Source organism: Bos javanicus, chromosome 18 (genome assembly GCF_032452875.1).
Source record: "Bos javanicus breed banteng chromosome 18, ARS-OSU_banteng_1.0, whole genome shotgun sequence".
In the NCBI taxonomy this organism is placed as follows: Eukaryota; Metazoa; Chordata; class Mammalia; order Artiodactyla; family Bovidae; genus Bos; species Bos javanicus.
Genome location: NC_083885.1, coordinates 56,663,662 through 56,797,925, shown reverse-complemented (window position 1 = coordinate 56,797,925; position 134,264 = coordinate 56,663,662). Strand labels below are relative to the sequence as shown.

General features: G+C 57.5%; 9 protein-coding genes and 1 long non-coding RNA gene across 23 annotated transcripts in view; 5 read left to right on the top strand and 5 right to left on the bottom strand.

Moving 5' to 3' along the window:
• Positions 1 to 35,904, top strand: part of LRRC4B (leucine rich repeat containing 4B) — a 42,965-nt gene extending 7,061 nt beyond the window's left edge. The window contains exons 1-3 of one of the 2 annotated variants that reach the window (XM_061386123.1): positions 8,672 to 8,819; positions 10,976 to 11,307; positions 33,619 to 35,904. In XM_061386123.1, coding sequence (XP_061242107.1) covers positions 11,011 to 11,307; positions 33,619 to 35,469 — 2,148 coding nt within the window. In that variant the 5' untranslated portion in view covers positions 8,672 to 8,819; positions 10,976 to 11,010 and the 3' untranslated portion in view covers positions 35,470 to 35,904. Of the gene's footprint in view, positions 1 to 8,671; positions 8,820 to 10,975; positions 11,308 to 33,618 lie in introns of those variants that run through there. The other variant, XM_061386124.1, reaches the window with a different exon arrangement.
• Positions 35,905 to 36,034: 130 nt separating this feature from the next.
• ASPDH (aspartate dehydrogenase domain containing) lies at positions 36,035 to 41,683 on the top strand. 3 transcript variants are annotated; one of them, XM_061386155.1, is made up of 7 exons: positions 36,035 to 39,453; positions 39,829 to 39,973; positions 40,228 to 40,312; positions 40,401 to 40,550; positions 40,633 to 40,853; positions 40,923 to 41,077; positions 41,511 to 41,683. In XM_061386155.1, exons 1-7 carry the CDS (start codon positions 38,916 to 38,918, stop codon positions 41,552 to 41,554), a joined length of 1,338 nt encoding a protein of 445 aa, XP_061242139.1. In that variant the 5' UTR covers positions 36,035 to 38,915; the 3' UTR covers positions 41,555 to 41,683. The 3 variants fall into 3 exon arrangements, with proteins under 3 accessions (XP_061242139.1, XP_061242140.1, XP_061242138.1); XM_061386156.1 differs by lacking the exon at positions 40,923 to 41,077; XM_061386154.1 differs by having other exon boundaries at positions 40,923 to 41,683.
• A 99-nt stretch (positions 41,684 to 41,782) lies between these two features.
• JOSD2 (Josephin domain containing 2) lies at positions 41,783 to 46,301 on the top strand. Of its 2 annotated transcripts, none has more exons than XM_061386216.1 (5): positions 41,783 to 42,173; positions 42,817 to 42,976; positions 44,519 to 44,644; positions 45,714 to 45,908; positions 46,019 to 46,301. In XM_061386216.1, the coding sequence occupies exons 2-5, from the start codon at positions 42,831 to 42,833 to the stop codon at positions 46,116 to 46,118; spliced, it is 567 nt and encodes a 188-aa protein (XP_061242200.1). In that variant the 5' UTR covers positions 41,783 to 42,173; positions 42,817 to 42,830; the 3' UTR covers positions 46,119 to 46,301. The 2 variants fall into 2 exon arrangements, with proteins under 2 accessions (XP_061242200.1, XP_061242201.1); XM_061386217.1 differs by having other exon boundaries at positions 42,814 to 42,976.
• Positions 46,302 to 56,645: 10,344 nt separating this feature from the next.
• Positions 56,646 to 66,571, bottom strand: EMC10 (ER membrane protein complex subunit 10). Of its 4 annotated transcripts, none has more exons than XM_061386187.1 (8): positions 66,350 to 66,561; positions 65,165 to 65,237; positions 64,156 to 64,265; positions 63,237 to 63,341; positions 62,672 to 62,853; positions 62,424 to 62,517; positions 61,576 to 61,625; positions 60,180 to 61,362 (listed from the first exon to the last, which is right to left on the bottom strand). In XM_061386187.1, exons 1-8 carry the CDS (start codon positions 66,461 to 66,463, stop codon positions 61,326 to 61,328), a joined length of 765 nt encoding a protein of 254 aa, XP_061242171.1. In that variant the 5' UTR covers positions 66,464 to 66,561; the 3' UTR covers positions 60,180 to 61,325. The 4 variants fall into 4 exon arrangements, with proteins under 4 accessions (XP_061242172.1, XP_061242171.1, XP_061242169.1 ...); XM_061386186.1 differs by having other exon boundaries at positions 61,272 to 61,362; positions 61,576 to 61,662; positions 66,350 to 66,560; XM_061386188.1 differs by lacking the exons at positions 60,180 to 61,362; positions 61,576 to 61,625 and adding an exon at positions 56,646 to 56,989 and having other exon boundaries at positions 66,350 to 66,560.
• Positions 66,572 to 66,672: 101 nt separating this feature from the next.
• GARIN5A (golgi associated RAB2 interactor 5A) lies at positions 66,673 to 72,251 on the top strand. Its single transcript, XM_061386215.1, has 5 exons — positions 66,673 to 66,863; positions 67,048 to 67,166; positions 67,522 to 67,652; positions 71,323 to 71,593; positions 72,093 to 72,251. Exons 1-5 carry the CDS (start codon positions 66,794 to 66,796, stop codon positions 72,147 to 72,149), a joined length of 648 nt encoding a protein of 215 aa, XP_061242199.1. The 5' UTR covers positions 66,673 to 66,793; the 3' UTR covers positions 72,150 to 72,251.
• Positions 72,252 to 72,921: 670 nt separating this feature from the next.
• On the bottom strand, positions 72,922 to 98,828 carry MYBPC2 (myosin binding protein C2). 3 transcript variants are annotated; one of them, XM_061386113.1, is made up of 28 exons: positions 98,655 to 98,828; positions 97,446 to 97,538; positions 96,812 to 96,898; positions 96,521 to 96,669; positions 96,111 to 96,228; positions 95,023 to 95,071; positions 94,778 to 94,837; positions 92,335 to 92,528; positions 91,955 to 92,087; positions 90,297 to 90,421; positions 89,768 to 89,873; positions 88,470 to 88,642; positions 86,011 to 86,176; positions 84,701 to 84,807; positions 84,433 to 84,462; positions 83,649 to 83,788; positions 82,401 to 82,560; positions 82,194 to 82,298; positions 81,593 to 81,781; positions 81,007 to 81,141; positions 79,284 to 79,451; positions 79,037 to 79,125; positions 78,714 to 78,909; positions 78,336 to 78,475; positions 76,956 to 77,115; positions 76,434 to 76,570; positions 74,334 to 74,520; positions 72,922 to 73,044 (listed from the first exon to the last, which is right to left on the bottom strand). In XM_061386113.1, the coding sequence occupies exons 1-28, from the start codon at positions 98,671 to 98,673 to the stop codon at positions 73,034 to 73,036; spliced, it is 3,426 nt and encodes a 1,141-aa protein (XP_061242097.1). In that variant the 5' UTR covers positions 98,674 to 98,828; the 3' UTR covers positions 72,922 to 73,033. The 3 variants fall into 3 exon arrangements, with proteins under 3 accessions (XP_061242097.1, XP_061242096.1, XP_061242098.1); XM_061386112.1 differs by lacking the exon at positions 98,655 to 98,828 and adding an exon at positions 97,896 to 98,051; XM_061386114.1 differs by lacking the exons at positions 72,922 to 73,044; positions 74,334 to 74,520 and adding exons at positions 74,858 to 74,890; positions 97,896 to 98,061 and having other exon boundaries at positions 98,655 to 98,821.
• Positions 98,829 to 101,399: 2,571 nt separating this feature from the next.
• On the bottom strand, positions 101,400 to 108,000 carry SPIB (Spi-B transcription factor). Of its 3 annotated transcripts, XM_061386163.1 has the most exons (6): positions 107,239 to 108,000; positions 106,217 to 106,244; positions 104,635 to 104,707; positions 104,135 to 104,346; positions 103,623 to 103,773; positions 101,400 to 102,370 (listed from the first exon to the last, which is right to left on the bottom strand). In XM_061386163.1, the coding sequence occupies exons 1-6, from the start codon at positions 107,259 to 107,261 to the stop codon at positions 102,072 to 102,074; spliced, it is 786 nt and encodes a 261-aa protein (XP_061242147.1). In that variant the 5' UTR covers positions 107,262 to 108,000; the 3' UTR covers positions 101,400 to 102,071. The 3 variants fall into 3 exon arrangements, with proteins under 3 accessions (XP_061242147.1, XP_061242145.1, XP_061242148.1); XM_061386161.1 differs by lacking the exon at positions 107,239 to 108,000 and having other exon boundaries at positions 106,217 to 107,214; XM_061386164.1 differs by lacking the exons at positions 104,135 to 104,346; positions 106,217 to 106,244; positions 107,239 to 108,000 and having other exon boundaries at positions 104,635 to 104,700.
• On the top strand, positions 102,257 to 103,022 carry LOC133229637 (uncharacterized). The gene is made up of 2 exons (XR_009730584.1): positions 102,257 to 102,344; positions 102,611 to 103,022. It is a non-coding gene; the product is annotated as an uncharacterized LOC133229637 (long non-coding RNA).
• A 97-nt stretch (positions 108,001 to 108,097) lies between the features above and the next one.
• Positions 108,098 to 129,875, bottom strand: POLD1 (DNA polymerase delta 1, catalytic subunit). 3 transcript variants are annotated; one of them, XM_061386115.1, is made up of 27 exons: positions 129,780 to 129,875; positions 123,034 to 123,233; positions 122,558 to 122,671; positions 120,415 to 120,561; positions 120,203 to 120,328; positions 119,941 to 120,109; positions 119,784 to 119,865; positions 119,570 to 119,699; positions 118,951 to 119,117; positions 118,516 to 118,620; positions 116,667 to 116,807; positions 116,478 to 116,588; positions 115,783 to 115,974; positions 115,597 to 115,685; positions 115,396 to 115,512; positions 115,117 to 115,230; positions 114,666 to 114,813; positions 112,265 to 112,360; positions 112,011 to 112,148; positions 110,989 to 111,164; positions 110,620 to 110,772; positions 110,374 to 110,476; positions 109,527 to 109,659; positions 109,324 to 109,437; positions 108,953 to 109,005; positions 108,776 to 108,873; positions 108,098 to 108,287 (listed from the first exon to the last, which is right to left on the bottom strand). In XM_061386115.1, the coding sequence occupies exons 2-27, from the start codon at positions 123,230 to 123,232 to the stop codon at positions 108,182 to 108,184; spliced, it is 3,321 nt and encodes a 1,106-aa protein (XP_061242099.1). In that variant the 5' UTR covers position 123,233; positions 129,780 to 129,875; the 3' UTR covers positions 108,098 to 108,181. The 3 variants fall into 3 exon arrangements, with proteins under 3 accessions (XP_061242099.1, XP_061242101.1, XP_061242100.1); XM_061386117.1 differs by having other exon boundaries at positions 114,738 to 114,813; XM_061386116.1 differs by having other exon boundaries at positions 118,987 to 119,117.
• Positions 129,876 to 132,492: 2,617 nt separating this feature from the next.
• Positions 132,493 to 134,264, bottom strand: part of NR1H2 (nuclear receptor subfamily 1 group H member 2) — a 6,675-nt gene continuing 4,903 nt past the window's right edge. Inside the window, exons 9-10 of the mRNA XM_061386152.1 lie at positions 133,310 to 133,518; positions 132,493 to 133,056 (exon numbers count right to left, since the gene is read on the bottom strand). Coding sequence (XP_061242136.1) covers positions 132,910 to 133,056; positions 133,310 to 133,518 — 356 coding nt within the window. The 3' untranslated portion in view covers positions 132,493 to 132,909. The remainder of the gene's footprint in view (positions 133,057 to 133,309; positions 133,519 to 134,264) is intronic.

Here is a 134,264-nt window from a genome sequence, read left to right as displayed (position 1 = left end):
AGGAGAAGGATGGTCAGTCACAGAAGAGCTTTATTGAGACCTTTCTATGTGTCGGGCACTGCGCTCAGCCCATCACAGACACCATCACAGATATGGGACCACAGATTCCCCACCATCCAAGGAAGCTGATTAGCTATTTTTCCTCATCATTAGCTATTTTCCTAAGTTCTAATGAGCTATTTCCCTCATCTTACAGATGAGCAAACTGAGGCCCTGAGAGGCAATGTCCCCTTTCCAAGGTCCCATGTCTAGTAAGTGTGACAATCGAGGTGCTAACCCAGGTGTGCACCGCCCCCCACCCCCAGCACACCCTTAGACAGGGCAGGGGCAGCGGGAGGGTTCCTGTCCCATCCGGAAATGGAATGTGGGAGGGGACTGCACGTTTAGGGGGCCCTTGAGTACTTGCTGCAGGACCAGCATCCCTGGGAGATGCGGGATCTCCACCTCATCTTGGACCCACCGAATCAGAACCTACACTTTCACAAAGTCCCCAGTGGATCTGGATGCACTGATGTCTAAGGAATGTGCTCCTGTTCAAGGAGTTTTCAACTTCTGGTTACTGTTAGTAGAACCACCTCTTCTCTCTCCTCTTTTTTAAAAAAATGTAGTAGTTCTGCACACCCTGAGATGGAAAACAGAGGGCAACATCAGCCTTCCAGGGGACAGCAAGGGAAGCAAAGGGGAGGGAGGTCACACGCAGGCTGGCTCACACCAGGGCCCTCCCCACCTGCAAACTCACCCCCATGCACCCCTACGAAGCCTTGGCAGTGGCCACTGTTTTGAAAGCCATCAATACCAGGCTAGGTCCTAGTTCTCTCCTGGGTAGATTCAATTCAACAGTGATGTTAGCTCCTCCCCACCCCAACATCCAGAGTCACGGAGAGTATAGGGGGCCTGGAGGTTCGGCTTCCTTCCCTCTCTGGGCTCCTACCCAGGACCAGGCGGGGTCACGGGTACATTGAGGACTTGGGAATCTCACGGCGCCTCAGTATGCTCTTCTGTGAAGTGGGCCTCAGCAGAAGCCTGGCATGGAGTATAACAGGTGGAGCCAGCCTGACTTGGGTGCCCTGCTCTCAATTAAGTTAGTTTCTCCAGCTTTGATCTTCTTCAGAGTCCTTCCAGAGCACTGTGAGGCTGTCGGGCAAGGTGTCTGAGCAGGAGCCCAAGTCCTGGGGACTCAGAACTGGTTTCAAGTGAGACTGAGGCTGAACTGGGAGACACTGGGATGGCCGTACCACGCCGCCCAACACAGGAACCACCACGGTCACAGTCACGTGTGGCCATCGACATTTAGATTAATTTAAAGTGGGACTTGCTTGGTGATCCAGTGGTTAGGACTCCGCCCTTCCACTGCAACGGTATGGGTTCGATCCTTGGAAGAGCTAGATCCCACATGCCACAGGATGCAGCCAAGAGAAAACCTTTTTCTAGATAAATTTTAAGTAAATCAGCAGTTCAGTTCCTCAGCTGCACTCACCACGTGGCAAGTGCTCGAAGCCACACGTGCTGGTGACCACACCCAACAGCACAGAGAGAAGGTGCTGGGGGACAGTGACCCATTCAAATACTGAACTGGTCCCACACTGGCTGGCAAACAGCTGCTGCTCTTTCCTCATCCCCTTGCCCTCCCAGCCTTTCTCATATGGTGCATGCTTGCATGCTAAGTCACTTCTGTCGTGTCCGACTCTATGAGATCCTATGGACTGCAGCCTGCCAGGCTCCTCTCTCCATGGGGATTCTCCAGGCAAGAATACTGGAGTGGGCTGCCATGCCTTCCTCCAGGGGGTATTCCCCACTCCCACCATGAGGGACTGAACCCCTGTATGTTATATCTCCTGCATTGGCAGGCAGGTTCCTTACCAATAGCACCACCTGGGAAGCCCCTGTCATAGGGTTCAGTTCAGATGTGTCTGAATTGTGTCTGACTCTTTGCAACCCCATGAACCACAGCATGCCAGGTCTCCCTGTCCATCACCAACTCCCAGAGTCTACCCAAACTCATGTCTGTTGAGTCCATGATGCCATCCAACCATCTCATCCACTGTCGTCCCCTTCTCCTCCTGCCTTCAATCCCTCCCAGCATCAGGGTCTTTTCCAATGAGTCAGCTCTTCCCATCAGGTGGCCAAAGTATTGGAGTTTCAGCTTCACCGTCAGTCCTTCCAACGAATATTCAGGACTGATTTCCTTTAGGGTGGACTGGTTGGATCTCCTTGCAGTCCAAGGGACTCTCAAGAGTCTTTTCCAACACCACAGTTCAAAAGCATCAATTCTTCAGTGCTCAGCTTTCATAGGGTACCTGTTTTCAATTCCCATTTCTCAGATGAGGAAACAGAGGTGCAAGGTATGGTTCCCAGCAGAAAATTGGCAGCAGCCTGGGACTGGAGTGGGTTCGCGTCTTTCCCCACGCACCAGCCAGACTATGAGTCCCAGTTGACCCTTGCCCGTCATTTACTGGCCAGACCCCTTCCTGGGCCGCCTTGCTCCAGCTCCAGCTCCGAGCTGCTCTGTCACTGACATCCTGTGTTAGAGGAGGAAATGGGAGCCCAGAGAGGGGGAGGAGCTGGCCCAAGATAGCACAGCCAGCGACACAGAGCAGCCAGGCCCAGGGTCCCTCCACCAGTGCCTCCCGCAGTAAAGATTGGGGTTAGGAGGGTGTCTAGCCACCTCACCATTCTTCTCCCCTCTTCAACCTCTTTCCCTGCCCTCTCCACTTCCCTGGCTCTAAGAATTTGACCCCTGGATGAATCAGAAGACCCAGGCCTCTCCTCCTGCCTCATCACCTGCTTCTGCCACTGTTGCAAACTGGCAGTATCTTTTCCTTCTCCTCTCCATCCCTGTGGTCCCCCTGCCCCAGCCTCATCCTCTCTCCCTGGACCTTTGACCCAGCTCACCCCTAGCCTCCAGTCTCTCCCAAGAGTCCACTCAGAGGGAACTTCCCAACCCAGAGCAGACCCCACGCTCCCCTGTCACAGCCTCCCAACCCCAGCGTCCACACCCCCACCTCTCAGCGGGCAGTGGAGGCAGGACGTCTTTGTAACGGAGCTGGACTCTGCAGATCCCCGGCTCCCACCCGCCTCTCTGGTCCCCAGGGCTTTGTACGCAGGGGGTCCCCACCCCACGCACCCGTCTTCACCAGTGAGCCTTGGCTCCTGCAGCTTTCAGCTTTGCCATCACCTCCTCCCGGCCAGGAGTGGCGCCCCTCAGAGACGCTCCAGGGCCTTCAACCCTGAGCTCATGCTCTCACTCAGCCCTTTGTGGGTCTCCCCTCTGGACCACTAACTCCCCCAAAACAAAGGCAGGTTCCTCTGCACCTGAGGCCCCGCAGCCGGCAGGGAACCCAGCAGTAGGCGGCGCTCGCTGGCACCTCCATTCTGCGAGTGTGGAGAGGCTCTGTGGGTGCCTGGAGGGTCACAGGCATCCAGGATGCAGCTGGACAGAGGAATCCCCTGCTTGGGGAGCTCACCTCCTAGCGCGCAGACAGGCAATCAGCAGGACCAGTTGTGGTCCATCAGATAAAGGCGGGCCAGCCGATGAGGGTTGTGAAGGGAAGGAGGTGAAGTGTAAGAGGTGGGATGGGGGGCGGAGGGCTGAGACACCCTCCCGGAGGTGACATTGGAACAGGCCGAAATGGAGACAGAGGGAGACATGCAGACCTAAGGAGGCCCGCTTCAGGCAGAGGCAACAACAGGAGCCAAGGCCCAGAGGGAACAAGCCTTGGATGTGGGCGGTACCTCGGGAGGTGGTGCGGAGCAGGAGCAGCCCCTCTGTAAATATCCCTCCAATGAATAGATGAAAGATCAAATAAATGACCCCGCCAGTGTGTCTCTGGGGGGTGGGTGTTGGGGGAAGACAGGAAAATATAGGCTTCCTGACCCAGCAAGTCACCCCTCCCTAGCCTACCCCTGCCGGAGGGAGCCTGGAGCAGTCCTGAGCTGAGACCCCAAACTGTCCCCAGCAGCAATCGTGAGGGGTCTGGGCCGCCCTATTTCTAGGGTGGTTCTAGCTCAAAAGTTAGGCGACTGTCAACTCCTGAGGCTTTGGGGGTGCTTTTATTTTAAAAGCATTCAGGACACGGACTGGCTCAGAGAGACACGCGTGTGAACTCGTTTCATCCAACCCTGAAGCCTGCCGGCACCCTCCCCCCTCCCCACCTTAACAGCTCTCAGCCCCCCAGCAGGACAGACATCCAGAGAGGGAAGAGATCCTCTCTGCCCGGCTTTGATGTCTCTCCACCCTCCTGGCTCCAGGCTCCTCTCCCCCCCGCCCCCACCCAGTCCCTCACAGTCGGGAAGTTCTTCTTTAGATCTAACCTCCATTCCTCTTGCTGTGACGGCAGTCAATTTCCTATCTCTTCTCTCACCTTCTGAACTTCCCCCAGGAAAAAAAATGAGTACGCCCCGACAGGAATGCTCCCTGCTTCCCTTTTCTCCTTGCCCCGCCTCTCCTGGGCCCCTGAATTTCCCAGCTGCAGTCTGCTTGAATCCTCTTAGGCGTGATGCCCTGAGAGTTCTCAGGACTGGGGCTTGGGAGGATGGGGAAGCTGGTGAGGCCTGTGCCTCCACGCCTCCACTTTCCCCCTGGATCTCAGCTTCCTGTCTAGGTTCCTCTGTTCCCCTTGAAGCCTCTCCCTCTCCCTCCCCTGGTGCCTCAGACGGTAGAGAGTGCACCTGCAATGCAGGAGACCTGGGTTCGATCCCTGAGTCACAAAGAGCCCCTGGAGAGAAGAACGGCAACCCACTCCAGTATTCTTGCCGGGAGAAATCTGTGGACAGAGGAGTCTGGCGGCTACGGTCCATGGGGTTGCAAAGAGTCGAACACAACTGAGCGACTAGCACATTTTCTGTCTTGCCACCTCGCCTTGGTCTCTGCTTCCTCACTGACTCTGTGTCTGTCCCTTTGTGCTTCTCACACCTCTTCTCTCTGGGCCCTCTCGCAGCTCTGTGTCAGCTTTGTCTCTTGCACCACGTAGCGGTGGAGGATCCTAGTGTCAAGGCTTCTCCGGGGCGCTGGGGTGAGAGAGGCAGCATGGTGACCTGGCCCAGGGCTGGGGCTTGGGTTCCAGTCCCAACTGTCCCGCCTCCGGGCTCCATGACAATCGGCCGGTGCCTGCAGCCCTCAGGATCTGCTTCTCCATCTGGGAAATGGGCACAAGGACAATGACTTCCTCCTAGGGCCACAGGGAGAAGCCAGCAGCTCCAGGGGAGGGTGCCCCCCAGGTGGCACTAGGGGTAAAGAACCTGCCTGCCAGTGCAGGAGACATTAAGAGATGTGGGTTCGATCCCAGGGTCGGGAAGATCCTCTGGAGGAGGAAATGGCAACCCACTCCAGTATTCTTGCCTGGAGAATCCCCATGGACAGAGGAGCCTGGTGGGCTACAGTCCATAGGGTCGAAAAGAGTCGGACACAACTGAGTGGCTTAGCACACACACACCAGGTGACGGCGGGCATCACTCAGTTGGCGCTGGGCCCATAGTGAAAGCTCACTGGAGCTCCCCGTCACTGTCATGGGTGCACCCTGGCCGTAGGGGACACAGAAGGCAGGTCACCTTTGAGCAGGTCCCCCAGGAGAATTGTCCCTGCTATCAGGACAAACTGGAAAATCTGGAGCCCCTCAGCTCTGGGGAGGCTGACAGGGAGGGGCCCCGTCCCAGCTGTGTCTTTGGCCTTGAACAGGCGACTTTGCTTCTCTCTGCCTCACTTTTCCTGTCTGTGAAATGGGGGTAAGAGCAGTCCCCTGTCAGAGGGCCAATGGGAGAGCAATGGTAAATGCTAGCCAACCTGCCAGCACGGAGCCCAGTCCCTCTAATACTGACAGCTGACCAGAGCTGGGGTGTGAAGGTCTGGAACAAATGCAGGGAAGAACTGTCTTTAAAAGGAGCGAGGTGTTTGGCCTGAGGAGACTGGGGGAAGCGGCTGGGAGAAATGAAGAAAACCCCAAGAAGTTGAGGTAAAGGATAAGGGAGGGGCTGGAGAGCCGCTGGGACCCAGGGAAAGCCAGAGGGAGCCCTGGTGGGGAAGGCTGCAGGAAGGGCTTTGAGGGGGTCGCTGGGGCAACTGCTGCACTGAGGGGTCCCAACCTCAGTGACAAGCCACTGGGATCAACGGGTAGAGATCTTGCTGGGCCAGATACATGGCGGACATTCGTGCATGGTGGTGGCATTATTCAAGGAGATGCTGTGAGTCAGGCATGTACCTCAGCCCTGAAGAGGGTTAGCCAGCACTCCTGTTGGCTGGTTTGGAGGGATGTATCTGGGGCCAGGTGTCCCCTTGGTGCACAGCGGTGTAGCCCACACAGGTGGCATCGGAGATGTGGCTCCCCTCAGATTGGCCTGTGTTTGGTGGGTGAACACAGCTGCCCTGGGGACCTTGGGTAGAGTATCTGGGAGCCGATCAGCCAGGTGGCACCACGGCGTGGGCACGGATGTCCAGGTGAAGGCGGTTGTGTTCATGGTATATGGATGTGCTGCCTCCACCAGGCTGGCCTCCTGAGATGGGAGGGAACGTAGGGATTCAGGACGTGTAGGGGATGAGCCTGAGATGTGCAGCTGGGAGTGCGTATCTGGGCTGAGTGTGCAGAGAGGGACATCTCTGGGTGACGGTAGGAGGGAAGGCGTCTAAATGAGTCAGATAACTTACCTGCTGATGCCTCCACTCGGGGTTCATTGAGCACCTACCCTGTGCCAGGCGCCATCTAAGTGCCGGGAACCAGAGTGCACACATCAGACGCGGTCCCTGCCCTTGAGGAGCTTACACTCATGGGCTTGTTGTTCAGTCACTGCAGTCGTGTCCAACTCTTTGTGACCCCACGGACTGTAGTCCACCAGGCTCCTCTGTCCATGGGATTCTCCAGATAAGAATACTGGGAGTGGGTTGCCCAGATCCGGAAGCAGCAAGAAGTTACTGTGTCCCGAAGTGGTTGAGTGAGCAGGGGAGCATCAGAAGGTCTGCTTAACCTTGGTCAGGTTACACACACACACACCTACTCCCCGCCCCCCCTCGACCCCCTCCACCCACCCAGACAGCATGTGAGGGCCGCTGAGCACTGGAGGGGCGGGACCCCTCAGACCACCTGTGGGAATAGTCTGGGAGGGAGGGCGAGAGTCAGAGAGGGGAGACCAGTGAGGAGGCACCTCTGATCACCTAGGGGAGATGGTGGCGGGGATAAGAAGTGGTCAGATCTGCATTTACTGTCAAGAGAGAGCCATTTCCTGAGCCAGTCAGTCCCCCAGTGGCCCCGTGAGATAGATACTATTATTATCCCTGTCTCACCGCGTTTTTCTGCAGCTCAGAAAAATGAAGTCACTGGCCCGAGGTCACACAGCAAGTCCAGGACTCAAACCCAGACCCCCTGGTGCTTGATCTATCGTTTTCTACTACTGCTGCTTGACGGTGGGGCCTGGAGGGTGGCGGTAGCGTTTGTCAACATCTCTAAGGGCGTCTGCACATAGTAGGGACATGGGGGGAAAAATCTGTTAGATGGATGGATTCATCGACTGATGGATGAGTAGAATGAACGGAAGAGGCTGCCCTGCCCATTTTGCAGAAGTGTATCAGGAGGCAGGTAGCTGGAAACAGCTGAGGTCCAGCGGGAGGGGACTGCATCTGCGGGTGGGTTTCTTTGTGATATGAGCAGGGGTTGGCCCTCCGGCTGAAGGACTGGGGTGACGTGGGCCCGGTTCGCTGGTATATTGGGGTGGAGGTCTGTGCCCATGTGATGGGGGGAGCGCCTGGGGGAGCTTCTGGGGTGCTGAGGGGAGCGCCTGCCTGCAGAGGAGCCCTAGCTAGGTTGTCTGCACTCTGGGGGGCAGGTGTGGGAGGGGGTGGTGTGGCCAGCGGTGGAGGGGGGCGGCCAGCGCCCGCCCGGCCTGGTTTTGCAGCCCTTGAGGTTGTCTGGACCATGAGGCCGGGCTTGGCACGGCCCAGAGCCCCCCTTCCCCCACTTCCCCGGGCAGCCCAGCCTTCAACCTTCCTCCCCCGCTTCCCTCGACCTTCCCCGGCTGCCCAGAACCAATGGGTTAATTAGATAACAGAGCCTTTGATTAGCGGGGGAGGGGGAGGCCTCCGGCGCAAGGAAAGGGTGGGGGGTGGGGGGGCGGGCGAGGAGGAGGGAGGGGAGGCACCCGCCCCGCGCAGGAAGCGAGGAAGAAGATAGCGGGGAGGAGGGAGCCGAGGCGCACAGCTTGGCTCTGCACTGCCGTGTGACTAGAAATTGTAATCGCGGAGAAAGCGAGCGAGAGACAGACGGAGTCCGGCCGAGGGAGACCGAGACGGACGGACCGACGGACAGAGAATCTGACCGAGACGCGCTCCCCGACCGGCCTACGAGCGGGTGATGGGGGCGCAGCGAGAGTGAGGAGATGAGGAGAAGGAGAGGGGGGCCCGGTGGTCCCAAGGGCAGCGAGACAGCGAGGGGGGCGCCTGAGGAGGGGGTTGGAGGGGGGCCCTGAAGAGGTGGACGGGGGACTGGAGGAGGCAGGGGGGTCAGGGAGAGAGCAGGGGGCCGGGGTCCCCAGGGGGAGACGGGAGGCGGACGGAGGTGGGGGTGGGGGTAGCCGACCGGAGGAGGCGAGCCGGGAGGGGAGGAGGAGACGGTTGCTGCAGTGGCCTAGACGAGCCTCCCGGGGAGGGGGGGTGGGAAGGGCGACAGGCGAGGGGGGGGCGCAGGGAGACCCAAGAAACCCCTGCGCCCCCCCCCCCCCGCCACAACCTCGACGGGAAACCCTGGAGGACTGGGGAGGCAGAGCCCCCGGCGGCTGGAGGCATGCGGAGGGGGGGCCTGGGGCGCAGGGAGAGGCCCAGCGGAAGCCGAGCCACTGGGGTGAGTGTCCCTCGCGGTGTGTGTCGGGGGCCGGGGGGCGGGGGGCGACAAGCACGGAGAGATGGCGGAGGGCGAGGAAGGAGGGGAAGGAGGCCCAGGCGCCGCAGAAGCGGGTGGGGGTGGCTGCGGGCTGGCAGCGGGCGAGATGGGCACCGAGGCGGCGGGGAGAGAGACGCAGCGGCGTTCTGGACCTGGGGTGGGCGCTACTGGGCTCCCACCGTCCGAGGGGCATCACGATCTGGGGGTTCCCCGGCCTTGAATCCTGGCCCCCTCGGGCTGCGCGGCCTCTAGGCTCGGTTCGGGGGCGGGGGGCAGCGGAGAGGGAAGGGCGGGGGGCTGGCTTCTCACCAGTCTCGTGAGGTGGGGACGGGCATGGTGGGCGCAGGACGACGACCGAGCAGGAGGGACGCGAGGACCCCACCGCCCTCGCAGCGCACACAGAGAGAGGCGCTCGCACCCCCCTAGCCCTCCGGGCAGAAAGATGAGTCTGGGGTGTAGACCCAGGACCAGCCCTCCCCCCACCCCACTCCACCCAGCCCCATCTCTATGTGTCTGTGTCTGTATCTCTCCGCTCTGTCTCTCTTGTCTAGCTGTTGCTCTTCCCCTCACACACGCGCGCAGGCACACGGACACACGCACATGCATTTTTTTTTTTTTTTTTTTTTGATCCGAGTTACAATGATGTTGGAAACCGCGGGGGGCTGGAGCGTGTGCGCGTGCGTGCGCACGGAGTGCCGGGGCGAGCCGCCCCTGGTCCGCGGGTCTGGGAGCGCGAGGGCGCGCCCCGTCACCAATGAGGGTGCGCGCATTTGTGCAGACCGCACCCGCCCCCCATCCCCGGTCCCCCCGGACTCCCCAGCGTGGGAAACTCTCGGGTCAGCCGTGTTGAAGCAGAGCTCGCGGGCGTGGGCGCGCATGTGTGTGTGCGCTTGGGATGGAGAGGCTGCTTGGAAGGGAGGGCCGGGCGCCCCAGGGATAAACCCTAGACCACAGTCCCCTTCTGCCACTCCCCAGCCAGCCCCAGGCTCCTCAGTGGCCTCATCCGTCAATTGGGTATCCTCACAGCTTCCTCCCGAGGCTCCGGGGTAGCTTAAACAAGCGTGTGCAGTCTGGCGCAAGAAGGGGCTGACTCACAATTCCCAAGTTATTGTCGTTTTCACTGCGACCATCATGACTAGCCCATCTCCCTCTAGCCCGTCTCTCCTCCTATGGAGATGGGGGTGAGAGGACCTGACCCTACGCCGCCCCCTCCCCTCCCAGAGCTCCGGGTGGGAGTCCCCAGTCACCCAGCCCCTACCCCAGCAGCGGCTCAGCCTCATCCTGCGGCAGCCACTGGCACAGACCCACCAGCCGCCATCGTGGCCTCCAGCGCCTGCCACCCTGGGCCACCTCCTCCCCTGTCATCGCCGCCAGTCCCCTGCCTCCCCGCGGGCTTCCTCCCAGCCTCACCTGCCCACACCTGGCCCTTCTGCACTTGCCTTGCCTGGCACCTCACCTTCTCCTTCAAGGTCCCCCTTTGAGTCTAACTTCAATCTTTCCAACTGCTGCCAGGAGGGGCAAGGGAGACAGGAGCCCCGTGTGTGATGGTGGGTGAGGTGTCCGGGTCCCTGGGAAACCTGGCCTCTGCAAGCACTCCCTGGAAGGAGAAGTGGGGTGAGGGGGCATCCAGAGGCGCGTGCAGGTGGCGAGGGGACTCTGGTGGATGCCGAGTCGGGCGCCAGATCCCAACTCTGACTTTCTCAGCTTGGCTCATCACCTTTTGCCTGTCACTTGTGTCTCATCTGTCTGTCACTCCATCTCCACCTATTGATATCCCTTTGTGAAATCACACAAGGAGCCAAGTTTTTAACCTGGGCTGCTGTCTCCACCTGTTGGCACATCCTCTCCCCCTAGACTCAGTTTTCTGTTCTGGGAAATGGGCATAAAGTCTTCCCAGCACGGAGATGGTGAGCTGAGGGCCAGCCCCTGCTGTCTGCCTCCCTCGGCCTGTTGGGCCCTCATCACCTGGGACCTGGGGTGGCCTCACCCCCTTGGGTCCTGAGCCTTGTGTGGCAGTGGCAGCAGAAAGCTGTCTGGACTCAGGGGAGGAGCTGGGCTTCTGGAGGGGGCAGTCCCTTCCCTCACTGAGCCTCTTCTTTTCTTCCCCCATACCACAGCCCCCCGGCGCCCAGGCGGAGCATGAACATTGAGGATGGCGCGCGCCCGCGGCTCCCTGTGCCCCCCACTGCCGCCCGGTAGGATGTCCTGGCCCCATGGGGCCCTGCTGTTCCTCTGGCTCTTCTCCCCGCCCCTGGGGGCCGGCGGGGGCGGCATGGCCGTGACATCCGCTGCCGGAGGGGGCGCCCCGCCGGCCACCTCCTGCCCCGCGGCCTGCTCCTGCAGCAACCAGGCCAGTCGGGTGATCTGCACCAGGAGAGAGCTGGCCGAAGTTCCGGCCAGCATCCCTGTCAACACGCGGTACCTGAACCTGCAGGAGAACGGCATCCAGGTGAGCCAGGCTGCTGCCATCGTGGGGACCCTGGGGCAGGGGCGTGCGTGGTGGCCGGGCGGCTGGTCCCTCCTCCCTGAGCCACCAGCTCTTCGAGCCCATCCTTCCGTCCCTTGGGCACTTCTCGGACGCCATGTGCATCCTCGTCCCTTGAGCCGAGGCTGTGTCTTAGGTTTTCTCAGCATGAGGCTCCTCCATGTGTCTGGGCTGCGGCAGAACCGCCTGCCTGCCTCCCACAGCACGGGAGCCACAGGTCGTGCTGGGGGTGACCGTTCGCTGAGGCCCCCCATGCCATCTGCACTGCTGTGCCCGCCGCCTGGGGCACTGGTCACATGACGCTGGGCCTCAGTTTTTCCATCTGGGAAATGGGGATGATAAGAGCTCTGCCCGCAGGGCGGGTGCGAGGGCTGCTGGACTTCATACTTGTCAAGGGTGTAGACTTGCTCTGGCACGGGTAGTACTCATTCGCTTATGGTTCAGGGCTCCCGGGCCCAGGGAGTCTTTACGAGAGCCAAGCGTTCCCAGGTGCTGGCTCGTGCTGGAATGGGGCAGGTGCCATCCAATTATTATTGTGGTTAAGACAGGCCACCCAGGACGCTTTGGGGGCAGAGCTGCGCTGTTTTGAAGCAGGGTATCTCCTTCTCTGCTCTGTTGACTCTGGGGCTGGATCATCCTTGGTTAGGGGTTCATCCTTGGTTAGGGGAGTCATCCTTGGTTGGGGGAAGTCATTCTTGGTTGGGGGAAGTCATTCTTGGTTGGGGGAAGTCATTCTTGGTTGGGGGAAGTCATCCTTGGTTGGGGAGTCATCCTTGGTTGGGGGAGTCATCCTTGGTTGTGGGGGATCATCCTTGGTTGGGGGAGTCATTGTTGCTTGGAGCGGGGCGTCCTGTGGGCTGTAGAATGTGGAGTGGCGTCCCTGAGCACCAGAAGCCGGTAGCATCCCACCCTCCCCGCCCCGTCCCAACCATGTCTCCAGATGTCAGACATCCCTGGGGGACGGAGGGAATCCCCTTTGGTTGAGAACCACGGCGGGGGAGGGATTGTGTGGGTGTTTTTTTTTTTTTTTTGGCCATGAGGCATGTGGGATCTCCTCACCCATGGAACAAACTGTACCTCCTGTGTTGGAAGGCAAAGTCTTAACCCCTGGACCACAGGGAAGCCCTGAGAACCACTGGGCTTGGTTGGTTTGTTTTTGGCTTTGCCCTGCGGCAGGGCAGGCTGGACCTTCCCCAACCAGGGATCAAACCCACGTCCCCTGGACCACCCGGGAAGTCAGAGACCCTCTCTTCCGAAGGCTTTTGGTCAATCCTCTGTCCCCATGCAGGCCTCTTCTATCCCAGCCTGTAGAGCCATGAGAGAAGAGGGGTCTGAGCTAAACATCTGCTCCCCACTGCACCTCCTGGCCCGACCCCAGGAAGGGGAGGGGGTCAGGGACCACCCCCATCTGACCATGTGAGGACTGGGGCCCCATGTGTGGGGCCAGAGAGCGGAACTCTTGGTGCTGCGGCGGGGTGGTCAGTGTCAAGAGAAATGCCAAAGGCCAGGCTGTCGCTTCCTGGGTGGCTGTGGGGATAGAAACCCCAATGCCAGAGTCGGCCGTCACCCAGCCCTGCTCCCACAGGACTATGTCCTACCCCCCCATCGCCCAGCCCTGCTCCGTCAGGACTGTGTCCCCCCCGTTCGCCCAGCCCTGCTCCTGCAGGACTGTGACCCCCCAGGCTCCAGGCCGCCTCCCCAGCCGCCTCCCCCAAGAGGTTCCCTTTCCCGCTCCTGATCTTGGAGTCCAGCTTCAGTCTCAGCCGCTCTGTCCAGCTCTCCCTTAAGTGGGTCCTCCATTCTCGCCCTTGTTCCCCTTGCCCCCTTGCCCTGTCCTCCGGCACCCCTGTGATGGCGCACCGATGCTGCCAGGCCCTTCCCTCTCCCTGGGCGGCTTCCACTCCAGGAGGGAAGGAAGGCACAGTCGACTGATGGCAGGCTGGGGGAGCTGGGAACTGGGAGCGTGAAGTGGGGAGGTGAGCACGTCAGGGATCCTGTCTGTGATGGAGCCACGGAGTACACGCCACAGAGGCCTCCCCGTGGTGGGAGCAGATTGCCATGAGGAGCTCGATGAAAAATTCCACCCCTCCAGCAGCTGCTGAGGGCATGTCCCCACCCAGGTGCCCCCACCCCCACCCCGCACAGGGCACTGACCTAGGACAGCCACCGAGCAGCACCATGCTCCAGCCTTGCCAGCTGCTAACTCCGCACACCCCGCCCATCCTCCCAGCAGCCTCCACGCAGGCCTGGCAGTGCCCTCTGCCTGCTGTTCAGTTGCTGAGTCGTATCTGACTCTCTGCAACACTGTGGACTTCAGCACACCAGGCCTCCCTGGCCATCACCAGCTCCCGGAGCATGCTCAAACTCATGTCCATGGAGGCGGTGATGCCATCCAACCATCTCATCTTCTGTCATCCCCTTCTCCTTCCACCTTCAAGTCTTTCCCAGCATCAGGGTCTTTTCTAGTGAGTCGGCTCTCCGCATCAGGTGGCCACAGTCTTGGAGCCCTCTGCCTAAAATGCTCCAAAACCCCCTGGTCTCTGGAAAGAGTCCAGGCTCTTCTGCAACAACCAGTCACTCTCCCAGCCCTGAGAGGCTGCTCAGACCATCCCCTCGCCTGAACATGCCTCTCTTTGGGCCCTGAGGTCCCCCAGGCGAGCCTTCCCTCTGGATCCACAGCCCCTCAACATCCCTGGCCTTCCCCCTTAACGCTTCCATCATTGACTATCACCTGGTCGTCTTCCACGAGGGAGGCTATAGTGTAGGTACTTGGGACACATCAGTGAGCAAAACCGACAGCCAGATGCTCCCTCCTAGCACCCGCATTCCAGGCCTCTGTCTAAAAGGAAATGTGTGTGCGTGCGAAGTAGCTTCAGGCATGTCCGATTCTTTGCGATGCCATGGACTGCAGCCTGCCAGGCTCCTCTGTCCATGGGATTCTCCAGGCACAAATACTGGAGTGGGTTGCCAAGCCCTCCTCCAGGGGATCTTCTCAACCCAGGAATCAAACCCACATCTCTTACATCTTCTGCATTGGCAGGCGGTTCTTTACCACTAGTACCACCTAGGAAGCCCAGGAGGAAATGTGCTTTGTGTTAAAGATGTTAAGGGCTGTGGGTAAGGAGGCTGGATGGGGGTGAGGGGGTGGTGGCTGCAGCTTTATAGGCACAGGGGTCAGGGCGGCCTCATGGAGAAGGTGACATTTGAGCAAATGTTTGTTTTCAGTTGTTTTGTTTGGCTGAGCTGTAGGGCTTGTGGGATCTTAGTTCTCTGACCAGGGATGGAACCTGAGCCCCCTCCAGTGGAAGCGTGGTGTCCTAACTGCTGAACCGGCAGGGAATTCCTTGAGCACATGTTTGGAGGAGGTGATAGTGGGAGCCTTTCGGGGGCGTTCTGGGCAGGGAGCAGCAGGTGCAAAGGCCCTGGGGTGGAGCCTGCCTGGTGTGTAGGAAAAACAGCCAGGAGACTGGCGTGGCCAGAGCAGAGTGAGCCACAAGAAGAGGGCGGGGGATGAGGACAGAGAGCGGACAAAGGGGTCGCGTGGTCATGGTGAGCGCTTGGCTCTTCTCTGCCGGAGACAGGAGCCAGGGGAGGCTCTGAGCAGAGGACGTATGGGCCCTGACTTGGGTTTCTCTCTGGCCAAGGTGTGGGGACCCCAGAGGCAAGAGTGACGTCAGGCAGGCCTGTTCGGAGGCTGGTGCAGAGCTCAGGAGAGACAGGTTGGTGGCCTGGCACACTCCTGGACTGGTTGTGGTGGTGGTAGAGAGAAGCGGACAGATGCTGGGTCTGTTTGGAAGGTGGAGACCACAGAATTTTTCAGCCAAGTGGATCCGGGAAAAGAGGGGGAGAGGATGACTCTGTAGGTCTGAGTGGATCCCTTGGTTGGACTTGCCTGCTCACGTGTCTGTCACCCCCTCTCCCAGGCCACTGGCCACCAAACCATGTAACTCACACCCCTTGAAGATTATACATATATGAATTACAAAAGTCATGCAAAGGTCTACAGTATCCATGGATCACATATATTATAAAGCTTACACAAAAATGGCTACCGTTAAAGGATGGTGTTCATGCGTGCTCAGTCACATCCAACTCTTTTGTGACCCTAGCATGGACTGCAGCCCGCCAGACTCCTCTGTGCATGGGATTCTCCCCGAAAGAATACTGGAGTGGGTTGCCATTTCCTTCTCCAGGGGGATCTTCCCAACCCAGGGCTCGAACCCTCACCTCCTGCATTGGCAGGTGGATTCTTTACCACACAGCCACCTGAGAAGCCCATTAAAGGATGGAAGGCATGTCTGTTTTTTTTTTTTTTTGGCTGAGCCATGTGTCATGTGGGATCTTAGTTCCCTGACCAGGGATCGAACCCACACCCCCTGCAGTGGAAGCTTGGAGTCTTAACCACTGGACCACTAGGGAAGTCCCCAAGAATGGCAGGCATGTCTTGAAATCCTAACACTTTCATGTCTCACCCCTGGAGGTTCTTGTACCCCCTGCTCTGAAGAGCACTAACCCCTGACCCCAAACCGCATGTTCCCTGAGGTCAGGAAATGTCCAGTCCACAAAAGCAGACGATTTGAAACGTTTGGTGGAATCATACACCCTCGGTGGACACAGGCAGATAGCAGGAGAAGTGAGATCACCTTAATTACCAAATAGCTTTTTAATTATTCAGATTTTAAAAACTGAAATAACTCACCCTTAGTCCCACCACCTAGATATAAATAACTACTGTTTACATTTTATTTTAAAGCCTTCCTGGGTCTTTTCTGTGTCTATGTAAATGTGGTTTTAAATTATTTATTCTAGAAGAAACACAAATTAATTTAGGAAAACTAGGAAAGATATCTAAGTAAGAACACAGGGACAAAAGTCAAGTGTCATCCGACAACCACAGGTAACTGCCATTAACACGTGATGTCTTTTCATTCAGAGGCTCAGCACGTGCCCCTCCATGCGTAGGACAGGTTCAGGTCTCTAAAGAGAGATTTTGCTCTTATTTTTTAAAAGGAAAAATGGAATCACCCCATTTCATACTGGTTTGCAACTGACTTTGGGCACCTAGGAGTTTAACCATGAACATCTTTCTCCCTGATTCTGATACTTGTCTACTGTACGTTTGTGTCACGTCCGATTCTGCGACCCCGTGGACTGTAGCCCTCCTGGCTCCTCTGTCTATTACTTGTATTTTAACCAGCATATTGGATTCCCATTCGTGGGCATCGGGTTGATTAACTCGTCCCTTCTTATTTCCAATGTTTTAACTGATGTAAGCAACACTGCAGTGAACATCCTCAGTGCTTGCTCTTTGTACCGTTCTGGATTCTGCCTTGGGGATAAATCCCTAGAAGTGGGATGGTCAGGTCGGAGGCTGTGACCTCCCCAAACACACATGCACACACCCGAGGCCTGGCCCCCTAGAGGTGGCCGGGGTTGGGAGATTCAAGAGCCACCCCCCACCCCCGCTTGTCCGTGGTCACCTGCTTGTCATCTGGGCTCCCAGCCAGATGGTCACCTCCCTGAGGGCAGGGACTTCCCCGGCTCCCTTCTGCTTCCCCAGCACCCAGATCAGAGCCTGGCACACACTAGGTGCTCAGCAGGTGTTTGTCTGAGGATAGAAGGCCAGCCCCAGGGGACCCTCTGTGAGCTGTAGCAAGTCAGTCCTGCAGCCCCCTGCCCTGAGAACTGGGCGCAGCCCTCAGGTCCAGTTACCCGTTCCCACTTGCCCCAGCCTGCGGTCCAGCGAGGGCGAGAACCACACCGGGAGCGTAGTGCCCATGTAGCCAGGCCCTCGGAGATGCTTTTTGGCAAAGCCCTAGGGACTCGCCTTCCCTCAGCCCCGATGCCACTCAGGCCGGGCGCATGCCCACCCTGGCCGGCTCAGGGATACCTCTGCTCCCCCGGATCCTCTTCCAGGTAGAAGCCATGCCTCTGAGTGGAGCTCAGCCAGCTCACCCCTTCCCAGCCCCAGCCGGCGGGGCGGGGGTCCTCCCTGGAACCACTCCCTCAGTCACAGCCTCGACCTCCTCTCCTGTTCCCCTCTCTGCTCCCCTCCCCACCCCCACCAGAGCCGACCATCCGCGTGTGTTTACTCTGGATCTTTCTGCTTGTGTACGTTCTTGCAAAATGTTTATTGTTGCTTTGTGTGCATGCGTTGTTAATTTATGTAAATGAAGCTGCGTTATAGACGGCTTCCTTTGTCTCACTGTTTTCACCAGGCCTGGGTGGTTAAGAGCCTTCCACGTCGCTCTGTGTGTGTGTGTGTGTCTCTGTGTGTATACTCGGTTGCTTTAACTGCTGCAGAATTCCCTTGGTGGCCCCCCCAACCATTCCCCCCAGCCCCCAGGAAGCTTCAAGCTGTCCCCACCACAAGCCCTCCCTCAGGAGCCCCTTGGGGGCTGTGGCGGGATCATGTCTTCGGAATGCACGCCAGGGGGATTCAGAGGACATGATGCACTTGACCTCACAAAGTACGCTGACCCGCTCAGGCTTCTGGGGGCTGCCCTGGTCCCTCTGGGGGCCCACCATGAGGTCCTCTGGGCAACGTGTTTGGAGTCACTTGCCTGGGAAATACGCTTCCATCCTAAGGAGACACTCAGAGTTGTGCTGAAGGCTGGGTGGCCCAACAGCCAAAACACAGAAGCAGCCTGGGCTCCCGGTGATCAGACATCAGTTCAGTGAATCACTGAGCATCCTAACGACGGAATATCCACGCACCGATTTAAAATGGAGTTTCAGGGGCTTCCCTGGTGGCCCAGCAGTAAAGAATCCGCCTTGCAAGGCAGAGGACGTGGGTTCGATCCCTGTTCGGGGAACTAAGATCGCATATGCAGTGGAGCAACTAAACGCAAGCGTTGCCACTACTAAAGCCTGCACACTCCAGAGCCTTCACACAACTGCATAGTCCATGTGCCATATCAGAAGATCCTTCATGCGCAACTAAGACCCAACAGTGAGCTCCTGGAGCTGGTGATGGACAGGGAGGCCCGGCGTGCTGCTACCCATGGGGTCGCAAAGAGTCGGACACGACTGAGCGACTGAACTGAACTGAAGACCCAACAGAGCCACATAAATTAATAAAAGTTTAAAATGGAGTTTCGAAGACTACTGAAGGACACTGGGAAATGCTCAGAAGATCATATTGAACTTTTCAAAGAATGCAAGTAGTATGTCCAACGTGTCTTTAAAATTTAATTTAAAATTAAAACAAAATCCAGGGACCACCCAGATGTATTAACAGTGCCTGTTTTTTTTTTTTTTTTTTTTTGGCCATGCTGCAGCTTGTGAGATCTCAGCTCCCCAAACAGGGAGCGGCCCTGGGCTCACAACTGTAAAAGCACTGAGTCTTAACCACTGGATTGCCAGGGAATCCCTTTAATTTCTTCTTGATGTCTTCTTCATTCTCTAAATTTTCTACAGTGAGGGCATTTAATACTTTTTGTATCCGGGAAAAAAATGAACTTAAAAAATAACAAGTACAGGGCTTTCCTGGTGGTTCAGTGGTTAAGAATCCGCCTGCCCATGCAGGAGACTCGGGTTCGATCCCTGGTCCGGGAAGATCCCACACGCCTTGGAGCAACTAAGCCGGTGCGCCACAACTACTGAGCCTGTGCTCTAGATCCCGGGAGCTGCAACTACTGAGCCCTTCTGCCTAGAGCCCGTGCTCCGCAACAAGAGAAGTCACCGCAAGGAGAAGCCCAAGCACCGCACCTGGAATGTAGCCCCCGCTGCCAGCAACTAGAGAAGAATCCAGGCAGCAACCAAGACCCAGCAGAGCCCAAAATATATACAGCTGTTAAAAACAAAAATAAGTAGAAAATGTTGCACGAGCCGAAGGAAAAAGTCTACACTGGGATTTTCTCACTTTTCCCTGGAGAAGGGAGAAAGAACTAGAGTTTGTGGAAGATTTGCCCCAACTTGTTTGTTCCTGTAACAGTGGGATTGCGCCCATCTGATGGGTGTGGGAGCAGGGGCGCGGGCGGCTTGTGCCCCTGCTCGTCCAAGGTCACCCAAATTGTGGTGACCCCGACAGCTTGTCCTGGGTCTCAGGAGTCAGCCCAGAAAAGTGAGGCCCTGCCAGCCAGGCTTTGGTTTCAAGAAAGTCAGTCTGTTGCAGAGAAGAACCCACCGTGGCACGTGACCGAGGCGAGCACCAGAAATGGCTTTGCAGTTACGCACCAGTTTGCAATTTTCTGGGCAGTCAAGTCCTTACCAGCATCAGGAAACACAGGGGGTTTTTGACTGGATGGACTTTTCCCAGCCAGAGCTCTTGAAGGAAGGGAATGGTGAGCAGAGTGGGTGCAGAAGGATCCTCTCTGGAGGTCAGCAAGGGCAGGCTGGTGGGACTCCCCAACCTGGGTCACCGAGGCAGGAAGGGACAGCCAGCCTCAGGGGCCATGCCCAGGCTCCCAGGACTGCATGCCTAACTCAACCTCCCCAGCTTCCATCCTGACTCTCGTTTCCTCCTTCCTTCCCTTGGAAGCGCCCCCCAGAACCCTGGGTCATCCCATCGCCCCCCAGAACCCTGGGTCATCCCGTCACCCCCCAGAACCCTGGGTCATCCCGTCGCCCCCCCAGAACCCTGGGTCATCCCGTCACCCCCCAGAACCCTGGGTCATCCCATCGCCCCCCAGAACCCTGGGTCATCCCATCACCCCCCAGAACCCTGGGTCTTCCCGTCGCCCCCCAGAACCCTGGGTCTTCCTGTCGCCCCCCAGAACCCTGGGTCTTCCCGTTGCCCCCAGAACCCTGGATCACCGCCCGAACCTGGGTCACCCTGTCGCCCCCCAGCACCCTGGGTCTTCCCGTCGCCCTCTCTGACACTTAGTTTCTGCATCTGTCAAGACAGGACTCTGGAAGCCTTGGAAGTCAGGAAGACTCTTCCTGACTTATTTTCATTTTGACATGTAACACCCACACAAGAAGAACATGGATGTGAATGTCCAGCTCAAAACGATCATCAGAAAGGGAAGGGCTGGGACTTCCCTGGTGGTCCAGTAGCTAAGAATCTGCCTGCCAATGCAGGGGACACGGGTTAGATCCCTGGTCTGGGAAGATCCCACGTGCCTCTGGACAACTAAGCCTGTGTGCCCCAACTACTGGGCCTGAGCTCTGGAGCCCGGGAGCCACAACTACCGAGGCCCGAGTGCCCTAGAGCCCGTGGTCCCAAAAAGAGAAGCCCGAGTACCTGCATCGGAGAGTAACCACCACTCTCTGCAGCTAGAGAGAGCCCGCATGTAGTAATGAAGACCCAGTGCAGCCAGAAATAAATAGATAAGTGGAAAAAAAAAAAAAAAGCCGCCTTGCTTCCACTGCATGGGGTGAGGGTTTGATCCCTGGTCGGGGAATGAAGATCCCACATGCTGTGTGGCAGGCCAAAAAGTGAACGTTTTAAAAAAGAGAGAGAGAAGGGACACATCAATGCCACCAGGACAAGAAACGGAACATAAAAAACCTCTGAATCCTCCCCCAGAGTCCTCACTCCGGGCAGCTACCCTCCTGCACGTCTGGCTGCTTCTGCTCCGCCAACCTGCTGAGATGCATCCCTGGGGTTTCCTGTGGCCATGGCTGCTCCCCTTTCCCTTCTGTATTGTTGGGTCATGTTCTATCCATTGCAGATACTTCAGTTCCGCTTTGCATTTCTGTTGATGGGCATTTGGCCATGCCAAGCAGCATGTGGGATCTTAGTTCCCAGACCAGGGATCGAACCCACACCCCCTGCATTGGCAGTGCAGACTCTTAACCACTGGACCACCAGGGAAGTCCTGTTAACGGGCATTTGGATTGTCTCCAGGTTAAGGCTCTCACACGCTTCCTTGCTGGCTCAGCAGGTAAAGAATCAGCCCACCAGTGCAGGAGTCATGAGGGGTATGGGTTCACTCCCTGGGTTGAGAAGATCCCTTGGAGGAGGGCATAGCAACCCACTCCTGTATTCTTGCCTAGAGAATCCCATGGACGGGGGAGCTTGGTGGGGTCCATGGGGTCGCACAGAGTCGGACACAGCTGAAGCCACTGAGCACACACACAGAGTGAGAACTCTGCCTGCTTTTAAATTTAGTTTTTCCGAGTGGGTGGATATGTGGGTGGTGCCCCTTCCCCATTTATCCCTTGAGAGTGGGCTGCCTGCCTCAGGCTGGGGTGGGAGGGGCAGCAAAGCTCTCTCAGACTCAGGTGTGTAGGTGAGCAGGCCCAGGAAATGATGCCACACACCTCGGGCCTCACGGGGCAAGTCCTGTGCCAGCGAGCTGGTCCACTTCTTTGAACATCGGATGCCCCGGTGTTCCCTCTGGTACCCACCCTGATGGAGGCAGAATCCTTCAGGACTCGGCCCCCACCCATCTCTCCCCTCTCCAGCCTCCTGCATCCTGGGCAGGACACTGGCCCTTCCTGCTCCCTCCTAGCTCAGCACCTTCACATGCGCTGTTCCCTTTCTCTGGAATGCTGTTCCACTCTGCCACTCACTTGGGCAACCCTGGCACTTAGGATGGTGGGGGACTGTTGAGATTTGACTCACAAGTCCTCTGACACATTGTGGAACCCACTGGAGCCTCAGTTTTGTCGTCAGCAAAATGGGGATAATGGTCCATCTTACAGCTGCCAAGAAATTCCATGTCTCTAACCTTTGGACCAGCACGTACTGAGCGCCTCTGTGTGCCGTGCGGTCTTGGGGGCCCTGGACTCAGTGCCTCAGCAGGTCTGATGAGGGAAGAGCGCCTGGTGCCTTAGTATGCACGCACACAGCTGATGAACAGTGTTGTGGTAGTTAGAGGTGAACAGCAAAGGGGCTCAGCCATACATACACGTGTCCATTCTCCCCCAAGCCCCCCGCCTCCCCTCCAGGCTTGGCTCCCTGTGTTCTACAGGAGGTCCCTGATCGACCCCAGAGCTTTATCCACCAGGCTGCAGGGCCGGCCTGTAAGATGGCTGGGCGGGGTCTGTCTGAGCACAGTGGCTGTCCGGGGAGCCGATACGTGGATGTCAGGCTGTCTCCTCTCCTGCCCTGGCCTGAGCACCCCCTGCCGCCCCATGTAGCCGTGGAGGGCCAGCCCAGGGAGCACGTTGAGAGGTTGGTTTCAGCTGCCCTCTCCCATCATGGTTCCTGGGGAACAGCCTCTGCCCCCCTGGAGCCTCTCGGAGCCCGCGTTAGAGCAGTGCCTGGTACGGCCTGGAACCTCCTAGCAGGGACACACTGGTTGGATTTGTCGTTGGCAGTGAGGGAGCGGTGATGGAGAGGATGCTGCGTTCTGGGTGGCCCCTGGGCTGGGCCGTGTTGTTGTGATACGTGTCTGTTCTCGGTCCTCAGGGCCCGTGTCCCCATGTTCCAGAGGGGACTTGGGCCCCAGAAGGCCGAGTCTTAGGCCTGGGGGCGCTCAGTGAGCAAGATGAGAGCCCTCAGCAGCCCACACGCTTGCCCAGCTCTGGCCACATCCTCACAGTTAGACAAATCCGCACTGAAAATGGGAAGCATGAGTCCCTGACCTCAGAGAAGTCGTCATAAAAGCAGTGGATACAGGAAAACAGAAACAATTGAAAAAAAAAAAAAAACCTGTGAATGTGGACTTTCCTGGCAGTCCAGTGGTTAAGACTCTGCGCTTCCGACACAGAGGGGTGCAAGTTCAATCCCTGGTTGGGAAACTAAGATCCCGCATGCCGTGGGGCAACTAGGCTCAAGTGCCCCAGCTACTGAGCCCGAGGGCCTCAACTAAGACCCAACGCAGCCCAAGGGGGGAAAAAAGTGAACCTAAAATAATTAACGAGAAAAAAACCCGGGAAGCTTACTAAATTTTTGTTTGCGGTTCATTACGTTCAAAACCTATAAAAGTGATTTATCTTCATGGTGTTCAGATGAACAATTCGTCTCATGATTCTCCAACCACAGTTAAATTTTTAATAAGGGATTTCTTGACAGTTTATTTTCTTAAAAATCCCAAAAGAATATGGTGGTTTTTTTTTTTTCCTCCCCAACGTTAATAGCATTTATCTACCACTACTGAAGTGGAAAGTCCCCTAATTTATAGGCGAGGTTACAGGATGGAAGGAGCCGGGGGAAAAGTCCCCGGCGGGGAAGGAGGTGGTCAGGGATGAGACCACGTTCCCAGGCTGGCCTGACCGCTGTTTACATCCGTGACAGCACAGAGCCAGGCTCACGGGTTGTGGGGTGGGGGGCGGGGGGCGGGAGGGCTTGGCAGGATGTCAGCGTTCCCTTGAGCCAGAGACGTCAGACTCGAAGAGCAGGGGGATTTGCCTGCTCTGAGAAGCCAGTCCCCACCTTGTTCATCCCACTGTGTGTCAGTGGACACAAGGGTGAGCCGGCCCTTAGCATCAGAGAGGGTTTGGGGAGGGGTTTCAGATGGTGCTGGGTGAAGGGGCCGCAGGCCTGCCTCTCCCCTGCGGCCAGGGCACCTCCCAAGATCTGTTTACACCATCACCACTTAAATGATCATTTGCATAATTAGTATGTTGGGTGTCTCAGGTCCCCTCTCAAGGTCGGGCTCTGGGAAGTCGGCTGTGGCTGTGTCTTCTCCCTGCTGGATTCCCAGAGCCCTGCACGGTGCTTGACACATAGCAGGCACTCAGAGTATCTTCCAAATGAGCAAGTCAGCATGTGGGTAACGTGAACAACGGATGGGCTCTGCAGCTCAGCGAATTGCGTTGGAACCCACAGAAGCCCAGCCCTCTCGGTTTAGGTGTGGGCGTGGCGGAGACCCGGTGTTTCCATTCAGGAGAAGCAGACACTGAGTCCTTGTTCTGCTACTCTGGAGCTGTGAGACTGAGGGCAAATGACTTTACCTCAATGAACCTCCATGTCCTTAGCTGTAAACCGCCAAATGTGCAGAGAGAAGGCAAGGGCATGTGGTTGGTCATCTTCATGTGACAAGATTTCCACAAGGATCAAAGCAGATGACAACCTGAGTGCTTAGCACAGGGTCTGCTAAATGCAAAAGTGAAAGTGAAGTTGCTCAGTTGTGTCCGACTCTTTGCGACCCCATGGACTGTATCCCACCAGGCTCCTCCCTCCATGGGATTCTCCAGGCAAGAGTACTGGAGTGGGTTGCCATTTTCCTTCTCCAGGGGATCTTCCTGACTCAGGGATCGAACCTGGGTCTCCCGCATTCCAGGAGACACTTTACCTCTAAGCCACTCAACAAATACTAGTTTCTCCGTTTGACTTGTTAGGAACCTGCTTTGGATGGTCCTTTGTTAGAGTCAGAGATGGGGTCAGCCTTGTATTCTCTGGAAGAGGAGAGGAGTTGACTGGCTTTGATCTTTAGGTTGTTGTTCAGTCGCTCAGCTGTGTCTGACTCTGTGCCCCATGGACTGCAGCATGCCAGGCTTCCCTGTCTTTCACTATCTCTGGGAGTTTGCTCAAACTCATATCCATTGAATTGGTGATGCCATCCAACCATCTCATCCTCTGTTGTTCCCTTCTCCTGCACTCAATCTTTCCCAGCATCAGGGCCTTTTCCAATGAGTTGGCTCTTCCTATCAGGTGGCCAAAGTATTGCAGCTTCAGCTTTAGCTTCAGTCCTTCCAATGAATATTCAGGGTTGATTTCCTTTAGGATTGACTGATTTGATCTCCTTGCTGCCCAAGGGACTCTTATGAGTCTTCTCCAGCACCACAGTTTGAAGGCATCGATTCTTTGACACTCAGCCTTTTTTATGGTCCAACTCTCACATCCATACATGACTACTGGAAAAACCATAGCTTTGACTCACACCATGGATGCTCTCCAAATGAGCCTTGTCCATTCTAAGCCTTGACTAAGGCTTGAACTGGGTGCAGAGAAGGCAGAAATGATTCAGATGGAGTTTACTGATGAAGACTCACAGCCCAGACAAGGAGACACATGCACTGAACCAGCATGATAAGGGTCTGCTAAGAGAATGCCTGTGATGAGTCAGTGAGCACAAGCCAAAGAGAGACTCCTGGCAGAAGGTGATTGGAATGTCCCAGGGAACTAGAAGCCCAGGTGGTGTTAATGGTAAAGAACCTGCCTGCCAGTGCAGGAGACATAAGAGACATAGATAGGTTCGATCCCTGGATCAGGAAGATGCCCTGGAAGAGGGCACGGCAACCCACTGCAGTATTCTTGCCTGGAGAATTCCACGGACAGAGGAGCCTGGCAGGCTGCAGTCCTTGGGGTCGCCAAGAGTTGGACATGACTGAAGTGACTGAGCAACCGTGGCAGGCATACCAGGTGGAGGGCACAGCCTGTGCGAAGGCAAAGAGGCCGGGCAAAGCATGGTGAGCATATAGAACCCCATATGTCTCCCTGTGGCCAGAGCAGGGGGGAGGCCAGTGGGGCAGGTCTAGAGCCTCTGATACCAGGCTGAGGGTCACAGGGAGCCGTGGGAGGGCTGTGAGCAGGGATGTGGCAGGATGTGAACTGCACTTTAGACAGTTCTGGCAGCAGATGTAGAGAAAACGGACAGGGAAGAAGCCGGAAGCCCGGAGGTATGACAGTTGTTAACGGTCATCATCAGCCCATCAACAATTTAAAAATATGTATTACTGCCTGCTTGCCATGTCCCGGGCACTCCCTATCTTGTCCGAGCCTCACAACGCTGCAGGACCTGCAAGGAAAATGGTCTCAGAGACGTTAGGACACCTGGGCAATCGCGTACCGCTGCTGCTGCTGCTAGGTCGCGTCAGTCGTGTCCAACTCTGTGCGACCCCATAAACGGCAGCCCAACAGGCTCCTCTGTCCCTGGGATTCTCCAGGCAAGAACACTGGAGTGGGTTGCCATTTCCTTCTCCAATAGCACGCACCGCTGGTCAGCAGCAAAGCCAAGATTCGAACCAGCCAGCGCTGACTCCCACCCACAGCCCCCAGTCACCCTGCAGAGAAGAGGAGGGAGAAAAGACTGGAATCCCGTTACAAATAAAGGGACTCACTATTTAAAGCAAGCCTACAGTGCCTCCTCAGTAAACCCGGGCTTCCCTTCTCTGCCACACCCCCGGCCTGCAGCCTGCTTATTCCCGATGCTGCTGCTGAGTCGCTTCAGTCGTGTCCGACTCTGTGCGACCCCATAGACGGCAGCCCACTAGGCTCCTCTGTCCCTGGGATTCTCCAGGCAAGAACACTGGAGTGGGTTGCCATTTCCTTCTCCAATGCATGAAAGTGAAAAGTGAAAGTGAAGTCGCTCAGTCGTGCCCGACTCTTAGCGACTCCATGGACTGCAGCCCACCAGGCCCCTCCGTCCATGGGATTTTCCAGCCAAGAGTACTGGAGTGGGTTGCCCTTGAGTGCATCATTAAAGGGACTGGCGGGGAGACCCCCCCCCAGCCCCGCCTGGGGAGTGCCCCTGCAGCTCCCGTCACACACCCCCTTCCCAGCACGAAGGGGACAAAGCACGTGGACCCGGAGCAGCCGCAGCCCTGGGCGGAGCCGGACGCACCTTTTGGACATGATGTGGTTTCAGTTGCTTTGTGCAGAGAACCAGGGAAACCTGGGCACACCTACCAGCTGTGGGCTTCCCCCAGGCCTGGTGAGCAGCCCTGCTGAGTCACTCGACCTTGCTGCGCTAACAGCATCGGCCCCACCGGGCTGGGCAGGACAAGCCGGGCTGGTGGTTGGGGGTGCCCAGCCCAGAGCCTGGCACTCATCACTGCAGCTCAGATGCTGCCTGCGCGTGCCAAGCCTTGTACTGAGCGAATCTCACCGAGCACCTCATGTCCTCCAGCCAGCTCTGCAGGCCTAGTGTTGAAGGTGCCCTTCCATGGAGAATGGTCCTCCTCCATTTGCTCCTTCAGAATTGCCCTATCCTGGCTCAATAAATAGGCAAAGGATGGATGAATGAATGAGAGACATTTGGGCTGGGTTCAAGAGGGTGGACCAGAAAGAGGGCTGATGAATGTGGAAGAATTGATGCTTTTGAACTGTGGTGCTGGAGAAGACATTGGAGAGTCCCTTGGACTGCAAGGAGATCAAACCAGTCCATCCTAAAGGAAACCAATCATTGGAAGAACTGATGCTGAAACTGAAGCTCCAGTCCTTTGGCTACCTGATGGGAAGAGCCAACTCATTGGAAGAGACCCTGATGCTGGGAAAGATTGAGGGCAAGTGGAGAAGGGGACGACAGAGGATGAGATGGTTGGATGGCATCACCAATTCAATGGACATGAACTTGGGTGAACTCGGGGAGATGGTGAGGAACAGGGAGGCCTGGCATGCTGCAGTCCATTGGGGTCGCAAAGAGTCAGACACGACTGAGTGACTGAACAAGAAGAACAAGAGGGTCAGTTCAGTTCAGTCACTCAGTCGTGTATGACTCTTTGTGACCCCATGGACTGTAGCACAAGAGGGTGGGCAGGAGTTTTCTAGGTGGATGAAAAGGGAAGGGCATTCTGAGCAGGGTGAGAGTGTATGCAAAGGTGGAGTGCCTGTGAGATAGTTTTAGAAGTTGATACTGGCTGAAATGCAGCTGGAGTGATGGCTGCAGTTGAGGGGGCCAAGCCAGGCTTCCAAGGCAGGCTGAATCTCCCGGAGGGCACTGGGGAGCCATGGAGGGCTCTAGAGGAAGGCAGAGGCTGGGTCAGGTCCAGGTGTCGCAAGGCCCTGCAGATGGACTCAAGGGGAAGAGATTGGAGGCTGGGAAGGTTGAGACATAAGCTGGGCCATGGGAACAGAGGAGGCAAGAGACATTCAAAAGGGACAGAACTGGCTGGCTTGCTGGTTGACCAGCCCTAACATGGGAGGCTGTGGGCAATGCGGGGTGCAAAGCTACATTCCTGCTTTTGACTGGGAAGGCGGGCTAGAGGGGCCCTGCTGAGGACGGGGACCCCGGAAGGAATGGGGACAGGGTGGGGCATGTGGACAGATTTGCTGGGAACTAGGGAGGACCACAGGGCGTTGTGTGACTCAGACAGGGTGAGGGGGCGATGGGGCGGCTCCTAGAAATTCTTTTCATATACTTATTGGTTGGTTTGGTTGGCTGCACCTGGTCTTAGCTTCGGCACACGAACTCTTAGTTACGGCGTGAGGGATCTAGTTCCCCGAGCAGGGGTGGAACCCGGCCCCCGGCACTGGGAGCATGGAGTCTTCGCCCCTGGACCACCAGGGAAGGCCTCCCAGGGGATCTTGCCGGCACCTGGGCCAGCAACCCGTGTTCTCAGTTTCTCAGTCTAAGCCCTCAAGTCTGACCTTTGACGAGTCCACCTCATTCTCTGCCTAGTGATTAGTAATGACTGCATATTACTGTTATTATTATTGTTGCTATTAATGGAAACAGCGACTAAAAGGCCTGCTTGGGGCTTTGCCAGCGTTTCCCGGGGCGATGAGGAAAGACAGCCTGTGAGAAGGGTTCTGTGGCTTTTATATTTGGGAAACTCAGAGTCGTTGAGCAAAGCAAAGGGCCAGCCAGTTTGATCGGGAAAGCTTTTTGTCATGCTGCTGTTTGGAAGCTCGCAGGATGGGCTGGCGAGAGAACACACTGGGCTCTTTCTGGGATGGCTTAGGGAAGGAAACCCAGGCTCCCGCGGCCCAAGTAGCAGGGCTGGGGCTCCAGGGCCCCCGAGAGCTGCCAGGCCAAGGCTTTCGGGCCCCCCTTCTTCTCAGCCCCGACTGCAGACACAGACCTGGCGGGCTGCAGGGTCCCCAGGCCAGCCCTCCCTAGCTGAGTCCAGGTCTAAAGGTGAGCCTGTTCACTGCAGGAAATGAGACGAGGCAGGAGCAGACGAGGCAGGAAAAGAAAAAACTGACCTTGTCAATTCTATCTCTGAAAGCAGGCGTAGCCCCAGGAAGAGATTCTAGGTGGGCACAGAAGTCAGGTTTTAGAAGCATATTCATGACGTGGGGAAGGCTCACGATATCCTATTATTGAGGGGAAAGGCAGGAACCAGCTGCTAAGGGCGTGACCTGTCAAACACACATCAGACCTCAAAGACTTAGTGTGGAAAGAGTGTAAAATAGGGGCTTCCCTGGTGGGTCAGTGGTAAAAGACCCCACCTGCCAATGCCGGAGACACAAGTTCGATCCCTGGTCCCGGAAGATCCCACATGTGGCGGAACAGCTAAGCCCATGGGCCACAACCATTGAGCCCGTGACCTAGAGCCTGTGCTCAACACCAAGAGACGCTACCACAATGAGAAGCTGGAGCATCGCAACTAGAGAGTAGCCCCCACTTTCTGCAACTAGAGAAAAAGCCCATGCAGCAATGAAGACCCAGCTCAGTAAAAATAAATTTAAAAAAAAGATTGTAAAACATCTCATGTGTAAGTTCTCCCCTGGATTACATGTTGAAATCATAACGTTGCTGTTCAGTCACCAGTGAGTGTACGCAAGTTGCTCAGCCGTGTCCAACTCTTTGAGACCCTGTGGACTATACAGTCCATGGAATTCCCCAGGCCACAATACTGGAGTGGGTGGCCGTTCCCTTCTCCAGGGGATCTTCCCAACCCAGGGATCGAACCCAGGTCTCCTGCATTGCAAGCAGATTCCTTACCAGCTGAGCTACCAGGGAATCCACTTCAGTTGCTAAGTCGTGTCCAACTCTGTGCGACCCCATGGACTGCAGCACGCCAGGCTTCCTTGTCCTTCACCATCTCCAGGAGCTTGCTCAAACTCATGTCCATTGAGTCAGTTATGCCATCCAACCATCTCATCCTCCATTGCCCCCTTCTATCTTGGAACTATCAAGCTAATCAATCATTAAAATTGATTTCATCTGTCTTGGGTTTGTGGGGGTTTTTTTAATGTGGCCTCTAGGAAACTGACAATTAAACATGTAGCAGGCATCATGTTTCTGTTGGGTCATGCCAGCAGGAATGGTGGCTCTTGTTTTATGATGATAACTGCACCAGGAATGACATTGTTCCTTATACTGGGGTGCCTCCCAGGTTAGAGTCTCTTTTTTTAAGTTTTTAAAGTGTTTTTCTACTTAAAAATAATTTTTCTTCATTAAAGAGAAAGCATAACTTAAGAAAAATAACTTAAGCCCATAATCCCCAGCTGCTGGAGTTCACCACTAAGAAATGGCTAGGGCATGTCCTTTGCAGCCTTTTCCTGCTGTGTATATGCACACACCCGGTCCCTTGGCTGCTTTTTTTTAAGTTCTATGAAGACATAAGCACACTGTCTGCTATTTAGGGTTCTCCATTATCCCCTTAGTATTCAAATGCAAGCATCTCCATGGCAAAACTAGGCTGCAGAAAAGCTGTCTGATGGCTGCGCAGTCTCCCATGCCTTGGTGTAACCAGCACGGTGATTGATGAGGAGAATCTGGTAAGATTAGATTGTGCGTCCCAAGCCCAGCCCAGCACTGCCCCTTCTGTGGTCCGTCAACCTCCACCCTAACAGGTGGCAGCCGAGTGCAGGGGTGAAGAGCTGGGACTCTGGAGCCAGACAACCTCAGTCAGATCCCAGATCTGCCAGCCCCTCCTGTGCATCCCTGGGCCAGTCGCTGCATCTCTCTGTGCTTCCACTTCCTCCCACTTTGCCCTTGTTTTGTCGCTCAATTGTTCCCACACTCTGCTACCCCACTGCGGCACACCAGGCCTCCCTGTCCATCACCAGCTCCTGGAGCCTGCTCAAACTCACATCCATCGAGTCAGTGATGCCACCCAACCATCTCATCCTCTGTCGTCCCCTTCTTGTCCTGCCTTCAATCTTTGTCAGCATTGGGGTCTTTTCCAAAGAGTCAGGTAGCCAAAGTATTGGAGCTTTAGCTTCAGCATCAGTCCTTCCAATGAATATTCAGGATTGATTTCCTTTAGGATTGACTGGTTTGATCTCCTTGCCGTCCAAAGGACTCTCAAGAGTCTTCTCCAGCGCCACAGTTCGAAAGCATCAATTCTTCAGCGCTCAGCCTTCTTTAGGGTCCAACTCTCACATCTGCACATGACTACTGGAAAAAATCCATGGCTTTGACTACATGAACCTTTGTGGGCAAAGTGATGTCTCTGCTTTTGAATACGCTGTCTAGGTTAGTCATAGCTTTCTTCCAAGGAACAAGCATCCTTTAATTTCATGGCTGCAGTCACTGTCCACAGTGATTTTGGAGCCCAAGAAAAGAAAATTTGTCACTGTTACCACTTTTTCCCCATCAATTTGCCATGAAGTGATGGGACTGGATGCCATGATCTTAGTTTTTGGCATGTTGGGTTTTAAGCCAGCTTTCTCACTCTCCTCTTTCACCCTCATCTTCCCACTTAGATGGAGATAATTCATAACCCCTCCTGTGACACCCTTGAGGCTGAATGTGTTTGGCCATCTGATATTAGAAAGGTATTCATATACAGCATATAGGTTTACAGCACCCCCAACGATCTCATACTTCTTAAATTTGGAATGTTTCTAGAGTGGAATGTTTGACTAGTCACAAGAAGGGGATCAATAAAAGCTTTAAACAGCTTCACATGAGTTCTGATCAGGTTTTGCCACCAAATGGGGTTTGGTGCCAAAGTTATTGAGAAACCTGGCTTTTGGAGCTCTATGGATTTCATAGTTGTTCTATGGATTTCAGGGCGATTTGTTGGATTAACTGAGTTGTTGGCTGTAAAGCATTTAGAATAGCTTCTGGCACCCAAGAAGTATCCGATGCATGTTAGTTGCTGGCATAACTTTTTTTTTTAATCTTTTGGCCATGCCATGCATCATGTGGAATCTTAGTCCCCCAACCAGAGACTGAACCCATGCCCCCTGCGTTGGCAGCACAGAGTCAACAACTGGACCACTAGGGAAGTCCCTAACTTCTTTTAATCTTTATTTTTTAGGCCATGCCACAAAGCTTGTGAAATTTTAGTTCCTTGACCAGGGACCAAACTGGAGCCCTTGGCAGTGAGAGCTTGGAGTTCTAATCACTGGACCACCAGGGGATTTCCTATATTTAATCTTTTTGATTAAATACTTTATATGGGATAAAATGCCTCCCATGTTACGGGTGGGCTTCCCTGGTGGCTAAGCTGGTAAAGAATCCGCCTGCAATGCTGGGGACCTGGGTTCAGTCCCTGGGTAGGGAAGATCCCCTGGAGAAGGAAATGGCAACCCACTTCAGTACTCTTGCCTGGAAAATTCCATGGACAGAGGAGCCTGGTAGGCTACAGTCCATGGGGTCACAGAGAGTCGGACACGACTGAGCGACTTCACTATGTTATGGGTACAGTTTGGGAACTTTTGCCCGTTGCATTCACCTTTGTACCCCCCACCCCAACTAGGGACATTTCTATCAGCCCAGGAACCCTGTTCCCTCGTGGCCCTTGGCAGACTGTCCTCGCCCTGCCCAGGAACTTACACACACACGTGGAATGAACAGGGTTCTGTGGCACATGCTCCTTTGGGTCTGGCTGCTTTCACCCAACCTGATGCCCATGAAATCCATCCAAGTTGTGTCCAAAGTTTGTTATTTTTCCTTGCTGAGCCATCATGTCCCATCCTGCAGACACAGAGCATGGCTCCATCACCAGGTGATGGGCCCTGGTTCATTTCCAGCTTGGGCTGTAATGAACACAGATGCTGTGAGCACCCATCACAGGCTTTTGGATGGACATCTGCTGTCCTTTCTCATGGGGAAATACTTGGGAACTGGAGGGGCTGGGTCCCAGGTAACTAACTCTCTGTTTCACTTTATAAGAAGAAAGCCTCAAACTACTTTCCCCAGTGACCTCATGGTCTTACAGAAAAGATGGAGACATGGGGAGTCGTCGCCCGCGCCAGCACTCAGAGCTCTTTGATCCAGACATAGAGAACAGACTCCTGGTTGCCAAGGGGGAGGTGATGCATTGGGAGTTTGGGATTAGAAGATGCAAATGATTATATATAGAATGGATAAACAATGTTTTACTGTATAGCACAGGGAACTATATTCAATATCCTGTGATAAACCATCATGGAAAAGAATAGAAAAAGAATGTGTGTTGTATATATATGTGTATATATTTTCATATATATGAATATATACATGTATTTTTCATGTATATATAACTGAATCACTTTGGTTTACAACAGAAATAAACCAACCATGGAAAGTGTTAGTCATTCAGGGTGTTTGACTCTCAGCAACCCCCTGGACTATGTAGCCCACCAGGCTCCTCTGCCCATGGGCTTCTCCAGGCAAGAATACTGGACTGGGTTGCCATGCCCTTCTCCAGGGGATCTTCCCAACCCCGGGATCCAACCCAGGTCTCCAGCATTACAGGCAGATTCTTTACTGTCTGAGCCACCAAGGAAGCCCAAACCAACCATACTTCAATAAAATTAAAAAAAAAAAAAAATCCTCTGTGGTCCACCCGGTTAGTGTCAGTATCACCGATGGTGTTTCCTCTCCCCCACCTCAGGTGATCCGGACGGACACGTTCAAGCACCTTCGGCACCTAGAGATCCTACAGCTGAGCAAGAACCTGGTTCGCAAGATCGAGGTGGGCGCCTTCAACGGGCTGCCCAGCCTCAACACCCTGGAACTGTTCGACAACCGGCTGACGACGGTGCCCACGCAGGCCTTCGAGTACCTGTCCAAGCTGCGTGAGCTCTGGCTGCGGAACAACCCCATCGAGAGCATCCCGTCGTACGCCTTCAACCGCGTGCCCTCGCTCCGCCGCCTCGACCTGGGCGAGCTCAAGCGGCTGGAGTACATCTCGGAGGCGGCCTTCGAAGGCCTGGTGAACCTGCGCTACCTCAACCTGGGCATGTGCAACCTCAAGGACATCCCCAACCTGACGGCCCTGGTGCGCCTGGAGGAGCTGGAGCTGTCTGGCAACCGGCTGGACCTCATCCGCCCGGGCTCCTTCCAGGGCCTGACCAGCCTGCGCAAGCTGTGGCTGATGCACGCCCAGGTGGCCACCATCGAGCGCAACGCCTTCGACGACCTCAAGTCGCTGGAGGAGCTCAACCTGTCCCACAACAACCTGATGTCGCTGCCCCACGACCTCTTCACGCCCCTGCACCGCCTGGAGCGCGTCCACCTCAACCACAACCCCTGGCACTGCAACTGCGACGTGCTGTGGCTCAGCTGGTGGCTCAAGGAGACGGTGCCCAGCAACACGACGTGCTGCGCGCGCTGCCACGCGCCCGCCGGCCTCAAAGGGCGCTACATCGGTGAGCTGGACCAGTCGCACTTCACCTGCTACGCGCCGGTCATCGTGGAGCCGCCCACGGACCTCAACGTCACCGAGGGCATGGCCGCCGAGCTCAAGTGCCGCACGGGCACGTCCATGACCTCCGTCAACTGGCTGACGCCCAACGGCACCCTCATGACCCACGGCTCGTACCGCGTGCGCATCTCCGTCCTCCACGACGGCACGCTCAACTTCACCAACGTCACTGTGCAGGACACGGGCCAGTATACCTGCATGGTGACGAACTCGGCCGGCAACACCACAGCCTCGGCCACACTCAACGTCTCGGCCGTGGACCCCGTGGCGGCTGGAAGTGCCGGCAGCGCGGGCGGCGGCGGTGGGGGCGGCCCCGGGGGCGGCCCCGGAGGCGGAGGCGGCGGCTACACCTACTTCACCACCGTGACGGTGGAGACCCTGGAGACGCAGCCTGGAGAGGAGGCTCTGCAGCCGCGCGGGACCGAGAAGGAGCCGCCGGGGCCCACGACAGATGGCGTCTGGGGCGGGGGCCGGCCCGGGGAGGGGGCAGGCCAGGCCTCCTCGTCCACCACGGCGCCCGCCCCGCGCTCCTCGAGGCCCACGGAGAAGGCGTTCACCGTGCCCATCACGGACGTGACGGAGAACGCCCTCAAGGACCTGGATGACGTCATGAAGACCACCAAGATCATCATCGGCTGCTTCGTGGCCATCACGTTCATGGCCGCCGTGATGCTCGTGGCCTTCTACAAGCTGCGCAGGCAGCACCAGCTGCACAAGCACCACGGGCCCACGCGCACGGTGGAGATCATCAACGTGGAGGACGAGCTGCCCGCCGCCTCCGCCGTGTCCGTGGCCGCCGCCGCCGCCGTGGCGGGCGGGGGCGGCGTGGGCGGGGACAGCCACCTGGCCCTGCCCGCGCTGGAGCGCGACCACCTCAACCACCACCACTACGTGGCGGCCGCCTTCAAGGCGCACTACAGCAGCAACCCCAGCGGCGGGGGCTGCGGGGGCAAGGGCCCGCCCGGCCTCAACTCCATCCACGAACCTCTGCTCTTCAAGAGCGGCTCCAAGGAGAACGTGCAAGAGACGCAGATCTGAAGCCGGGGTTGGGGGGTTGTGGGGGTTGCGGGGGTGGGCCCCTCCTATGGGGGAGGGGCTGGGGCCGGACCGGGACCCTCCCCACAGCCCCAGCCCCGCGCAGGGGAGGTTGGGGCAGGCAGCTCAAGGCCTCCACCCGCGTCCGGACCCCAGGGCGGCTCTCCAAGCGAGGACACGGTGGGGCCCCGAAAATGGAGCCCCCCAGCGGTTCCGAGCCTCGCCCCACTCCCTGGCGATGGGAGGGGACGCAGGAGGGGAGTGGCCGGAAGCCTCCGCCTTTCCTCCTCGCTCTCCCGACCAACTGCTCCCGGCCCTCCGCCTTCCAGGGGAGAGAGGAGCTTTTTTGAAGGGCGTCCTCTCCTCGCCCCCAACAGCCCTCCTTTTACGGTTCATTTTTTGCAGTTTGACGCCTGTCCCCCACCCCCAGCCCTGCCCTATCCTACCCCTAACCCCCTGGAAACTGAAGAGACAGCCACGCGGTCAGAGCCTCCGGACACCCTGGCCCTGCCCCGGGGGAGTCCACTCCCGGCCCTGGCCTCAGTGGGCCGGGGATGGGGCGGCGTCAGCCCGCCCCCCACCGTTATCCCCAACCCTTTCCTGCCCCACAGACTCTTTTGATACTGAAGGGAGGTTTGCGTCAACGACTACCTGCTCTGTAATTACTTTAAAAAAAAAAAAAAACACGGAAAAAGTAAATTTTTTGGTCATGGAAGCATGGAGGAGAGAGAGAAAAGGGAACATGGGTGGGCAGCTGAATGAGGAGATGGAAAACTCCGGGCCCCATCGGGAAGGTCAGCGGGGAGCTGGCGCCTCCAGGCGCTCTTAGACCCTTGCCCTTTCACCCCTACGGCCCCAGAGAAGGGCTGGGTCGCCCAGCGCACCTGGCATTGCGTCTAATCTCCTTGCACCTCTTAGGAGGCATGTTCTGGGGTCCTCTCCCCTCACCTCCCACCTCACAGCAGGAATCCGGGGGGGGGGGGGGTGTTTCCTGCGGCTGCCCTTTCAAGCTACCACAGAGTGGGTGGCTCAGAACTACAGCAATTTAGTGTCTCAGTTCGGAGTCCAAAGTCAAGATAGGGGCAGAGCCATGCTCCCTCGTAGGGAAGAGTCCTTCTCCGCCCCTTCTGGCTTCTGGTGGCCCCAGATGTTCCTTGACTGGTGGCAGTGTCACCCCAGTCTCCACAGGGCATTCTTCCCATTTCTCCACGTCACCTTTCCTCTATATCTGTGCCCAACTCCCCCCCTTCTATGAGGTTGTTGTTGTTTAGTCCCTGTGTCGTGTCCAACTGTTTTGTGATCCCATGGACTGTAGCCCTCCAGGCTCCTCTGTCCGTGGGACTTCCCAGGCAAGAATACTGGAGTGGGTTGCCACACGCTCCTGCAGGGGATCTTCCCGACCCAGGGATGGAGCCGGCATCTCCTGCTTGGCAGGCAGGTTCTTTACCACTGAGCCACTTGGGAACCCCTCTTTATGAAGACAGCAGCCAGACTGGATTGGGGACCACAGACTCCAGCATGATCAAGATCATCTGCAAAGATCCTATTTCCTGCTAAGGTCATATTCACAGCTCCTGGAGGCAAGGACACAATTCAGCTCATCACAGAGCCAAACCTGAGAGGGTCCATCTCCACTGCAAACCCATTGGAGACACTGCCTCCGGAGAAAGCCGGCAGGGGAGGGAAGGAGGGGCATGAAGGGTGCTCAAACTGCAGCTGGGGCCTGCTGGGCATGAGGGGTCTGCACTTCTGCCTGGTTAACTCAGAGGCACGAGGCAGAGTCCAGGCCGGGGGAGTAGGCGGGAGCTATGCTGTAGCTTCCCAGGTGGCACTAGTGGTAAAGAATCTGCCTGCCAGTGCAGGAGATGGAAGAGACGTGGGTTGGATCCCTGGTTGAGGAAGATCCCCTGGAGGAGGGCATGGCAACCCACTCCAGTATTCTTGTCTGGAGAAGCCCATGGACAGAGGAGCCTGGCCCGCCAGAATGCATGGGGTCACAAAGAGACACGATTGAAGTGATTTAGCAGGCTCGGACGCACGCTGTAGCTCAGGAGGGCAGAGGCCGCACACAGAGTCCTCGGAGAGATGAGAGCCAGCCAGTGGGAGCAAACGACAGAGGTTGGCCAGGCCAGCGGGCAGATGCTGGTGGGGCTGGAGGCGGCCAAGGTGCCAGCGTTTCAACCTCCAGTGGGTCCCTCAGGGCAGCTTTTGCATGCTGTGCAGATGAGCAGAGGCCAGTGGAAGCAGGATGAGGCACTGCTCCGGACAGACATCGCTGCGCACACACGGGGCTCGGCCCCAGCACCGGCTCGGGTCTCAGCCGCCTTTCTCCCCTGCGCCCACCCTGGTCCGCGAACAGGACAGGCCTGGCGCATGCGCAAAACGGCCGGGCCCCCGTGGCGTCCACGACTGCACCTGCGGCGTGAGGAGGGCTGGAAGCCCCCGAGACCCCACCCGGGCCCTGTGTGCTCCCAGAGGGCCTGGACTGGGGCCATGCTCTTGGCCCTCCGCCTCCTCCCTGCCTCTTTCTGAGCTACAGAATCTTATCTCTCCCCCACCTTGGGCTCTTAGAGCAAATTCTTCCCTTATCATCTGTGGCAGCCGCCTCTGCTGCAACGTGTCTGGGGTCCCCGGCCCTATGTGTCTAGCCTGTCTGCTGGGTACTCTCCTCTCGAGCGACGCCTGGCTCCCTCGCTCCCTCTTTCAGGCTCTCTTTTTCTCTCCTCTTTTTCTCTCTCTCCTCTTTCAGGGCCCGATCCTGGTTGCTATGGCAACACTGCAGCGGGTACCAGGTGGTGGTTGGGGGCAGGGAGCCGAGAGTGCCGCAGCCTCCGCCATTTCTGATGCCAGGCACCCTCGAGGCGCAGTGGCGGGGGCTCATGGTAGGGGGGCACTCGGGGCCTCCCCAGGCCTCGCAGGTTTCTCCTTGGCCATGGGAGGTGGCGACAGGGGAGGGGTGGGCATGAGAGTGAGGATATAAGGGCATCGTGGCTGGGGGTGGGGAGGATAAAAGGTGAGAAGTCAAGGTGAACAGAAGGATGAGCAGACTGGCAGGAGGCAGGTTTGTAGAGAGCCTGCAGGAATGGACCCCTTCCATGGGAGCTGGGAGTGGGTTGCGGGGTGGGGGTGAGGGAGGGTCGCTGAAGCTAAGATGAACGCAACTCCAGCTCCTGCTGCCTTGTAGAGAGATGGGCATGACCAGGCCAGGCCTCCCTCAGACTTTGCAGGAGATGAGGGCCTAGCCTAGCTGGGGACAGAATGGTAGCCAGCCCAGAGGAGGCAGGAGTGGGAGCTGGAGGGATGGCGATCCAGGAAAAGGTGGAGAGAGCGATGGGACAGAGAGAGACACGAGATGGAGACAGAGAACCAAGGGAGGAAAATGCTGAGGAGGAACGTTGACAAGAAACCCGGGTGCCAAGGCACCGGTGGTGGCTGGGTTTGCGGCAAGGATGGTGACTAGAAATACAGGAGAAGCAGCAAGGGGACAGACAGAGCCCAGAGTCCAGCGTCACCATCTCCTCTCCCCTGCTCCCAACCCTCTCTACCCCCAACCCAACCAGGATGCAGTTTCCATGACAACCTGGCCGGCCAGAAAGGGGGGCGGGGGACTGCAGAGGAAATTTTCCACATCAGCAGGAAGACAGGAGGATGTGAGGCAGAGAAAGAACAGGCTAGATGGAGGGGGGGGGGTGGCACGCACAACGCAGGGTCCTAGAACCCCAAACCATCTTGCCCACTGTCCCCAGGATCCTCCTTCTGCCCCCACGCAGCACCCCCTTACCCCCACCTTTGGGCCACCGCAGGGAAGGGGGAAGGTTCGGGAGAGGACCGAGGGTCAGAGTCCAAAGATCAGCCACTGCCCAAACCTCTTGTGTGTGGTGAGAGGGGCAGCAGGCAGCAGAATTCAGACGCAGACCACTGAATTCAAGGGCATGGCCCTCGACAGGGTCCCGAGGAAGGTGGGGATAGTGGGCTACGGCCGCCTCGGTGAGTCCTTGACTGTCTGGGGCCTCTCCCCCAGGTCTCTTTCTGGAGCCTCAAAAGCCTGTGTCCTCCACCAACATTCCTTTCATCTCTGTCTTGATCTGTGGCCTGGCTGATTCTGCCTAAGCATGTTCCACTCCCCACCATGGGGCTCCGGTCCCTCAGGGTCTCTGTCCTCCGACTCTTGATTCTCTGCCCTCCACCTGTTTTTGTGTACCCCCACCCCGGGTCCCTGTCCTCCTCTCTGGGTCCCTGTCCCCCTCTCTCTGGGTCCCTGTCCCCATCTCTCTGGGTCTCTGTCCCCTCTCCCTGAGTCCCTGTCCCCCTCTCTCTGGGTAGGTACATGTGCCCCCTCTGAGTCTCTTTGCTTCTCCCCAGGACAGTCCTTGGTCTCCCACTTGCTGACTCAGGGGCCAGAACTGGGCCTAGAACTTGTTTTTGTCTGGAACCGTGACCCAGGACGAATGGCGGGGAGCATACCCCCTTCCCTCCAGCTCCAGAACCTTGCTGCTCTCAGGGAGAGGTCAGTGACCTCACCAGCAGGACTCTCTTAAACTCTTATTCTGGCCTCCTTTAGGTGCTGTGTGCTCTCAGGCAAGGCCCTTACCCTCTCTGGTCCTCGCTCACCCAAACGTGAAACAGGACAAGCCTCCATCCTACTTCCCCTCCCAGGCCAGAGTGAAACATGACAGGCCTCCACAGACTCAGGGAACCTGGGGACTAGGGGGAGGTCCAATACCTCTTCAAGGCCTTCCCCGCCTCTCTCCTGTCTCCCAGGCACCCTGACCTTGTGGTGGAAGTGGCCCATCCGAAAATAATCCAGGAATCTGGGGCAGAAATCCTGCGCTATGCCAATCTCCTGGTGAGCCCCGCCTCTTCCGCCTTGACGCCACCCAACCCTAAAGTGGGATCCATCTCCTGACCTCAGCTCCCCACTTCATCTGCCCCAGGTGGGGTCCCCCTCAGCCCTGGCTGACCAGGCCACAGAGCGGCAGCTCCTGGAAGCCTCACATCGCTGGGGCCACACTGTGTTCGTGGCCCGGGGGGCTCTGTGGGGCGCGGAGGACATCACCAGGTTGGACGAAGCCGGGGGCCTCCAGGTGAGTGCCCGGGGCACTCCCCGGGAATGAGAGGCGGCCAACAGGCACACCCAGGCTCCCTGACCCCAGCTCTCACTTCCAGAGCCTCCGTGTCACCATGGCCACACACCCTGATGGCTTCCGGCTCGAGGGACCCCTGGCTACAATGCGCAGTACCGGGCCTCGCGCTGTGCTCTATGAAGGCCCTGTTCGCGGGCTTTGCCCCCACGCCCCCCGAAACTCCAACACCATGGCGGCGGCTGCCCTGGCCGCCCCCAGCCTGGGCTTCGACCGTGTGATCGGGGTGCTTGTGGCTGATTTCAGGTGAGCGGAGCTGAGTAGAGGTCTGGGCTGGGGCCAGGCCAGCTAGACTGACCACTCTGCTTGCCCCAGCCTCAAGAACATGCACGTGGTGGATGTGGAGCTGAGCGGACCCCCGGGCCCCACAGGCCAAAGCTTCGCTGTGCACACACACAGAGAGAACCCCGCAGAGCCAGGCGCTGTCACCGGCTCTGCCACCGTCACCACCTTCTGGCGCAGCCTCGTGGGTACGGCCAGGCTCCTCCTGGGCACTAGCGGCCCCTCTCCCCAAGCCCCAGGCGGAGCTTGAGTCTCAGGCTTTCTGAGTCTGCAGTTCTGATTCCGTCTCTGTCGACTGATCTTTATTTCTGAGTCTCCTGAACCTTCTTCTCCACGACGTTGTCTTTATAGATCTCTCTCTCTCTCCAAGTCTCCTCTCCCAGACTCCGTGTCCCTGTCTCTCGGGGACTCTAGCATATATGTGAGTCTCTCCACCTGCCAGGTGTCTATCCCTCTTCCTCTAGGTTTTGGCCCCCCTCTCTGGGTCTCTGTTCCCCTCTGAGTCTCAGTCCCTCCCTCTAGGTCTTTCTCCGTCCCCACAGTGGTCTGTTCCTTCTTCCAGGTGTCTGTCACTCCTCACCTCTCTGTCTTAGCCTTTCATTCCCCGTATCTCCCCCGCAGGCTGCTGCCAGCTCCCCTCCAAGCCGGGGATCCATCTCTGCTGAGAAGCCTCCCCCTTCCCAAGAGGACTTCCTCATCTCATTATTTACCTCCCACCACCACCGACCCACTGCTGCCCTCGCCTCAGTGTCCCCAGACATCCCTCTGGTCTCAGTAAACATTGGAGGCTCTTCTCCCTGCGTGGTCTGGTGTTTGATCACTTTCCCTTCCGTGACATCACGCTGCGTCGTCACGCTAGGCATGACGCCAGCCCAGGGAACGGACGTACAGGGAAGTAACACCCCTAGAAGCTATCGCGAGAGCCTCCTCACTACGTTTCCCAGAAGCTTCGGAGCTGCAGGAGGCGTGGAACTGTGAGAAGGAGAGGACCGATTTAGGGCACATTTCCGAGACTCTTCGAAGGGCCGACGGAAGTTGTAGTCCTGGGTTCTCGGGGCGACAGCGGACTTCCGGGCCACGCTTCCCGGACGTTCCACGAGGAGCTCTCGCTCTCGCCGGAGTCGCCGGGAATCGTAGTCCGGCTCGCGGGGGCCGCCGGGAGCTGTAGTCCGTCCCACCTGCCCAGTCAGCGCGGTGCCGCCCGCCCTGCGCTCTCGGAGCCCGGAGCCGCCGCCCAGGGGGATGCGGGAGCCCCCGGTTTGGGGGAACAGAGAGGCAGGCGGGGTGAGGGGCATTTCCAGGCAGCGGAGCGGGCGAGCGCCATGGTTGGGGTACAGGTCGGGGAGACAGCTCTGTTACTCGGTGTCCGGGGAGGGGGCCCTGTTGCCAGGTGACAGGAGGAGAGAACTCTGTTGGTTGGTGACAGGGGAGGGGAGTCTTCTGTTGCTAGGCGACCAGAAGAGACCCTGTTACCTAGAGACGGGGAGGAGGCTTCCTCTATTGCTAAGTAACCAGAGGAGAGCCTGGTTACCTAGTAGGGGGCTTGGGGGGCGGGGGGAGAGGAGGCTCCTCTGTTGCTAGGTAACCAGAGAGGAGGCCTGTTACCTAGGGACAGGGGAGGGGAGTTCTCTGTTGCTAGGTGACCACCACAGGGACCCATTCACTTAGGGATGTGGCGGGGGCCGGGGCGGGGGTGGGGCGTGGGGGGCGGGGGGAGTGGTCCTCTGTTGCTAAGCGAGAGAAGAGAGAGCTTTTTTCCTAGAAATAGGGAATGGAGGTACTCTGTTGCCAGGAGATCGCCAGAGTCAGGGGCCCCTCAGGCTGCCCGAGCCCCGACTCAATGACGGTGGCCCTGAGGGCCTGCTGGCAGGTTGGGCTTCCAGATCCCAGACTCCTAAGCACCTTCTCCCCCCACCCCTCCAAGCAGGAGCCGAGGACGGCATGTCCCAGGCCCCAGGAGCTCAGCCAAGCCCGCCCTCCGTGTACCACGAACGGCAACGCCTGGAGCTCTGTGCCGTGCACGCCCTCAACAACGTCCTGCAGCAGCAGCTCTTCAGCCAGGAGGCTGCCGATGAGATCTGCAAGAGGTGACCATCACCCACCCCAACCCCTGGAGAAGCAGGGCTCATGGAGGCGGGGACACCCACCTGGGTCTCGGAGCAAAGCAAGGCCCGGGGCACAGCCCTGCGGCTTTCTGCTGCCCCATCCCCTGCCCGGCTGGACTCCGGGACTCAGAAACCAAGATGTTACCCAGGCGTCTGCTCACCCCGCTGACCTCAGCCCCTGACCAGGCCTCAGCCTTTTACCTAGGCCCTCATCCTCACTCTCTTCCCACCTCCCAGCTTCTGGTTTATCTCCTTCAGTCCCGGCTACACAAGGCTCCAACACTGCACCTGCCCCTCCCCAACTCCCAGGGCTCCCCCAGCACCCCTGGCAGAAGCCGCAGGCTCCGCCCCCAGCCTGATAACCAAAACCCTGTGTGCTGTGGTCCCCACCCGTCTCTGCAGCTTCTTATCTCACTGCTTGCTTCCAGACAAATGCCCTCTAGTCTCTGAATGAGCCCCACATGGTGCCTCTGGGCCTTTGCACAGGCTGTTCTTTCTGCCTGGCACGGCTCTCTCTTCTTGGCAGCCTGGAGTGTGCTGCCTCACTATTCAGTATTTCAAACATCACTTCTTTGTTATCTCTCTGCCTGAGCCCCTCCTCTCTGGCCCCACTGCCTTCTGGACCCTCCCCTCAGCCTTCAGTCTCTCCCCTCCAGTCAGTCCCCCGTGTGATCCTACGCCCCGAGACGACCCTTTCTCCCCATCTCTTGCTCACAGCCCTCCCATGCCTCCGCCCCTGCCATCCTCAGGCCAGTCCCAGGCCCTCAGACTGATTATTTTAGAATGTATTCATCCCCTCCCATCATTCAGAACAGGAATCAATCAACTCTTTCATAGCTCAGCCATGCTGGAGACTCAGAGATGAGTCCACTGTGAGCCCCTGCCCTAAGGGAAGCCAGGGAAACAGATACACAGAGAAAGAATACACAACTTTCCCCCTCTCCGGCCCCTCCCCCTGCCTTGCCCCCCAAAGGCCCGGAGACATAACAAAGTTGCCTTTGTCTCAAGGAGGCGGGGCCCAGAGACAAGTGGGCTGGGGGACAGCTGGAGAGAAGGCGGGGGGCAGGAGCACAGGAGATGTGCTGGGTCAGGTGGCTGCAAGGAATGGGGTGGGCATGGAGCCAGGAGGCCAGCAGGGCCCAGATCCTGCCAGGGACGCCTGGGGGCTGGGGTTCTCTCCTGGGGTGACGAGGGTGCCAGGGACGGCTGGGGCAAGGGCAGTGCTGGGTGTAGAAGGAGCCCCCAGGAGGGGTGAGATTGGAAGCTGGTGAGGGTCCAGGAGGAGGGCAAGGCCTGAGCAGAGCTGTGGGTGGGGGACAGGGTCTACTTCGCTGAAGACAGGATGAGAGAGTCGGGGGACAGGAGGAACATGGCTGGGGGTAGTGAGTCGGCACAGGGTTGAAGAGAGGGAAGAGTCCCATGGTGGGGTGACTCACGGACCCTGGGACGCTATGGCCCTGTGGTGGAGGGGGAGGCCTTCTCAGGAACCCCCAACTCAGGAGGCCCTGACCACCTCCCACTCAGGTTGGCCCCAGACTCCCGGCTGAACCCCCATCGCAGCCTCCTGGGCACCGGCAACTACGACGTCAACGTGATCATGGCTGCCCTGCAGGGGCAGGGCCTGGCTGCCGTGTGGTGGGACCGAAGGAGGTGCGGCCATAATGCTGCGTCATTATGGGGGTGGGTGCGGGGGGACGGTGGCTGCTGGGGCACGAAGCAGGGGGAGGGGACGGTGGATGGGAAGGAGGAAGAAGGGGCAGATGGGTGGAGGGTTTGCAGCGGTCGATAACGGGTGGCTGGCCCACTGAGGGCTCAGGAGGTAGTAGAGGGACAGTCAGGGCGTGAGCTGATGGATAGATGATAGGCAGATTGATGGGCAAGTGGACGGTGAATGGGTAGGTTGGGTGATGGGATATATGAATGCGTGGGTGGTTGAGTGAATGAAAGATAGATAAAGGATGGATCATTGATACGTGTGACGTGCTCAGTCAGCCGTATCCAACTCTGCGACCCCATGGACTGTAGCCTGCCATGCTCCTCTGTTCGTGGAATGTTCCAGGCAAGAGTAATGGAGTGGGTTGCCATTTCCTGCTCCAGGCCAACCCAGGGATCGAACCCGCATCTCTTGCGTCCCCTGCATTGGCAGGCAGATTCTTTACCCCTGAGCCACCTGGGAAGCCCTCAGTTGATAGGCAGTGGATACCAAACATCCAAGATGGTCGGTTGGATGGACGGATGGAAAGAGCAGATGAAGAGTTGGGTGGGTGGTGGAGGAGATGTTGGGCTGCCAGCTGGCTGGCTGCAGGTTGATTGCATTGGTAGGTGAATGAGTGGGTCAAGGAAGAGCATGGATGGTGGGTGACTGTTCTATGGCTAGGAGGCTTGGATGGGTGGGTGGTGCATAATGAATAGATGATGGGTAGAATCAGCGGTAGATGCGTCAGGAGTGGATGGGGAGAGTGGATGGTAGAGTTGTTGGGCAGGTGGTGCTTGGGGCTTGGCTGGGTGGGTGCATGATGCATGGGTAACAAATGGTCAGGCGGATGAGGGTGAAGGGTGACTTGTTGGGTGGGTGGCTGACTGGGAGGTCTGGGTGAGTGGCAGCAGGTAAGTGGAAGGAAGCAAAGGGTGGGCTGATGGAGGCGAGTCCCTGGGTGGGCTCCGGCGGGCACCCGCCCAGGCTCGGGGCTCTGACGGCGCGTCCCCGCCCGGCCCGCAGGCCCCTGTCCCAGCTGGCGCTGCCCCGGGTACTGGGGCTGATCCTGAACCTGCCGTCGCCCGTCTCGCTGGGGCTGCTGTCCCTGCCCCTGCGCCGGCGGCACTGGGTGGCCCTGCGCCAGGTGGACGGCGTCTACTACAACCTGGATTCCAAGCTGCGGGCGCCCGAGGTGCTGGGCGACGAGGACGGCGTCAGGTGAGGGGTGGGGGGCGCGGCTCCAGGGCCGGGGGCCATGGGGATGCGGCCTGTCCCCCGCTCCACACCCAACCCACCCCAGGCCTCAGCCTCCTCGTGTCTGCGCACAGGGCCTTCCTGGCGGCCGCGCTGGCTCAAGGTTTGTGCGAGGTGCTGCTGGTGGTAACCAAGGAGGTGGAGGAGCAGGGCTCCTGGCTGCAGGCAGACTGACCCCAGGAGGAGGGGCCCACGGCTGCCCGCCCGGAGCGGCCCCCGAGACCAGCCTTCCGAGCAAGCGCCGGGGCCGGGGCAGGACACCTCGTGGACTCAGCGGAGGCCCCGCCCCCTGCCCCGTACGCCCCGCCCCCTGCCCGGCCTCCTGCCGCTGCTGCCTCAATAAACCCGGTAATTTGCTCCCGGCCTGGCCCGTGTCTCACCTGGGACCCCTCTCCTTCAGTTTATCAGAGAGACCTAAGCGGGTTAGGCTACCTCCTGCGACGCACTCACCTCTCAGGACGTCGGTTTCCTCATGTGGGTGGGGCGGGGACGCACAGGGGAAAAGCAATGCAATCCTTACCCTCTGAAGGCCCGAGGGGGAGACTAGGAACAAACAAATCGGTGCAGGCCAGAGAGTACGGGGAGATGAGCCCCACGAAGAAGGCGAGGGTTGACTTCTCAACGCCCAGCTTGTCCACCAACTGGCAGTCGTGGCCCCAAAAGACATCTCCGACCTCATCCAGGAACCTGTGAGTCTGGCTAATCCGCAGACCTCAAAGGCGGGAAATTGTCCTGCGTGGTCTGGGTCAGCCCAATATGATCCCGAGCATCCTTAAAAGTGAAGGAGGCAGTGGGACTTTCCTGGTGGTGGTGAAGTATGGTTAAGACTCTGCGCTTCCACTGCGGGGTTGGGGTTGGTTCAGTACCTAGTTGGGGAACTAAGATTCCACACACGGTGCAGTGCAGCCAAAAAAATTAAAAAAAAAAAAAATGGAAGAGAGGCAGGAGAGGAGAATCACAGAAAGACGGGTGATGAAGATGCTATATGGGAGGCTTGCGGTGGGGGCTGGGGGTGTCTGAAGACAAGGGGGGGTCACGAGCCAGGAAACAGGCAGCCTCTAGGAGCTAGAAGTGTGAAAATAAAAGTGTTAGTCATGTCCCATGGACTGCAGCCTGCTGGGCTCCTCTGTCCCTAGAATTCTCCAGGCAAGAAAACTGGAGTGGGTGGCTGGTTCCTCCGCCAGGGGATCTCCCCGGCCCAGGGATCGAACCTGGGTCTCCCTCATTACGGGCAGATTCTTAACTGATTGAGCTGAGGGGTCTTGGGCAAGGCTGGCTCTAGGAGGCTGGGGGTGGGGGGATCTCCAGGGAGCCAGTGGGAAGGGGCTATTCCAGAATTAGAAACAGCCCCCAAGGAGACCTGGAATGTTAAGGGAGGAGATTTCTCCTGTATCTGTCTGAGGAGGTGATTAGAGATAAGGGTAGATCCTGGCAGGCCCACTGCCCACAGGGCCTCCAAGAGCAGCTGGACTTGACCCAGGGCGAGGCTGTGAGCAGGGGTTGGGCAGATCGGTCCTGGATACAGAAAGACTTCTCTGGGGCCACATGGGGGCAGGCTGGAGGCCCAGGAGGAGGCTCCTCCCCGTGGGAGGAGACGAGGCTGAGCCAGGACCCTGAGGGCAGAACAGAAGTGACAAGAGGGTCAGGGCACCCTCTGGGGGTGAGGGAGTGGGCAGGGAAGGAGGGACCCCGGGGTCTGGCCCTGGGGGACCATGGGGCCACTCCAACAGACAGGACCCTGGGGTAGAGCGGCTGCGGGGGGCACACTGCCCTCGATGGGATGCAAGGGGTATGACAGGCTGGGTGACATCAGAAGAAGACCAGGGTCAGGGACTCAGGAGATGGCTCTAGGGGTCACGGGCCTGACCCAGGAGGCGTGAGCATAACGGCAAGAAGGAGGCAAATGTGGGGCACCTCATTAGGTGCCAAGCAGAAATGGGGGACCCAGAGGCACAGGGAGGCTGTGGGCAGGGAGAGGCAGGCAGGGCCCCAACTTGGGGTGTCTCCCTGCCCCTGCCTCAGGCTACGCTCCACCCACGCAGTAGATTCATCCAAGGGGGTGGGGGGATACGAGGAGGAATGCGGGGAGCAAATGCTGGCAGGATGCAATGGCCCATGGTGATGGGGAGACTCGGGCTTGGTGGATTCTGGCTCCCAAGGCTTCAGAGGTCAAAGGGTAACTGGTAAAAGTGAAAGGTCAAGCTGCACAAGGAACCTCCCTGGTGGTCCAGTGGCTAAGACTCCAGGCTCCCAATGCCAGTGGGGGTGTGGGGGGCAGTGGAGGGGTGGGGTGGGGGTCAAGGTTCAATCCCTGGTCTCCTAGCAACTAAGAGTTCATATACCACAGCTGAGACCTGGAGCAGCCAAACATATAAAACACGGTCAAGCAGCACATGCAGGAAAACTGCCAGGTTCCCAGGACACCCCAACTCTGGGGGTGCCCCCTGGGCCCCCACACTGCCCCCAAGTCTCTGATCTGGCCCCCCCTTGGTGCCCCTGTCTTGGGCTCTCTTTCCAGATGTCTCTCTCTCAGCCTCTGTCTGTCTGTCTCCCTGGGCCCTCTGTGACCCACTCCTCCGCCCCCTGCCTGTCGCCTGTCCCATCAGGTCCCAGACAGCCTGGCGGGGCTCCCTGAGTGTTTCTATTCCTGGGCCTGAGTGATCTTCCCAGGTGCCTTCTCCGCGGTGGCCTAATATGGTCTGAGGAGTGGGAGCCTTCAGGGCAGGGGGGTGGGATTCCCAGGGTGGGGACGGGTGGGGGCGTAGGGGTCCGGGCAGCCACCCTTCTCCTACTCCCAGCCCCACCTCAGGTGCTAACCCTTCCTGCTCTGCACAGGCTAGAGCACCAGCAGGCCAGGCCGGTGCATGTATTGAGCGCCTACTGTTTGCCCCTTAGGGTCGATGCAGGACCACCCAACACAGCCTCTCTGGCCCCCACCTGCTGACCCCGCCACCCACCCTCACCCCCCGCCCCCGCTTCTCACAAGCCTGTTCCTTGTCCCCAGGATGCCCAGCCACGCTGGTCCCAGAGCTTCAAGTGCTCCTGGGGATCCCTGATGGCCCGTTAGGAGCGGCCCAGGCAGACCCACCGGGAGTCTCAGTGCCTACAGGGCTTCAGGAGAGGGGGAGGGGGTGGCAGGTGCAGGGGGAGGTGACAGCTGTCCCGCGCCCCCCCGAGCGCCGGGTGCCGACAGCTGAGGCTCGATTTAGCTCTCTGAGCCCGGGTCTGGCCAGATAAGGCCTTGGGGGGTGCGGCCCCGCCCCCCGGGGCGCCCCTTAAATCACGGTCGGGCCGGGCCGGGGCGGCCGCCAGCGATGCCAGGTGAGAGGGACCGCGCTCCTTCCTGCCTCCCCACGTCCCACCCGCTCGGCGCTGCCCCTCTCTCCAGCTCTCTCCTCTCTCCCTGCGGCGCCCGGCTCTCTCCCTCTGCCTTTCTCTGTCTCTTCGCATCTCGGACCCCCGCCCCCGCTGCTATTTCTCCCCATCCCGTCCCCGACTACACCTCTGTCCTTCTCTTTCTCTCTACCCCGTCATCTCTCTGGGCTTTGTCTTCCCACGTCTCTCTCCTCTCTCTTCATCTCTCTCTCTCCCCCTCTCACTCCCTTTGCACCGCGCAGCCGGCGGGTTCTCAGTTCCCTGACCAGGAATCCAGCCGGCACGCCCTGCCGTGGGATCCCGGAGTCTTAGCCCCTGGACCACCGGGGAAGTGCCCTCCCAGTCTCTTTCTTTCCGTTTCTTTGTCTCCGTGGCTTTCCCCTCTCTCTCTCGCTTTCTCTTTCTGTCCCCCGCCCAGCCCTTCTCTCTGCACCTCCGACCCTTCTGCCCATCCCTCTCCTGTCTCCCCGTCTGTCTCCCTCTCTCTCCTCGCTTCTCTCTTCGTCTCTCTCCATCTCTCCCTGCCTCTCCCCGTCTCTCTCCCTCCTCTCTCTGACCTCCCCTCTTCAGCGCCCCGATGGAGCCGCCCTGGGGCCTCTGCCACGGTTTCTGCTGAATAAAGCTGTGTCTATCCTCACCTCTCCAACTCCTCTCGCCTCCTTTCCTTTCTCACCCCTCTGCCTCTGAGCTCAGCAACACGCCCCGGGCCCTGATCCCGGGTACGGGTACCGGGGGCTGGGGTCGGGGTTCTTGCCTCCCAGAGAGACCACCAGAAACAGGGGCTGAGAGCCAGATGGAAGAGATGGGGAGAAAGGCAGAGAGATATGTGCAGAGGGAGACCCAGAGACAGCAGGGGACGGACTCAGAGACAGAGGCAGACCGGCTGGGCGCCATGGACTCAGAGATGGGGAGGGCCGGTGAGGGTGCAAGACCCAGAGGCTCAGACAGTGAGACCCGGAGCGGCAGACACAGAGACTCAGAGGCTGACAGACCGCAGGCAATGCCCGCGTCTCCCAGACACAGCAGACGGGGCTGGTAGCCACCACCACCCCCACCTCCACCAGGCGGTGCCAGGCCCCAAACAATGGGCCCTTGTCTGACTGCATGGTCCTGGGGCAGCTGGGGCGGGGGCCACCAAAAGCCTGACTTCAGCCTCTACCTTCAGACCCCCCTACACTGCCTTCTGGCCTCTTCCTGCTGGGGTCTCCACCCCCTTGAGCCTGCTTTCTGCTCTGCAGGGGAAGGAGCCAGGCATTTATGGAGCATCTGCTGGATGCACCCGGAATGCCTCTGTGCCTGTCCTGACACCCTCTCGTCTCCTGACCCCTCCCCTTCCTCGGTGCCCTCTGCTTGTTCTTCCTGAACTTCCAGCTTTCTTCCTGGGAAGGGATGGGCATTTATTAAGTTCCTAGTGTTTGCCAGGCAGTTTCCACACACTGTCTCTGAACCCTCTACTCTCTTTGTTCTCCCATCCCTTCCACCCAGTTTCCTTTCCCTTCTTCCTGAATTGCCTGGTCTCTCCTGCAAGGAAATGGGTGGGCATGTATTGAGCACTTACTGTATGCTGGGGAATTTACAAACCCTGTCTCTTCTTACACTCTTTTCTCCCCCAATTCCTTTCTTCTCTCTCTATTCATTTCCTCTCCTTTCTGACTCTGCTTCCTCCTTGGGGAGGGAATGAACATATGCTGAGCACCTACTGTGTGCCAGGCAGTTTACACACTTTCTCTCCCTTCCTCACACTCTCTTCCTCCCCTGTTTTTCCTCTATCCTCTCCTTGTCTTTCTCGGCTCTCTGCTCTCTTCCAAGGCAAGGGACACACATTTATTGAGCACCTACGGTATACCAAGCAATTGCTTGTTCTTTCTCCACTCTCCTCTCGCCCTCTCTTCTCCACTGACCTGTGGGCTTTGCTGTCCTGTGCTTCTTTCCGCTCTCTGCCAGGAGAGGAAATGGGCATTTATGGAGCACCGACTGTGTGCCTGGCAGTTTCCCTCCACTCCCCCTGCCCCTTGACTCTCCCTGTTCCTTCATCTCTGACTTCCCCTTTTTTCTGCTCTGTCTGCCCTTTCTTGGGGATGAAAAAGCAATATGAAGCACATATTGTATACCAGGGCTTCCCTTGTGGCTCAGCTGGTAAAGAATCTGCCTGCAATGCAGGAGACCTGGGTTTGATCCCTGGGTTGGGAAGATCCCCTGGAGAAGGGAAAGGCTACCCACTCCAGTATTCTGGCCTGGAGAATTCCATGGACTGTGTATCCATGGAGTCATGTATACCAGGCAATTAACACCACCACCACCCCCAGCTCATCTTCTCTTGCTTCTTTCTTCCTGCTCCTCTCCTTTTGCCACCTTCTCCCTTCCTGTGCTCTCTAGGCCCTCTCTGGGGAAGGGAACAGCATTCATTGAGCGCCTCCTCTTTGCCCCATGATTCGCCTGCGCTGCCTCCTCTGACATTGCCTCCACCCTTCTGCTCCATCCTGTCGCCTCCTTGGCCAGGCTTGCTTTACATGTGTCTTCTCTTTTCTCTTGCTGTCTCTCTCCTCCAAGAAAGAAAACGTGCATTTATTGAGCACCTCCTGTGTACGTCACCTGCACAATAGCATGTCCTCTTTCTCATTTTCTCTCTTCTCCCCAGCTCCTTGCTCCAGCTTCTCCCCTCCTCTCTGCCCTGCTGGCTCTCTCCTGGGGCAGAACTGGGCATGTATGAGTGCCTGCTGTGTGCCACTGCTCCTATCAGCTGTCTGTCTGTGCTGGCTTGCCTCACAAGCCCTGCTCTCTCTTCTCTCACCCTCTTGGCTTGCTTTCCTCCTCCTGGTTGCCTTCTCTGTCCCTGCAGCCAGGGAGGGGAGTGGGTATTTATTAAGTGCCTACTGTATTCCCACTGCTTTACCTACACTGTCTCCTTCCATCACAGCTTCCATTTTCTCTGCTGGAGCTTCCTCTCTCCTCTCCTTTTCCTCCAGTCTTCATTCTCTTGGGAAGAGAACGAACACTTAAGAGCACCCACTATATGCCTGGCTCTTGCCACCCCTGGCCCTCTCTCCTCAGGCTGTGTTTCTTGCTCTGTTTTTCCTCCGTGGTGGTGGTTCCTTCATTTCTTTTCTGACCTGGCTTCTCTCTCCTGAAGAAGGGAATGAATGGGCATTAATTGAGCACCAACTGTGTGCCAGGCTTTTCATAAAGCACACTATCCCACCCCCCAACACTTGGCTGCCTCTTCTCTCCTCTCCTGCTCTTACTCTCCCCCAGAAAAGGGAAGGGGCACTAATTATGCACCAACTGCATGCTGGGCTGCTGGGCGACTCACACTGCCACCTCTCCTTAGATCCTGTGTTCTCCCCCTCCCCCCTCCTCTCCTGTTCCTCTTCCTTCTCAGCAGTGGAAGCTCTCAATTTTCCAGACACAAGGGGTCTGGGCGCTGTAGAAAGGGCCCATCGTCTTCGCCTAGTGGTGCTGGGTGAGGCCAACTGATGAAAGATGGGGCTCCAACTGGATTTCCTCATTGGGGGAGGATGTATGGGTCATAACAGCCACTACCTGGGCTGGGGGTGGGGCTGAAGGAGACCAGGAGGGAAAAGCAGGGTAGAAAGTGCTCATTCTTCCCCTGGTGGTGAAGCTAGGTGGTTAGATCCCCGAGGTGCTACCTTCTTGGCGCCCACCCCCACCCCCGCCCTTGCCCTTCGGCTTCCTCCCCCTCCCCCACCCCAGGAAGCAGCTGAGGAAACTGAGGCTCTGAAGAGGGTGAAGCGGGTGGGCGAGAGAACTCTTGATTCTCTGAGTCCTGACTCACTGGGGGCCTGTGTCTCCCGCCACCGTGAGCCTGGCTGAGGGCCCTTCTCTCCCGGGGTCTGTCTCTCCTCTCTGCCTCTCCCTCTGACCTCTGTCTCTCTCTCCTCCCTGCCATTCTGTGTCTCATGCTCTCTGCCCCCCATCTTTTTTCTCCTTCTCGCCTGCTCCTCTGCCTCACAGTTTCTCAGCCTCGGTTTCTCTGACACACACACCTTCCTGCGTGAATCTCCCCCACGCTGGTTTCCTTTGCTCACACCCTCTTGATGAGGCCTTTCTCTTCAACCTCTCTTCCTTCTGCCTCTCCTCCCCTTTTACCCGTCTCTACCTCCCGTCCATTTGTCCGTCTCTCCACACAGGCCCGCCCCCAGGTCCCTCTCACTGCCGTCTTTCACCCTGATCCTCAGTTTCCTCCTCTTGAATTCACACACACACACACTGCTTCCCCCGCCCGCCCCCATCTCTCTTCCTTAAACCGTGTTCCTGTTCCCCTTTGGGCTCCCCTGGTGGTTCCGATGGTAAAGAGTCGGCCTGCAGTGCAGGAGACCAGGGTTCAACCCCTGGGTAGGAAAGATCCCCTGGAGGGGGGCACGGCAAGAACCCCAGGGACAGAGGAGCCTGGCGGGCTAAGTCTGTAGGGTCACTAAGAGTCGGACACGACTGAGCGGCCAACACCCTCACTCTCGCCTCTTGCTGCAGCCTCTCCTGCTCTCGCCTCTCTCCCCACCATCTCTCCCCACGAGGCTCCCGCTGCCTTCCCGTCCTGTCCTCTCTTGCTCCCACTCGGTCTTCCCTGCATCTTCTTGTTTATTTGGCTGTGCCGAGTCTTAGCTGCGGCACACGTGGGAACTCAGCTGCAGCAGATGGGATTGGTTCCCTGACCGGGGATTGAGCCTGCGCCGCCCGCACAGGGCGCTCGGAGTCTCAGCCACTGGATGCCCGGGGAGGTCCCTCCCCGTGTCCTCTCTTCACTGGTCTCGTCCTCTCTTTCCTCCCCGCCTCCCCACCCCACCCCCACCTTCACCCCCCCCCACTCCCTCCTGGCACTGCCCTGCTTTCCCTGGGGACAGCTGCCCACCACCCCCTCCCCTCAGCTGCCTCTCCCGCTCTCTCCCTCCCACACCTGCTCCCGCACAGCGGGTTGGCAGCCCCGCCGACTCCCACAGTGGGGAGGCCCCTCTGCTGACCCATGGGGCCGGACCGCGTGTCCCCGCGTGCTGGTGGTATTTTTATCCTGTCTCGGAACACACGGTCCTGTGATGAATGTTTCACAGTTTACGGAATTCATTTCATGTCCTGCCAGGTCCGGGACCATCAGCTGCACGTGTTCATCCGTCTGCAGCTCATCGTTATCCAGGCCGCGGGACACGGGCCCCTGACCTGGCGCCTTATCGCTCGGGAGGTGGCAAAGCTTCCCTTCCTCACTGTCCCTCTCTCTGTCTCTCCCTTTCCCTGTCTCTCTCTCTCCCTGTCTCTCTCTCCCCTCTCTCTGTTTCTCTGTCTCTCTGTCTCTCTCTCTCTCTGTGTCTCTCCTTTTCCCTATCTCTCTCTCCCTCCCCCTCTCTCTGTCTCTCCCCATCTCTTTCTCTCCCTGTTTCTCTGTCTCCCTCTCTGTCTCTCCCTCTCTCCCTGTCTTTCTCTCTGCCTGTCTCTCTCTGTCTCTCCCTTTCCCTATCTCTCTCTCTCCCTGTCTCTCTCCCCCTCTCTCTGTCTCTCCCCCTCTCTCCGTCTCTCCCTGTTTCTGTCTCTCTCTCTGTCTCTCTCCCTGTCTCTTTCTCTGTCTCTCCCTCTCTCCCTGTCTCCCTCTCCCTCCCTCTCTCTCTCCCCCCCACCCTGTCTCTCTCTCTCTGCCTGTCTCTCTCCCTCTTTCTCCCTGTCTCTCTCTCTCTCCCTCTGTCTCTCTCTCTCCCCCTCTCTCCCTGTCTCTCTCTCTCCTTCTTTCTCTCTGCTCCATCTCTCTCTCCCTGTCTCTGTCTCTCTCCCCCACCCTCTCTCCCTGTCTCTCCCTGTCTCTGTCTCTCTCCCTGTCTCTCCACACACACCCACCCCCCGTCTCTTTCTCTCTCTGCCTCTCTCCCCACGCCCCCCCCCTCCTCCCTCTGTCTCTGTCTCCCTGTCTCTGTCTCCCTGTCTCTCTCCCCACCCCACCCCGTCCCATCTCTCCCTCTCTCTCTCTCTCTCTCCCTGTCTCCCTGTCTCTCTCTGTCTCCCTGTCTCTCTCCCCACCCCACCCCGTCCCATCTCTCCCTCTCTCTCTCTCTGTCTCCCTGTCTCTCTCTGTCTCCCTGTCTCTCTCTGTCTCCCTGTCTCTTACCCCTTCTCTCCCGGCCTCCTCCTAGGGTCTCCGCTCCATCCCCTCCTGCCCCGCTGGCCTCTCCTCTACTCACAGCCTCCTCCCTCCCCGCTCCGTCTCTCCCTCTCCCCTCGTCTGCTCTCCGCTGGCTTCTCTCCCTGCCGGCTCCCCCTCCCGCCCCGGCTGCCCCTGCCCCGTCCCCTTCACCGGTCTCTCGCGGCTCCGCCGCAGCTCTCCCCCTGCCTGCCCCTCCTGTCCCTCTCCCCCTTCCCCGGGCTGCTCCTCCCCCTCCCCACTCCCCCCCCTCCCCCTCCCCGCCCCCCACGGCTCCCTCCCCACCTGGCTTCTCATCTCTCTCTTACTCCCCTCTTCCCTCGGGGCCTCCCTCGGGGTCTCCGTTCCCCGTTTCCACGCCGCTGTCCCCTCTGAGCTGCCCCTCTCCCGCATTTTCTCGCCTCCTCTCCCCTCTCCTCCTGCCCTCCCGCCTCCATCTCCCTTCTCCTCGCTCAGTCGCCTTCCTCACCTTCCTCTTTCCCTCTCTCCCCAGTGGCTCTTTCCTACCCCTCCCACCTTCCTGCCTCCTTCCTCTCTCCCCTCTCTGGATCTGTCATTTCTCTCTCCGTCTTGGGAGGCCCCTGCCCAGCGCCGCGTCCTCACCCCGCGGGCTCCTAGGGCTCCTCTCCCGCCCTTGGGACTCTCAGGTTGCCAAGTTCTGAGCTGATGGCCAAATCGCCACCCCAGGGATCCCGGGGCAGGGCTGTCGAGCCGGAGTCCCCCCGAGCTGGAAGCACCTATGTGACACCCATTTTTTCTCTCTTTCCTTTCTGCCCCGGACTCTGCACGCTGCCTGGAGGGATCGAATCGGGCCCCCGCGCAGGGGAGCGAGGAACGGGCTCAGAGGAAGGAAGCAAGTTGCCTAAAGACGCACAGCACGTAGGTGGCGGGGCAGTTGACGAGGAAATCGGCCCCTTGACTCTGCTGAGCCCTGCATTCGGGTCTGAGCCTGGTGAGGAGGGGGCTGCCTCCCTCCCCCGCCGTTCTCCTCCCCAACCCTCCGCCGTCTTCCCCTCCTCAGGCGGCGTGGAGCACATGGGCAGCTGGGAGGACTTCACCCACCGCCGACTCCACCGACGAGGAAACAGGCGCCAGGTGTGCCTGAAGACCGGCATCCGCCAAAACCGAGACCTTAAGGGAGCCTCGACGGCGTTGCCAGAGGACCGACGGCGCCCCCCGCAGGGCCCTCCCCTCCGCCAAGATGGCCCACGCTTGGCAGCGAGAGGTCCCAGGATCGATCACCGGAGAGGCTCTCTCGGACTGCGGTCGTCCATCGCCACCTACCGGCGGAAGACAAAACTGCAACGCAGCTCTAAAAGACACTAGGAATGGCGGCCCCAAAGGAGGACAGTGCCTGGGGGCGAGGCGGGGGCTGGAGCGGGCGGAGAGGAGAGGATTTGCAAAATTCTGTAAAAATTAAAAACTTTTCTACGCCTAACCAATACATAAACATCATACTCAGCAAGCTTCTTGGTATGCCAGCTTAGAGCTCCAACTGCATGCGTGTTTTCGTCATGGCTGGGTGGGTACTCTCCTGCGTGGTCATGGAGACGCACGTGTCAGTGCTTTGGGAAACGCAGGGGAGTGGGATTCAGTTTACACAATGTGCTGGGAAGCCTATTTCTAGGAATTGAGCCAACTGAGTTTCATTCCTCTACCATGACCTCGCTGAACGCAAGGCGCGTGCAAGCAAAGGTGAACGGCTGACAGACAGCCAAACATCGGTCCCTGGTCCTCACCTGGGGTCTCTCTGACTGGCTAAAGAAAGAAGCCTCTAGAGTTGTTTCCAGAAGCCACCTGATTCAATGCACAACTTGGGGTGGCAAACATTCTTTAAAAATATTAAAATCAACCTTATATGAATATATTTTAAAAGAATACTTGCCAAAGAACTATCTTGTGTGTGTTCTCAGTCATGTCCAATTGTTTGCAACTCCATGGAGCCCGCTGGGCTCCTCTGTCCATGGGATTTCCCAGGCAAGAATACTGGAGTGGGTTGCCATTTCCTTCTCCAAGGGATCTTCCTGACCCAGGGATCAAACCCATGTCTCTTTCATCTCCTGCACTGGCAGGCAGGCTCTTTATGGCTGAGCCAGCTGTTCTCAATAAGCCAGACGACAGTATGAAGGCATAGGTGTGGGGAGGGGTTTCCCCAGTACCAGGGAACAGGTGGCATTCTGTGGGGTAGGAAATTGGGGAGGGGCCTTCCCTCCACTGAGTATTTGCCTCATGGGTGCTCGTGCCTGTCTTAGACCAGACGTCAGGAGGCTGGGGTGAGGAAGCGGGAGGGAGAGAGGGAGGGCTGAGCTCGGTGGGGACAGAGAGGAAGGCGTGAGACAGGACAAGGAGGGGTGGGGTGTGGGGGTGGGAGAGGAGGGAAGGTGTCTGCAGTCTGGCCTGGGGACATCTAAGTGAATCAGGAACCAAGGCTGGGGTAGTGATTCACGAGGCAGAAGAGGAAGAGGAGACCAGAGGGCCTCACAGGCCAGGCTGAGGGCTGGGACTCTGTCCTGAGGGTGCTGGGAAGCCAAGGAGCAGGGGTGGCTCTGGGTCGGAAAGCCCTCCATGACGGGGAGGGCCTGGATGGGGCACAGTGGAGGCTGGGGAGGGGGTCTGGCTGCAGGAGAAGGGAGAAAGCAGGGAAGAACAATGGGCAGGCGGCCCAGCCCTCTGGTCTGAGGCTGGGGCTGAGGGCTGGCACCACTCACTGTGCATGTCCAACTCTGTGTGCATGCTAAGTCGTTTCAGTCGTGTCCAACTCTGTGTGACCTATGGACTGAAGCCTGCCAGGCTCCCCTGTCCATGGGATTCTCCAGGCAAGAAGACTGGAATGGGTTGCCGTGCCCTCCTCCAAGGGATCTTCCCAATCCAGGAATCGAACTCGTGTCTCTTATGTCTCCTGCATCTGCAGGTGGATTCTTTTACCTCTAGCGCCACCCAGATTCCTGGGTGACACAGACTCCCTCACCGGTCCCTGAGGCACAAGGGGAAGGAACCTGGGGTCTGGAGAACCTGGAGGGGAGTTGGGACTGGAGACGGGCTTGGGAGCCATCAGGAAGGGTTGCTCCCAACCTCCAATGTGAACGGGCAGCTGGTCTATGGAGGTGGGGGTGGGGGGTCCCACACACACATGAGTGGGGAGTCAAGCGGGAACATGGGGATCCCTGCAGCACCCAAAGGTCCATCGACAGACCAGTAGGATCTACTCAGAGCCAGGCACGAGGTGCAATGAGAACCACTCAGTATCAGACATGGAAATCTCCCTGACTTTTGTTGGGTGGTGGGGTGGGGGTGGGGAGCTGGGGTAACATATTTTTGCAAAAACTGTGTATTGTGACTGTGACTGTGTACACAGACTTGCTTATTTCTGGAAGGAGTTTCTAAAGTCAGACGCAGGAGACTGAAAGCTCGGCTGCCCCCCATTGCAGGGAAGAGGTGCCAGGCTGGGCTGAGCAGAAGGTTCTAGGCATTGGATGCTACAGAATCCTTTGGGTTTCGTTTGGTATCCCCAGATACCCTGATCAATCCAAAGAAAACAGTGACTGTGCTCTCCAGGGACAGGCAAGATTGAGAAGAGAGGTTTAACCAGGACAGATACCCAGGGAGCCAGCACCAGCTCGGATACTGACTAGAAAATGCCACAGAGTAACTCTGCCAGCTTGAGAGTGGCTGAAAAAGTCTAAGAAGAAAGTAATCAGATAAAGACCTTAGATCTCAGGTTACTAAAAAAAAAAAAAAAAAAAAACAAAATGGTCCAGCAAATGACTGGCAGGAGATCACAGCTTCGAATTATGCGAATTAAAGGATCAAGAGCAGTTTTGTGAACACTGCCCACGAAAGCATCAGTGACAGATGCGTCACATGGAGCAGGAGGGGAGAGTGCGGGTCAGTGTCTCCTACAGCGGAGAAAGAAACGCCAGTTAGAGCAACTCGGGGACCCTCTCAGCTCTTAAAGCTACCAAAAAAATGGGTAAACCAATAACCCCCAATGCTGGCAGGCGTGCGACAAAAGTCACACTTGAAAACACAGAGGCAGTGTTTCCCAGGCCTCTTGTCACTGGCCAGAGGGGTGGGCTCTGAGCTCCTGGAGCCGGGGGGAGCTGCAGCAGGATCAGAATCCAAGGGCATCAGAAGACAGAAGGCACACGGAGGTCTCAGCATCATCAGACGAGTCACAAGAGGAACTCAGAAACATAAACACCGCTGTGGAGCAAAGGACGCGAGCAGCTCTCAAAAACACCGACTGCGCCACCATGGTCTGCAGTCGTGTGTTTCGGTCAAGTGTGAATTTTGTGAAAAAAGTAGGTGGAAGGTGGGCTGAATGAGCTCGGTGTCCCTTTTCTGGTGGCACACGGGGCACAAGGCCACTCTCTGGACATGGCAGAGGACAAAACTGCAGAAGACACTGACCTGGAGCACAACGGTGAGTGCAGCTCAGTGTACAATGCCCAACTTACTACTCTGGTTACAGAGGGCGGCGAACAGCCTTCCCGCTGGCTGGTGCTGGCAGTCACTCCAGGAGGGAAAATTACCTGATCGAGTCATCAGGGAGACTCCACCAAGCACCTTCCTTGGCCATTTGGTCTGCTCGTAAAAATGTCTCTAACCTGCCGTAGTAATTCTTTGAGTCACGCGTCTGCGGGAAGTCAAACTCACACCAGGGACAGGCAGGTGACAACCTTCGACATCCCGCTATTTATAACCACATGAAGCAGGAGGCAAACTGAACGCTGAATATTTACGGGACGCTTTAATAAACTGCTATACACACACCGTGGAGCCTGATGTCGCCGTTACCATGACAATGGCGGCCTTTTTTTTTTTGTGGCGTTTCTAAATCACATACCCAGCCACCGGCAGAATTCAGTAGCACCTGTACATCCTGACAGTCTCTTAGCCTAGTTAACAGCTGCGTTTGCCTGTTAAGTTGCAAGCTGCAACTTTCCCAAACGTTTACCTATTTCATTTATGTTGTCGATGTTTTTAAACAGACAGAAGGAGGAAGGGAGATAAATGGCAAGGACCCAGCAAAGTCCCAGGGCAACGACCAGCCGGGAAAGGGATTATATACATCCACTGGCCCCTGACTCCACTGCTGGGTAGATCGCTCTGCTTTGACTTCCAACATCACTGGTTCAAGCCCCAGAGCCTCTGGAGGACCTGGCGTCCTAACAGCAGGAATTCTCAACTTCCACTAGAGCCGTGGGCAGATACAGGCCAGAGCAGGGGGAGCAAGGCTGTGCAGATGTGAAAAGGGGGGGCCCCAGGCCGGCCTACCCCTTCTCTGTGCCAGCTCTGGGCTTCGGGGAGCCCCAGGGTGCCCTCAAGACCACAGACAGAAGCCTGGTGTCCCAATCCAGTGTCAGACAAGGGGCATCCCCTGGCCTGGTGGGGTGACGAGACTAGACAAAGGCACGGAGGCCGGAGAGAATGAGGCATGTTCCCACCCCGCAGGGCTTGGGAAGGCGGGGTGAGGGGGCCGGACGTGAGGTCAGAGCCGGACCGGGAGCGTGGGCTCTACCCTGCGGCAAAGGGATACCGCAGGGGCTGCAGTGGGGCCATGGGGGAAGGTGGGGTGCAGCAGGGCCCAGAACCCAGCCACCCCCACACCCACAGTTAACTCCAAGCACAAGAGGGGAGGGACTCCTGGGGAGGGGGCGCCCTCTGACCCCCACGGGATGCAGAGATGGACGGTCCGGAGAGTCCCTCCTAAGATGATCAAGGGTGCGGGCATGCTGGGCAGGAAGGGCGTGCTCCGGGTGAAAGAGGGCAGGCGGCACCCCGGCCCCGTGCCCCTCATCGGCCGCTGCCTCCGCCGCCACCGCCGCCGCCGCCCCCGCCCTGGCCCCCGGCATCCGGCGCTCCCGACATCATGAGGAAGAGGACGACTGGGACGATGTACATCCACTGTGAGCCGGCGGCACGGGGGTGGATGGGCAGATGGACAGAGAGACAGAGAAGAGAGGTGAGGTAAGCGGTGGCCCAGCCAGCGTGGGGGAGGTGGGCGCGGCGTGAGGGGAGGCGTGGGGGGAGTGGGCCCGGGTCCCCTACTGCACTACGGGCTGGGGGAGGGCTGGGGGGCTGCGGGGAGCGGGGAGACGGGAGGGGGCAGGTCCTCACTCAGGCCTCGTGCGGCGGCGGTGCGGGCCCGGGGGCGGCAGGACGCAGGGCTGTGAGCAACACGGCCCCCCCCAGGATGAGATGCCACTGAGGGGGGCGGGGGCGCAGGTCAGGGCCAGCGGTGGCTGCGGTGTCCGGCGGCCGTCAGGGAGAGCGGGCCGGGCCGGGCGCGCCCTCGGCCTCTCCGGGCCGCGTTTCCAGCGACCAGCACGCTAACCGAGGCCTCGCTGGCTTCCGCGACCCCTGCCCTGGCCCGGGTGGGACGGCCTCCTCCAGCCCCAGCGTCACCAGCACCAAGGACCCTCGGCTCCCAGGATCCTCCCCAGACCCTGCCACCCACCTCCCCAGCCTGACGGGTGGACCCCCCGCCCCAACTCCCTCCTTTCTAAACCTGTCCCTATGGGGGGACAGGGATCTCTCCCTTCCACCCCGCAGCCCCAGCGCAGCTCAGGCCCCCTCTCCTGTCCTCGGTTGGCATGGACCCCGCCGCTCCCTGACCACGCCCGCCCCCCCCCCCCCGCCCCCGCACTCCCTCCAAACTGGACAGACACTGTCTGTGCTTGGTCTGACCCCGACCAGGCACCCAGGGGGCTAGTCCCGGCTCCCCTCAGTGCCCAGCTCCGGGGCGGGCTGTTTTCTGAGACCGGATGCCCCGTGACCACCGCCACGAGCAGACACCGGCGGGGGAGGGCCAGGGCGCGGGGCTCCAGCACTCAGCCCAGGGGCCAGGGAGACGAGCACAGAGACCTGCATACAGGAGGGGAGCCGAGCAGGACGGAGCAGGGCTCAGGATGGGAGGGAGAGGGCTGGTGGGAAAGGGCCCCAGGGGCGCGCAGAACCCCACTCACATATTTAGCGAAGAAGGACTTCTGCTCCTGGGGGTTCTTGGCCTTCTGGGCCTGCTCCATCTCCAGGCGCTCGATGAAAGCCGCTGTCTCAGGCCTGGGAAGGTAGGGGTAGAAGGAGGAGATGGGATGAGGGGCCCCTCCCTGCCCAGAGCCCCAGGCAGCCCAGAAGGGTCGTGGGAGGGGTGGGGTGGGAGGCTGGCCCGGCCTGGGGGGCCTGGCTCTGTCCCCTTCCCACACCCCCTGCTCACCCGGGTGCTGTGACTGGTGGCTGCAACTGCACAGAGGTGTTGAACAGCTCCAGGTCCACGTCCTCCACCTCGTGGCCCCGGCAGCCCCCGGGGTACGTCACCACCGACACGCCCACCACGTTGCCGGCCACGTCCACGTGCAGGGTCAGCTGGTCCGAGAGGTGAGACTCTACCAGGGAGCACTGGGGGAGGAGGGGTGGGGGCTGAGAGGAGGAGGGCCAGCAGGGGCTGCTGCCCAGGCTTCGCCCACACCAGCACCCCCTCACAACCCACGGGGCCTCTGAAGCATCTTTCAAAGCCCTCCAGGAGACCCCCTCTCACCCCACCAATCTCAGGTGGAATCAGCAGCCTCTCCAGCGCCCACAAGGCCCTGAGCTGCCCCATCGGAGCCCCCGCCAACCGGACTGTCCCTCTCCAGCCCAGGAGACCCTCGAAGGCAGGACCAGGTCCAAGCCTTTCCCATCCTTAAACGCTGGGCCACGGACAATGGAGGCCGAACGGAAGGACCCGGGCTGGAGCGGTTCGGCAAAGCAAGGATGGGGCCGGGTCCTCGTCGCTGACTCACCGCAGGGACAAAGGAGGAGACGTAGCCACCGGCTTCTGGGCCATCAGGGGCCCCAGGCCGCCGCGGGACCCGGACACGGTACAGGCCGTTCAGTGCTGCCACGTCCTGCAAGGGCGGAGAGGAGGGGGTGGCAGTGAGCGAGGCAGCACCCAGCCCCCACCAAGTCTGCACCCCCATGGGGCCCCCCAGCCAGGAAAGCCCCTCCCCACTCCCTGGCCCAGCCAAGCCCAAGACTCCTCCCACTGGCCTGCCCCACTGGGCAAGGGGGGAGGGGGAGGGAAGACCACCAGGAGGAGAGCAGAGCCCGGCCCAGCGACGGAACAAGTCCCTGAGAACGCTGCCCCCAGATTTGGGTCCAGTCCCACACCCAGACTGTTATTCCTTTAGTTTTTTCTTTCTTTCTTGGGGTTGCCCCAAGTGGCTTCTGGGATCTTAGTTCCTGGCTGCGCATGGAACCTGGGCCCACTGCAGTGAAAGCGTGTAGTCTTAACCACCGAGGCACCAGGGAAGGCCCGGGACTCCCCAGTTCTATGAGCAGCAAATTTTCTCTGGGGGTGACAGGAATCACGTGGGCACCATACTGGTCCAGGTGGACCTCACCCTGCTATCTCCCACAGGGAGGGCACCCAGGGGCCCGCAGCTGCCCAGAATGAAGCCTGTGTCCCCAGCCTCCCCTACAGCTCCATCTGGCCAAAGGGACAGAGCAGCAGTGGACTGTGGCAGCTTTTGTGAGGTTCCCCCCAAAGTCAGCTAGCTGGTCCCTCCGCCTCGCCTTCCTCCCTTTCTCCACCCTGCTGTCCAGAGCCCCACCTGAGCCCAGTACCTCCCTGCACCCTCCCTAAGGAGGACCCGGAAGTACGCCCACTGTGCTCTGAGGCACATGCCCCCCACTCCAGCAAAGCCAGGGTCCCCTCCTCACCCGGAGCCGGCCCCGCTCCTCCTCGTTGAGCTGCCGCTGCGATAAAGACAAGGTGCCGTCTTGCTGGTTCCAGAGCAGCGAGCCCCGCTTCCGGAAGTGGGCACTGTCATCTGGAGGGGGCAGGGGCACACCCGGACTCAGCGGGCCACCACGCCTGTCAGCCTTCGCAGTGACCAGGTCACCTCCCCACCTGAGCCCTCATTGTTCCACCTAAAAACTGGGGACACCACCACCGTGTCTTGCCCATGATAGGTGCCCGGACCCCAGAGCTCCTAAACCTGGCCTCCAACTTGCCAGGTGACCCAGGGTCGCTCACATAACCTATCTGGCCCTCAGCTTCCCCAGCTGCAGATCATGGTGTACAGAGCTTGGGCACTCCCAAGGCCAGGCTTTCTTGGGCAGATGCCAGGCTCTGACTGGAGAGGTCTGCAGAGGGTCCCAGCTTCAGTGGTTATCATGAATGCCCCCCCCGCCCCACCAGAGTCTGGGTCCTCAGACTGCATTATGAACCCCTGGGCTGCACTGACATCTATGGGAGTCTGGATGCCTGCATTAGCGCAGTTTAAGCTGGGCTTTAGAGCAGGTACTGGCTCTATTATTCACTTGTAAAAGGACCTTGTCTGATGTCCCTCTGCACCTCGGTTTGCTCTTCTGGAAAATGGAGCTATCCCTAACCCCTCCTATTTGCATGACTAGTCTGAAGATGTCTGAGTTAATACAGGAGGAGCATTTACCCACAAGGGCAGGGCACGGGACAACTGGTCAGGAAAGGCTGCTCTGAGCTTATTACCACCACAGTGACCTTTCTGACACTGGCATTTTTCTTACCAGTATAGGGGTATTCAAAGACAGAGCTTCTATTCTTCCCCCATCCAACTCCCCCGTGTTAATGCAAACACACTCCCAAGTGCAAAGCTGTGAGTGAATGGACGACGTGTTTCACATGGGGAGGCACCTGAATTCACAGGGCAGTGGATAAGTGTCCAGGTCAGGACGTTGTTGGACTCACCGATCTCAAATGAGTGCTCCAGTAGCAGCCCCACGGTGCCGCAGCCCTCACCTTCTCGACCTTCCACCCCCACCTGCGAGTGATAAAAAGGGACCCACTTAAGGACCATCAGAGTCCTCAGTCCGGCAGGATCCAGGAACCCCAGGACAGACAGACCCGTAGGCTGCTTGCTGGAAGAGCCTTATTTTCATACCCATATCCAAACACTGATGCATGCTCACGATTCCACCGGAATCTGACCATTTCATGAAAATTTATGATCTGGACGGGCCCCAGAAAACCAGAGCCTGCAAACCAGTTGCCTCATTTTCAAGGCAACTACCTCCAGGTCACTTTCACGCCTAGCATCATAAATATTCATGAGTTAAAGGATAGCCTTCCCAACCTAATATTCAAATGACCTCGATGTCACCTTAAGCCTCAACAGTCACGATGCCGCCATCAAGCAAATTCAAGATTTCAGGCCTTCCTTTTCTCCAGCTCTCCAAATTTCTCCTACCTCTGCATACTCAACTCTCCACCCTCAAGCCTGCGCTACCTAGTTCCAGATTTTAATCCTTGAGCTCAACACTCCGCCCACCCCACGCGTATGCGGGAGACGGAACTCCTCCATTCTCTCGAGAGCCCCCTCGCCATTTTCATTTTAGCCGCCCCGACGTCTGATTTGCCAAGATTCCACCCGGGCCACACCTCCTCAAGCATATTCATGACTGCGGATCCCAAGCGTTCGAAACTTAAAGTCTTGCCCCGATCTCCTCTTTGGGTGAAGCCGAGTTTTCACCGCACCAAGAGCCCTCGTGCCAAAATCCCAACCGAGCCCCGCCCCCTTATGCATATTCACGAGCTAGAGCCTTCCTATGGAGAGGGAAATGGCAACCCACTCCAGTGTTCTTGCCTGGAGAATCCCAGGGATGGGGGAGCCTGGTGGGCTGCCGTCTATGGGGTCGCACAGAGTCGGACACGACTGAAGCGACTTAGCAGCAGCAGCAGCAGCAGAACCTTCCTAACCTCTCGCTTTCTCCCAGGCCTCATGCATGCGCAGGACTGCAGCCTCGCTTTGAACGGTTTTCATCTCGCCTTCCCTCCCGGCCCTGCGCAGCCTCGTTCCCACCTTAACCGACCTAAAGACCCAAGACCACGATCGCCGGCGGCCCTGCCCTCTATGCAAAGCGAATAAGTACTCACTCCCCGCACAGCGGCTCCGGACCGGCAGCCACTACCCCGCGCCCGGCTGGGGGTTGCTGCCGCCACCAGCAAGAGGAGGAGCAGTCGAGTCGCCCCAGCGGCAGGGACGGACATCTCTGCCCCTTCCCTCCAGCCCAGAGGCTGGAGTCAGGCGGGCGCCGCGGAGCACGCCGGGAGAAACGGGCCGCATCCCGTCGCCCGTGCGCCTGCGCCGGCTCCTTGCGTCTGCGCACTAGCGCCCACCGGTTACCGGGGCCTGACGTCACTGGACGACCGCGGCTCCCTCCGGGCGTCCGGGTACCGCCCCCTCTGGTGACGTCACAACCGTGGACTTCCGACGTATGGCGCCATCCACCGCCCTATGACGTCACAGAGCCCGCGGCCCCGCCCCCGTTTTCTCCCTGGGCACCGCCCTCCGCTCCTCCCAAGGGGCGGGGCGTTGCGATGAAACGGGGCCACGAGCCTAAGCCGGCCTTCGGTGGAGCAGGTGAGGCGGGACCAGGCGTGATGGCAGGTGAGAAGTGGAACCGGGCCTGGAGGGGTTGGATTAGGTGTGGGAACCAGGTGAGGGATGGGGCCTGCGATGCGGAGACCGGTAGCCGGGAACCGCCTACCCTCCGCGCGGGGCTGTCCGCCCTGGTTAGGGGACACCTACCCAGCCTCTTGGAATAGATCTGAGAACTTCGCCGCTTCTGTAGAACGCCCCCTGGTTCCAGCCTGTCCCACGGGCCGGCCCGGACGGCTCCAGCGCCATCTCCTGAGCGGCGAATTCGACCAGCTGCGAGACTTCCCCATCTTTGAGAGCAACTTCGTGCAGGTGTGGAGCCCCAGGACCCTCTGAGCCCAAGCCTGGGCCCCGACCTCCAGACCTAGGGAACCTCTCCTCGCCTTACCGCCCATCTCCTGACCTCCACACCCCACGCCCGCCAATACCTCCAAACCTTTAGTTTCTCTATGACTGCTAACCGTTGATTCCCTCAGTCCATGTCACTGACTTCATACCCAGGTGACTCGACCTTTGACCCCAAGATATCTGATCCTCTTCTTGATGGTTAATTTTATTGGTTCATGCCCCTTAATCCTACCAAAATTCCTGACCTCTGATCCCTCCCCAACCTTGCTCTCCATTTATCCAGCTTCTAACCTCTGATGCCACCCCTCCCCCGGCCCAGGTGACCCGGTTAGGAGAAGTTGCCAACAAGGTCACCATGGGAGTGGCAGCCTCCAGTCCAGCCCTGGAACTCCCAGACCTGTTGCTTCTGGCGGGCCCTGCCAAGGAGAATGGACACCTGCAGCTCTTCGGGTGACTGCCCCCGTTCCCAGCCTACACTGTGTTCCTCCTCAGCTCTGGGCACCCTAGATTCCCTGAAACACCTCCTTTCACCCAGAAGACCCCCAGGGCCAGGAGCCATGGATGGCTGCCAGCCCTCTGTGGGCTACTGGTCCACCCAGGAGAACAACACAGGGCCATCCACAGGGATCAGCAGTCAGGGATAGATGGACATGAGGCGAACCCCATGGCCACATCCTGGTAGGGGTCAGGAGAGCGGCCATTTATGCAGCACCTACTGCATGGGTTTCCTTGGTGGCTCAGACGGTAAAGTGTCTGCCTGCAATGCGGGAGACCCGGGTCTGATCCCTGGGTTGGGAAGATCCTCTGGAGAAGGAAATGGCAACCCACTCCAGTACTCTTGCCTGGGAAATCCCGTGGATAGAGGAGCCTGGTAGGCTACAGTCCATGGAGTTGCAGAGTCAGACACAACTGAGCGACTTCACTTTCACTGAATGGCAGTTGTCCCATGGACCATGCACATTGTCTCGTCTCTGACCCCATACTCTCATATGCTGGGGCCCCTTAACCCCATCCTCAAAAAGAAAAACCGAGGCCCAGAGAGGCGAGCCACTTGGCCAGGGTCCTAGAGTGAGTCAGGGGTGGCCTGGATTGGAACTGCCTGCTCCTCACGACTGGCCCCCTGGATTCTGGAGCCTCAGGCCACTCTCTCCAAGCTGCCCCTGCAGGTCTTTGTGTTTTGTTTTGTTTTTTTTCATTGAAAAAGTAATGCAAATACACTCTAAGGTACAAAACACACAGCACAAAATGCACCCTTCTCCCATCCTAGGCTCCTGCCTCCAGCTCCAGCTGCAAATACCAAAGCATTTACATGAGTAGAGTATATTTACAGAAACATTCTGCCAGTGGCTTTCTTTTGTTTTTTGACTGCATGTGTGCTAAGTCGTTTCAGTAATGTCTGACTCTGCAACGCTGTGGACTGTAGCCCACCAGGTTCCTCTGTCCATGGGATTCTCCAGGCAAGAATACTGAAGTGGATGGCCATGCCCTCCTTCAGGGTATCTTCCCAACACAGGAATCGAACGTGTGACTCTTAGGTCTCCTGCATTGGCAAGGGGGTTTTTTTACCACTAGCGCCACCTGCATTTCATAGTTAATGAAAGAAAGGGGGAAGGGAGGGAAGGAAGGAAGGAAGAATGGAGTCACATTGTCACATACACACAAACACACACACAGACACACAATCCTTTGTTTCCAGTTCTGAAATCCAAAAAGTTTTTTTTTTTTTCAACTCATTCAGTGATATAATCTGATTCTGACCCAAACGAACTTGAAGCTACTTACAGCCTTTATTTATCCGCCCTGGATAAGTTGAAAACATTTCACAAAGCAGTATTCTGATGCCAAAACCCTGTACTGAGACATTCTCTACCACCTCCCTTTACTTTTCAATATTAATTGTATCCCACCACTTGAGTCACGACTTGCAGTTGGAAGAATATCAGGGATGGTGCTGAGAAGGGCTCTTTGATCTCCTGGTAATCTCCTTCTGCACTCTCCCTTCTCCCACCATAAAACATACCACAGAAGTAAAATCATTGAGCTTGCTCTGCCAACTCAGTCTCCAGACTCACCCCCCTGCCCCTCATTTCTAACCAGCTCCCAGCCCTGGGTGATTCTGTGCGGGGATGGACAGGTCCTCTTTTGGACACACCATTCAACAAACTCCACCCCCTTGGACATCAAGCTTGCATCTGCCTCTTGCTGTGATTACCTAATAGGGAATGTCCTTGAATGAATGGCTGCCTTCAGACAGCTTGGGTTCATATCCTGGCTTCACCTCTTCTCTGCCTTTGGCTAAGTTTCCTACCTGTCTGGGTCTCAGTTTCCTCACCTGCAACATGGGGATAAGAGGAGAACCCACTTTCCAGGGCTGTCGGGGGATAAACTGAGTAAATGTTTGTGAAACACTTGGAACAGCACCTGGCACACAGTATGAGCTGTGAAAAAGTCAGCTGCTTTTCTTCCATTTGGGGACCATAATAACAGATCGAGTCGCCTACTGAGGGACACTGATGTGTCCTGTGCCTGGGGGTGACCACCAGTGCAGCAGGCAGGGCACATCCATGCACAGCCGGGAGGGTGTCAAGTCAGTTTCTGGAGATACATTGCTGGGCCTGAGGGGGCTGGTGTGTAGCTACCCAGTGTTGCTAAGAACCTTGGTACGACTGGGGTTCAAATTCCTGCTGTGTGATCTCTGCCAAATTATCCATCCTGTCCGGATTGTTTCCTCTGCTGCCTTTTTTGGACCTTGAGTTAGGCTGGGGGCCTGAGCGATTCATATATTCAAATACTCAGTGAGCATCCATTGAGCATGGACCGTGGGTCAGCTGCGGATACTAAGGAAACAGCAGTGAAAAAAATCACACCAAACCCTCTGCCCTCAAGCTCACCTTCTACTAGGAAGGCAGACAGAATAGATGTCAGTTTGTCCAGTGGCTGAGGTCTGTGGAGACAGATCAGAAGGGGGTGAAGGGTGGGCATGGGGAGGTCAGTGAGGGCAGATGTGGTTGTAAATAAGCAGGAGGTTGTAAACAGATCTTCTGAGAAGGTGCCTCTTGAGAAAACTATGAGATGAAGGGGCTGAGCCATGGGGATGGTTGGAGGAGGAAGATTTCGGGCAGAGGAAACAGCCTGTGCAAAGGTCCTGGGGTAGGACCAAGCCTGGCAGGTTTATGGAACAGTAAGACCAGTATGGCTGGAGACAGTAAACCAGGAGAAAGGGCGGGAGGGGAGGACGGAGAAGGCACAAAACAGTGCAGATCTTGCAGAGCCTAGTGGTCAAGACCAGGACTCCGTTTCCTCTGAGCCCTGGGAGCGATTTGAGCTAACTCTCCTGTTGATTTGGCTCCGAGGTAAAGAATCCACCTGTAATGCAGGAGACGCAGGAAATACGGGTTCGATCCCTGTGTCGGGAAGATCCCCTGGAGGAGGAAATGGCAATCCATTCCAGTGTTCTTGCCTGGACAACCCTATGGACCAAGGAACCTGGCGGGCTACAGTTCGTGGGTCCCAAAGAGTCGCACACGACTGAGTGCAGGCACCCATTTCACCCGGGTGCTGATTGGCGCCCTCTGGCGGCAGTGTGGGAAAAGACTGGGGTGAAAGCGGGAAATTGTGGAGAGACTTAGGAATGGTTGGATTTGGAGTATTAATATTAGTACATTTTAACGGTGGAGCCATCAGGACTTGGTAAGATCGGTTAAGGATGTCAAAAAGACGGATCAGGAGCGATTCGCACAATTTCTGGCTGAGCAAGTGGGAGGATATAGCGAAGACGAAGAAGAAGAGGAGCAGGTTTGTGGTTGGGCTTAGGTCAAGAATTGGGCTGTTGGATGTTACATGTGTCTGATGTCGATCCAACATCCAAATGTTAAATTCAAGCAAGCAGCTATCTATTCGAGTCTCGCGTTCAGGAGGGGGAGGACCAGCGGGAGACAAAGATGGGCTCCGTGTCTGGACGAAAGTTTGGGATAGATAAAATGCAAGAGGCAGAGAAAGTGACAAGACTCCTAAAAAAAAAAAAAAAAGACTCCTTCCGGGGGCGGAGAGGGGCGCTGGGGTGGGCACTGCTGGCGCCTGGGAGGGTCAGATGCTGAGGCTGCCCCTTCCGCCCACCCAGGCTGTTCCCCTTGCAGTTCGTCCAGCTCTTCGTCCACGACGAAAGCCGCTGGCAGCTCAAGGTCAAGTTCCGCACTGGCCGTGCCTTCTACCTGCAGCTGCGGGCCCCGCCCGAGAGCCGCGACCGCGAGTTCGGCCAGTGGGTGCGCCTGCTCTACCGCCTGCGCTTCCACTCGGCCCAGGGAGCCGTGCCTTTCACGCAGGACTACTCGGCGCTGGAGGACGACGAGGACGATGACGAAGACGAGGACCGCGATCTGCCAGCGGGAGAGGCGAGGAGGGGGAGGGGGGTGGGCGGGGCTCCTGGGTCGGAGGGAAGAGGGAGTTGAGGGCCTGGATCCCGGATCTGAGAGTGGAGGTGACCCAGAGCCCAGACTCCTGAGTCCTGAAAGGGTGTTCTGTCTCTGCTCAGAGTTCAGGAGGCTCTCAAAGCAGAGCAAGGTCCGCAGGGCCTTGATGCGCCAACAGAGGTGGCAATGGTTTCCTAATGGGGCATCACCTACCCAGCCTCCCTCCCCTTGACCTAGCACGCTGGGATCTGGAGAGGGAATACCTAGGCCTTGAAGAGTCGGCCAGGCCAGTTCCCCCGAATGCCTGGGGAGGGGAAAGACACCAGTCTTCAAAGGGGACAGTGGAACCTAAGGGGCCTCTTCCTTGAGAACCCCCCTGCTCCCCACGCCTTCCCAGGAAGTACAAAGCGCCCACTCACCCATCCCCCAAACAGCAGATACATCCACAAAGCGTCTGAGACCAACTCTCTCTTGTACCCAGCTTCAAGCCATGGAAGCCAGACTTGACCCACAGATGTCTGAACTCTGGGGACTCTGACTCCTCCAACGTTCTTTGAGGTCACCAAAAGACCAGAGATCAAAGTGTCCCCTACCTTGGGGCCAGACAGATGAATTAATATTAAAGTTACTAAAGATCGGCCACTTAAGAACTAAGAAAACCGGGTCACGAGCACTTTCCCCATCGTCACCAATTCAACGTGGCGGAAGCAGCTCTTTCAGTAATGGCTCCTTGGGCCCCGCAGGCACCATTCCAGCATGTCTACGCCCTAAGGGTAGCCCCTCCAAGTCAGTCCTTGGGTTCCTCTTTGGCCTACTATGGCTGCCACTGTAGCCAGCCCGCCTCCTCCCCGCTCACAGTGGGTCCTCCCAAGAGGGCTGCCTCCAGAGGGTCTTGGGTCCCCCTGTGACTGTGCAGTTGCCATGGCAACATGGTGAAAGCGAAAGTTGCTAAGTCGTGTCAGACTCTTTGCGACCCCATGGACTTAGTCCATGGAATTCTCCAGGCCAGAATACTGGAGTGGGTAGCCTTTCCCTTCTCCAGGGGATCTTCCCAACCCAGGGTTCGAACCCAGGTCTCCCATATCGCAGGCAGGTTCTTTACCAGCTGAGCCACAAGGGAAGCAACATGGTAGCCTCCCTAAAGTAGCTGTTCCAAGATGGCGGCCTCAACATGGTCTGCTTCACCAGGGCTGCCTCGCGGTGGTGGTTGCCATTCCAACCTGGCTGCCCCACCGCCCACAATCAGGTGACTAAACCTCCGGGAGGAGGAAGGCCGGGCCACAGACTCAAGAAGGACAGACACACGGGTGTCAAGACAAGACTATTTCTCACTTATAATTCGGGAAAGGGAAACGTGTCCGGGAAGGTCTGGGTTAGGGCTCAGCAGCCAGTCAGTCATCTTGTTAGGTGGAGGACAGAGCTTCACTGTGGCACTGTTGGGGGGAAAGAGAAGAGGGTGGTAAGAATTCCTGTGCGCCCCGCCCCTGCCTAGCCTCTGCCCTTTAGATTCGCTTGGCCAGCAGGGGGCGGGGGTCAAGTTTTCCCTTCCCCACCCAGCTGGACACCAGGTTAACCCAACTTCATCCAGCCCTTGATTTCCTGTAGTTTTAAACCCCAAGCTGGCATGTTCTGACTTCTGAGCAGCTGCTAGAGGCCAGCCCTCACTGGAATCCTGAAGAAGGCATATTTCTGAGCGGATTCAATAGTTGATAAGGGGACAGCAGAACCCTAGGAACTGGGTCGGCTGGGCAGGGCGGTGCTTTAAAATGACAGGCAGGAGGTGCGTGGAGAGTGGTCCCTTGTCTGCTGGGCTGGCATCAGAGCCAGGGGCGTCACGGCCAGGGAGGTACCCTGGAGGCCCATGTGAAAGTCGGCCGCCTCTGAGGGGACTTGGTGAGCGGCCCCCCCATCAAGTCTTGACTGGGGGATGTCTGTTGGCTGGAAGCCCAAGGTGGGAGCGGCAATGGCATGTGCAAAGTCCCAGGGGCAGGAGAAAGCACAGCTGGTTTGTCCAACCCCCATGTTCAGTGTGGCTGGAAAACGGGGGGCGCCAGGAGGGGGGACCTGAGGCTGGAGAGGGGCTGGGGTGGCAGATTCAGGACTCTGACACCAGGCTGAAGGGTCCCAGGGCCGCTGGGGGAGCCCTAGGAGGGCTGTGCGCAGGTCAGCCGTGGGTACAGAGCGCCCTCTAGGGCCTGGAGGTGGAACTGGAAAGAGACGAGGCGGGGTAGGAGGCTGGGGTGGAATTCAGCAGGAAGAGGACAAAGGAGGCTGAGGCTGTGGGGCAGAGAGGCAGGGCCGGGAGGCACAGAGCCTGGGGACAGGCCGTGGAAGGGGGCTGTCTTCCGGACTCTCCCGGCCACCCCTCGCCCCGGTCCTCTGCCACTGCCCATGACGGTTTCGATGCTGTGTCCACACACCTCCCCAGCTACACCGGAAGCCTTAGTGATCATTTGCTAAGCTCTTCGCATCCTCATTCACCTCTTATTTGTCCTTCAGCTCCTCTGGAGAACCTCAGACTCCTGCCCAGGCGGGGTCAGGTGCCACCCCACCCCCAACACCCTGTGCTGCCTCTGTCCCCCCTACATGGCAGTGTCCCTGCTGGGGCCTGAATCAGCTTCCCAATCATACTCCTAGAGGGTGCAGGTCTGCCCCGCACCATCAGCTTTGTGGATGAGGGTCAGGTGGGTGGAGCGTAAGGCCCCCCCACCCCCAGGCTCACCTCGGACTTCCAGCTTGCACTCGGCCAGGGCCTCCCCCAGCTCGTTGACAGCCCGACACGAGTAAGTCCCCGAGTCGAAGGGGGAGGGACGGCGGATGTTCAGCGTCAGGACCCCCTGCTGGTTAGTCATCAGGAACTTGGGATCTTCGCGGATCTCCATCTTGTTCTTCATCCAGACCACCTTGGGCTGTTGAGTGGAGCAGACAAGGAAGCCGCATGTGGAGGGTCCCCTGCGCGTTGGCACAACGGGGCCTTGGGAGGCAGTGTGGAGTCTCCTTTTGGCTCTCCCACCCCCTTATTTTGACTGGCTGATCATGGCTGGGTCACTTCTCTCTGACCCCCAGTCTCCTCTTCTGTAAGAGCAAGAGCTCCCCGTTGTGGTGGCCCACAGGGCCTATGTGATTTGGCCCCATCGGTCCTCTTCCCTCACCTCCCGCCCCCTCCCTCTCTCTGTCCAACCCACGGGCAGCCTTGCAGTTCCTCCGACCGGTCAGGCCCCGGAACAGCACCTGCCTGCCTTTGAGGTCTCCGCTCCCACGTCACTTCCGGGCCCTAGACTGGAACAGGAATGCCTACTTTACACTCTCACGACTGCCTGCGTTTCCCTAGCAGACCCTCCACGCTTTCTAATTTTCTTAAGTAATTGATTGATTTGGCTGCCTTGGGTCTTAGTTGCGTCATGCGGGATCTTTTGCTGTGATACGCGGACTCTTGTTTCGGAGCGCAGGCTCAGTTCCTCCTTGGCAGGTGGGACCTTAGTCCCCCAACCAGGGATCGAATCCTCCTACCCTGAATTGTAAGGTGGATTCTTAGCCCATTGGACCACCAGGGAAGTCCCCACCCTTTGTCATTTCATTGTCAACCAGGTGGCACTAGTGGTAAAGAACCTGCCAGCCAACCCAGGAGATGTAAGAGATCTGGGTTCAGAGCCTGGGTTGGGAAAATCCCCTGGGAGAGGGCATGGGAACCCACTCCGGTATTCTTTACCATCCAAGCCCCCAGGGAAGCCCCCATTCCCATATTCTTGCTTGGAGAATCCCATGGACAGAGGAACTTAGCAGGCTACAGTCCATAAGGTTGCAAAGAGTCAGAAATGACTAAAGTGACTTATCACGCACGCACATGTGACTTCAGAGGAATGGCCATCTTCCCCAATATAGAGGAACTCCTTGTTCAATTCACCAGCACATAGAAAGTCTCTGAAATATGTGTGTTGAAAGAATGAATGATGTAAATAAGCAAATGAAGTGAATGAATGAACTGAATAAATAAATGAATCAGTAGGGGAATGAATGAATAAATGGAGTTAGTGAATAAAACAGTAAACAGCAGTGATGAAATCCATGGTAGGCCTACTGGGGCTGATGCTAAAAACTGGAGTTAGACCAGGAGACGGCAAAATGTGTCAAAAGGGTCAGGCAGTCAATGATTTAGGCTTCCTGAGCTCTATGGTCTCTGGGCCAGAGACAACACACAAACCAGTGTGAACAGCCATGTTCCAATAACAAAAGGAAAAGAAAAAGGATTAAAAAATCTTATTTCAAGAAAGCAGTGGCAGGCAGATTTGGCCTGAGGGCCATAGTTTGCAGCCCCTGGTCTAGGTGGGCCCTTGGGAGTTAAAGACTGCAAGTATCAGCATTCCCAGACAGCAGCCTGGAAACTGGACAGGGCCTTGAAGTGTTAGAACCCCTCCACCCCAAAATTCCTGTTTTTGAGGGAAGTCGGAGTGTAACGAGCTGAGATTTGTGCTCTGGCTAGAGGAGAGAGACAGGAAGCGGGTGAAAAGCAAGCAAATCCTGGGGCTTCCCTGGTGGTCCAGTGGTTCAGACTCCGCACTACCACTGCAAGGGGCACAGCTTCAATTCCTGGTTTGGGAAGCTAGGATCCCCCCCATGCCATGTGGCACAGACGAAATTAACAAATACAAACACAGGAAACACTTTTCACTAAAAGTAAATCCCATGAGCAGACGAGAGAGAACTCAGGGAGGAGAAGCCCATCGGTGGGAAGGCAAGGAGGCTTCACCTTGGAAGGTGAAGATGTTCCTCCAGGGTTACACACACACACACACACACACACACACACACACACACACAGCACCTTCGGGTGGCCTCTCACGGCACAGTTGAGAGCTGCAGCATAACCAGCCACCACCACCCGGTCAGGTAGAGGCGTCAGGAACTTGGGGGGCGTTCGGAAGTCGTGCTCCTTGTACTCGGGCAATTTGAGGGTCATACCTGGGGGAGGGGAGATGCACCTGTGAGGGGACTAACCCTGACTGTCTCTGACCACCTCTCCTCCAGCACCAGGTGCCATCAACTCTGAGTCCAGGAGGGGGATGATCAGAGGAGTCAAGTGCAAACCCCAGAGAGGCTATGTATATGACAGATAACCAACAAGGCCCTACTGTATAGTATAGAGAATGCTACTCAATATTCTGTAATAACCTGCGTAGGAAAAGACTCTGAAAAATGATGAATATGTGTATATGTAGAACGGAATCACTTGGCTCTACACCTGAAACAAACACACCATATGTCAACTATACTCCAAAAAAAAAAAACAAACCCAGAGAGAGATGGGGGACCAGGACTGGCCCTGAGCCGGTGGGGGTGGCCAGACCTGTCTTGACGATCCGGGCTGTGTTCTTGGAAACGCCAGGCAAGTCGCTGAGCCCACAGACGTTTTCGCTGTAAACTCGGAAATAGTACTCGTTGCCCATGATGAGATCAGACACGGTGCAGGAGGTGTGCCGGTTGCGCTCATAAACTGTGAACCACTCCTGCAGCGTGGGGGACAGGGAGGGACCGGGAGGGTCAGGGACACGGACCCAGGAAGAGCGTCAGGAAAGCAGACGCCTCGCTCACAGAACCTGCCCTTCCCAGCAGCCCTGTTCACAGCCAGAGGGAGGCGGGAGCAACCCGGGTGCCCCTCAGCGGCTGAACGGACAAGCAAAACACGGTCCGTTCCAGCCAGGGACTGGTAGGGGAATTCCCTGGCGGTCCAGTGGTTAGGACTCTATGCTTCCACTGCAGCGGGGAACAGGTTCCATCCCTGGTTGGGGAACCAAGATTCCGCAAGCCAAGTGGTATGGCCAAAACTAACCAAATGAACATGGCACTCAGCCACGAAAAGCACTGAAGCACAGATACCAGCTACAACATGGATGAACCTGGAAAACATGATGTTGAGTTGAAAGGAGCCAGACACAAGGGCTCACAGCGTGTGACCATGTCCAGATGCGATGTCCGGGATGGGCAAATCCACAGAGACAGGATGCAGATGGGGGGCTGCCAGGGGCTGTGTGGGGGGGAAGAGGAGGGACTGCTTGATGGACATGGGGTTTCTGTTCCAGGTGATGGAAATGTCTTGGAATGAAATAGAGGGGGTGGTTGCACAACATTGGGAAGATGGGAAATCCCACTTAAAAATGTATGCATGCTAAGTTGTTTCAGGCATGTCCGATTCTTTGCGACCCCATCCATGGACTGTAGCCCGCCAGGCTCCTCTGTCCATGGGGATTCTCCAGGCAAGAATACTGGAGTGGGTTGTCATGCCCTTCTCCAGGGGATCTTCCCAACCCAGGGATCGAACTGGAGTCTCTTACATCTCCTGCCTTGGCAGGTGGGTTCTTTACTATTAGCACCATCTGGGAATTTTCGTTAGGTGAATTTTACCTCAATAGAAAGAAAAAGAAAACCTATTAGAGTTCCCCTGGTGGCCTAGTGGTTAAGACTCAACGATTTCACTGCTGTGGCCCAAGTTCAATCTCTGGTCAGGAAAATAAGATCCCACAAGCCACATGGTGCGGCCAAAAAAAAAAAAAAAAAAACTATTATGCACTAAATCTCAGCTAAAAAGTCTTTCCTCGCGGCCTCCGGCCCATTCTCCCGGATCTCTCAGTGCCTCAGTTTTCCGCAGCTGGGAAATGGGAAGTCTGCTGTAACAATCTCCCTAGCTTTTCTCCCCTTACCCTCACACCGCCCCTGGCCCCTCGCTCACCATGGTTTTCTTGTCGGCTTTCTGGACGAAATACCCGGTGATCTCACTGTTGCCGTCATCCTTGGGGGGCTGCCACTCCACCAGCGCGTTGGTACCCCACACCTCCTTCACCATCACATTCTGCGGGGGCCCTGCCTTTTCTGGAGGATGGGTGGGCTGTTAGAAGTCAGCCCAAGCATCTCTAAATGTCCGGCGCCTCACTCCTCTGGGCCGCCCGCCCACCCCACCCTTGGCGGGTCTCAGGTTCCCCTCCCCCGGCATCCCGCAGGCATTTCCTCCCCTTCTGTCCCACCCTCCTCCGGTCCAACTTCTCCACTTTCCCGCGTCCGGGCTCATTCTCCTCTCCTCCCCTCCCCTCCCCGCCCGCGGGCCGCGCACCCACAACCCGGATGCACACGGTGGCCGTGTCCTTCATATTCTCGATCTGCACCGTGAGCTCGTACTCCCCGGAGTCGGAGCGGGCCGCCTGGCGCACGAAGAACACCGTGTCGAAGTCGCTGGTGCGCACGTGCACGTGCGAGGTGTCTATGGGCGCCCCGCCCTTGGTCCACACCACCTGCGGCCGCGGCTTTCCCTGCCCGGGGAGGGGCGGGGTGGGGCGCGTGGGTCAGCCTGGGTCTGACCCGCAGGAGCTGACCCCTCCTCACCCCTGCGCCCCGCTCCGCGCCCCCCCCCCACCACCCACCCGCAGCTCGACGTACCTGGAAGGGGATGACCAGGTTGAGATGCTCCCCGACTTTGCGGACATAAGTCTGGCGGAGGTGGCGGGGTAGCCGGATTTTGGGTTGCTCTGAGGGTACAAACCCAGGGAGGGGCTCAGTGCCAGACGAGGGTGCGGGGGGACGTCCCACGGAGGCACAGAGACCAGGGGAGACAAGCGGGTGGCCCTAGTGACCACACCAGCTTGGTCTTTCGGAGCGCAGGGTCGAGGGGTCAGGAGGTGCTCACCCACAATCTCCCGGATGGTGACCGGCTGGGCCAGGGTGGCCGGCTGGCTGCGGCCTGCGATGTTGACCCCAACCACGCGGAAGGTGATTTTGGCTCCTGTGGGGAGATTCTTCACAGTGAAGCCGCAGCGCTCCACGGGTTCCGTGTTAGCAGGGATCCACTCATCAGCTATGAGAGAGGAGCCAGGCTGGGGAGCCTCCTTCAGGACCTTCCTAGGGGCCCCCTCTGGTCTGTGTCCCTTCAGTGCCTCGGGGCCCCACCGCAATGCCTAACTGCAGCTGACATTTCTTGAGCTTGTCTCAGGACCAAGTCGGAGCTGATTACTGTTAGTTCATTAATTACTGCCTCCGCAGTTATCCCCATTTTAGAGGTGAGGAAACTGAGGGTCAGAGAGGGTAAAGACTTGGGAGTGGTAGTTAGAGAGGGCCCCCTCGGATTTCCTGCCTCTGTAATAGGTGACTTTCCATCTTGGTTTCTTTGCCATGGGTTGGTGAGCTAATATGGATCAGACCAAGAGTTGACAGGGTGAACTCTAACAAAGTAGATTCTGAAACACAGATGGGGAAGGGGAGGCCAAGGGGAGGAGTGGAGCAAAGAGCACTGGAAAGAGAAAGGGAAGAAACTGACCAGAGTCCAAGCATCCATCATTCACGTGCATCCCCGGATGCGGTCATCACTGCATCCCATCAAGGTGGGAACTGGCTTTGCCATTTTTAGATGAGGAAGCAGAGGCTGAGATTTGCCCAAGGTCACACAGTTAAAAAGTGTAGGGTAGGGCCAGGACTGGAACCTACATCTGTCTGACTTAAGGTCTGGGATATGGCGTCACTGTCTTCCCTGTGAGAGGACCACGTTGGAGACATCCCCAGAGCCCAGGCACTGGGCCTGTCGTGGAGTCACGGAGCCATTGACGCCAAAGACGGCTCAGTTTGTTCAGTGAAGGTTGGAGGGCGAGATGTGTGGAAATATGGATGGATGCATGGATGGATAGATGAATGGACAGATAGACAATAGATTGTTAGACGGTTAAATGGTCCTGTAGGCAAACAGAGGGATGGAAAGCAGGGAGGGAGAGAAGAAAGTGGCGAAGAGATAGATATAAGGATGAAAAATATGTAACTGGTTGGGTAGATAGCTGGATGATCCAAACAGTTTTCAGATAGATAGAGAGATGGCTGGATGGATGACTGGGTAGTGAAGAGGAAGGAAAGAAGGGAGGAGAGAAGGAAGGGAGAGGGAGAGAGAGAAGGAAAGGAAGGAGGGAGAAATAAGGGAGGAAAAGAAGAAAGGAAGGATGAAAGATTGGTGGGATGGGCAGATGAATGGATAAATAGATAGAACAGAGGAGAAGGGGGTGTAGGGAGCAGATAAGTACTTGGATGGATGGATGGATGGATGGAAGGTTGGGTGGGTGGGTAGATGAATGGATAAATAGAATTGAGGAAGGACAATAAACATTTGGAGGATGCGTAAAAGGTATTGCTGTACAGAGAATGTGTGTAGGAGAGGAAGAAAGGAAGTGGGTAAGGAGAGAGGGAGGGACAGAGGACAAGCTGGTCACTGGGGGCCTGGCTTGACCCATCCCATCCGGGACTGGAGCAAGCACAGACAGAAGGGTGGCTCACGACGCCAGAGATCTGCCCCATGAGCAGTCCCAGCCTGGACGCCCACTGGGGCTCTGCCTGCGTCACTGCCCCCCACCAGGCCAGACAGGGTGACTCACAGCCCTCCACGCAGTACTCGATCAGGTACCCATCGATGCCGCCCGCCCCGATCTTATCTGGGGGCCGCCACTTGAGGGTGGTGGTGGTGTCGGTCACGTCCTCCACAGTCAGGTGTTGCGGTTCACTCGTGGGCGCTGTAAGATTTCAGGGAAAGGGGGTGGCGTCAATGAGGACTCAGGGGTCAGAGCTGGAGTCTCTGGTCAGGAAAGGGGTCCATATGGTGACTCAGAGGTCAGCAAGCAAGGATGTGGCATTGCTGGTCTCGAAAACCAGGGATCCAGGGATCGTGAGGTCTCCAAGGGCAGGGATAAGTATTAGCGTGGTAGATCAGAGGTCAAGGACACATTCGGGAGACAGCATGGAGTCCAGGATCATAAAGGTGAGTGGAGAATGTACTGGGTGGGGAAGAGGTCAGAAGGGTGCGTGGGGCTGGGGGGTCAAAGTCTTGAGTTGTTGGATGAGAGGGGGCAGAAGTCAGCAGAGTTGAGAGACTGCAAGGCCTGGATGTAGGGTCCGAGATCAGTGACAGGTGGGGCATGGGTCAGGGGTGGGCAGGGACTCGGGGAGGGTGCAGAGAGGCATCACCAATAGGCATGAAGGGCTTGGTGTTCATGCTGGGCTGGGAGACCCCAATGACGTTGACGGCAAAGACTCGCATCTCGTAGAGGATGCCCTCGATCATGTTGGTGGACTCGTAGGTGGTCTCCGTGAAGACCTCGAAGTTCAGCTTCATCCAGCGCTGGGAGCCCTTCTTCTTCCGCTCCAGGAGGTATCCTGGAAGCCCCCCAAGGCAGAGAGAAGTGTAGGCAGTCATGGGGAGGCCTGGGGTCACAGGTCAGTCGGGGGGCAATCAAGGGCGCAGCAGAAGGTCACATGACCCAGAGAGGTCTGAGGCCATGAATGTTAGGGTCACAGAGCAGTTAGAGGTCACCCACGTGGGGCCAGGGATTGAGAAGGGTCACAGGTCATGAATCAGGGAGTCAGGAGTCACGGATAATCCTCGGCTGTTAGCGAAAGCCAGGAGGAAAGGACGACGGGAAGGCAAAGGGGATGGTGAGATGCTGAAGACAGAAAACCACGTCTCCAAGGGTGGTCACTGAGGCTGCTGAGGACTCTTGGAGGTCAAGAAGAAGTCGGGGAGCGGGGAAGGTCAGCGGTCATGGACCTTTGGAAGACAGGCACTCACCAGTGACCGGCCGTCCCCCGTCGTACTTGGGGGGCTCCCAGACCAGGACGGCCCAGTCCTCTCCAACCGACGTGACACGCACCGCCTCCGGGGGGTCTGGGACATCTGGGCAGGGCAGGGGGCGGGGTCCAGGCAGGATGGTCAGAGGACCCCTTGGGGCCTTGGGGGACCACCCCCTGGCTCAGCCCCTGGGACCCCCGCGCTTACCCACAACCTTCAGTAAGATGGAGGCCACGTCCTCGCCCACGGGATTGGTGACCTTGATGGTGTAGCGACCCTCGTCGCCTCGCTCTGCGCTCTCGATCACGAAGCTGCTGATGTCGCCTCGCTGCTCGATGCGGACCCTGCCCTCGGTGCCTGTGAACACCTGAACACAACCGCCAGGTGGCCTCCGTCCACTTCTCTCCAGACCCAGACTGGCCTCTGCCCCTGCGCTGCTCAGCAGTCTGCAGGGGCTCCCCGTGGACCCAGCCGCAGAGGACCCGGTGGGCCCGCCCCCAGCATCATCACCACCCCCTCGCCCTCCTCTCCCTCCAGCAAACACCACCCTTCATTAAACACACCAGACCGTCTCATCTCCAAGATGTTACAAAGCTGATCCCTGGGGCGTGCGATGCCCTGACCCACTTCTCGACCTGCTATATCATTACCCATCCTCTAGAACCCACCCAGAAGTCACCTCTCCTGGGAAGCCCTCTTGGATACCCTCAGCTTGGACACCCTCAGGAAGGGGTGCCCCAGCCCCTGAATCCTCATAGTTTCCAGTACCTCCCTTTATCTCAGCCCCAATCACCCTGGACTGTGACTCGCTGGGCACCGGTCTGCCTCTCTCCTCAAGTGAAGGCTCCAGGAAGGCAGGGGTTACGTGTGATTCCTGGTTGTATCCTCAGTGCCTGAGCACAGAACCTGGCATAGAGGGAACCTCGGGGCGGGGGAAGGGGGGGAACTTTGCTGAGTGAAGGAATGAATGAAGACTGAGTCAAGTCTCTCCATTTTACAGAAGAGGAAACTGAAGCCCAGAGGCGAGAAGAAAAACTGAACTGTCTCAGGGCCTGGAACATACAAGATGAAAATATTCATTGGATGCATGCATAGATGGATGGGTGGATAGATGGATAAGTGGACTAATTCATGGATAAGTGGACAAATGAGTTGATTGTTGAATGAATTAATCAATTAATGAAAGATAGTTAGATGGATGAGTTGATGAATGGCTGGATTGACTGATGGATTAACGGGTTAATGGATGGGTGGATAGATGGAGTACCCATCATGTGCTGGGCCAGTACCATGTGATGAACAAATATAATCTCCAGTCTTCATCTCTCTGAAGAAGGAATCGTACTCATTTTACAGACAATGAGAGCGAAGCTCAGAGAGGGGAACCAGCTTGCCTAAAGCCACCCAGCAGGGCTGAGAGGGAGAGGTCAAGGCACTGGGGAGGCCGCACCACACCTCATCCTCCTTCATCCAGGTGGCAACAGGCCGGGGCTCCCCTGTGATGGACACGTCCATCCTCAGCTTGTTTCCGGCCACGACCACGATAGCATTTTCCGAGGTCTGCCCAGAGCAGTCCAGGTGGATTTTGGGTGGCTCTGGTGGCAGAGGAGAGAGTCTGGGCAACTTGGGAGTGGACAGCTAGGCCTCCTAACCCCTCCAGAGGACCTCCTGGGAAGCTGGGTTCCAACAGCCATAGAGAACCAGCGGTCCAGGCCCCCAGCTCCCTCTTCCCTCAGACCCAGGATCCAGACCCCCAGCCCCTCCCCGCTCAGACCTGGGGGTCAGGACCCCCAGCTCCCTCTTCCCTCAGACCCAGGATCCAGACCCCCAGCCCCTCCCTGCTCAGACCCGGGGGTCAGGACCCCCAGCCCCTCCCCCCTCAGACCCAGGGGTCCAGGCCCCCAGCCCCTCCCCCCTCAGACCCAGGAGTCCAGGCCCCCAGCCCCTCCTCCCTCAGACCCAGGAGTCCAGGCCCCCAGCCCCTCCTCCCTCTGACCCAGGAGTCCAGCCCCCAGCCCCTCCTCCCTCAGACCGAGGATCCAGACCCCAGCCCCTCCTGACTCAGACCCAGGGGTCCAGCCCCCAGCCCCTCCTCCCTCAGACCCAGGATCCAGCCCCCAGCCCCTCCTCCCTCAGACCCAGGGGTCCAGCCCCCAGCCCCTCCTCCCTCTGACCCAGGGGTCCAGCCCCCAGCCCCTCCCCCTCCTGCTTAAAGACCATAGCAGCCCCTGGTCCTTACCTTGCTTGGGGACATACTCCACCTTGATTTCTGGAGGATGAAGAAGACCAGATGGTTAGGTCTATGGGGCCCCTCATCCCCCCATCACACCCTGGAGGCAGAGGGGAGAGCCTGGCGTCACCCTGGGACCTGGGGGTGGGGGTGGATTCAGGCCCACGACATCCCACCTACCCTCTATCACCCCCCAATGTACAGTTAGGGCAACTCAATCCTGAAGGGGGGCATCTGAGATCCCCAGGGGAGGTGGGAAACCCAGAGGCACCCGCACCCAGGAATTTGAGCTTGGCCGAGAGGGACAGGGCATAGCCATCGGGCACAAACGTGTAGTCTCCCTCATCCTCGGGCCGGACGTCATCAATCACCAGCTTGTGGAACCTAGGGGAGGGCAGGGCAGAGGTCAGCCTAGGTCGTCCTGGGGACCACCGCGGAGAAACACGCTCCACGGCACAATCCACGTGCCCAACGCAACGCTAGTAACTGGAACCCAATCCCACTCTGCTCCTTACTAGCTGTGTGACCTTGGGCAAGTCACTTAGCCTCTCCCTGCCCCTGATTCTTCACCTATGAAGCAGGGGTAATGTTGACAGTCTACGAGGGGGTTGCTGTAAAGCATTCAGAAGACTCCCCAGCACTCCGTAACGCATTAGCGTTGACTCTCGCCCTTGCTGACACCACCAGCACGCAGCAGTCCTTACACAGAACCCAGAGAAAGGCTACGTTCTGCCCAAAGCTGCTGTCGGGAGACCCACAGGGACACAGTGTTCCGCGGGCGGCGCGGTGGCACTCGGCACCCGGCACCCTACAGATTACCAGGTGTCGATGTCAGGCATCCACATGCTATGCTTTGAATTCCCGTCCCGTTTCCCTAGCTAGAAACCCTCCCCTCCAAAGTAGTTCCCCCCCCTTTTTTTTCTTTTAATGTTTTTGCTGCATCACATGGCATGTGGGATCTTAGTTCCCCAACCAGGGATCGAACCTGTGTCTCCTGCATTGAAAGCACAGTCTTAATCACTGGGAAGTGATTAATCACCAGGGAAATCCCTTCCCTGCCAAAGCCGACTGCAAACACGGCCACAGATTTCCCTCCCTGGAGTGGTAACCCCTGCAAGGAGAGCTCGCAGGTTGTGACCTCTTTTGTCCCATAGGACATGGTAGAAGCGACACAGGGACAGCGCAAGGCACTCAGAGGCCCTGTTCGCTTCTGCTCTCTCGTGGGACACCTGTGTCGGCCACAGGAATATGCCAGGACCAGCCTCCTGGGGGATAAGAGGTGCCACGGACCAGACGGGAGCAGCCCAGCTATCCTAGCTGAGACCCTGAGCGAGTCCAGGATGATGGCTATCCGAGATCAGCCAGCCTCCAGCCATGCCTGAGACTCACAATGAAATAAACTCCTGTTCTTTTTCTTTTGGCCGCACCACACAGCCTGTGGGATATCAGTACCCCAACCAGGGACTGAATCCAAGCCACTGCAGGGAAAGCACCGGGTCCTAACCACTGGACCACCAGGGAATTCCCTAAACCCTTGTTCTTTGAAACCGCAGGGTCTGCGGGCCACGTGCACAGCGCACTCCGTACCTCCCCGTGTGGGAGATGGTGATCCGTTTGCTGGGCCGCACCTCCACCCCGTTCTTGTACCACTTGCCCGTGACCTTCTCATCGGACACCTCACATTTGAACACGGCCTGTTCCGAGGCCTTCACCGTCAGGTCCGCAATGTCCTGCAGGACTTCCAGCTGTTTCTCTGGACGGGGAGGGAAGGAGATGGGGTCATCAAGGTCCAGTCTGTCCACGCAGGGATTCGCCAGCACCCACTATGGGCCAAGCACAGTCCCCGGCTCCGGGGACCCAGCCATGAAACAACCCAGAAAAAAAATCTGTAGGTTTCACGAGCTCACGTTCTAGTGGGGAAACAGATACTGAACGGAAAACACATAAACCAAAAACTGGAGGGAGTGACGGTTGCTTGGATGGCATCATCGACTCAGTGGACCTGAATTTGAGCAAACCCCAGGAGATACCAGAGGACAGGGAAGCCTGGCATGCTGCAGGTCAGACGTGACTTAGGGACTGAACAATAACAACAAGAGGGAGAGATGAGGCCTGGGGGAAGGCAGGGAGGCTGCAGAAGGCCCCCAGGAAAGCAGGCACAAGAAAGCAGGCTTATCAACTTGGAAAATAGCCAGCAGGCTGGCGCGGAGTGAGGGAGGCAGACAAGGGAGATGAAGCAGGCAGGGTCAGACCCTGAGGGCCACAGACAAGGCTCTGCATTGACTCTGAGGGAGGTGGAAAGTGTTGCCAAGATGGCTGGGGTCTGACTTACTTTTTTTTTTTTTTTAGTTTTAATTTTTTAAATAAAACAATGCATTTGTATGGCTTAAAAATAAAATGATAGGAGAAGGAAATGGCAACCCACTCCAGTATTCTTGCCTGGGAAATCCCATGGACAGAGAACCTTGGTGGACTGTTGTTGATGGGGTTGCAAAGAGTAGGGCATGACTTGGTGATAGATTTTCACTTTTTCATGTATCTATCTTAGATACTATTTAGTCTAATCCCTTCATTTTGCAGATGAGAGTGCAGAGGCCCAGAGAGACTGGTGCACAAAAATCATTGCCTATCTTTTCTTTTAACTGAATTAAATTTCAATTGAAATTAAAAAAAAAAAAAAATAAAATGATAGGGGCTTCCCTGGTGGCTCAGTGGTGGGGAGGCTGCCTGCCAATGCGAGGACACAGGTTCAATCCCTGGTCTGGGAGGATCCTGCATGCCGTGGAGCAACCAAGCCCATGCCCCACGACTACTGAGCCTGTGCTCTAGAGCCCGGGAGCCACGACTACTGAGGCCCTTACATCCTCGAGCCTGTGCTCTGCAACAGGAGAAGCCACCACAGTGAGAAGCCTGCGCGCTGCAAGTAGAGAAGAGCCCACGCAGCAGTGAAGACCCGCACAGCCCAAAAAATATAAATAAATACAGTTATGAAAAAAATAAAATGATAAGAGGATGTAAATATAGAGGGGGAGATTGCTCACCTCCCCACCGCCAACTGTACAGGGCTCTATGCAATCTCCAAATACATTATAGCCAGCTCACAGCCGTAAAAGCAAAGATGTGCATACAGTTTCTTTCCTCCTTCCTTCCCTTCCCTCTTTTCTTTCTTCCTTCCTTTCCTTCTTTCTTTTCTTTCCTCCCTCCTTCCCTCTCTCCCTTCCTTCCTCTTTCCCTTCCATACAAATAGCGGCATATTTGCTTCTTCACCTAACAATATATGTTGGAAACCCTTCCAAATCAACAGAGTTCTTTTTATGGCTACAGATGGATATATCATCTTTTATCTGGCCTATCAATGACTCAAGGTTTTTTGGTTTTAAGAATTACAGGGGACTCCCCTGGTGACTCAGTGGCTAAGACTCCATGCTTCCAATTCAGGGGCCCCATGTTCGATCCCTGGTCAGGAAACTAGATCCCACATGCTGCAACTAGAGTTCACACGCCACAACTAAAGATCCCGCATGTGACCATGAAGACCCAGTGCAGCAGGATAAATAAAATAAAAATATTAAAAAAAAAAAAAAAAAGAATTACAGGCTTACAGGAGTCGGGGTGGGGGTGGTGACATCTCTTGTAAATGTAGTCATCTGCACCAGAAATTGACATGGGTCCTATCCCGTGAGCTAGACCACAGAATGTGTCCCGTTTCCATCCTCCGACATTTTACAAGGATTGCTCTGGCTGGCATGGAGGTGGGGGCACAAGTGTACAAACAGAACGAACAATGTAGAGACTACTGCACAAGTCCAGGCATAAAGGGATGGAGACCTGGGCCAGGTGTGGGCAACGGAAGTGGAAGGAAATTGTCAGATTCAAAATATCCTTTGAAGGTGGAGCCCCCAGGATCTGCTGGTGAATCGCATGTAGGTTAGGAGGCAAAGAAGGAGTCAGGGAGAGCGCCAAGACTTGGGGCTTGGGCACCTCGGAGCTGTGTGTTGAAGAACTGGCAGTGCGGCCCCTGCCCCATCCCCCGGGAGGCCCCGTACCTTCCACGATGAGCTCCGCCTCACACTGGCCGCCATTGGTCATGACCTGGTAGTGCCCCTTATCCTCCATGGTCACTTCCGAGTAGATGAGGATGTGACGCTTCCCATCCTTCTTGAGGCGGTACCTGGCCTTGAAGGAATCCTCCCGAGTCAGTTCCACGCCGTCTTTCAGCCTGGGGGGAGGGGGAAGTGAGGAATCCGTTTGGCCCAGAGTCTGGATGTCAGAGGTGAGTCAGGGGTCAGACAGTCCTGAGCAAGAATCGGGGGTCAGAAGGGAAATCAAGAAAAGGAGGCGAGAGAAAGGTTGACAGAGGTCTAGAGTAGATGGGTCACAGGTCAGAGGAGAAAAACAGGAAGAAGTGGTCACAGGCCACAGGACTTCGTTGGAGGTCAGGAGGCAGAAAATGAGGTCACAGTAGAGGTCAGAGTATAGAGGAAGTTCAGGGTCACCGAGATATGGCAGATATCATGGCCTCAGAAAATGGTGCTTCCCTGCCTGGGCCACTCCTCCCACCTCACTTCTACTTCCTCATCATTTGAATATCAGCTCAATTGTCACCTCCTCCAAGAAGCCTTCCCTGACCTCCTGAGTCCCTCTCTCCTATTTAAAAATGGTTACAGCATCAGTTATTGCTCCTCTGATATACTTGTCAAAATAGAACTGTGATAATTATTTGTGTGATGACTTGATTAATGCCTCTGTCTCCAATACATACACACACACACATACACACACACCACGCCCCAGCAATTTGCCAGATCATAAACTGCATAAGGGCAGAAGCCATGTTGATATATTTTCTCCCCATTTTACCTCCAGTACTTTGAAGTGTGCCATCACACAGTAGGTGCTCTATAAATACTTGTTGGATGGGGGAATAGATGTAAGAATGGATAAATGGATGGATAGATGGGTGAGCGGGTGGATGGATGAGATGGATGGCTGAATCAGTGAGATGAATAGGGGGATGGATGGATGCAGGGTAGATAAATGGACAGACAGATGGATGGATGGATACATGAGTGAATGGACCAAATGACGGATAATTGGTTGAATGGGTGAATAAATAATTTAGTGAATCAGAAACAGCAAGGGTCCGGAAAAAGACCTGGAAGAGCAGAGGTCAGAAGTTTCAGGAAGAGGTCATGAGTGATGATCAGGATTTATAGGGAAAGGCTGAGGTCTCCCAGAAACCTGAGTAAAGGTCTGAAGCCTTCAAGAGAGATCCTAAAGACAGAAGCTGAGACGAAGACACTGTGGGCATCCGTATGGAGATCAGGGGTCAAGAGTCACTTACCACATGACTTGGGCACCCTCTTCTGACACCTCCACTGCCATTTCTACCCGATCGCCAACAAACACCTGCTGGTCCTCCAGGGGTGTGACAATCAAGACTGGGGGTTCTAGAAAGAGACTCACAGACTTAGAGAACAAACGTATGGTTCCCAGGGGGAAGGATGGGGAGCAGGAATAGTTAGGGAGTTTGGGATGGACATATCCACACTGCTGTATTTAAAATGGATAACCGAGAAGGACCTACTGAATAGTACATGGAACTCTGCTGAATGTTATGTGGTAGCCTGGATGGCAGGGGAGTTTGGGGGAGAATGGATGCATGTACACGTAAGGCTGAGTCCCTTCACTATTCACCTGAAGCTATTACAACATTGTTTGTTAATCTGCTATATCTCAATACAAAATAAAATGTTTTTTTAAAGACTCAGGATTCTGTGGGCATTGGGAGAGAGGGGTCAGTAGTCTCCTTGTAGCCCCACAAGAGGCCAGTAGCCCCATTGCCCAAGCTCACGCCCAAATCTCGGCCTCACCTTTGACGAAGAGCTCCGTGAAACACTTCTCGTCTTTAACGACGACCTCATAAGCAGCATCGTCTGCCAGCGTGCACTTGTTGATGGTGAGGATTCGCTTCTTACCGACATTCTCAAACACGTATCTGGTGCAAAAGTCTCAGCTCAACCCAGGGCACGGAGGGGATCCTCCATTCACCCATCTATTCTCAGGACAAACCATTCACTCTCAGAGCCAAGTTGTGTGGGAAAGGGGTCGATGGTCCAAGTTCTAGTATTTAAAAAACCACAGCAGAAACGCTAACTGTCCACGCATATCGACCTTCTTCCATTTGGCAGCGGCACACAGCAACCCGCCTAAAGGACTACATTTCCCAGACTCCTTTGCAGCTAGGACGGCCACACTGCTGAGCTTGGACCAACAGAATGTGAGTGGAGGAGATGGGCATAACTGCTAGGTTATCTCTAATTTTGTGATGCTTGTTCTAGACTTCTCTCCTTCTCTCTTCCTACCTGATAGATACAATTGTGCCCATGACCCAGTTTCAATCATGCAGATGAGGACAAAACCATAAGAAATTGTGTAGCCAAAAATGTGGAACCTGGATCTAGATCAATCAGCTAGAAACATCATCTTTCTCTCTAAACTACCGTGTTCTGGGGACGCTTCGTTATAGCAAGTTAAGCTGCATCTTAATTAACATAACTTTTCATCACATCCCAAATGCTCATGATGAGAAATGTACAAAACACAGCCAAGGGAAAATTAATAAAAGTAGAACCCATCTCCATAATTGTTCTGCCAAGAGATACTTGCTACAAACATTTTGACCTCTGTCTTTTTGATCTTTTTATATAAAATCTATACATAGATTTACATTTTGTGTAGCAGAAATGAGAGCTCTTCTTCTGCACATAACACTAGCCTTCAACAGCTTCCCATGTTAGTGTCAACTTTAGAATCTTTTTTAGTGACAGCACAGCACTTTAATATGGAATTGTATGCTTTGGTTGTTTTCCATTTTTTGCTACAGCAGCAAACGATCCAGTGAACATCCCTGCAGCTAAATATGCATAACCATGATTAGGCCCTTAGGAAAAATACCTAGCATTGGACAATCTAAAAGTGAACACACTACCCTTCTGGAGATTTGCCAATATACATCCCCACCACCACCATCTGTGGGCCAGTTTTCCTGTGTCTTCTCCAGCACTAGGTTTTATCATTTTCTAAAGTCTCTGTCCAACTGGAGAGCAGAAAGACCACTGCTTTTTGTTTTGTTTTCTGGTTTCCTAGCCCTGAGGCATGTGGGAACTTAGCTCCCCTACCAGGGATCCGAACCCACACCCCTTGCAGCAGAAGGCGAAGTCTTAACCCCTAAACCACCAGGGAAGTCCAAAGACCGCTGTTTTTGTTTGTGTTATTATTATTGGTGATGGTGTTTGTGTTTGCAAGGTCGAATATGTACTTAGTGTATCAGCCATTTGGGTTTCTTCTAACTGAATTCCTGTTCTTCACTGCCTTTGTCTATTTTTCTACCCAGGTATCAATGTCTGTACTTTTCATATGGATGAAGGAGTGCCCTTTCTGGGTTAAGAGTAGCCAGTCTTATTTCTGGACTCTTCCTTTCTCTGGGACTTGGATTCCCCCCAACCTGGGCTCTACCCCCGACACATACTTGCTACTTGGTTTGATTTCCTGGCCATTCTTGAACCACTTGAGGGGAAGGTCTGGGTCGCTGATCTCTACCACCAGCTTGATCTTGTTGCCTCTGTCCACTTGGTAGGCTGGATCCAGCTTCTTTGTGAAGGCTGGAGATGGAGGGATGCGAGTGGGACGGAGCTGAGATGTTCTCAGTGCTCTGAGCCATCAAGGCTCCCTCCCCAGGCCACCAAGGTCAAAAACCCTCTTATGAACTTGGAGGCCCCTGAGAACAGGGCTCTCTGTTACTTCTCAGAGTGGGACCTCCCAAAGATAAGTCCAGGGTCCGACCATTGGCTGCCCACAATGCTGGAGTCCCCGTGGGGAGGGCCCTTCTCCCCTCAGACCAGCACTGACCTGCGCTCTTCTTGACCTCGACCTTGGCCTTCTTGAGCCGCTTCAGCATGCCCCGGAGGTCAGTGATGCCATACTGGAAGGCGATCCTCTCATACTCGCTCTTCTTTGCCCCTTTCAGGAGCTCCCAAATCTCTGGCGGGATGCCGAGGTCATCATCATCTTTCTTCTTTTTCTTCTCCTCCTCAACCACCTGCCTGAAGGTGGGGAGAACAGGTCGGGGGCACCAGGGGGGTGAGGAGGTGAGGGTCTCCCCCTGCCTCCTCCTCCCACTTTCTGGGTCACTTGCCCTCTCTGTGCCTGTTATTCCTTATCCTGTCCCACCTGGTCCATCGCCCAGCCTCCTTCCTCCCTGGCCTCCTGACCTCATCCCATCTCTTCCCCTCTAGTCTGTTTCCTCCTTGGCCCCCGAGGGCTATTTCTGAACCCTTACATCAGATGCCATCCTTTCTCTATTCAAAACTCCTCCGTGGCTCCCCACTGCTCTAAGAAGGAAACCCCAGCTTCTCAGCCTCGCAATCACAACCTCACCCTCTGACCCATCCCCACTCCCCCCACTACCCAAACCACCCTGCTTGCCTTTTCCTGAATGCTCTGGACTTGCTCCTGCCTCCCTGAGCCTTTGCACAAAATGTTTCCCTGCCTGGATGACCTCTCCACCTGCCCTTCATCCTACAAGACCTAGCACCAGAGTTCCCTCCTCCAGAGGCACTCCCTATACTCCCAGGATAGCAGTTGCCCTCACTCTGGGCTCTCACAAGGCCCTCGTGGGACCGTCTCTCCGACCACACTAAACAGTCCTGGTCTGTGTCCGTGTCTGCTGGACCAGACCCATCTTCCCAAGGCAATGAGCGACCCAACATCAGGGAACCAGTCAAACTTCTCTCTCTCCCCTGATCTCAGCTCAGGGCCTGGTAGACAGGAGGCCTCAGAAGATGTTTGATGAGTGAGAGAGTGAGTAGATTTCTGGAAAGAAGGAAGGAAGGGAATGGAACAAATGAAGGATAGATGAGTGGGCAAATTTGGGGACATGTGACTATCTGGATTGATGTGCAGAGCATTAAGTGGGGGACTGATACTGGGTGGAGAGGTCCATGGATGGTTAGGCTGATGGATGAACAGGTCAATGGATGGGTGGATTGGCAGAGAATGGATGGCATTAAGATAGGTGGATGGGTTGATGGAGAACGGCTGAGTGAGTCGGGACGAGCTGGCTGGGTGAACGTGTTGATGGAAGATGGCTGGGAAGATGGATGTCTGGGTAAAGACAAACAGATAAATCTATTAGTAGGTAGAATTGTTGGGGATTTCATTATGGGGATTGATGAGTGAATGGAAGGATGGATATATGGACCAGCAGATAATGAATAACTGAGTGACTGGACAAGCATCATGTTGAATTATACAAAATGGCCAATATTCAATCTTTTTTTAACCTACACAATAGCAATTGCATACAGATGAGTCTTGGAGAAGGAAATGGCAACCCACTCCAGTATTCTTGCCTGGGAAAATCCCATGGACAGAGGAGCCTGGTGGGCTACAGTCCATGGGGTCGCAAAGAGTAGGACATGACTGAGCGATTAAGCATACAGCACATAGATGAGCCTAACGGAGTGATCTGGCAGATGCATGTGCCATTGAAGAGCTGAACAGTTGATAGAGGGAGGCCTGGCTAGATGAGGAGGTAAATGAGTTAGGATGGGTGGATAAGATGTTGGACTCAGTTGAAAGAGAGATGCTGGTGCAGATAGAGTCACAAATGGGAAGGTGGATGTAGGGTAGATGATGGATGGTGGAAGGGTAGATAGACAGATGCCTCAATAGGTGGGGAAGTGGAGGATGGAGTCGGTGGGTGAAGGATGAATGAATGGGTCAATGAATGGGGGGCTGAGTGTAATGGCCAATGCATGGGTGGACAGACGGGAAGATGGTGAGTAGATGAATGGATATGTGGGCAGAGGAATGGGCAATGGGTATGTAGGTGGATAAGTGGATTCGTCGGTGGATAAATAGGTAGCTGGTTGGATGAACAGAGCAGTGGGCAGACTGATGAGTGGGAAGGTTGATTAGTAGATGGATAGATAAGTAGCCGGTTGGATGGCTGGATGAATGAATGGACTGGTGGGGAGGTGAGTGGACAGGTGGATGAATAGGTGAATCAGAGCCTGAGTGGACAGGAAGGTAGATGTGAGGGTGATGGCTTAGAGGGTGGGTAGGCAAGCAAACTGATGGGCAGATGATTGATTGGGTGGGGTGGGAGGTACAGGTGTGGGTGGATGGGTGGATGGACAGGTGGCAGGGTGGTGGGGGGTGGGTAGATGGAAGTGGAGTGGAGTCCCAGGATAGCAGTGGGGAAGCAAGGGGGGCAGGGGAACCTCACCCACCATCTTTCTCCTCCTTCAGCCCCCATCTCCCCGTTCCATGCCAGACAGAGCGGACTCACCTCTTCTTCAACAGTCCGCTGAAATCCAGCTCACCCGCAGTGTCTGACTTTGCTTCACCCCTGTGGCCATTGAAAGGGAGTGTGGACCTCATTAAAGTCCCGACTCTCAGGCTCACCCTGGATCCCCACTCCTAGGCTTCCCTGATCCTCCCCGTCTCCCGCAGCTGCCCCCCAAGGGAGACCCTCCCATGGTCCTTGGCACCAGGTCACACCCCTGCTGCTTCCCAGGGTCCAGGGTCACTTACGATCGCTTGAAGCTCTCTAGACTCTGCCCAGCGGAGTCCTGACGGGGCGCTGGGGAGGGGTGATGGGGGAAGAGAGGATGAGCTTGGAGGCAAAGCCTGATCTAAGACCAAGAGTGCCCCTCCCTCCAGGCCTGCACAGCCTCCTCCAGGCCTGTACAACCTCACCCAGGCCCCTTTCCCTCCATCTCGTGGGCCAGCACACCCTCTCTATCAGACGTGGACACCCTCTGCTTGTAGACTCATTTCCCTGCCATGAACCACCCTCTCTCAGCAGCCTGTATCCCCCAGCTGAGCCTTCTCCCCAGGTGGGCGCAACCTCAGCACCTGTGCCCTCCATATTTAAGCTCCCCCACCACCTGAGCTGAAGACTCCTCAAAATCTGTACACCCTCAGAGCTCCACACACATGCCCCCAAAGCTGTGTAACTTCCCATCAATCCTGTACACCCCCACCCTCAACCCATTCGCCCTTAGACTCACATGAAATAAACAATAGACAATAAAATGGAAAATACATTTGAAAAACAAAACTTGGGACACTCTCACTTCTCAAACCCTTACTACCACTCTCTCAAGCCTGTATGTTGTGACCCTGGAATCTACATAACTCACCTCCTAAGCCTCACATGCACATCTCCAAACCCTGAAACTTTTCACCCCCAAATCTACACCTCAACAGGCTCTAGGATGGTAGACTCTCTCCCCAATTTTGAATGGCTTCCTTGGTGGCTCAAGTGGTAAAGCGTCTGCCTGCAATGCAGAAGACCCAGGTACAATCCCTGAATTGGGAAGATCCCCTGGAGAAAGAAATAGCAACCCACTCCAGTATTCCTGCCTGGAGAAGCCCATGGATGGAGGAGCCTGGCGGGATACCGTCCACGGGGTCACAAAGGGTCAGACACAACTGAGCAACTAATACTTTCACTTCCCTTCCAGGTTTGAATACCCTGATCCCTGCCTCTGTGCTCCATCCGCCAAAAACCAGTGCCCACCTCACCCCCACCTCTACACTCTATCCCTACACCTGGCTAGCAGATCCGCCCCCTTACCCAGACCCAAGACCCTTGGCCCCCACCCCCACCAGCATACCCTCCACATCGATGTTGAAGGCACAGCTGTCACAGAAGTCCTTGGCTTTGACCTCTATGCGGTAATCCCCGCGGTCCCCCAGTACCACCTTCGTGATGTGCAGCTCTATCGTGTACACCTGGGGGCCAGGCCAGGGGTGCCAGTGCATGCGATGACCCTCGGTGCCACCCCATGCCCCTACAGCCCACCTCACCACTCTCCAAGTTCTCCCAGGAAGGGCCAGCTGTCTCCTCCCATGCCTGGACAATCTTGACCTCTGGGGGCCCACATCCCTGACCCTGAGAGCTCGCGGGGGCATGCACACCCCGTGCCCAAATGCAGCCTGCTCCTACGGGAACATTCTCCCCCTCTTGCCCCGCACAACCTCCAGCCCTGCCCCCCACGCCCTCGCCTCCCCATGGGGTCCTCACATTGCTGGCGGCGTCGTGAGACTCCTTGAAGGAGAATCGGGCACCGCTCTTGCTGCCCAGCTCCAACCACTTCCCCTTGAACCACTTGACGGCCGGTTTGGCCGGCAGCTCTTTCCCATTCAACTTGGCCACGATCACAGTATCCTTTCCTGGGAGGAGGGGGGAATGGGGTGGCAAAGGAACCGTAAGACTCTACAAAGCGGACTGGGACGCTGGTAGCCTCCGGCCCCAGCTCCCTCAGACCCAGGAGCCCCCAGACCCCCACCCCCTCCTCGCCTAGGCGCCCCTCACCAGTCTCCACCGACACGGAGTCTGGCTTCTTCAGGAAAACGCCGGTGGGCTCCTCCGCGGTGGGAGACTGGTCTTCGGGTGGGGCTTCTGCTCAGGAGATAAGATCCGGGGTTATGGCGGGGGTGTCTGAGGCGGGCCGGGGAAGGGGGCGGCAGGCCACTTTGGGAGCGGGGTTTAGAGCGAATGATGGGACCTTCTTCTGCTCGGCATCAAAAAGACCCTGGAGGCAAAATGGCTTTTCCTGACCTGGGAGAGACCAACTGTCATTCAGGTGTGTGGGTGTCCAGACTCCCCAACCCGTTTGGGCCTCAATTTCCCCATCTGAGATCCGGATGGTCTTAAACCGGGGCTTTAAAAGGGTAGGAGAGGTGTCAGGACGGGCTGGGGCCGTTCAGAGCTGGGCGGGACTTGCGGACGGATCGGCCAGTTGCTGGAGGCTTGACGGCCAGGCTGAGGGGCTAGGCTCCGCCTTGGAAGCGCTGGGGAGCCCTGCAGGGCTGTGAGTAGGGGAGGGCGGACAGCCCCGGAGCTGTGGGGAAGACGGACCAAAGGAGAGGGCGGGGAGGTACTACCCGCGAGGCTGCGGATGAGCCGCCAGGTTCCGCTCGGCCCGCGGGAGCGCCATCTATCTCACCTGTAGGGGGCGCTGCAGGGGCCTCTTGAGGGGTCGCTTCCTTGGGAGCCGGCTTGGCAGCAGCATCTTTGCCCGCTGGGGCCTTTTTGGCCGCTGTGAGGCAGAAGACATTCCCGGTTGAGCACGCGCTCCGTCTTCTCTTCCAGAACCCCGGAGCGCAGGCCCCCGGGCCCCGCCTCCTTCAGATCCTGGAGTCCAGCCGTCCAGGTGTAAATTTATCTCTAATCCGAGAGTCTGTGGATCCGGTTTCTCCTTCCCCTCCCCGGGGAAGGTCTTGCTTCGTCCACCCGGGCCACCCAGCTCTGACCTTTTAGGTCTTGACGGTATAATTAGCTCTTCCTCTGGGCTGGAAATCAGATACTGGTGCTGACCACAGCATCTTTCACACGCCCTGCCTGCTGGCGCCCGGCCCGCCAGGACCCCAGCTGCAGCGAGGGGCTGGACACCCACCCTTCAGCCTGGTTGGCCTGGTACCAGCCGACTGGACGTCCCAGGAGGAAGGGTCCTCTCTGGAGGCTTGCATCTCCTCCGTTCACTGCTTCATAGAGAGGAAGCCCCATCCCATTCGCATATAAAAAAATGCTCTCCAGTCCCGTTCAAAGAAGGGCCCCGAAAACTGTACAGAGAGAAAGGCTCTCCAGCCTCTATACGGAGAAGGTCCCCTAATTCCTACACCGGGAAGCCCCACACCCCATCGAAAGGAGGTGCTCTCATCTTTGTACAGAGAACTCGCCTTACCACGCAGACCGGGACCCTTAATAACTAGACACGCAAGGACCGGACCTCATCTCCCTGAAGAAAAAGGTCCCAATCTGCACTCACAGAAGTGACCCCAGGTCCTTTCCCAGAAGACCGCATCCTCAAATGTAAAGGACCCAATCACCCCGCCAAAACCCTGCAGTCTCCAACCTCAGGACTTCCATCCCAGTGGAGGAAGAGGGACACTGATTCACAGAGAATCTCCACGTGCACCCAGAGATAAGCCCCCAGCTCCCTGCAGAGAAAGGAACCCCCACCACCACAAAGGGAAAGGGAATCACCCTCCACACATACACCTAACTCAGGTATGGGACCCTCCCCTCCCACACAGGGAAGGGCTCCCCTCCCCAATGGGAGAAGACACCCCATTCTCCCGGCCCCACGGAGGGAGGAGACCCCAATGAAAACAGGGCTGCGTCTCCACAGAGGGAAGGAGTTCCCCCAAGCCACCTGGTTTTGCCTCAGGCATGTCGTGGGACCTCCTCCTGCTCCTCCGACCGCAGCGGTGTCCCGATGGGCCCTAGGCAGGACAGGTGGACCCCCCGGGGGGGGGGCCTTTAAGGAGTCGGGAGACTCCCAGGAGGCTCCGGGAGGCATAGACGCGCCTCTCCACCCCACCCTCCCCTGCCGCCCCACATTCCGCCTGTGTGTTTTAAAAGGCGAGAAATAACAGCTGGACAAGGAGAGGTGGCCGAATGCCAGGTCCCCAGGGAGAAGGGGGGCTGGGCTTCCGACACCTGGGTCTAAGGGAGGATGTGCGGCAGGCGGGGACTCCTGGGTTCTGAGGAAGGTGGGGGCCTGGACTCCTGAGTCTGGGTGCAGAACCGACCCGGAGTCCAGATTCTTGGATCCCAGAGAAAGGAGGATGAGGGCCTGGACTCTTAGGTCCTGGACGGAGGGACAGGAAGGGACTGGGGTTTGAAGTGGACCAGGACTCTGAGCCAGGACTCTGGCATGGGGGTGGGGGTGGGGCGGGGCGCGTAGGGATGGTGGGGAAGACAGGGTCTAGAAAACCATTCTTAGTATCTGCAAGGCAGGCGTTTTCGGGAAACCAGAGCCGGGAGGGAGAGTCCGGTTTCCCAGCGTAGGCAGGATGGCCGCAGAGGAGGCGTGAGGGGGTGGGGGGCGGGCACTGAGGCTCGGGGACTCCGGAGTCCCGCCCCCCCCCCCACCGGCGCGGGCCTACACACAGGTTTGGGGCCCCGGCCGCCTGGGACCCCTCCTGGGGCCGCGCCCTGCCGGATCCCCGCCGTGGTTCCCGGAGCGGGCGCGGCGGGCACCGGACGCTGGGGAGGGGGCGGGTGCCCCAGCGGGGGCGGGTGGGGAGACCGGGAAGGCCCTGGAGGGCTGCCCGGACGTTGGCTCCCTTCCCGGCAGGGGGACCTGCGGCTTTCTGCATGGGGGTGGTGGTGGCTGGACGCTGTGCAGGGGGAGGCGAAGGAGACGAGGAGGGGACCGCGGGAGGGGAGCGTCTTGGGACGCCAGGTGTCTGGGGGGAGGAAGGCGAGGTGGGCGCGAGAGAAGAGGGGAAGGGTATGGAAGCTTCAAAAGCGGAGGACGGGCGGGCAAGTAACGCCGGCGGAAAGACCCTGGAGTGAGGGAAGACTAGTCGGTCCCGGCTATTTTCCTGTCCATCGTCACCTCCCGCAACCCGCCCCCCACCCCCGCCCCAATCCTTTTCCAAAACCCCCTAAGAGCCGGAAACGTCCCCGCCTTCTCAGAGCTCCTAGCCAACCCAGAGGCAGCTTCTGGATGACGCCACGGGTTGCCAGGCAAACTGCTACGCGGCTCCAGCGGGCCCCGCGGGTGGGTGGAGCGCACGGAGCCTGGAGGGCAGCTCCGCCAGCCCGGGGGCTGTATCCAGCGAGACCGGGACAGAGATCTAGAGGAAGAGGGCAGAAGTTCAGAAGAGGGAGGGGGGACAGAAACCCAGACGGATAGGGAACCAGGGAGAGGGTGGAGAAGAATTCCGATCATCAAAGAGAGTCGGAGACAAAAATTGAATCGAACCACCAGTGCCTGCATTTCAAGCCCTTGCCGCGGCCTTCAAGGCTCAGTCTGGTCTGACTCTAATTGCTTCTTGCATCTCCTCTTATCTCCCCCGACGCTGCCCCGGTGTCTCTGAGGGTCAGCAGGCCTTGGTGGATGGGCAGCATCACAGTCCTTGACACAGGGTCCCAAGAGGTCTGTCTACCTTGATGTATTTTATTTTATACCACACTTGGGGTAATGATAGTTTTTGCAAAAGGTACCTCATTTGCAAGAGGAGGCCCCCATAAGACACTTTGTCCCTGGCAACACCCCTCCCACCCAGCCGCACCCCTCCTCGGAGGGGGCGCTCCCAGCCCCGGGCTCTGCTATCAGCCGCTATGTGCCCCCTTCAAGGACCTCTTCCTTCTCTGGGTCCTTGATGCTCCTTCCTGTCTTCCTTCTGGCCATCAGTGAGTGGATGGGCAGATTTCAGGTGATGCGTCAAAGGCTTGACAGGGCTGCAAAGGACTTCCGAGATCTTCCTCTTTCTCTCCCTTTCCACAGAAGGGCCAAACTGGCCCAGAAGCAGCAAGTCTTTCTGGTCACCCTAGATCCCCCAGTCGCTCAGGCTCAAGGACTGACTAGGGCCTCTGGCTTCTTAGCCCGCAGCCTGTGACACCCCCATGGGTTCCAATCAGAGCTCATCTGGGCTTCACCTCAATGCTGGATTCACACAAAAATGGTTGGGGTCAATGGACGACTGAAACAAACCATGGGGTATGACAGCCAGGGGCGATGGGGACTTGAGATCGGAAAACATAGTCCCCATTAGACATGGCCGCCACCCTGTTCCAGCCTCTCCACACAGAAAAGCTGGTCCACCTGCTGATGGACTGCACAAAGTCTCTGGTTAGAACCGACATGGGGGGGTTTACCAAGGTCACACAGAAATCAAGGAGTGGCCAGAATGATCCCCAGTATGGCCTTAAGGAGGGTTTCCCCGGAGAGGGAGGGTCCCCATGAGAACTCAAGGGCTGTTGGTGGGGTCCCCAAAGGGGTGTATCAGATGAGGATCCCAGAAGGGCCTCAGAGGTGATCAGAGGATTCCAGACAAACAAGGGCATCCCAGACGACATGGCCCAGACACAAGGTTCACTGAGGTCTACCCCCCCAAACCTGACAATGGTGTTTTCAGACATGACAAAAGGATCCCAGAGGCACCCATCATGTGATTGGAGATTTTCAGACATTAAAAAGTGACAGCAGGGTGGTTCCAGAGAATTAGGGGATCTCAAAGATGACAAAGGAATTTGGAGGCACAGATAGAACGAGAGAGTCACAGATGGGCATAGAGACACGCAAGCAAACGGTCCCCACAACCCCACCCCCAGGGACCCAGACATAACTAGGAGATTTCAGATTTGACAGGAGGGACTCAGACCTGAGAGGGGATCCCAGAGAGACCCTGGACAGGGCTTAGGGTTGCAGGCAGAGCCCTCCATCTGGTGTGATGATCTCTAGGTTCACCCTCCCCTAGATGAGATTTGAGGGATTGCAGGCATCACAAGGGGATCCCAGAGAAGTTCCTGGGATTCTGGAAGCACTTTGCCCTGCCCCGCCCCTCTACACAGACACGTAGTATAGTCGACTCAGGGTCTTCTGACCCAAGACATGAAGATCTTGGGGCCCCTGGACATGACAAGGGAATCCCAAAGGGGCCCCAGACACGATAAGGGGGGATCCCAGAGGGGCCCCGGGCTGGGCTTAGGGATTGTGGCAGCAGCCCGCCCCCCGCACCAGTGTGGGGGGTCCATGGGTCCTATGACCCAGGGTGCGGGAACGCCCACGTGACACAGGCGTGGAGCCCCTGAGGGCCCCCGAGAGGCCGCCCCGGGCTCAGGCCCGGCGGGCGGCGGGCAGCAGCGCACTGTCAAACTGGTAGGTGAGCTTGCGCTTGACCTTGCGGATCTCGCCGGTCTTGGCGTAGTTGCGCAGGGCGCGCGCCAGCTTCTGGTAGGTCATGCGCTTGCGGTTGCCCTTCTGCTGGCCCCAGCGGCGCGCCAGGAGCTCCTTGTGCTTCGAGGAGAATTGGAAGACCCCGGCGCCCGGCTCCACCCACCACACGCACTCGCGCATGTCTCCGCGCGTCAGCAGCCCCAGCAGGAACTGGTACAGGCGCAGCTTCTTGCGGGCCCCTGCAGCGGGTGCGGGGCGGTTAACGGAAGCATCCTTCAGGGCCCCACCCCGCGCCCTCCCCGGTCCGGAACCGCCAAGCCCCTACCTCCCCATCAAGAGAAGTGGGATGAGGGAGGTGGCTGCTGGGTCACCGTGCCTGGCTCCCTCTGTGCCACCCCTCCCATCCGGGGTAAGTTGCTCCCCCTTCCTGAAGTTGTCACCCCGGAACCCCTGTCTCCCATCCCTGCTTTGCTTTTCAGGCTGTGTGCCTATCCTGTGCCTGCTCGGTGGTCAGAATGTATCTGTGGAGCGCACGGATGAATCTGCCAAATGGGTTGGCAGTGCTCCTCAAAGGCTTCTAACAGCTGACTAGTGAAGAGATCTGGAGTTGGTTTGAATCTTCCTGGCCATTTCTTCAGCCTCAGGCCTCCCAGCATGTCAGCTCGAGAGACTGGGATCCTGGGAGAGGCCAAGGGCTTTAACTCCTGGGCTTCTAGAAGCAGCAAGGGGCCCACAGAACTGGCCGTGGGAGGATGGGGGCCTGTGGCAATTCATAGCAGGCATTAGATACAAGAACCCCACCTCTGCCACTTTCCAGCTGTGTGGTGTTGGGGTGGTGACTTAACCTCTCTGAGCTGGTGTTTCCTCAGTTATATAAATGAGGCTTGTGTGTGTGTGTTTTACTTTTACCAGTCTTTATGAAGCACGTGGTACCCACGGGCTGCGCTATGCACAGTACAATTACGAGCTCATTTAATCTTCATCAAAACCCCACAAGACAGGGATGATGACAACAAAGCACATTTTACAGATGGGAAACTGAGGCCCAGATAGGGAAAGTGACTAATAATTCCAGCTTGCAGGGGTTGCGAGTAATGGAGGTCAGGCACAGGGGCAGAAGCAGAGGTTGACTAGGTGGGAGCTGATATTGTAATGGTTTCTGTTGCTCTTGTGTCCGTAATGATGGTGAAGATTCATTGAGTACTGACTCTGTGCCAAGCATTGCTACCTTGTTGACACTTACGATCCCCCAAACCCTCCTAGCCACCAGGAATAGATACTATTAGTGTTTTCGTCCCATTGTACAGATAGGAGACCAAGGCACATAGAGGCGGTTGCCCAAGGCGGCACAGCCAGCAGATGGCAGATCTGGAAACTGCCCTCAGCACTGGAGTATGTACTGTAGGTGCTAGGGCAGACATGGTTCCCTTAACCCCCCCACTCCCCCCACCACCAGGTGGAGTCCCTCGCACCCCACTGGCTCCCACATACCTGCCTCGGATCCCCTGCCTTCCGGGCCAGCCACAAGGACCTCATCCGACTCGCTGTCCGAGACCTCCAGGGCGGGACTGTCCAACAGGAGGTCCTCCTCCTCTGAGAGCACGGGGCTGGGGTAGGGGGCGTACGCCGGGGGGCCCAGGGTCTGCGGAAGGTCAGGGTTACCCATAGCCAGGGGGGCTCCCTTCTCTGCCTCCCTCTGCTTCGGTCCCTTCGCTTCTTCCCAGGCCCTGGCTGTGGGCTCCCTGCTCTGCTCACAGCCTGCCCTCAGGCTCACTTCCGATCTCCATGGCATGGCCAGGGACACCCGGGCCACCTCCCTGAGAGCCTCCCGCCCCTTGACACACGTCTGCACCTCTGGTGGCTGGCTTGTGTGATGGAGTAATAATACCGTTTAACCCGAGTCATCAGAGGGGTTAAGGGTTCCCTATGCACTCGGGTTCTGATGCGGTGCCGGGCACCTCAATCAAAGGATGGGGAACTTCCGCGGTCTCCCCGGCCCTCACCTGGCTTGGGAAGTCTTCCGTGGGGTACGCCGGGAAGCCAGGTCCCGGGGCCTCCAGGCTGGGGGCTGGGTCCAGGCTCCCCACGGGGCTGTAGGTTGAGGGGCCATAGCAAAGCTGGACACCCTGGGGTTGGCCGAAGGTGGCCACAGCCGGGTCGAAGGTTTCATAGGAGGCGCCTGGGACGGCGGGACTGAGGCCATAGCTCCACAGGTCTAGGGGGAAGGGCGCAGGATTAGAAGCCAAGAGGTCTGGCCTCGGGCCCCTCCCCCTCGAAGCCCCTGCCAGCACAGAGGGGCTATTGTGGGCTGTGCAAATCTGTGACCCCAGGATTTGCATGGGCGAGCGGGTGCATGGGAGAGGAAAGGGGAGGAGGTCTGGAGACCGGGGGCTAACCTTGTCCTGCTGGGCCAGCTGACAGCTCCCCTGGGCCTCAGCTCCCCCATCTGTGAAACGGGCCCAAGGGGCGGGGCGGGGAGGGGGGCTGGGCCAGGGTCACTCACCAGGCGCCCCCTCTGAGTCCGGGTAGCTGGAGTGCTTGCAGCTGTCCAGATCGTAGAAGACCCCATCCGGGTACTGATAGAAGTGGGGGAGGAAGAGGGGTCACCCAGGCTGCAGGGAAGACCCCACCCACCCCGGACCAGGCAGGAGACTCTGACAGGCTGGGAGAGGGCGAGAAAGAGAGGCCAGGCACCAGAGACAGGGGCACCGAGATGGGAGGTAGACACAGCACAGCAGAACACACAAAGACCCAGACACACACACACACACAGAGCGAGAGACACGGGCAGAGACACAGAAACACAGAGACCAGGCTCTCTGACAGACAGCAGCCAGCTCCCACTAAGGGTGTGGGCTTCCGGGAACCCCAGCACCTCGCCAGTACACAGTCACAGCAGCTGAGGAGGGTGGAGAATTCCCCCAGGCTTGCCTGCCTCAGGGCCGGGGGCATAGGGGGTGAAGGGTAAGAGGCACGGAAGCGTTTTTAACAGAGGGAAAGAAGCTCTCGACCCTTCTTTTATCCACCTCCACATCGCTTCAATTCACCCCAAGAGCTGAGTGTTGCTTTAGCAGTGAAAATCTAAAACTAGAGATATGTCATCCTGGTCTTAGGGCTAGGTATTTACCCACCAGGTCTGGAAACGTTAAGTCCACAAAAGAGCCTTGTTCAAGAACAATCAGGGCAGCTTTAGTAACAGCCCCAAACGGGAAACAGCCTGAGTGCCCAGGGACAGGAGAACGCACGAGAACTGTGGTGTTGTCCTGAGACAGAGTACTATACAACAAAGAAGAAGGACCCATGTCTGACACACACTTTAGGTCACGTGAAGGAAGCCAGACCCAAAGGGGGCCACTGTGCATAAAGCTCAGAACCAAACAAAACTAATCTGTGGTGGAAAGTATCAGAGGGGGCTATTGACTGCGCAGGGACATGACAGAATCTTCTAGAGTAATGGCAATGTTCTATATCTTCATACAGTTTGTGGTTACACAGGTGTGCACATAAGTGAAAACCTCACTGAGCTGTCCACAAGACTTGTCACTTTTCTGACTTGTAAGGCAAACCTCAATTAAAAAAAAAAAAAACTCTTCAAGCTGGAGGAGTGTGGGATGCGCTGGGGAAGGGGCACCCGCAGGGGTTTCCTTCAAGCATATGTGTGGGGTTTTATTTCTTGGAGTAGGTTGTGGGTTTATGGGGGGTGGGGTGTAGTATTCTGCGTGTCTGAAATAGTTTCGACTCAATTTTTGAAAATATATGAAGTCAAGCAGAGAAGGGAAGAAGAAAGAAGTAGATTTACTGGACGTGGGATGCATGGAGGAAGAGACGCAAAGTAAAAGACACAAAGACCTACTCCTCCCCATTGGAGGAAGTGGACCAGGGTCTGAGAGAAGGAAAGAGATGTTAGAAAAATCATCTGTGATGGCAGGGGGTGGGGAAAACGGAGCTTGGGGATAGCAATGAAAAGTCAGAAAGACAAAGGGACAGGAAGAAGCAGAGGGGGAAACTGAGGCAGGAAGGTCGCGATGGGCCACGTGGGTCTCCCCCGACCCCAGCCCTAGCTGACCCCCAGGACCCCGACTCACCAGACAGCTGAAGTGTGGCCCGTCGAGCCTGGAGGGGGAGAGACACAAGGGCATGTCAGGGGCGTCTTCAGCCTCCTGGCTCTCGAAGTGGTTGGGGGATGGATAGGGGGCAGGCGGCTGCAGCTGTGACCACCGCAGCCGGTCCGCGGCTGCGTGTCTCCGTGTGGGACCAGCCCCACCACACTCACCCCCACTCTCCCACCGGGACAGGAAGTGGGGGGCGGAGGCCAGGCAAATGTTCCCCCCTCCCCTGGGATTTGCATAGACAGAGGCCGGGCGGGGGCAGGGAAAGTGAAGGAGAGAAAGTCCCCGGAGAGAAGATGTGGGTGCCCGAGGGCGGGTGGGGGTGGGGAGGGGGCCTCGGTGAGCGAGTCCGTTCAGTGGGTCCATCTTGGACCAGAGGCGAAAGACGACGGGAGAGGCGTGTGGATGGAGATGGGAAAATACAGAAGAGGCTCTGCCGAGGCGAAGGGAGGAGAGGAGGGAAGGGAGAAAGGTGTGGAGAGGTGTTCACGCTTGGGCTGCAGGAGGTATTTATTAAGCCCCAGAAATGGGTGGGGAATAGACAGGCAGACAGATGGAGAGATGAGACAGACAAAAAGACACAGTGAGGGAGCAAGAGGCAGTAAACAAGAGACCCACAAACAGAAAAGATGTGGCCCGCGGCACAGGCTGCAGACACAGGAGTCGGGGATGCAGTGAGACCTGGAGGAAGACAGGGACGGAGGCCAAGGGCCACTTGGGAGGACACCAGGGTGGAGAGAAGCAAGCGCCCCAAGGGAGAGAGATCCTCTTTTCTCTCCTCAGGGGTCCAGGGGAGACATGGTGGGATGCAGGAGGGAATCGAGGTGGCAGAGGCAAAGAGATCCAGGAGGGGGAGTGGACCCCAGCCCCTCCCACCCTCCTGCCTCCTGGGTGGGGCAGAGACCACCACCTCAGGGGGGAGGCCTGGTGGCAGAGGGGTCAAAGGTGAGGGGCAGGGCAGGGGTTCTGAGTCCCGGTTTTGGAGGGCCCCCACTTACTGTGCAGCCTCTAGGGTGAGCATGGTGGTGCTTGCTGCCGCCTGCAGCCACCACCCCTATTTATACCTTGGCCCAGCCCCCAGGGTTGGGGGGGGGCAGGGGTGCCGGCTGGCTGTGAGCTCAGCCCTCCTCGAAAATCCCCTCAGGGAGGGGGTTGGGGAGGGGGCTGGATTGCACAACCCCTTGATCATGTGGCAGGGAGGGTGGGCCCAGGGGCTGTCTGGATTTGGGGATCCCCAGGGTTGGGGTGGGGGTGCTGGCCCTGAGGAGTGGAGATGGGAGAAGCATTGGCTTTGGCGGGACCCTGAGAAAGTAAAAGTCAAGGGGTCTTATGGTCAGGGGGCATGTGTGTGGGGTGTCTCTGGATGGAGGAGCCAGGGGGAGTGGGTTGCTGGGGGGCACGCAGAGACTGACATCAGGTGAGAGCACTCGGGTGTCAGAGGCAGGGGAGCAGGGGCTCCCAGAGTGGACGTGAATTCAGCAGGGGTCCCTGAGGAAGAAACTCAGTCCTGAAGCCGGTGGGGACCCCGAGGTGGAAACACTGTGGGTGTGTGACCTGAGAGGGGGGGTCCCCAGGTCGTTCCGGGGAGCGGGAGCCTCCTACCGGGGGCTGCCCCAGGCGTGGAGGAAGCAGGTCAGCACCTGGAAGGCGGGGCCCACAGAGGCTCTGTTGGCTGGGGTCTGGTGGGGGCGCTCAGGAGGGGCGGGGAGATCCGATCCAGCCCAGGGGTCTTGCAAGGGACGGTGAAGGGGCCCATGGGGGCCTCCTGGGGGTCGGGGCATCCCACTCAGTGAAGCGAGGCCACCTGAGCCAGGGCTCATGACGGTGGACCACGACCCCCCAGAGACCACAAGATACCACGGAACAAAAGGCCTGAGCTTTATTAATTCCCCGTCTGTCCCCCCCGCGCCCCCAAGGTGGGAAGTTCGTTGAGGTCAGAGGTCACCAAGCCTCTGGGCCAGGGGGTCCAAAGCGCCGCAGCAGCCGCTCCTGGTCCTCCAGGTCCTTCCGCACCTTCTTGCGCATGTAGAAGATGGGACAGTCCCGGCTGTGGGCCGGGCGGAGGTCAGGGCCCGCGGCGGGGCAGGGGCTGTTCCCAGGACTTTGGCCCCTGTATGCTGCCCACCCGGCGCCCGCCCATCAGGGGCTGTTTGCTCAGCGGGCCCGGGGGGGGCGGCGGGAAGCCGGTAACAGAGGGTGCTCGCGCGGGCCAGCCGTATATCACCTGGCACCTGGCGTGGGAACCCGCCCCGCCCACCCGTTCCCTGGGGAAAGCCCGGCCCGCCCTGGGGGAGGGGGCCAAGACCCTGCGTGTGCTTCTGTGTGACGGTGTGTGCGTGTGGCCATTTCCCGGGTGTACTGGGTGCCCGGCCCTCCCCGCTCAGCAGCCCCCCAGCCCCGCCCCAGGGAGGCTGGGACGGGTGTACTGGCCCATCGTGCAGGCCTGGACACTGAGGGTCAGGGAGACCCTCACAGCTGGAAGGGGATGTGTTGGGGGGAACCTGGGGGGCTGCACTGGGCCGGCCGGCCGCCCACCTGGTGCAGATGACGTCCTCGTGCAGGCTGCCCTGGCAGCGCTGGCACTGCGTCCACAGGCGTGAGAATCGCTCCTCCAGGGCACTCAGGTGGGACACCTGAGGGCAGCAGGGGCTGAGCGGGCGCCTGGCCCCGCCCAACCCCCAGCTGCCCGGCCCACCTCCCCTGACCCCTCACCTCCTTCTGGTACAGCTCTGACTCCCGGGGCTGGCAGAACTTGCACACGGCTCCTGGGATGAGGGTGGCAGCGGGCGGGGGGGGGGCCAGTCAGCACAGGGGAGCTGGGGCTGAGCCAGGGCCTGGGCCGCCCCATCCCCGCCCGCTGCCCATCCCGGCTTCTGAAAGTCCCCACAGACGAGAGAACAAGGGAGCAAGTGTGTGGAGAAAACTCCCTGGGGAACTCCCAGGGTAGGGGGCCCGGGACCCTCCTGGGGGCGCCTGCAGACGGGAGCCCCACCCAAGGGCCACGCCAGCTTGCGGGGCTGGTGCCGGGGCCCTCGGGTGACGGCGGAGACGGGAGGGCCAGGGGGCTGGGGTCCTGTGCTCACCCTGGTGGCTGAGGACAGTGCGGCAGCCGATGCAGCAGTTCCGGCGTTTGGCGAAGGCCAGGAGGCCGCCCACCTTGCCCGTGAGCACCGTCTTGCAGCGAGTGTGGTCCCCGCCTGCAGGTGAGGGCAGGTGGTGGGCCGGGTGCCCGACCCTGACCCCCGTACCCTCACCTGCCCCGGGGTCCTCCACCCCACCCCCGTACGCAGCAGCACAGCCTCGGCACGGCCCTCGCCCAGGATGGGCTCGAAGATGCGCAGGAGCGGCTTGGCGAGCTGCTGCTCCAGGTAGTACTGCGTGTCGATGGGCAGGCTGTGCTCCAGTACGAACAGGGGGTCCTGTGGGCAGAGCAGGGCGCCGTCACACCCGGGGACGCAGTGGAGGGGCCCCCGAGGGGCTGAGGCACTGGGGTCCCAGAAGTCGCAGAGGCTGGGGGGGTCCTTCAGTCATGAGTTGGGGTAATGCTGAGTGGCAGTCGCTAACCCAGGCTAGGATGGGGTCAGAGGTCATGGGGAGTCCCTGGTCACAGGCTCAGTGACCCACAGGTAGAAGCTCTCTGGTAGCCAAGGAAGGGTCAGAGAGCACGGTGGGGGCAGGAGGCAGGAAGATGGAACTGGAGGCTGGAAGCCCAGGTCTAAAGTGATGGGGCAGGAACTGGGGACTGCGGAGGGGGTTGTGGGGTCAGGGGTCACTAGACATCCAGGTAGAATGCAGGAGGGTGTGAATCCCAGGGAAGGACAAGCTGGAGAGCCGGGACCAAGAAGCCAGAGCCACAGAAACAGGCAACGCAACAGGCACTCTCGCCGTGTGCAGGGAGGCTGCGCCCCCTTCTCCAGGAGGGGTCAGAATAGCGCGGAGGTGGGGGGGCCCTTCCAGAGGGTTCGGGGAAGCCTGAGAGCAAAGCATCACGGAGCCAACTCCCAGGGGTGTGATGGGGGCGGTTCTCAAGGTCCCCGCGGGGCCGCGGAGAGGAACACCCTCCCACCCTGCCTGGAAAGCAGAAGTGAGAGCTCGGAGAGCTGGGCGGAGCGCGCAGCCCAGGTGGGCCTGACCTCGGACTTCATGTAGGCGGCCACGCCCTTGGCAGCGCTGATGATCACGTAGGGGACGCGGTCGCCCAGGCTGGGCGCGCTCCCGGGGTCCCGCTTCCTCATCCTGCGGGGAGACCGGGGCGGCGGGCCTGGGTGAGGACAGGTGGGCCGGGTTGGGGCGGGCGGGGGGGCTAGGAAGTGGCTGGCCCAGCTGGCGGGTGAGGGGCTATTTCTGGCCGCCCCCGCCCCTTCCCGGGCTGGGCGCACCTCTCGGCCAGCTCCACGTGGGCCTGCTTGCCCGCGTAATCGGCGGCAGCGCGAGTCAGCTCCTTGGTAATGACCAGCTGCGAGATGTCAATGCGATTACACAGCAGATCGGAGATGACGTCCTGTGCATGAGCCACGGCGCCCGAGGGGTCTCTGCAGAGGGGCGGCTGTCAGCGGAACTCGGGGTGCGTGCCAGGGGTGAGGAGGGGCCCTGCCCGGCCGCCGGCTGCCAGGGGGCAGAAACGGGGCCGGAACCCGCAGCTGCCCGACCCCACACTCTTTCCATAGCGCCGCCACTGAAGGGCTGTGCCTAACACCTGTGTCCCCAAGGGAGGAGGGGCTGGGGGCCGGGTGGGGGTCCCCACGCACCGGTCGATGAGCAGGCGGCGCAGCGAGGCGGTGACGAGGTTGGCCACCAGGGGGCAGTTGTCCCTGCGCACGGCCTCCAGGCCCTTGCAGTCCATGCGGTCGTGGGCGTCCGGCCGGGAGGAGAAGAGCAGGCCTGCATAACGCTTCTTGCTGATGAGCAGGTAGGGGAAGTAGACCTGGGGAAAGTCGCCACGGGCTGAGGCCCTGGGACTGTGGGCGCCGGCGCCCATTCCTGAGACTTCCCCAGAAACGGGACAGTCAGGGGTGGTCCCGGGGATGTGGGATTGGATCACTGGGGAAGATGGACCCTAAGACTCCAGCATCTCAGCTCGAGGGGCTGTGGTGGTGGGGTGGGGGTGGGGGTGGGGGGCAACCTCAGCATTCCAGGGACCTTCCCCAAATCGGAAATGTACTGGAATAAACCTAGACCCTAAAACCCAAGATCCAGACACGGGGGTGAAGTCTGGAGGGCCCCAAATGGAGGCCTGAAACAGACCGGAGGCAGGCAGGGGAGACAGGCAGCACCCCCTGAAAAAGAGGAGACTGGCAGGGAGTGACCTCCCCAGATGGACAGGCTCCAAATCTGAGAGCAAGTGTACCCCAAGGCCTGACCCCAGCGCCCCAATCCAGGAATCTCCTGGTCAGGGGCCCCCAATGGACAGGGCTGCCCCCCCGAAGACCTAAAAACCAGAGATGCTCCAAGGCTGACAGCATCTTTAGGAAACAAACACCATCTTTCATAGCAAAGCCCAAGGCTGTGGAGGTTTCTAAAACCAAAGTCCTGAACTCAGGAGGATCCAGGCAGCAAACAAAATACCTCAAAAGTGGGGCTTATGAACTCAAAGAATGGGACACCCAGTTCAGAGCGCCCGGAAATAGAGACCCGGGGAACACAGGGTGCCCAGACGCTGACATAGCAGGAGAACCCCACACAAATGCAGACATCCTGAGACTCAGAGACCCTCCCCCCAAAGTGGCAAGACACATCTGTCCACTCCAAGCACTGGGAGCCCCCCACTTACTTTCTCAAACTCTAGCCGGATGGGCGAGGGGAAGTGGCCGGACACCCAGTCTGCAGCCTCCCGTCCCAAAGCCATCGCCTCAGCCACGGATGAGACGCCGAAGCGGCACATGACCGAGTCTGTGTCACCATACACCACCTGGGGAGGGGCGCGTGTGACCCGGAGGGGTGGGGAGGTGCTGGGCGGCCCCTGCACTCCCCATGCCAGCTCTGGGCCTGTCTTGGGCAGCAGCGGGCAGGCAACAGGCCCCTGACCTTGGCGCTGGTGCTGTAGCCGTTTTCCACCGTGTACTTGGTCTCCACAAGCTGCTTTGTCTTCTCAATCATCTGGCGCCCGAACCCGGTGACACTCTGTTGGGGAGAGAATCACGCAGAGTGAGGGCCCAGAGGCCGTCCGCAGGGTCCAGGTATGAGCATGGGTGAGCCACTATCTCTCTGGGCCTCAGCTTCCAAATCTGCAAAATGGAGTACTGAGCTGTTCCTTCATGGAGGTCCTTAGAGGAGGGCCTGATCGGCAGCAAATAGTGGCGGAAAGGCCAGTGCCAGAAGAGACCATCAGCTCAGTGCGTCTCCAGAGAGGTGCTGAGACATCTGGTGACATTCCTGGTCCCATTCCCCCATCCTTGGGCAATCAGAAATGTCCCCCACAAAGATAGGGGGCTGTACCAGGGCCAGGGGGAGACCATTCCTTTCCAAATAAGGAAACTGAATTTGGGGAAGGAGGAGGGACACACTAAGGAGAAACACACATGACTTCTGTTCTTGTTTGGATCCAGCCAGAAAACCTTTGTGTTTAACTGGAGCGAACAGGCCATTTATGTTTAGTGTAATTACTGATTATATCTGAGCTTAAATCTACCATCCAACTGTCTTCTATTTGTTCCACCCATTCGATCTTCCTTCTAACTTTTTTCTGAAATGACTCAGTACTCTTTTTCTTCCACCCTCTGGCCTTCATAAGCTTAAGAGACAGAATAGGAAAAGACGCTAAGAAACAGACATAACTGAGACAGAGAGAAGGGGCTGAGAGGAAAACGACAAGAGAGACAGGGCCAGGAAGCGGCAGCAGTGATGAGGAAGTGCCAGGGGAAAAGCCCAGCCACATCTTCCTGCCTGGCCTCCCCTAGGGAGCTGCAACCTGATGCCCAAGCATCCACTGCTTTCCACCGAGGAGGCTGGGAGAGGCCCCGGGGATTAGGAAGGGCCAGAAAGAGTGGTAAGGCTGATCTACCACAAGAGATTAACCTCGCTCAAACAGAGGTCTGGCTCTTGGCTGGCTCCTGGGAGGGAACCTCGAAGCCCTTGGCATGTCCTGCCTGACCAATGTCTTTGTTCATCTGGGACCTTGGGTCACACCAAGTGATCTAATGTGATTTATGGTGGGGGCCTTGGGCCACACCGTATCACCTTGACCTCTAGAGGGACTGGAGACTGAGTACCAGTCACATGGTGTACTCCATGCACCTGACCCTCAATAAAAACCCAGGCCACCAAGGCTCGGGTGAACTTCCTTGATGGGCAGTACCACATGTGCGTCAATGTGGGGAGGAAGAAGAGCTGTCCGCAGGACTCCCCTGGGAAAGGCAAGTGGAAGCTTCCGCCTGGTCTCCCCTGGACTCTGCCCCATGTGCCTTTCCCTTGGCTGCTTTTAACCCCTATCCTTTCACTGTAATAAATCATAACCGTGAGTATAACAGCTTTTCTGAGTCTGAATCCTTCTAGTGAATCACTGGATCTGAGGGTGGGCGTGGAGGCCCCTGAACTACACCTGATCCCAGCTCGGCAGAACCTCAGAGAGTCAGGCCCGCTGTGGTCTTGCCGTGGGTTTGTTTTTCTGTCTGAGCAGTAAACAGCCCCCACAGGATGCTGCTGTGGGCACGTCTGCCCACGCTTCCTCTCGGAGCAGAGCACTGTCCCAATGCCGGCCGAGCGTCCTCGCCGGGGTCCTCACTCAGGCACAGGACGGGGGACCCGCGCGCCTGTCCATATGGTGACTGAGGACATAAAGTCAAATGCCCGCGCCTGACTGTGCTGCTGGGTGACCCCCAGCCTCAGTGGTCTGGGCTTTTATTGGGGGTCAAGTGCCTGGAGCACCATGTGACTGACCTCAGTTACTCAGTCTCCAGTCCCTCCAGAGGGCAAGGGGATACAGTGTGGCCCAAGGCCCCTGACAGAGGGGCCCCTGTTCTCCCATCAGGAGGGGGAAGGGAAGGTGCTCTCTACTCTGCCACCCCGATGGGGACCAGCACAGCAGGGGGGATAGGGTAGCAACTGCCAGGGACACGAGGCTGCCAAGTGACTGAGGGACAGGTGGAAAGAACAAGCCAAACTGGGCCCCTCCCTTCATTCCTCTGCCCGCCCCGCCCTGCCCCTCCCTCCCCAACTGCTTTCCTGTACACATTTACTTCCGTTGCCATCGGTGTCCCCACAAGGCTGGACACTAGGGCAGGAACTCTCACCCGGTGTCATCGGCTAGACCCACAATGCCCAGCCCACAGGGAACGGTCAGCAAGTGTTCTGCTGAACCAATCACGTAGGCATCCACTCTCCAAGAGGCCGGTGGGCTGGGGCGATCCCGGCCCTGACCTCCACCACACTGAGCCCTGGTTCTCCCCAAGAGGGGGTGTCTGCCCTCCACCTGCCGCTGTGCACTCACCTGTGAGATTTCCAGGCACGGGAGCCTGCCCACCTGGGCGCCAGTGAAGCCGTACACAGAGTTAGCACTCACTTTCAGCGCCAGCTGGCGCCCGTCCAACACTTGCCGCCGTAGGGGGTCTGTCTCCTTGGCCAGCTCGGCCTTGGCCCTGGGAAGAGAAAGGAGGACGTGGGGACCAAAGGCCACTCGAGGGCCATCCCAGGCCTCACGGGGAGACAAGAGGGCTGGGTCAGGGTGCTTTTCTGAAACGGGCTGCCACGTACAGTTGTGCAGGTTGCACACTGCATGGAGTTGCCTAGCAGAGGGGCTGGTGGGAGCTGCCTGCAGTGCATGACTTGTTCTAGTTGAGGCGCAGCTGCAGCGACATGCGCTGGTGAGGGACAGGGAATCCAGGCCACTTCAACAAGCCTGAGCTCAGAGCAGGGTGGGCGGGGGGAGCTCGAGGGCCCACCTCTTCCGGGCGCTGAGCAGGTTTTCCAGGATCTGGGGGAGCAGCCCCTTCCGCACCGATGCCTTCACAAACTCGTCCCCCGTGGGCGTCCTGATGAACTGATCCTCGGTCAGGCTGGATGAGAGATGGTGGGGGTGACGCCCGGCCCTCCTCTTCATCCCTTAGGATGCCCCTACCTCTTGCCAGTCCCCTGCCCTCCCCACTAGCTCTGGGTCTCTGGCCCCACTCTGGCCGGTCCCCGGCAGTCTCCGGGTACACGTGGTGAGTGAGGCGCCATACCCCAGTTTCTGGGCGGCCCCGGGCCGCAGGAGTGTGGTGTAGCACAGGTTGTGGGCCATCATGATGGACGGGTACAGCGAGGAGAAGTCCAAGGTGGCGATGGGAACGTCGTAGTACCTGGAGGCACGGCGGGGAGAGTCAGGGCTGGGCACCCCCTTGCACCCATAACCCCTGGACCCCTGATCCCTCTGCGGGCCTCACCCTTTCAGCGGCTCGATGACCGTGGCCCCGGTATAGTCCTCACCACCCTCCGTCTTCACCACGGGCATCAACAGCCCCTGGCGCATGGCCTAGGAAGGGAGAAGGCGGGACCCAAGTGTTGGGGGTGAGCAGGGCCTCTCGCTGGGGAGCGCGGTGGCCCGGCCGCCCCAGGCTCTGCCTGCTGACCTGTCGCAGCAGCTGGGACACGACCTTGACCTGCTGGCCGCGGCTGAGCAGGTAGCCGAGGGGCACGCCGGTGACGCGCGCCATCTCCATGGCGTTCACCAGCACCATGAGCCGCTCCAGCAGCCGCAGGGGCAGGAAGGCGTCCTTGAGGCAGTACACGGCCAGGCGGCGGCGCGTCTGGTCGTTACCGTTCTGGGTACAGGGACAGGGGTCAGGGGGGCGACAGGGTGGAAGGGAGGAGGGTGCGGTCTGAGAGGCTAGTGTGGACTAGGAAGGGCAGGGCAGTGGAACAGAGGTCGCCATGCCAGAGGTCACAGGAATGGCTAGGGATACAGTTCCCATCTGCAGAGGGAGGTCAGAGGTCAAGGGCAGGAGGTGAAGGGAAAGGTCAGGAGAACAGGCACAGGATGTCCAAGACCAGGAAGGTAAGAGGGAGACAGGGCCGCCAGCGAGCGGAGGTGAGGGGCGGGGTCTGAGGGGACAGGAGGCGGGGTCTGAGGGCATGAGAGGAGGGGTCTGAGGACATTGGAGGCGGGGTCTGAGGGCTTGGGAGGCGGGGTCTGAGGGCTGGGGAGGTGGGGTCTGAGCGCCTGGGCAGTGTGGTGGAGGCGGGGTCTGAGGGCCTGGGAGGCGGGGTCTGAGGGCTTTGGAGGCAGGGTTTGAGGACGCGGGAGCGGGGTCAGGGGCACACGCACCTGCAGGTCTGTGATGATGCTGTGCTGCACGTCCTCCTTCTGCTCGCCCAGGAAGTGGAAGCTCACGGCATTGAGCGTGTAGGACCGGAGCTTGTACTCCCGCAGCAGCACCTGCGGCAGGCGGGCAGGTTGGGCGGCGGCCCTGGGGAAGTGGCCCCGCGAGGGCGGCCCCTCCCGGCCCAGCCGTACCTGCAGCATGTCCATCTGCACGCGGCCCACCATGCTGACCACCTTGCTGTCCCGCCGGCCAGTCTGCCTGGACTGGAAGGACGACTCCCGGATGTTGGAGCGGAGGCCAATCACACGGCCCAGCAAGGGGAAGCCTGGCACCTGGGGGCACAGCACACAGGGAGGGCGGAGGCTGGGGGGATCTGCAGGGCTGAGCCACAGGAGCAGTGACCACATCACCCACAACACCCGCTGCGGTGTCCTTTGCCTGCTGAGAGCCCTGTGGACTAGGGCAGCTCTAGGGCATAAGGACCCTCAGGGACAGGCAGGCACGAACTGGAGGCTGGACAGAAAGTGTTAGAGGGGCCTGGGACTATGGGGGTGAAGGGGGCAAGGATGGTGCCCAGGGGCTGGGGGGCTGCACCGGGATGGGGAGGCGGAGGAGGAACAGACTTGGGGACAATGCTGAGCTTGCCGGGGAAGCAGTGGGTGCACGGGGTGGGGGGGCCTGGGGGTTGACCAGGTGGAAGCACAAGCAGGGGCCAGCGTGGAGAGCTAGGTCTGTACCAGGGACAGTGAACTGGGGGGACCAGGCATGGAGGACAGGCCTGAGCTGGGGTGGGAGCGGAGGGCAAGGGAGGGAAGCAGAGACTGAAGTATAAACACCAGGCTGACAGGGGTGGGCTTCTCCCTGGAGACGCTGGGGAGCCCTGAGTGTGGTTGTTCGCTCTTTCCATTATCAAACTGGCCAAATGTATAGAAAAGGAAGAAAACAAGAAATCAACCCTGAATATCCACTGAAAGGACTGATGCTTAAGATGAAATTCCAATACTTTGGCCACCTGATGTGAAGAGCCGACTCACTGGAAAACACCCTGATGCTAAGAAAGACTGAGGGCAGGAAGAGAAGGGGGTGACAGAGGATAAGATGGTTGGATGGCATCACTGACTCAGTGGACATTGAGTTTTGAGCAAACTCAGGGAAATGGAGAAGGACAGGGAAGCTTGGCGTGCTACAGTCCATGGGGTCGCAAAGAATCAGACACAACTGAGCAACCGAACAGCACAATACACCTGTTAAGAGCTGAAGTGTGTCTGCCTAAAAGATGCTGAAGTCGTAACTCCTGGAGCTCTGAATGTGACCTCATTTGGAAACTGAGTCTTTGCCGGTAAGCAAGTTAAGATGAGGTCTAGGTGGCCCTGATCCAATGTGACTGTGGTCTTTAAAAAAAAGGGGACACTGGCGCGCAGAGGGGAGAGCTGGGGAGAGTGCCAGGTATACCCCGCAGTGTCTGAGGCAGCAGGAAGCTAGGAGAGAGGCCTCAGAAGGAACCAACCCTGTGACACTCTGGCCTTCCAGCCTCCAGACTGAGAGACCACACACGACTGTGAGCTTCGGACCCCACAAACCCTCACGCCCCCATGCCCATACCAGGTTCAAGCATCAAGGTTTTGCCACCAACTTCCTGTTTTCCTTAAGTTTTTGTTGACATATTTTAAAGCCTAGAGAACAAGGCACTGCACTCGTGCTTTGGTCTGCCCTTCCAAATACCCAAGCCTTTGCTCTTTATTTTTGGCCGCACTACCCAGCACGAGGGATCCGAGTCCCCTGACCACGTACTGAACCCACACCTGCTGCAGTGGAAGCGCAGACTCCTAACCACTGGACCTCCAGGGCAGTCCCACATGAGCCTTTCCTTACTTAACTACCTCGCCTCTGTGAAAGCCACAGGAACCTTCTGGGCTTTCAGAAGGCCAGGGACGGGGCCAGAGCTGGGGTTTCCAGGAGGCCTCTGGAGCCGCTGGGCAGTGGCCCACAGCCTGAGCCCCCAGTGGGGTGTCAGGGCAGCTTCCCCCGAACCTGCCATACCTTGAGGGTCTGGGCCCGGGAGATGAGGTAGGGAAGGTCAAAGTTCTGGATATTGTAGCCGGTGATCACATCGGGATCCATGATGCGGATGAAGGTCGACCAGGCCTGAGGTGGGAGCACGCAGGGTCACCCAGGCTGACATCCTGGTCAATCCCCCACCGTGGGTCCTCCCCAGTCCTGGGACGTTCTGGAAGCCCCCAGGAGCAGCACTAGAGCCCTCCCACCCATGGAAGGAAGACTGGGCAGGTGCCTCTGAAAATAAGGAATCCAGAGGGGGAAATGGCTCAGGAAACAGCCTGGGGCGGGGGCGGGCGCGGGCGCGGCGTGTGTGTGTGTGTGTGTGTGTGTGTGTGTGTGTGTGTGGTGGGGAGGGGGAGGGGCGGTAGGGGCAGGGGGAGCTGAGGAAAAGGAGATGGGGCATGGAATGAGAGCCACCTGGAGCAGGTCCTCCTCCCGCTCGTAGCTCTGCACCTTGGCGCCCAGGATGGGGGCGCAGGGCCGCAGGGTGAGCGCCAGGCGCAGGAAGGGCTCCGGCTCGCCCCAGCGCAGGCCCAGTGAGCAGATCTGGATCACGGGGTCCCGCTCGGGCTCAGGGAAGATGCCTGCACGGGGGAGAGGAGGGAGGCAGGGCACCAACTCCTGACGCTCCCTCGTGACTCACCGGGTGGGCGCACCTCTGCATCCCACCAGGCCTGACCCATGCGGTCCCCACCGCCCGCAGACCCTGCAGGATCCACCCTGGCTCCCACACTGCCTGCTTCTCCCAGCCCTCACAGACTGGGCGGGTCCTGCCCCAGGGCCTCTGCACTGGCTGCCCTCCCCACCCCCATGCCCTGCCCATCCCTCTTCACAAGGCCTGCCCCCTCACCCTGGAGGCCTCCCCCGCCCCGCGGCCCCACCCTCTCCGCTGCGTTGCATCCTTTGCGTTGCATCCAGTTGTGCCTTTACTCCCTTCTCCCTGAGTGAGCTCAAGAAGCGCAGGGACTCCTGGGAGACGGGCCCATCACTGATGTAGGGAAAGAGGGAGGGAGGACTCCAGGCCCCGGGGACAAACCTTTGCGACCAGCGCACTCGATGTCGAAGCTGAGCACGCGCAGAGGGGCGATTCGCTGCCACTCTCCTTCCGGCGGGTGGCTGATCACGTCTGACCACAGCACGTCGGCCTCCAGCTGACACAGAGTGGCCTATGGGGAAGAAGTAGGTCAGCTGTTACAGGGTTCCGGCTCTGTGTCCCTCCAGCCCAAACTCAGCCCCGGAGACCCCCGTACCTTCCCCTCCGGCCTCAGGATGTATTTCCCGGCTGGGAGCTCCAGCCAGTTGCAGCCCACGATGTCCGTGTCCACCATGAACCTTCAGGGGGATGAGGGTCAGTGGGCAGAGGCAGGTGGAGGGGGCGAGGTGGGAGAAGTGAGGCGGGGGACATACCGGATCTCAAAGTCAACGTTGGCCTCGTAGGGCGCAAAGCTGGGGGTGCCGAGGCCGGCCAGGCGGATGCCCTGCTCCAGGAGGCGGCGGGCAGGTGCCATGAGGCGGGGCAGTGCCAAGGTGATACGCAGAAACGGGGAGGGGCCGTGCCCATGGTACCCGAACATGCCTGTGGGCAGAGGGGACTGGCATCGGCTCGCGGAACCCCTGCCGGCCCAGAACCTCCACCCCCGACCGCCGCGACCCCCAGGGCGGCGCTCACTCTCCCGGGAGCACAGCTCTACCGCCAGCACGGCCGGCCCGGTGAGCTCCTTGCCCCCGCGCTGGTCCCGGCTGATGGCTGCACTCAGCTCCCGCTGCAGCTCGCTCAGGTGCTCAGGCCCAAAACCTGGGGTATGGGAGAGCCGGTCAGATGTGCAGGGGATCCTCGGGTGGCCGGGACGAGGAGGGGTCTTTGGGGTCGGGGTCACTCACCAGGGGGCGCTGGGGTGTAGAAGTAGGGTGCAAAGCCGTGGATGTGGCAGCAGACGGAGACCCCCTCGTCGGTGACCCCGAAGGCGCGGAGGATGGGAACTGAGTCCTGGGATGGCGGGGGCGCCCCAGGCAGGGGCCGCGCTGGGGCTGGGGGAGGGGGGAACACAGGTAAGTGGGGGCTGCCCCCTAAGACCCCTCAAAAGTGTGCCTGCCTCCCTCCTGGTTTCTGTTCCCATCCTTTCCCCCAACACAGCTAGAGGAGCACCCGACTTTCTTTTGCAAATGAAATGTTTCCTTTTCAAAAGTGGAATCAACTTTGCGTGGGCAGCGTTATGAGCTTTAACGCTGGGATAGATTCGTGTAACCACCGCCAAAAATGGGGTACGAGACGGTCCCATCACTCAAACAGCTCCCTCAATCTGCCCCTTGGTAATCACACCTGCCTCCAGCCCGCCCCTCCCCAGCACCACCGGTGTGTTCCTTGTCATCCTGATTTTGTCTTTTTGAGACCATCCACAGAATGGAGTCATTCAGTACGTAACCCTCCAGGTCCAGCTTCTTGCACCCGGGCTGACATCTCTGGCACCCGTCCCTGTCAAGCTTGTCAGTGATTTGTTTCCTTTATTGCAGAGAAGCACTGCATGGTGTGTTATCCATTCATCCGCCACAGGACATGTGGTATTCCCATTTTTGGGTGGCTAAGAGCTATCAACATCCGTGGGTTTTTTTTGAATGTAGGTGTTTGCTTCTCTCTGGTAAATATCTTTCAGGCAGAATTGCCAGGCCCTATGGTAAGAGTAGGTTTAAGCCTGATCTCTCAATAAAGCTCAGGGCAAAAACCATAAACTTAACTACCACAGGAAAAACTGTAAAGGGCTAGGTTGAACCCCGTAAGATTCTTCCAGGCTGCTTCCCAGCGCGGTCGCATCAGGCCATGGCCTCACTGAGCGCACGGCTTCCTGACACTCCATACCCTCGCCTGCACTTGGTGTCGTCTGCGTATTTGACTTCAGCCTCTCTCACAGGTGTGTGTTCGTGTCTCACGGTGGCTGTCATTTACATTCACCCGACAGCCGATGACACAGTATCACCTCACGTGCACATCTGCCCCTGTAGATCCTCTAGTGAATTGTCCGAGATTTTTGTCCACTTCTGAACTCTCTCTGAATGTTCTTTATTTGCAGCACCGGTCCTGCCGGACATACAGACTGCAAACGTTTCCTCCCCACCTGTAGCTTGTCTTTACTTTCCCGCTCAGAGCCTTCAAAATGCAAGTAGGAGCTTGGACGTGCACGTGCGCTGCTCGGTCAGTCGCTCAGTCGTGTCTGACTCTTTGCGACCCCATGGACTGTAGCCCGCCAGGATCCTCTGTCCATGGGATTTCCCAGGCAAGAATACTGGAGTGGGCTGCCATTCCCTTCTCCAGGGGACCTTCCGGATCTAGGGATCAAACCTGCATCTCCTGCATTGGCAGGTGGGTTCTTTACCACTAGTGAGTGCCCCTGGAGCTTGGATGGGGTCTCTCCATTGCCAAGGACAGGCCAGCTCACTCAGAGTGGAGAGCTAAGGTCCTCGATGGCCCCTCGCTGCCTCACTGACCTCCTGGCTGCTCCTTAAACGTTATCAGCCCTGCTCCCTCCTTGGGGTCCTCTGCCCAGAGTCCCGTTTTCCCAGACAACCCCACGACTCCTCATCACCTCCTCAGAGGGGCCTTCCCGAAGCTCCAAGAGGCAAGGTCCAGCACCCCCTCCCTACTTGATGCTCCTCTGTGACCCTCACCACTGCCAGTGTTCCACTTCCTTTCTTGTTCTGCCTCTCCTTCTAGAAAGTGAGCCTCGGGGAGCAGCGACCTGGTCTGCATGGTACGGGGCCTGCCTCAGTGCGGATGCTCGGTTGTTCCCGACTGATGGGATAAATGAATGGAAACCACACCACACGCCTCTCCCTTCTGCGAGGAGCCAGCCCCTTCAGGCCTCAGTTAGAAGACACCTCTTCCTCCAGGACGCCCCCCTCCCTGCCCCGACCTGTCCCTCCCTCTCAGACCCCTGGGCGGGGACCCTTTGTGTCCCTCTCTTCCCACACAGCCAGAGTGGCTGACCCGGCCCCACCTCCCACGCACCAGGCCTCTGATCCCTAAACTTACCCACATAATGGTCGATCTCCAACTGCTGGAAGATGAGAGGCTCCATCTGGGGGTCCAAGGTGGGCGGGGCAGGCCGAAGCCAGCGGGCATCTATGGCCGTTGGGGAGAATTGCCCTGGATGGGGGGAGGGAAGCGGGGCTCCATGGAGTCGTGGTCCTGCTTCAGAAACAAGTAACTGCCTTCCTGGCTCTGCTCCTGTCCCCTTAAGCAGCATCCCATTTGGGAAAGAAAGGTGGAGGCGGTGGTCTGGATCAGGTGGGACACTCCAGGGGGATCGAGGGGTCAAGGGTCAAGGTTAGAAGCGACAAGAAACAGAGGTGGCCTACTAAAAGCCAAAGATCAGCCCCTTGCGGAACTCGAAGCAAGCCAGGGGCTGAGAGTTAAAAGTTACAGGTCAGCTCCACGGTTCCGAGATGCGACAGGTATGGGGTCCCCACAGGGGTGGGGCGCAGGGGGGCCCCTGCTCCGAGTCTCACCGTCCGCCGCCTCCAGGGCCGACTGCAGCTCCTCCTCCTCCTGCTCCTGCAGCCTGCGCTCTGCTTCCATCTCCTCCATCAGCGCCAGCTCCTCCTCGAACTGCGAGGGCCGGTATGCCTCATCCTCATCCCAGAGGCCCCCACGGGCCCGCTTTGGGGGCACCCCAGGCCCCGGGCCTGGTCGCCGCTTACCATCCATCCTGTGGGGCAAGCTGGGGTGAGGTGAGGGTTGCTGTCTTCTCCATGGCCTCCCATGCACCCACCATGACCGTGAGCCTTTAAAAAAATCTCCAGAGTAGGGAATTCCCTGGGGGTCCAGTGGTTAGGATGCCACATTTGCACTGCTATGGGTGGGGGTTCAATCCCTGGTCGGAGAACTAAGATCCCACAAGCTGTGCCGTACAGCCAAAAAATTTTAAGAAAGAACAGACTATGCTCATCCATGATGCTAAAAGTCTGGCTAGTGGCTGTTTCTGGGGTGGGGGAGGTTGACTGGGAAGGGGTATGAGGTTGTTCTGCAGGGTGGTGGAAGTGTACTGCACGGCCAGCTGTATGGTTGAGACCTGTGCATTTCACCACGTGTAAACTGCACCTCAAGTAAAAGCATAAAAAGTGGGGAGGCTGCAATTCCACATCCAGGGGTTTATGCTACAGATATACTATCACCTAATGAAAAACTGCATTTACAAGGTTATTTCCGGCAGCATTGTTTGCAGTCCCAAAAGACTGGAAACCACCTAAATGTCCTCCCCTGGGGGACTGTTTAAATAAGTTACATGAATTCTGTTCCCTGGAATATTATACAGCTATATAAAGGAATGAGGAAGCTCTCTATGAACTGACAGAGGACTCTCAAAGACCCATTGTTAGGTAGAGAAAGCAAAGTACAGAATGGTGTACTTAAGAGAGCTTTTGTACTAAAAAAAAAAAAAAAAATTCTAAGAAAATGAAAATGTTTGCCCTGACTCTAATCAGTAGGAAATAATCAAACCAAAAGTAAAGACTGGCCTGCAAGATGGAATCTTCAAAAAATGTCCAAGTCATGAAGGGGGAGGAAAAAAGATCAGGAAACTATTTTAGATTAAAGGAGAGACTATGTCGTCATGACAACTAGATGAATCACTAGTGGGATCTCTAGTGTGATCCCAGGTCAGATCTTGGATTTAAAAAGTGGAAATAACTCTGAAGGGTATCGCTGGAACTGCACAAACTGAGTAATTGTCTGAGATAACAGTATCGCTTCATAGAGAATGGCCTGATTCTCATTATCCTGTAGTATCATGATGGCTACAACCTGTACATAGTTCAGCAAAAAAAAAAAAAAGTGTACGTGCATCAAGATAAAGCAAAATGAGGCAGCACATTCACAACTGACAAATCCACAAAGGGTTCATGGGTGTTCACTGTACTTGTCTTGGGATGTCTCTGCAGGCTTGGAATTTTTTTAAATTAAAAGTTGGAGGAAGGGACTGCAGAGGGCACAGATTCAATCTCTGGTCAGAAACTATGATCCATAGTTGGGGCCAAAAAAAGAAAAAGCTGGAGAGAAACACATAAAAGAAAAATAACATGTATACAAGGTGGTGGGGAAATATATCAAAGATGTTGCTTTTTCACGCATAATTGTGGCAGATAGTAATAAACTGGCAACACTGGCTTTCTGGGGGGCTGGGGTGGGGAGATACTTTGACCAAGATTTCATTCACATACCATATGATTCATGCATTTTAAGTGTACAGTTCAGTGGTTTTCAGTATATTCAGAACTTGGGCAACCTTGACCGCAGTCCATCTTAGAACACCGTCATCACACAAAACAGACCCTCTCCACTCAGTGCATCTCCCGCCCTCCCCCAAAGCACCACTGATCTGCTTTGTCTAGATGGATTGGCCTGTTCTGTGCATTTCCTAGAAATGGAATCCTGCGTATGGCTTCTTTCCCTGAGAATGTTTTCAAGGTCCACTCCCGTTCTAGCACGGATCCGGGCTTCGTTCCTTTTTATGCCTGAGTACTTCCCCACCGCGTGGCTATCCCACGTTGTGTTCACCCGTGAGGGTCGTCTGCACCTTTGGGCTCTTGTGAATGCTGCTGCTGTGACCGTGCAAACACGGGTTTTCGATGAGGAGGAAAAATCTGAACCGACTCTCCTGTGCCCTCCACGTGTAACTGTGCAGACACGCGGTCTGATCTCAGAAGGAACGAGCCTGGAGCCCTTTGCTCCAGCCATGCGAGTAGCCAGAGGGATGCGGAGAGTTAGGACCCGAGGGAGATGCCCGGGTGAGGCAGAGGAAGCTGAGGGGTTGCCAGGAGCCCTGCGGAGTGGCCAGACCTGGCTTGTCAGGGGGAGGAAGAAGAGGGCCAACTGGCTGCCCTGGGTCACTGGGCTGTGGCCAGGGGGTACGATGGGGGGCAGCTGTCACCGGAGCAAAACCTAGGGTCCTGGACTAGTCTCCTATCCCAGGCGCTGTCAGGCAAGCCAGCATGAGAAAGAAGGGGTCCCTGGGTGTCCCCCTCTCAGGGGTGCGGGGCAGAGCTTGGCACCTTTCTGGGTGCTTCAGCAGCAAATACTGAACAGCAAGTGAATCCAGCATTAGCCACAACGAGTGCCTGCTCTAGGTCACACACCCGTTTCTCTGTGACACTCACTCCCTGGAGGTTGTCATCCCATCCCACCCACCCTCACTGCTTTTTTTTTTGCTACACCACAAAACATATGCGATCTTAGTTCCCTGACCTGGGACTGAACCCACGACTCCCTGCATTGGAAGAGCGGAATCTTAACCACCAGACCACCAGGGGATGGCTTTAAATGCCATCTCTTAGCTTTTGTGTCTCCCACCCAGACCTCAGCTGGGGCTCCAGGCTGACAGATCTGAGTGCCCACTATGGCGACGTCCCTTCAGGCACCCCAGACTCCAAAACCAGGCTCCTGATCTTCCCCCAAACCTGCTCCTCGCACCCCACAGTCTCCCCTGATTCGGTACAGCTCCCGGCAAGTCAACAACCTTGGAGTCACCCCAACTTCTCTCTTCCCTTCAGACCACACGCTCACTCCATCAGCAAACTTATTTATCAGCTCTGCCTTTCAATGGAAAGGCGTTGCACTGTTCTCAGCAAGCCCTCTACACCCCCGCTCCGCCCCAGCTCCCAGGCTGGTCTCTCTGGCTCCCTAAGATGGTTGGCCTCTATTTTGTGCATTGCTGTTTGTCTGGCTCCCCCTGCTGGAAAATAAGCTCAGCTTGGGCTGGGATGCAGTATCCTTCACTGAAGAATCACGGGTGTCAGTAACAGTGTCTGGCCCATAGAGGACACCCAAGGAATATCTGTTGAATGAATAGCCTTGCCTGCTCCCCATCTCCCTCCTTCCACCTGGCCCCCTTCAGTGTTTTCTCCACTCAGCAACCAAAGAGATTGTATATGTCAGATCGTCCCACCCCTGCTCTGCTCAGAGCCTGTCCCTGGGTCTTGCCTCATGCACAGTTAAAACAAAAGTCCTCATCGTGGCCCCCAAGACCCTGCACAACTGCCCCCACCTACTCTTTCAGGGACACCACCCCCGCCCTCTCTCCCTTGCTCACTCCAGCCACTTGCCTCCTCTCTGTTCCTCAAACACTCCAGGCTTGCTCCTACCCCAGAGCTTTGCACAAGCTGTTCCTGCTGCCCAACCAAATGCTCTTTTCCAGACATCCCCATGGCTCTCTCCTCCCCACCTTCAGGTCTTTGTTTCAATTTCACCTTCTCAGCGAGGCCGGCTTCAAAATACAGCCCCTGGGACCTCCCCGGCAGTCCAGTGGTTAGAGACTCTGCACTTCTACTGCAGGGGGCGAGTTCAATTCCTAGTCAGGGAACTCCCACATGCCAAGGTGCGACCAGAAAAAGAGATACATAAAAATTTGAAAAGACAGCCCCGCTGCCCCCTCCTGACACTCTCCAACTCCTTCCCTAGCTTTATTTTTCTTGCTGGCCTCTGTCGCTGTCTGCTGCACTGTATCAGATCATTAAGAGTTCTCAAAGCGTGGTGCCCTGCACCTGCAGCTTCTGGTGGGAACTGGTGGGAATGGAAGCTGTCAGGCCCCACCCCAGACCTACTGAGTCAGGGCCTCTGGAGGTGGGCCCAGCCACCCGCGTAGGATAGAGCCCTCCAGGGCCTCCGAAGCTGCTCAAGCCTGAGCACCACTGCCTATTCATTTTGCTTACTGTCTGTTCCCCGTGAGGAGAATGGAAATACTGCAAAAGTTGGGATTTCACCTTCTGTTTCCTGCTACATCTCATGTTCCCAGGAGAGAGGCTGAGGCCGAGCGCACACCCAATAAATATGTTCTGCTGCTGCTAAGTCGCTTCAGTCGTGTCCGACTCTGTGTGACCCCATAGACGGCAGCCCACCAGGATCCTCTGTCCCTGGGATTCTCCAGGCAAGAACGCTGGAGTGGGTTGCCATTGCCTTCTCCGAATACGTTCTGAATGCAGGACCAAGGAAAGAACTTTCACCAAAGAATTTTCACCAAAGCTTCTGAGGCAAGTGCTGCTATTAACTCTCCAACACAGTGACTGGCACGGAGGCCCAGAGATATGAAGCCACCTTCAAGCCTGAGGTGACACAGCTAGCTCAGAGGGGCAGAGCCAGGGTTCCAATCCAAGCAGACTGGCTCCAGGGCCCCACTGGTGATGAGCGCTCCAGACTGTCGGCCTCCGGGGGTGCCAGGAGCGATATGGGGGTGAACTGCCCTCTGCCCAGCGGGGGAGACAGGACAGACTCATCTGCTTGCTCACCCTGTATCCGGGCTCACACACATCTGTCAAAGGATGAATTAAATAACGACAAATGGATCTATTCACTCCTGCCCCCCTGAAAACTCCACACCTTTCATGCTTTGGCCAGGTCCCACCTCTGGGCCTCCTGACTCCTGCTGCCCTCGTCCTGGGCTGTGGATCACCTGGGCTTGCGTCTGGCTCCCTCACCAGACAGGGAACTCTTGAGGGTGGGGCAGGGCTGAGGCTGCTCTGGGTCCCCAGGATCACCCAGCATGGGGCCTGGTCTTGGGAGATGTTTGCGGGATGAAATCTCCCTTTTTCTTAGCCACCTAACTCCTCTGCACCCTCTGAAACTCAGTTCTGGTTGAGTTCCTCCTCACTGATCAGCGGCCCCTAGGGGCTCCCACTGCACCTTGGGGGCACTTCCATTACTGCACAAGCTGTGACAACTTCCAGCTGAAAGGTCCTCAAAACACAGGGGTCAGGGGCTGCCTCCAGTCTGGGTCCCCAGCATCACCTAGCAGAGTGCCTTCGATGCAGGCCACTTCGAGTTGTGTCGGTTTAGACTCTTCTCTGGTGTCGCCAACTCCACGAGTCCATCCTGTGAACCCTCATTTTCTTCTCTTAGCTCCCAAAGACTAGTGCCGCCTCTGTTTAGTTCAGAGAGCTCTGGCTTGAGATTCCTGTCCTTCTTCCAACCAAATTGAATTATCACTAGCTCCCCAGTGCCCAGAAAAGGCCCTGAGTAGGGCAGGAACGGCCTGGGTGGGGAAGTGCAGGAAGGAGGGGGAGAAAGGGCAACAAGAGATTCCTGGAGTGGGTGTGGCCATGAACCTGAGTCACTGACATCACCCTGCCCACTGGCACCACCTAAGCTCTGCCCTCAGGGTGGCACCCCCAAACCTGCTCCCCCTCAGCTCCCCCTCTCCAGCCTGTTGCTCAAACAAGCCCCATGATCCTGGGCTCCCCTTCCCAACACTCATCTTGGTGTGTTCAGACTCCAGAAACAACCTACGCCTGATGGATTCTCCCCACTTGCACTGCAGGCTCAGCCACCTAGCATTCCCCCTTGCCTCCTAACTGGCCTCTCCTCCTTCCACTCTCACCCCTGCTACAACCCCATCTTCAATCGGCAGTCAGAGTTTTTTTAAAACGCAGGGGAAGATCAAGTTGCTGTGATGCTCAAAACCTCCCCGGCTCCCTACTGAACCTACAGTAAAAGTTAAAGAGAACACCGAGATTTACAAAACCCTATAGGATCTGGTTCCCCACCATGTCTCCAGCCTCACTCTTCCCTACAAGTTACAAGGAAGCCAAGCCCCTTCCTACTTCAAGGTCTTTTTACTGGATGGCCAGCGCCCCGCCAACCACCACGTCCAGAACATTTTTTCCGGGGCTCGCTTCTCTCTCAAATGTCACTTCCCCAGAGGGACTACTCCTGTTCACTCTAGAAATAAAAAAGCAGACTACTCTGTTTTACTTTCCTTGGGGTTACGAATCACAAGCTGACAACACTGGTTTGTCGTCATTACTTACTACTTGTCTACTCTCGGTCTGCCCCTGGGCAAGAGGCTTTCTCTGAATTATTTGGGCTGTAGCCTCGACTCCTAGGGCAGTGCTGGGCACAGTGTACTCAGTATCTAGAGAATAAAAGATGACACCATGCCATCACGTGCACCATCGAGAACCCAATGCCTCCGGGACCCGTTACTCCAAAGACTCCCCAGTGTGAGTCCCCCTAGTCCCCGGCGCCCAGCGCCAGCGCCCCCGCAGGCCGAGGGGACGCCCCTACCCCGTCATCTGCCCCCGCGTAAGCGCCCACGGCCACTAGCCTCTGCCCCTCCTCCGCGCGCCCCCTAATCAAGGGGATCCCTCCCGCCGCCATGCCCCACGCGAGCTCTCACAACCCTCTCTCAGGCCCACGGACTCGGCTCCCCAAGCCTTCTTCCAGGCCAGGCCAAGTCCTCTGCAATTCCCCTTCTCCCGTAACTCACCCGCTTCAAACAGTGTTTCCCGCCACAGCCCACGCCGCCGTGACCCCTGACTCCGGCGCGCGCAGGCCCAGAGGCGCGGCGCGCGGAGCCGGACCACGCCCCTCCCACCCAAATAGGGGAGACCACGCCCCTTCCCTTTCAGGGGCGTAGGCCACGCCCCCTTCATCCAACTTGGATGGTGGTCTAGTCCCCTTGCTGACGTATCCTCGCCAAGTCACGCCCCCTCTGACGCAAGTGGCTCGAAGCTACGCCCCCTTCCTCACCGCCCGGTTGAGACCCAGTGGTCTCTGCGCACGCGCAGCGGCTCTGGGCGCCAGCCTTCCCTTCGACCCTGCCCGCTCTAAGGTGCTGGGCGCGCACCCTCCACCCCACCCGCGTCCTGGCCGAGGCCTTGTTGGGAGGACCGCCTGGACAGTGTTCCTCCTTCAGCCCGCAACCTGACCTTTTCCCTCCCGATAGAGGCTGGCCTATGCGTGCTCGGATCCTGGCCAGGTTGGTTCTCCTGTCTGGTGCGGCCTCAGCTTCCCCATCTGTAAACTGGACTCTGCGCAGGGCAGGCATATCTCTAGAGCGAGAGGCACTCTGCTTGGGATAGGACGATCGCATGTAACTATTCTCACTTCCCCCGTTCCCTCTCCCCTCTCTACAAAAGTATATTTTTCAGTACCCCACCCACCCCTCCAGACAACACCCTCTTCACCCTGGACTGGGACTGTCCATTCAGCTCACCTCGATGTCTCCTCACGGCCTGGCGCAGGAGAAGAAATTAGGAGAACTCCACTGCCTTTCCTTTGAGCTCATCTAGGCCTCTTTTGAGGCCTTGCCTCACTTCCTACTCATCTCCCACATTGTCCCGTGCTGCCCCAATTCCCTTACCTCTGTCAGTCCCTGCTCAGCCCCCCATGACCAGCCCTGGCTAGTGGTCAACTCCGAGGAGGGACTTTACCTTATTTATTTGATTTTTGGCCGTGTGGCCTAGCTTGCAAAATCTTACTTCCTGACCAGGTATTGAACTCAGTTTCCGGCAGTGAAAGCATAGAGTTCCAACTACTAGACCACCAGGCAACTCCCTAATACAATTTGTAAAGGTCCATTTACAATTATTACAAAATATTGGCTATTATTGTCCATGTTGTACAACACATCCTTGAGCCTACCTTACACCCATAGTTTTTACCTCCCACTCCTCCACCCGTTGTCCCTCCCGCAACTGGTAACCACTAGTTTGTTCAGTCTGTCAATCTGCTTCTTTTCTGTTATAGTCACTGCTGCTGCTACTGCTAAGTTGCTTCAGTCGTGTCAGACTGTGCGACCCCATTTCCTTCTCCAATCATGAAAGTGAAAAGTGAAAGTGAAGTTGCTCAGTCATGTCTGACTCTTAGCGACCCCGTGGACTGCAGCCTACCAGGCTCCTCCGTCCATGGGATTTTCCAGGCAAGAGTACTGGAGTGGGGTGCCATTGCCTTTTGTTGTATTTAGATTCCGTATGTGAATGATACACAGTATATGTCTTTCTCTGTCTTATTTCACTTGGCATGATGCCCTCCATAGAGAAGGAAATGGCAACCCACTCAAGTATTCTTGCCTGGAGAATCCCAGGAACGGAGGAGCCTGGTGGGCTGCTGTCTCTGGGGTCTCACAGAGTTGTGTACGACTGAAGCCACTTAGCAGCAGCAGCAGCAGTGCCCTCCAAGTCCATCCATGTTGCTGCAGATAGCAAAATTTCACTCTCTCATGACTGAACAGTATCCCATTCTGTATGTATGTATGACACCTTCTTCCATTCATCTGCCGATGAACTCTTAGGTCGCTTCCGTATCTTGGCAATTGTAAATAATATTGCTACGAACATTGAGGTGCATGTATCCTTTCAAATTTAGTGTTTGGGGTTTTTTGAATATATATCCAGGGGTGGGATTGCTGAGTCCTGTGACAGAGTTCTAGTTTTAGCTGTTTCTATTCGACCCCAACGAATGGCATGTGGGATCTTAGTTCCCCAGCCAGGCACTGAACCCAGGTCCTCAGAGTCCTAACCACTGGACTGCCAAGGAATTCCTCTAGTTTTAGTGTTTTGAGAAACTGCCATACTGTTTTCCATGGTGGCTGCAGAGAGACTTTATCGCGTTCACAGATGTTTCCACTGCCTAAGAGTGTATTTGGCACAGAGTAAATGCTCCATGGGGCTTCCCTGGTGGCTCATATGGTAAAGAATCTGCCTGCAATGCGGGAGACCTGGGTTCGATCCCTGGGTTAGGAAGATCCCATGGAGGAGGGCATGGCAACCCACTCCAGTATTCCTGCCTGGAGAATCCCCATGGACAGAGGAGCCTGGCGGGCTACAGTCCATGAGGTCACAGAGTTGGAAACAACTCAGCGACTAACCACAGCACAGCACAAATGCTCCATACGTATCTGTTGCAAGAATAACATCTGTGTCCTGAGAATGGCCAGCACAGTGCCTGGCCCACAAAGCAGCCTCAGCCAATACTTGCTGATTGAATGAAACCCCCATGCCCTCCTCCACTTAAATCCTCCCTGACCTTCAGGAGCAGGCTCCAACCACCAGATGACCCTGAGGTTGTCAGGGCCTCTCCTGGGCCCCCAGAGCGCCTAGTCATATCACCCTGAACCCTCCCTAGTCCAGCACCTTCGTTTGGTGTCCACGAAGACCCTGGCAGCCCATTCCTACCTCAGACTCATTCTGAATCAGAGCAAGTTTCTAGTCATACTTTATTTTCCTGTTTTTGTTTTTTTTTTTTAGTTTTTATTAAATAAAAGGACCAGAGTGGGGAGCCTGTGGTCTCTCGGGCTGTGGGAGAGCCACAGGCCCTCCTGCCTCTGTTCAAGGTGCACTGCATGGTAGGCTTGAGGTGTAAGCTGGGCGGGGAGGGCAGCTGGGAGTGCTGGGAGAGGTCAGAGGTCAGGACCCATGACCCCCTCCAGCCCTCCCAGGAAGACTCAGTGGGGCAGGCAAGGAGGCTCCTGGATCCCGACTGGGGCTCATCCTGAGGACTGGCGGGGGGCCAAGGCTTTAGCTCCAAGCCACAGGGCGGGAGCCCAGACCCGGCCCAGTCCCTTCCTACCCCAGTGTCCAGTCATTGGGGGTGTGCAGGGCGGTGGGGCAGGCCCCTCACTCGTGGACGTCCCAGATCTCAGACAGCAAAGGTGGCAGCTTCTTGTCCTGGAGCCGCAGGGCGAAGACCTGCTCCGAGTGCACGGAGCTGAGCGTGCGCAGGCTCACAAGCTTCATCAGCATGCGGGGGAAGCGCAGCTGGTCCTGCGAGGAGACAGGAGGGGGTGGGCATGGGGCGGCCCACCTGGCCCAGCAGGAGGGCCCCCTGACCCCGGAGAGACAGTGTGGGGCCCCTGGGCGTGGACTTGGCCTGACTCCTTGATGAGGGGACAGGGGCCTCTAGGACAGGCTGCTGAGAGGACACTGATCAGAACTCAGCTGCTGGGGCGAGCCAGGGACGTAGGAAGCCGACCCTACATGGGTCTAGGTTTCCTCTGGAGGGTCTGGGCTCTGGTACCTGTGGCCTCTTGATGCGGGTGTAAGACAACAGTGCGTCCACGTAGGGCTGCTGCAGGGCCTCGACCCGGCTGGGCTCCTGCACATTGGGCCGGTCGGCTGAGAAGATGTTGATGGCGATGAGCAGGGCGTACTCGGCGTCGTCCAGGCCCAGTCGCCTCATGGCCCTCGAGAACTCGAAGATGGGGTTGATGAATTCCACCTGCAGGCCTGTGGAGGCAGGAGACAGGCTCTGATGAACACTCTGACCCTAAAACTGGCCCCCATGCCTGGCTACTGGCATTGCCCACCGTCAGCAGAGCGAGGGAAACAGCAGCAGGTAGAGAGTGCCGGTCACCCTGTAACCATCAAGGGTTTGGCATGTCGTGGGTATGCCGTATGTCTCGCCTGAATGAAGCAATGAGTAATAAGTGTGAACATTTATTCAGAAGTTTCTACCACCCCATCACCCCCTTCACTTCCTTCCTGGCCTTCCTGGTACCTCTCCTCTGGAAAAGGAAAGATGTTTAATCCCAGGTCACCTTACACCACCCCGAGGTGGCATCCCCTGCTCTCGAATTGAAGCTGAACTCATTTCCAGGTGTGACTCATTCATTCATCAAACTTGATTGAGCACCCACTGCACGTCAGGTCCCGGGCAGAGACATTTGTAAGCCGAAGCCCCCTGCTCTCGTGGCACTTGCCTTTGGGGCTTGAAGGAACAGATAACAGACAAGTCTGCAAGGACGCCATCCACCCTGTGAGATGATTCTAGTTCTGTGGATCGAGGTAATGCAGGGGAGGGTAACAGGGAGAGAATCACATCCATATCTTAGACATAAGGGTCACTGCAAGGGGACTGTTGGAAGGCCTCCCTAGCTGCAGGGTGTCCAACACCAAAGAGGGGAGGGAGGGAGTTACCAGGCTGTTTGAGTGTTCCAGGGAGGGTGCTCCCAGTCTGTTTTGCCTGGGACTAG

Excerpts from the sequence above, each read along its gene's own strand:
- SPIB (XM_061386161.1), bottom strand. The coding sequence starts at position 106,606 with ATGGACCCACTGAACGGACTCGCTCACCGAGGCCCCCTCCCCACCCCC. Across the intron at positions 104,347-104,634 it reads GGACTCAGAGGGGGCGCCTG|ACCTGTGGAGCTATGGCCTC; the intron begins GTGAGTGACCCT and ends CCTTCCCCCTAG. Across the intron at positions 103,774-104,134 it reads CGGAAGACTTCCCAAGCCAG|ACCCTGGGCCCCCCGGCGTA; the intron begins GTGAGGGCCGGG and ends GACCTTCCGCAG.
- JOSD2 (XM_061386216.1), top strand. The coding sequence starts at position 42,831 with ATGTCCCAGGCCCCAGGAGCTCAGCCAAGCCCGCCCTCCGTGTACCAC. Across the intron at positions 42,977-44,518 it reads GCCGATGAGATCTGCAAGAG|GTTGGCCCCAGACTCCCGGC; the intron begins GTGACCATCACC and ends CCTCCCACTCAG. Across the intron at positions 45,909-46,018 it reads GGCGACGAGGACGGCGTCAG|GGCCTTCCTGGCGGCCGCGC; the intron begins GTGAGGGGTGGG and ends GTCTGCGCACAG.
- MYBPC2 (XM_061386112.1), bottom strand. The coding sequence starts at position 97,968 with ATGCAAGCCTCCAGAGAGGACCCTTCCTCCTGGGACGTCCAGTCGGCT. Across the intron at positions 94,838-95,022 it reads CTAGAGAGCTTCAAGCGATC|GGGTGAAGCAAAGTCAGACA; the intron begins GTAAGTGACCCT and ends CAATGGCCACAG. Across the intron at positions 81,142-81,592 it reads CAAGCCCTTCATGCCTATTG|CGCCCACGAGTGAACCGCAA; the intron begins GTGATGCCTCTC and ends GAAATCTTACAG.
- GARIN5A (XM_061386215.1), top strand. The coding sequence starts at position 66,794 with ATGAAACGGGGCCACGAGCCTAAGCCGGCCTTCGGTGGAGCAGGTGAG. Across the intron at positions 67,167-67,521 it reads TTGAGAGCAACTTCGTGCAG|GTGACCCGGTTAGGAGAAGT; the intron begins GTGTGGAGCCCC and ends CCCCCGGCCCAG. Across the intron at positions 71,594-72,092 it reads GCGATCTGCCAGCGGGAGAG|CTTCAAGCCATGGAAGCCAG; the intron begins GCGAGGAGGGGG and ends TCTTGTACCCAG.
- POLD1 (XM_061386115.1), bottom strand. The coding sequence starts at position 123,232 with ATGGATGGTAAGCGGCGACCAGGCCCGGGGCCTGGGGTGCCCCCAAAG. Across the intron at positions 118,621-118,950 it reads GGGAGGAGGACCTGCTCCAG|GCCTGGTCGACCTTCATCCG; the intron begins GTGGCTCTCATT and ends CTCCCACCTCAG. Across the intron at positions 110,477-110,619 it reads CACGTGGAGCTGGCCGAGAG|GATGAGGAAGCGGGACCCCG; the intron begins GTGCGCCCAGCC and ends GTCTCCCCGCAG.
- ASPDH (XM_061386154.1), top strand. The coding sequence starts at position 38,916 with ATGGTGACTAGAAATACAGGAGAAGCAGCAAGGGGACAGACAGAGCCC. Across the intron at positions 39,974-40,227 it reads CTTGCTGCTCTCAGGGAGAG|GCACCCTGACCTTGTGGTGG; the intron begins GTCAGTGACCTC and ends CCTGTCTCCCAG. Across the intron at positions 40,854-40,922 it reads GTGCTTGTGGCTGATTTCAG|CCTCAAGAACATGCACGTGG; the intron begins GTGAGCGGAGCT and ends TGCTTGCCCCAG.
- EMC10 (XM_061386185.1), bottom strand. The coding sequence starts at position 66,463 with ATGTCCGTCCCTGCCGCTGGGGCGACTCGACTGCTCCTCCTCTTGCTG. Across the intron at positions 64,266-65,164 it reads GGAGCACTCATTTGAGATCG|ATGACAGTGCCCACTTCCGG; the intron begins GTGAGTCCAACA and ends TGCCCCCTCCAG. Across the intron at positions 63,342-64,155 it reads AGGAGCGGGGCCGGCTCCGG|GACGTGGCAGCACTGAACGG; the intron begins GTGAGGAGGGGA and ends CCGCCCTTGCAG.